Below are 144179 nucleotides of genomic sequence, written 5' to 3'. Positions count from 1 at the left end.
ATGATTATATAATATAAAAGTAAATAATAATTATTATTGCTAAGGGAGAAAAATAAAATTCGATTAAGGATGATAATAATACTCAAATAAAATTTACACAAAGTAAAAAAAAAGGAGTAAATTCAAATCCACAAGTCCAAAATTACCGTAATTTGAATCGTTAATTTAATGTGACCTCCCTAACAGGAGTGAATAATATAAATTTCTAGCGAAGTATAAGACAATAAAACTGACTAAAGTTGCAAATAAAAATTCTATCGGTCGCTCCCCATTAGATAAAAGTGTCGGATTCCTACTAATCCCATCTAAACTTTTCACTAATCTTTATCATTTAAAAGAAATAAGAGAAGAGTGAAATTAGTTAGTCCAAACCACTTATCAACAAAAAGAGGAAAATAGAAAAAAAAAAAAAAACTTCACCTTCATAAAAGGATTAAAGCAAAAGTACTTAGCGAAAGTAATTAATTCAATTAAAACTAAATAATAGATAGGTGACCACAAAACCTCTAAGTTTATTTTGTTAATAATTGCAAGATAATTAAAAAGCACGAGGAATACACTCGAAGAGGATAAAAGAAGAGAAAAAAAAAACTCAGCAAAAGAAATTCGAGGGTGTTCAAATTTCCCGCTGACTTCAGCGAAATCAAACGCGTGAGAAAGAGCGAAAATTTCTTCCTCGCCAAAGCTCAAGTTATACGGCGGAGGAAACGCTTCGGGTTTCAACTCCACGTGCCGTTCCAAAAAAATTCCAGAGCCAACACGTTTATATATATATATATATATATATATATATATATATATATATATATATATATATATATATAAACTTATTAATAGAATTAAGAAAGGACACAATGATTTATCAGCAACTAATCGAAGGCACAAAACCACGCTCTGCTACCATTTGTTACGTGACAGTTTTGATGTTTTTTCAAAACGACCACGTGTTAGACCGTTTTAGCTCCAAGTGGTCCTGACTCGGGCGAATTGAACCTTCGGTACGGTACCCCGACCGTCTTAGCGAATGGATCGTGTTTTTGCCGACAATGTCCGAGATTCGTCCACGCGAGGGATAAGTGAGAGTAATGGGGGAGGGGGGGGGGGCGGCTCGCTGGATTATTAAAATGAAAATACACGGGTAACAGAAGATAGATTTATATATATATAGATACATAAGATAACATGTCTAGTATTGATACCTCTATCGTGTTACTATCTAATTTACGATTTATTAAATAACTATTCTAAAATACGCGCTCGGTCGTCGTTACGCACCCGGTCCCGGTACGCAAACAATTGGATTCACCGAAAAGGGAACACTGAATATAGTAAGTAGTTATCGAAATAAAGAGAGAGATAAAACAAGGAAGAGATTTCGCTTTATCGAGAATAGAGCGTGGAAGTACTCACTCTGTTGTTTTGGTCCTTTTTTTTTAGTTTATATAAGTCTGATTTGTGGTATTAGCTTTATTATTTGAATTCAAAGCACGATAATTAATGGCAAACTCTTTTCTCTCTTATGCTCGGAGACTTAACTCAAGTCGATTTAATCAATACTCTGGCGAAAGTAGCGTCCGTACTTTAGAACCGGCTAATCGCAACTACTCGAGCGCCTGCCTCGCTACCGCAGCCTACTCTCCCTCTCTCCTTCCTATTTTTCGTCTCCTTCTCATTGCTTTGTATCTGCTGCAAAGGCTCAACAAGCGCGCACACATGCGCTGCTGACTTCAGCAGCTTATCGCTAAAGTCTTGGCCTTGACGCTTTTACTATGTGTCGAGACTTTGTTTTAGTCACTGCTCAATTTCTGTCACATAACAATTAATAAGAGATAAAATTAATTAGGCTGAATAAAATCTTGAATAGTAACCTAACTGCCAATAGATTGGCATCTCTGCTAAAAAAAATCCATTGAAAACTATTAAAAAGAAGCCAATGAATTTCAATCCTCGATCTGAAACGCAAATTTTACTATTGAAGTTGATTGAAAAGCTTAGTAAGATGTCGAGCATTGGAGTCCATTGAAATTTATTAATTATAGAACACTAGATTACTATTCATTTTCATTAAAGTAATGTCATGTCTAATGGTTTCCAATAAGAAACTTTACTATTTAACGTGACATTTTGAATGGGATTGAATAATTCCTATTTAGTAAAAATTGTTCAGAAAGCGATGAATATTTTGTTTAAGCGTCTAACTTCGTTGGCTTGACACTCGACAATTATATGCTTCCTAGTGTCTCATATATCGCATCGCAAGTCGAGTCTAAAGATACTCGATTATAAAATAAGAGTGCCCAACAGAATAAAATCAAGGATATAGCCTTACAGATAAGTGTCATTGGATTTTGAAAATGACAACAACTATAGAATGTAATTCTTTATGATTGTTGTTTTTGTTTATAGGTTTTCCGAGTATAACATGAAGAATTTAGTGAAGATAAATTAAAATTTTTCAAAAAGTTTGTAAGATAACATTGATTGCATTATTTTAACATGATGGAAGCTGGTCATATAGGTAATTAGTGATTAATTATTGATCTGTAGTATATATATGGTGATATATCATATGCATAGTTTAAATGAGTTTTCAGACATATTGTGCAACGGTAGTCGATTTAATTAATCGACTCGTTCGCGATTCTGCTTCTCGCGCGTTAGTTCGAACTATTGAGAGAGAGAGGGGGCGCGCGATCTTTTGAATAAGCAGTTACGCCTCAGCTGTGAACGTGAATTTACCGCCGATTTGTATTGCACTTTGTTTTCGCCGAATAATTAGTTTTTTGGGACAATTTCGTGCGTGAGTGCAACGGTATTTTCGAGATAACCAGTAGCAGTGCAGAAGCAGCAGCTTTGTAGCTAATTTGAGGCAGATCGAGGCAGCGCAGCTGATAATAGAGGGGCAGCGGCAGTTGAAATTTTTGCAACAACAATTACGGCTGATCACCGTAATTGCACCGCATGGTAGGTGCACCTTCCGTCATATTAAGCGAAACAAAATACATTCGGTATTTTGTCTATTCGTGATAGCGATATATTTTTTGTATTCGCGTCGTGTGTTAGTTCGCGGTAGGATTCAAATCTACTCTATCTCTTTCTCTTTCTCACCTAACATAATTAAATTGTAAAATCCTATTTTCGTGCGTCAGTCTTTCGGCCCAACAAAGACTGTAGTGATTTTTTATTAATTAAAGTCTGTTAAATTCATTCGCCGTTTTCGTCGTTTGATTTTCCTGGTAGCTTAAGTATTTGAAACAGGCTTAGGTTTTAATCCAATTACATCTAGGGGATTAAGAAGATTAGGAGTAAAGTCGCTCACACTTAAAACTCATCAAGTGTAATAAGACACGTGACTTAAGGTGAGTTCAACTCCGATCGATAGAAGACAACTAGAATAGATCATCTGACGTTAAGGCGAATACACGTATTATCATACGTGTTTAACGGAGCGGCGGTTTGCTCTGCATCGTGGGAGTTTGTTCTTAAATAAATTTTCCATTTTCAGATTTATTTCCCCCGTTACAATTGATAAGAGAAGATGTGTATATAATATGCATACAATATTAATTCAGCAATGAAATTCAAAAAGAAACTACTAAACCTTTTAGCTGATAATTTCCACAGTTGGTTTTGAAGAATCTTAACACATTTTCTCGAAGATTTTGAATTGAGTTTTCAATTAATGGATTGATTGAATTGAAAACGTATACAGATATTCTACAGCCCATTTAAATCTATTGAAGCCAAGCAGAATTGTAAAAAAATAAGTGTAAATTCAAGTAAAAATTCATAAATAACAAAAATTATTGGAACAGTGAAAAATACGTATTTTTCTGATTTTTTTTTCAGGTAAATAAACTTTTTTTTCATGAAAGTGTTATGTTTGAGTAGTTTGGATTTTAAAAATGGGTAGAAGCTGCTATGACAACAAATCTAGTCCTCTTAAGTCATTTTAAAGTATACGGCTTTTGAATATGATTGGTATAACGTATCTTAGCATATTTAAGGATACAAAATGTTAATCGAAACCCCACATTCAATATATATGAGCTCATTCATATATAATATTAAATGTTTTAATTTTATATCATTCTTTCATTTTTATTTTAACCCTCGCTTGTTGCGTTCATTAAACCCTAATAAAAAGGATACAGCTATACTATTTTGACGGAAAAGTATAAAAATAGCTGGATCGTTATTGAAATGTTATAAAAAAATAAATATAAACTGTAACGGGGGTGGTTATCTTAAAAAATGAGAAATTTATTTAAGAACAAACTCCCACGGTGCAGAGCTAACCGCCGCTCTGTTAAACACGTATGATTGTACGTGTATTCGCCTTTACGTCAGATGATTTCGCTTAATTGTCTTCTATCGAACGGAGTTGAACTCACCTTAAGTCACGTGCCTTGTGACACTCGATGAATCTTAGGTGTGGGCGACTTTACGCCTAATCATTCACTTAATCCCTTAGACGTAATCGGATTAAAACCTAAGTCCTTTACAAATTGCTTAAGCTACTGGAAAAATTAAATGACGTAATCGGCGAATAGATTTGACTAGCTTTAATTAATAAAAATAACTACAGTCTTTGTTGTGCCGAAAGACTAACGTACGCGAATAGGATTTTACAATGAATATTATTGGGTGAGAGAGAGAGAGTAGATTCGAATTTTACCGCGAACTAACGCTCGGCGCAAATACAAAAAAAATCGCTATTACGATTGACAAAATACCGAATGTATTTTGTCACGCAATAATGAAGGAAGGTGCACCTACCCTGCGGTGCAATTACGGTGATCAGCCATAATTGTTGATGATGAAGAATCAACTGCCGCTGCCCTCCTAATTATCAGCTGCGCTGCCTCACTCTCCTATCAGCTTTAACTTTGCTGCTGCCAATCTGCTGTTGCTTGCTGCAATAACTTAGTTGCACCCATGCACGTAAAGTTTGTCCCAGAAAAACTTATCAATCGGCGAACACAATGCAAAATAAAAATCGGTGGTATCGACACGCAAACAGCTGAGGCATAACTGCTTATTCAAATGATCGCGCGAGAAGCAGAATTGCGAACGGATCGATTAATTGAATTGACCACCGTTACAAAACATTCTATTTTTTATTTCTAATGAATAATTGTAATTGCCAGTTTTTTTCAATACGATATAATAGTACATTTTAAATAATTGTTCGATTCTTTTTCTAAAAGGCACTCATTGTTTGTAAATACCTTAAACTTGATAGCTGTATAACAATTAGCTAAAATGTACAAACAATATTTAACAATAACAAAAATGACGGTATTAGTTTAGAGTGTCTAATAAATACTTTTTCATAACATCACATGAAACCTGAAAGGTATGAATAAATAGAGATATTTTATTAGTTTACCTGTCGAGTATTTCTCAATTCAGCAACTTTTTCAAGCTTTATTTGGATGATTTTTGCAAACTCCTTATCCTTTTGCTCCTGTAATAAAATAATATAAGATTAGCACACAACAAATAAAAAATTAGAATCACATAGTGATGCAAGAAAATGAATGATTTTTATTTTGACACATACTTGGCTCTTACGACCATTCGTTTTTGCAGTATTCTTTGGAGTCTGTTTAATCTTTGACTTGGTAGATGTAGTTTTAGTTATTGGTTCTTCGGATTCTGTATCAGTCGCAAATTTAAGGACGTTGCTTGGTGGTTGCCTTGACTTTTTTTTAAGCTTTTCTTTCATCTGCTCCTCTGTATCTGATGGTCAATAAAAAGTTTACGCATATATTAGACACCAGAATTAATACATATATGTGATATACATATGAAACATCAGCAGTATGTATGTATGTATATGTATGTATGTATGTTTATTTTTTTTTTTTAAGGGGTTGGGTAAAAATCTTTTAAAGACCAGACGGCCATTGTTGACGAAGCCGTCGAAACGACCTCGGCACCAATGTGCCGTCTTGTGTCGGAGTCTCCAATACGTGGCATACCGACTAAAAACCCCTCGTTCTACGGCCATGTTATAACGCATAGCCGCAAAGCGAAATTCCCCTTTCGACTTCTAGCACCCACCGGTACTCCTTTTCAGTATTACTTCGGTGGGGCCTGTTCTGATCCCGAAGGATCCCTCTTCGTTTGCTGTGATTCTCAGCCCATCAGTCTTATAATCTCTTCAGTCTCTTCTTCTCGTTTCTCTCTCCTTTTCTTCTTTGGTCTTCATTGCTCCCCTGATGAAGGTAGCTATATCGTCCCATCTCTCTTGCGTCGTCAACATGGTCAGTATCAGGTTGTCTTTCGTTATTCGAGTCAATCCTAGTTCTACTGTCAGTCTTTGTCTCTCACATTCATTTGCAGGGCACTCAAACAGTGTGTGCTCCGCGTCATCCTTTTCTTCTCCGCAAAAAGTGCACTTGCTGTCTGGACGAAACCCTCTCTTGGCCCGGTAAACTCCAAAGGATCCATGTCCACTTAGTGCCTGCGTGAGGTAGTAGTCGACCACTCCGTATCTTCTGAGTACCCATTCTCTTAGTCTTGGAATGAGTTCGTAGGTCCATCTTCCGTCTTTTGTTGCCTCCTAATTTTATTGCCATCTTGTCAAAAGTGTTTCTCGCGCTTCTCTTCGTATGCGATTTTTCTCTTCCTCAGAGAGGTCTCCATGTCGCTGCCATTGTTCTTCTTCGTTTTGCCAGATTTCCCCTCTTTCTAAGGCTAACAGTCTCACTGGTGGTACTCCTGCCAATACATTTTCTGCGTCCCTTGAGACCGACCGCCATGCGCTGATAATACGTATATATCTTGCGCTGAACCGATCCCATATGTCGGTCTACATCTGCTGGCAAGACCCGTGCTGCCCACGTCGAAGCGCCATACAGTTGGATCGAGTCTACGACTGTTGATAGTAATTTTCTACGTGCCGGCCATGGTCCTCCTATGTTAGGCATTATCCTCGCGAGTGATGTGCAAGCCATCGATGCTTTCGTTGCTGCTTGCTTGACATGGTGTTTAAAAGACCACTTGTTATCTAGCCATACTCCTAGGTACTTTATTTCACTCTTTAAGGGAATTATTTCTTTATTTATTATAAACTGGGGAGGGTTGAACTTTCTTCTCCGCGTCACTAGGATAGCTTCACATTTCCGCACCGTTAGCTGTAACAGCCTGCTGGCTAGCCACTCAGCGATCAGCTCCAGAGCTTCGTTTGCGATGACCTCCACCCGCTCTACCGTTTCTGCGACCACTATCAATGCCAAGTCATCAGCGAAACCAACTAACGATGCTCCATTAGTTTCAGTCTCAGCAATCCGTCGTACATACAGATCCACAGGAAGGGTCCCTTTATTGATCCCTGCGGCACTCCCGCTGTCAGATCGACAGTTATTCTGCCGTTTTCGGCCACTATAACTAGTGTCCTATCCTTCAGGTAGCTATCTAACATCTTCAGCAGATAATACGGCATCTTCTTCTCTTTTTCGAGAGATTGGTATATTCGCTCCCAGCCAGCAGAATTAAACGTATTCTTGACGTCCAGGGCTATTATAGCACAATATCCCCCTCGATCTGGCAATTTGTAGAGGGCTTCTGATACCCGTTCTTGCACTTTCTGTAGTGCATGGTGGGTAGACACTCCCTTCCGGAATCCGAATTGGTTTGGAGAAATCCCCTCGTTTTCTTCTCCTGCAATCCATATCTCCATTCTGTTAAGAATGAGTCTTTCGAGCAGCTTCCCCGTTGTATCTATCATTCCCAATGGTCTGTACGTTGAGGGAGGTATGTATATGTATGTATGTAAGTAGAGAAACACAGTATGTTTGTGTATGTGTGCAGCTATTATATATAACATAATTATTGTAATACACACACCTATATATATATACTATATATATACCTATATATATACCTATATATATATACCTATATATATATATACATACACACACACATATATATATATATATATACTTACAAGCTAGATAGAACAATTGTACTCCTTCTACACCATCAAGTTTATATATGAGCAATTTGTTACGTCGAGGACGAGTCAGACTATTTTATGGCGGTAAAATTTGAATATTTTATAGAAGGGGAGTTCCCGTAATTAAAAGCAATAGTCATTTAATAGCTGACTTTAATCTCAGTGACGCACTTACCCCTTCTGGGATTAACCCTTTATCGATTAGTTTTTATGTATTTTGTGCTATAAAAGAGAACGCAAAACAATTGTAGCATAGACTCTGTATTCTACTCTGTGACACTACGCACCTTCTGTAATTCGATCAATAAATCTATTTCTATAATAACTTAATTGAGAGTTATACCTAATCCACGTTTATCTCTGGGTTCTGAGGTACGAGTTTCTGGACTAGTTAAACTGCAGGTAAATTATTTAATTATTACTTATTCATTCGGTACTTTAGATACGTTGCCGTCCTGCTTTCGTTTGAGTCTCGCACCCGTGGTAAAGCGCTTACGCGTTGACCGAAAAGAGACAGTCGCGTTTGAGTAATTCTTGTCCTATTCACGGCCGTTACGTAAGACGTAACAATTGGGGACCCCTCCGCGTAAATTTTTTTAACGAAAAGCAGGATTAGGCAAAAGTAAATTTTTATTTACAAACATGGCTACGGGAGCCGATTTGAGAGACAAACGAAATGAGGAAGCACTATTAATATTAAGAAACTGTATAGGAAAAGTAGATCCGAATTTTATAACTAGTAGAGAACCAACATAACTAGAATGTATAAAATTTCTGCACGCTCGTCAAGATTTAGGTTTCGATTTAGAAGGCAAAAAACAACTAGAAAAATTAATAAAAATTTTAGAACATTATATAAATGAACAATTAATAAGGAATTCATGTCAAGATCCACTTTTACTACTCATTGTAGAAGAATTAACAAAACGTAATATAAGTCCAAAAGAAATTTTAGTCGCAGTAAATCGTACTGACAAACTAGTACAATTTGAAAATAAATTTGAGCCAATAATTGAATCAAACGCGGAAATAACGGAAGACGAGTCAAGGGAATATTTCCAAGCTTTGACAAACTTGACAATTGACAATGATAACGAAGACGAAATAGATAAAATAAGAAACGAAATTCCTATTATAAATCATAAAAACGTTAAATTTTTAATACCAAAAATCACTGAAAAAAGTCAAAACGAGAAAAGTAGCAATTCAGAATACTTTACGCCAAAGTCAATAAGCAGATCATTTGCCAGCAGAAGACCGATTTATCATTCAACTCCACAAGAAGTAACCCGAACAGTACAAAATTCCACAATTAGCCCTTTGAGAAATGTAGGTTTGAAAGATATCGTAGATTTCATTCCTAAATACGATGGATACTGCATTCCACTACATGACTTTCTAGACGGTTGTTGGGAAGCTTATAATGTTATTCCACCCGGAAATGAAGCGGATCTAGCAAGATTAGTTAAAATGAGATTATACGGGGATGCATTAAAAAGTATGCGTGGAAAACATTTTGAGACAATTAGCAAGATTGAAATGTATTTAGATCACCTTTTCGGATCAGACAAAACTTTCAACCAATTATCTGGTGAGCTGGCTATGCTCCAGCAAAAAGCTTCAGAAAACGTTGTAAAATTCTCAAACAGAGTTAAAACAGTAGCGCGAGAATTATTAAGCGCAGCAATGCGTGAAAAAATATATAATGTCGGATTCTTAAATTAATTAGAAAAGGATAAAGTGAAGTTTTTCATCCGCGGCTTACACTGGGTGATTAAAGCGCGAATAGGACAGGCAAAAAATCTTGAAGAAACAACAGCAAAAGCGGTAGAGATTGAACGCGATTTCGCAACACAGGAACCCAACGATCTCAACCAGACAGTAAAAGTACTTGCAGATGCAAAAAAAGAATTAGCAAACATTAAAAGTGTAAAGGTAGTAAAAACCGATAACTCGACACAGTATGTCAAATTTGTAAGTTGTCAAATCATTTAGCAGATACGTGTTTTTACCATAACAATGGCAGTACAAAATTTAAAAATGAAAGATTCAATAGTAACGAAGGCCAAAAGCAAATGAATAGTCAAAATTCAGCCAATAGAGAAAGAATGAATCCGCAAGTAGCTCCGCCCCAAGCAAATCAGAACTCTGCATCAAAAAATTAATACCAGGGAAATTTTAATTCTAATAATCGCGGACCAGGAAATCCAAACAGAGATATTTGTAATTATTACGGTATTAAAGGTCACTGGAAAATAAGATGTAACAAAAGAATTTTTAACGAACAAAAGAAACAACAACAGGGAAACGCCGGTGGTTTCGAGGTGAAAGGCGCGACCGGAGAAACGACCAGCCAAACGGAGCGCCGAGCTTAAGTAAGAATACAAAGAAATTAGAAATAACGAACAGACTGGTATTGCTAAACTTGAATAGTAAGTCACCAACTTTTATTTTAGAAGATAAAAATCAAAATATTAGTCTTTCTATCATACTAGATACTGGTGCTGGACCATCTCTACTGAAATGGTCTAAGAAACCAAACGAAGCATATCTGAATGAATTGAATATTTTAGAGTTACGAGGTATTACATATAACAGTGTAGTAACATTAGGAAAAATAAATATTACAATAAAAGATTTAGAATTCGAATTTCATATGGTACCCGATGATTTACCTATTGAAGAAGACAGACTAATCGGCAGTGAATTCCCATGCACGAGTGCCAAGAAAATAAGTTCACAGATCTTTACACCGGATATGTAGATAAAGTCATGGAACAGGGTAGCGAAAGGCTACTACTATACGTATTAGATACACAAGGAGTGTCCTTCGCATTTAAAGATCTAGGAGCATTGCCTAAATGCGGATTTGTCTTAACCAGAACAGAACATCCGAGAATTTTTATCCTAGATGATGAAAATAAACATACCTTCCCGGCAATAAAAGATAAAAACATTAAAAACATTGATTTATTTGTATATTTTAATGCAAAGATACTTTTCTTTGAAAAACACGTAAGAAAAAGTTTACAAAAGTTATATTATGACGTATTATTTCAACAGTGCCAGTTAGAAAAGAAAGTCATAATGAATGTACTAAATATCGCAACATTTAGTCCGGATTTATTAGCCTATTATTTGATGAACGGACCAGGCTACACGAGCCTACTCGCAGGTGAGGTCATTCACATAATTAAGTGCTTACCAGTACATGTACGGACAAGAAACTCTTCGGAGTGCTATCAAGAACTACCTGTAGAGCGCGACGGTAGACCTATGTTTATGACACCTCGCACGCACATATTGAAATTTTTCGGTACAGAAACAGCCTGTAATGAGACAGTACCAGTAATGTTTAAGGTAGGAAGTGGATGGTTTAAGATGTTACCACGACCGACCTATTTTGGCGACGGACCAGAAGTTTTAAAGCCTCAGACAAAACAAACATGGAAATATCTAGCACCCATTAACATAACTAACAGCCGAATTTATAGTTTGTTAGATATTAAAAAATTAAAAAGCTACATCATGTTTCCAAACGAACAAGCTGCGATTTTAAATAAAGTAGCAGAAAGTGTATCTTTGAACAGACGTCCCGAAGCAGAATTATCATTTTATCATATGCTGGATGAAAAAGCGCTAGAGAAATTAGCCGAATCCACATGGTCGAAATTATGGGGAAGATTTATAAGTTTTGGTTCGGTAAGCGCAGGCGTTATTTCCGTAATTATGCTTTTTCGCGTGATTAAATTTATACTCGATACAATCATTCATGGATACGCACTCTATTCGCTTTTCGGATAGTCTATCAAAATAATAGGTGCAGTGTGGAATTCACTTATAAATTTACTTGTCCATTTAGCTAGGACTTTTACGGAAGAACGGGAACGAGATAAGAATCAAAATAATATCGAGCGGGCATCACTGGCCAACAAGAGTTATACATACGTCCCTCCAAATTCCCCATCTGCTCCAAGTTCCCCAGACGCACCAGCACTAAAAGCGAAAGTAATCGAGTGTACTTTTAAAACCAACACATAGCAGGTAGAAAACAGATTAATAGATATTAGACTCTATACCGTATTACAAGAGCCTTGCATTCGGTCAATTCAAAAAATTCAAACGCCAATCTTCGCAACTTATTACGCGCTCGACCAACGTAGTCGTACTGTTGTTCATTGCTATCCGCTTCAGCAAGAAATGCATTGAACGCAAGTGCCAATAAACCTTCTTCCGATTGGCTATCACTTGTCCGTTCACTTGATTTGCACGCGCGCACGCGTCTCTCGGAGACCTTCAAAAATATCCGCGGCATTATTATGCCAAAAACTTTCCTCCTTGCCGAGAAAGCAAAGCGTACGCGTGGATTTATTCAATTGGCAGAGCAGTCGACTTCGCACTCGAGAGCAAATTACGGACTAGTTTACAGAAAAGACTAACGGCATTCGGGCGGAGAATGAGGAAAGTAAGCGCGCACTTGTTTGGAGGGACTTTGAGCGGTGAAACCTGTTACGGCGCAATACAGCTTCACAACACTCTATACTTATAGCGCTCTTTCTCGCCCGTACAAAAACAGCTGGATATTTTGACCGACGACTGGCCGAATCGTCTTGCCTCGCGATGCCAACGAAAATCAATCGGACTTTCGCTGGCTTTTCGCTTCTGCTGCATACACTTATCTACACTGAAACGCTGTGTTTTCCATTTTTTCTCGACACAGCTGATTCAGCGATGACGGCCAACTTGACAAAGTAGTACAGTTTTACGGTTCCCTCCGGATCGTCACCTCGAATAACGTACAACCTGCAGGTTCGGTTGACGCAATCGCTGCGTTAACATCGAAATAGTTTGACGAAATAAGAATTCTCCGATAGCGAGAGAGAGAGAGAGAGAGAGAGAGAGAGAGTTGTGCTCATTTTCCTTCCTTATAACATAACTTGCTGGCGCCTTCTCTGTGCGCGTTCATCGCGTAATCCGGTGAAATTTTGAGTAACAGCTCTGTAGACGTTGATGTGCATAATATTAGTGGAGAAAAGGAGGCGCGTGCATCAGCGCATATCACTTGGCAAAGATATGATGTTGAAAGTAGCAGGAAACTTGGCTGGTACTGCAAAACATGTTTATTCCTTTATTGTCGGTTGGCTGCCGGTACGACAGGCAAGTCGGATTTGGCTGTGCGCAGCCTTTCTTCCCGAGGAGTTCAGCGTGGTTCGGATCGAACGAACCACTCCAACGTGTTTGCACGGTTTTTCGGCCGGAGATAAAAGTGGCGCTGGTCGGGCAGGAGCTGGGGTTGGCAGGCGAGGCGCGCACACGCCTCTCAAAATATTGACATCCGCTCGGCTGATCGATAAGAGCGCGAGCAGCGGCGCGGCCTGGTGACGTGGCCGATAAATAGAGCGCTCGGAGACTTATCATAGTTACGTGCTCGGCATAGCTATTGCGCCAAGAGATCGGAGAACTGGGCTTCGGGGACGGACGTCGAGTCGGATCCCGCGTGCATCCGACTCGACGCGTTCGACGGTCCGTGAGCGAGCCGAACGACGCCCGCGCGCACTGCCTCTGATTATCTTTCTCAATGGGACGGATGTTCCAGAGTCCTCCTTTGAGCGGCTGCTAGCGCTCCAGCGGCGCTTTTGTTATCGTCGCCGCCGCCGCCGCCGCGGACAATGGTCTTATCTTCACCTGAGAAAGCTTATCAGCGACACATCCAAGCGTCCCATTGCGCAATAACGCCGACAAACAATCGAGTACACGTGTTTGTTTTGTGTGTTGCGGGCCGATACGACACGGCTACGCGGAAACTCGTGCACGGCCGAAGGCCCGCGTTGACTTTGAGCCGCGTACTTTTCCGGCAGAGTTCCGAGAAGCCGCTGCTGTACGGCGAAATCGGGATTGTTTGCGGTGTCTGCGCGACCTGTTTCCCTCTATCTTTTCTCTTTCTTTTTCAACGCCGCCGAAAGCGCAGTCCGCGCGATGATCGTATCGCCGATCGCGCCGTAAACATGTATATAAAGCAGTTTGATTTTGCGCCCAGGCAGATATTGCCCGCCAGTCGACGCCCATTACCAAGCAGGCTGCTGCGCAGTGCCCGAGTTAATCTCGTTTCTTTCTTTGGCGCGACTTCTCTCTCGCTTTTACGTCCCATTCCGCTTTCGCGATGAAATTTGATCAAAGGCTGCCCTTCCTCCGGCAGCCTTACTTTTCCGCGCCATTTGCCCTCGCTTTAATTATCCTGTTAGCGTTACTTTTTCGTACGCACCGACGTTACGTTTTTACACCTCGTAAACCAGACTCCGCGCCTACGGCACTGCCACGCGTTTCAAACGAATCTCGATTAAAAGTTTCGCCGAGCTTTTTTTTCTTTAGTCAGGCGCATGCGAAATCGCGTATGCTGCACGGCTACGAGGCCTTCCTGCCGTCGAAAACAGCTCAAGCTCGTGGATCGCCGAACATCGCGCGAAATCATTTCTGTCTGAAATGTCATTTTCAAGCTAATTTTCAAGCAGACGAACAGTGCACACTGGACCGTGCAAAACAATGGAGAGTCGGAAAGAAAACGCACGTAGAATTTGGCTTGTTCGCTGCTGAATCACGCGGACAAGCGAAAAGTTAAGACGCTCGTCGAGGTCAGTGGCGCCTAGCGGCTCTTCGTCGTGCACTTCTCTTTTGGAGCGCGAGGCATGCATTTGGTCTTTACCTTTGATAAAGCGTTTGCGCAGGACGAGGCAAAATGTGCGGAGAACACGATAGATAGATTTGAGTGTGCAGAAGCGCGCGCCAGCAAGTCCGTTACAGAGAGAGAGAGAGAAAGAGAGAGAGAGAGAGAGAGAGAGAGAGAGAGAGAGAGAGAGAGAGAGCGCAAATCAGCGTGAAGTTTCGTAGGCCACGCGAAGAAAAGCGGCAGAACAGGAGGAAGGAAGATAAGTTATCGCGGGTCTTAATCTGGCATGCGCCTTATCGACTCACCTGCTTCTTCAAACTAGCCGTGCGCCTCTTGTACCTACATATCTACACCAGCTCTCTGCGGCTTTCGTATTATTCATATTCACGCGGCTGCAATGAATAGTATATATTTCTCCAAGGAATAAACGAGCTCCTTCAGATAGGGACGAATAAAAAAAATTGGTATTAAAATTAGATTTGTCATCATGAATGATTCAGAAAAAATCGAAGTATTAGAAAATCTAATTTGTATAAAGACAAAATTAATATGTATGGCTCAAAGAAATCAACTCATAAATTTGGAAAAAGAGCCATAATCTTATTAAAATCATACAAGATTGCAGGCCATTTAGCTCAATTACAGTTAGATGAAGTAACGGACACTATGGAAGAAAGAGAACAATTAGCAACGATGTGTTTTGTTGAATACCTAAACAAAGGCATAAAAAGATATATGTGTCAATACAAATTTTATAGTTCATTACAGCACGCAGTTGCACACGCTGAACAAATTAGCAACACTCTAAATGAATTAGAAAATATTGCAAATGCAACAGATTTAGCATATAATCAATATCAAAACATTCAAAGATTTTTTTTTAATCACATACTGTATTTGAATCATTAGATAAAATTTGTAAAAGAGTATTATTTAAGAAAAATTGTAATAACGATAATACACGACCTAACCCAAGCATGGATTAACAATAGTGTATTTGACGTTAATGGTCTTATAAGCTTGTAAAAAAAATATAATTTATCGAATAATAATTGTAACCTATATCGAATTGCAGTTTGCAGAACACACAAAAAAAAAACAAACAAGATGAAAAAAGCAGCAATCTGCCTGTATTTTCTTCTCGGATTTATGAAAGTTAGGGGACGAGAAGAAAACCCCGTCGTACATCTGATTGAAGACAATCCAGGGATTGCGTTTCATAAAATTGAACGTATAGCCTTTACGCGTGAAAATTGGAGTTTACTAACAACCATTGACATGCAACACATTTTCATTTGGAACGAGGTACTTACAAATCAAGTAACTACGAGTACTTTAAATAACATCTTCATAGAAGATAATGGATCCAACATAGAAGTAAGTTCGATTATACAGCATATTATGGATGATTTGAGGGATATTAATCATGTTGACGATTCCCTGAATCGCCTTGTCAACACTTTGCATGTTGACAAAATTAAGGGGGGAGGAAAAGCTTTATCTTTTCAAAACAGTTACGCATTGAGTAACACAAAAAAAGTTATAGAAAGAGCAACTAACATGCATATAAACAATCTATCTTATATTGTGGGCGATGAACCGAACACTTATTACTTTTACAATGGCCTGCATGAACAAATTAAATCAGTAAACTCGAAACTGACTATATTAAAAGATGCGTGCAACTGTTAAAACAGAACCCGAACATAACAGACAAAAATCAGGCCGCTAATTTCCACAAAGCAATTTCACTCATTAAAGAAATAGAACATGAAAGCAAAGAAATTAGGTTATTGAAATTATGGGTGAAATGTTTAAATATAACAAGTATGTTATTAGCTATGCACACTTTACAAGCAGTAGTACATGAAATTGAAAAGACATCACTTTTAAAATCCATTGTTAAACCTAATAGTATTAACACAGCAAATATTGCTGACATAGCACAGTTACATTTTATGATGTATAAAAAAATACTAATTGTAGAAATAGTACTACCATTCATAGATGCTGAACAGATTGTCGTGTACAAAATGATGTCTTTTCCAGTTTTTCAACAATCTGAGACAAACAAGTCAATCGCTGCATACATTGAACTGCGGAATGATTACATTGTTGTATCAGAAACTAATAATTAATATTTCTTCATGAGTGAAACGGCCTTTGAATTATGTAACATCGTAAAATATTATAGAATATGTAGTGTAGAATTAATAGAAAATACCAAAGCATCTTGTGAGTTCAACATGCTAATAAAGCCAAAAATCAAAACTTTATATGAATGTAATGTTAAATTAAGTCAAGATGAAGATTATTTCCTAATCAAAACTGCTAGCAGTCATCTCAGGTTATTCTCAACGAGAGAATATGATTCATTAAAAATTAAATGCACTAACAAATTGATATCTATTCCGTAGCTTTTTTCTGGCAAAATTGAACTCCCAAGGTCTTGTGACATATGGGCCGACGGAAAAATATATAGAGATGCGACCAACAATAAAGTAATAAAAAATCTAATTATTCTGCCTTTTCGACTAACCCTTTTAAATATAGACCAGCGGTTAGACAGTACAACTAAAATTGAGATAAAATCGATCAATACCCTAACAATAAAAGTAGAATCAAAAACAACTAGCTTGTCAACTTGGAACCTTATTTGTATCAACATTGCAATTTTATGTTTAATTATAAGTTCTCTAATTATGTTTATAGTATATCACTATGTCAACAAAAAACAAAGTAGAAGAGGCACTACAGTAAGCGAAACATATATACCAATGTCGAAATTAGATACCGGGTTTAGATACGATTTTACGGGGCCACCGTTTTACGAGATACCCCGCATACCTCCTAAAAAGGTTCATGCCTATGAAAATATGTTACCAACTCTATTAGAATCAACCCAGGATGAATAACTAAAGGAAAAATCGTTGAAACAAATAGGAATCGAAAGCTCAGAATCAATAAATATCAAAGAATAAATAAGTATACCTGTTATTGAGGGAGTCAGTCAGCCAGTTGCAGTTTTAGCATTTATATGAAATATTTAGCTTTGCGGGGGAACGTTATCCGTAGTATTAGGACAGGTGTGGGTAATAAAGCTTTCCTAGTGTGACTAGAGTAGGTCATGGATTGTAAAATGGTAATCATCCAGGAACATAAAAGTAAAAAGAAAGAGGTAGGGAATTTGAAAAAATCACCATTAAAACGAATGGAGTAAGAGGAAATTAGTTAGTCTATAGAAAACAACAGAGCTAGCAATTGATATAATTCAGTTAAGAATGTATGTTCAGTTTGTTTGCATCAAACTCATAAGTGAAAGAGGATTTTGCCACGGTTTTCTCTTTAACGAGAAAGGTGTTATGCAGCGAGACCCTCTAGGACTGTTCGAAACGAGTGAAAACTACTGTTGGACACCCGAACCGTTCCATATTTATCGCTAGGGAGCTTGCCGGTGGTTAAACGAAACAACGAGTGAATAAGGATACAAAGTGCGGACCTTCCAGCCAACCAACACGTATGAATTAATCGGAGAAATAATATATAATAACTGTGACGGGCGAATCGATCGTTGAGTTCGATCGTCCTGTTCGCCTCTCTCTCTCTTCCGCGTGCCTTCCCCTGAGCCGTAGCCACATCGGTCTTGGTTGATTAAAACCGAGTATCGACGCACGATGTGGCTTTGTTGCAGGTTTGATTCCTGATCGGCGAAGATGCCTGGCGTTGGAGGGATAGGGCAAGAGCGGAGAGCAGAGAAGGAGAGAGAGAAGTAGTGTCGCCGGCATGAGTCGCACATGTGTGCGTATCCGGCGGTGCTCGGCCGTTTTGGGTGCCTGTGGGGAGGGACGCGTAAGACGTCGCGGAAGGCGCGAGATCGGACAGTAGTAGGGTTTTGACCGGCAACTAATTACTAGTCAGTTGAGCCTCGCGACAAAAACCAGTGTGTGTGCAGTTGATTGCCATCGAGCGACCATCATCAAGGAGGAAGACCAGCTACATCCATAAATCCGCCTTTGAGGACGACATCGTTGGTCCAGTGGACGCGGACTTCTGCAGTAGCGCTCCCCCCAAGGTCAGGTACCCCTTTTGTTTTTCGGTGCGCGCCTCGATTTCTGTCTCTCCAAGCATCGTATCGGCCGGACGCGGATGAGTGGCTGTATGCGTGAATTCGCATCACCCTCATGGAATTCGCGGGATAGTTGTAAGGCGAGGGTCTGTTTCCTGTGCGTTAATTCGCACGGAATGGACTTAGCCCGGACTCGGCCAACGCACACGTCAACGCCGTATGTATATTGTGATTTTAATAAAGTGTAAAACATCCGAACAGATGAGTTTATATATGCAACCTGTCTCTCTCGCAACTAGTCAAACCGCGATTATCGATATTACTGGACGACATAGCCCTCGTTAATTTTCCGCGACGAAGCGAGTGCGCCTTCCGAGCCTTTCCCCTTAAATAATTTGTGACGCAACGTTGTTCGGGCTTAAATTATTAACGTACGTGTTACATAACAAATAATATAAAATAATATATAATAAGCGTTGACCGAAAAGAGACAGTCGCGTTTGAGTAATTCTTGTCAATTCGCGGCTATTGCGTGAGACGTAACAAATTTGTCAAATTTCTTATTTAATCTCTCCGGAGCAACTGTTTCACAAGTACCTCGCTTTTTCCCATCTAAATACTTTATTCTGGCATAAGATATTTTGCGGTCATTACCAGAAGGATTTGCGCCATTTATATCACCACTCTCTAATTGCTCACTTAATGTAGACATTCTACTAATTGGTTGAATAAACATTAATTGTAGCAACAAAATCAAAAGAAGTCTCGTGCCCGTAAAGAAATACGTATAATATGAATAACAGCGAGTTTAACAGTCAATTGCGGCAATGTACGACACACTGGCAAAAAGTTGACTCACATTCCTTTGTCTTCAAGCTACATAGTGCATATGTTTGTACATACATACATATAATTATAGTCCTTGGTCCGCATATATACTTTAACATTCTCGCATAGCAACACAGAACCGGAAATAGGAATGTGTTTTTGGTATTATAATTTGAGAAATTTGTAATTGCTAATAATCATTAATTACAGAAAAAATTATAAATTTTTGAATTATGTGTATGAATAATTTGTGTATTACAGGATATATATACTACAAATGTTGCTAAAACATGGTCTAAATCCGCGCAGTTAATAATTCCGTGGTGGAGGTGCATGTGTCGCTCATCATATGGCCACGTTCATCGCATCATTTGCACCTTATTACCTATGTTATGGCATTCGATCATCTGCATATCACTGTTTTTATTATAATGATATAAAAACGGCTTTTTTATGTGATAATAATACGTTATATCCGAGTTTGTGGATTATTTAAGGTGTGTATTAACAAATAAATTAACGAGTTTTCATATAAATAATTTATAATAGATATATACGTTCTGAAAATCATTGAACAATAAAATAGAGTACTTTATATAAGCAGACAATTAAATAGCAATATCGGATTCAATATACCATTATCATTTGTGTTATTATATTCAAGTTAATGTAAATATGACCGCACAAAATGGTTGACAAATATCATATATTTTCCAGATATTATAGCAAGATTTTTAAATTGAAATGTACATCAATTGGCATTTTGTACAAGTAGTATATTAGAAATAAAATTAAGTAATTAAGTAATTAATTAATTAATTAATTATTAAGTAATTAATAATTAATTAATTAATTATTTAATAAATTAAGTAATATATATTACTTGTACAAAAATGCTAATCCGAGTCACATTTCAATTTAAAATTCTTACAATTTAATATCTTGAAAATATGAATTGTCATCAGCTATTTTCTGTGGTTATATATATATATATATATATATATATATATATATATATATATAATTGTGGTATATATATGATTACTGTTCTTTCATGACATGCATATTCATCAATGATGGAAAAGAATCAGATGAATGCATCAAGCTCAAGTGATGAGACAATAGAATTCGCGTTCTAGTTCAAGTAGCGATGAAGCTGCAAATGAACCACTTCCAGCAAAAAGATACAAGCAAGCCCTATACTTTGACTAGAAGAATAGTAATGTACACTGCCCGTCAATCACTTTTGCCATGCTTACCTAAAAATTAGGCAAACTTGAAAGTTTTGTATCTCGGTCGGAAATCATCGTATCACAAAAAACCGCAGGGCATTTTAAAGGTAATTGCAAAAGCTTCCATTTAAGACGTGCAGAAACTTAAAAATGAAAATATGTGTTTTTTACAGTAAAAAAACTGATTAAAAAAATTTCAATTTTTATACCTCGACTTAAATCAATGCCAATTTAGAACCAGGCGGTGGAGGGCAAATCGACCGGAGGGGTTCGGAGGGTAATGTCTTTCCCTTTAAAATTAGCCCCCGCGGGGTTCTATTCGATGTTTTTTAACCGAGTTACGGCGTTTTTTGTAAAAAAATAACCTTTTTTTTCAATCCTCAATTACTTCGACTTGCGTACGTTTTGGAAAAAAATGCCAAGGAGGAAAACGTTTCATTTTGTGCCCAAGAATACGAAAATAAAGTCAAAATAAAGAAATAGAGAAAAAATTTTTTTTCGGTTTTTTAGCGCATTAAAAAAATAAAGGAATTTTATTTTTTTTTTACGCTTAGTTTTAGTTTTTTTGTGATTTACTACGTCCCTAGACATTTTAAAACGAAACGTAAGAAACGCCCGTCAACATGGACCGTGAGCATTGGTCCAGCGTCAGTAGCTCCCGGGGCTCTCTTCTCCTGAGCCGGCGCCGGGAGCGCTGCGGGGAACTCCTGTCCTTTGTCTACCCGCAACAGGGCCTCTCCGTAGGCCCTCTGACGCTGAGCCATCTCTGCCCACTCCCCGAGCAGTTCTTCTGCACCCTAGCGGCTCATGAAGCGTCTCAGATGCTCCTGCACCTGAGACTGGAGTTCTTGAGCGAACCGCCAGGCACTCTCCACCTCGTTGATCCCCAGACATATGTGTCTGAAGTCAAGGAGGAGAGTAGGCTGCTCCGGGATGCGGGGGTGGTTGCAGATCCAGTGCGATGCCCCACAGGTTTCCCTGGGTCCTGGGCACTGGCTCGCACTGTCCGACGTCTGGGATGCGCCGGACTTGAGGATTTGCAGCCCCTGGTCCACTGTGGACTTGGGACGCTCGACATTGTCCTTGTCCTCCGTCTGTGTCGAAGAGTCCCGGGTAGCCTTCTTCGGGGCGACCCACGATGAGTCCCGGAGAACGTCTGCCACCGAAGCATTCTGTCCACCTCGAAGGTCTCCTCTTCGACGACGACTCGCCGGTCCATCTGGAACATCCAAAACAAAAAATCTCGGATGAATCTCCCGGCGCGAAGGAAAACCCTAACATACGCCGCATCCTACGGAGTTATCCGTTCCCTCGCGTTTCTTTGCGGGAACGTCCTGGCCCTCGTCGGTTACCGTTTTGGTTTATCGGCCTAACCGTCTTTTGCACGACGGGCACGGTCTTTCGAGGCCAACCTTTCCCTCTTGTTTCCTTCATGGGAGAGTTAATGCCTCTTACTGGACCGGTGACCGTCTCTGGGACCTTTCGAGGTTGACCTGGACTTCTCTTGATTGGGGCAGATACCGGTAAATCCGACGTCACGGTGGGATCCTTATCTACGGCCGTGGGGGCTGCTAATTCGATCCGCTCGCTATCCGATAAATCTCTACTCGGATCTTCGCACGCTTTCGCGGAATCGTTCGCCTCCAACGGTTGTTCAACTTGCGGCTCGCGAGGATCGATGACCTCCTCGCTTTCCTCATCCTCACCCGGACCGTAAACGGTTTAAGGTCTTTGGCATGGAAGAGTTCGGACAGCATCTCCAGCTGATTGCCTAGTCTGTACGTGTTGGAACCACAAACCTTGTAAGAAACGCCGAAAGTAAAATCTTCAAACCGTATTCGAGAGGCGTAAGCGACAAATTTTGGAAAAAGTAATAAAATTTGACCAGCGCGTGAAGGTTGTGAGGGGCGGGAGTTCGAGCGATCTCGGTGACAATAGCGTTAATGAACGAGTGCGAGCCACGTGTGACGCAGATGTGTCCCATCATATTCCTTTTAGGTTCTTCGAAGCCCTGCGTCGTAAGCCGTTCTCGAGTTCGTGCGCGGTTGTTTACAATTAATGAACCGGGATGTTAAATGTATGTGCCTCGTCTTTTTGCCGCTCCTTGTCTTGCTCATGGACGTGCGCGAGCGCTTGGAAGGCGTACTTGTGGCCGTGATGCCCTATCAGCTTTGAGGAGTTATCTCCTGGAGGCTGAAGAATTGAGCAACAATCAGCGTTACGCAAGTTGCGTAAATACGGGAAGGGTCACATGTTACCCTAGACCGGCAGGCAAGCAGACAAGGGAGCGGATAAGCGAGAGTGAGGGCGAAAGATCGAATGGAGGGGCAAACGAAGAAACTCGCGTCCGGACTGAGCGTAGGTTTCCGCGATTAGTTTCTAAAATCTTTGTTCGGCAAGCGTGCTGCGACCCAAGCGACAACCATATGCGCGACACATGAACCATTAGATAAGTAGGGTATTAGATTAGTTATATAGTGCTGTAAAAGTTTGAGCGACATGTGTGACTGCTGGCAGATCGTATCTTCGGTTAATTGCCTGCCGAAAACCTGTAGCGCCTCTAGCGGAAGGATTCCGCCGAGCGAGGCAGAGCAGGAAAGAACCAGCACTGTTGGTCCAGCCAGCAAGCGCGCCAGTCGCTTATTCTTGCTCTCGGGAGTTTAACAATTGTAAACTAAATAATAAAAAAACTAAGAAAACTCATACGATTATTTCCTGCTCACCTCACCCTTATCAAACCTCTTCAATCACGTACGGACCGGCATATTTCGGCGCCAATTTGGCTGAAATGCCTTGGGCAGCCGAAGAGAGAATCCTGTTCCTCTTCCAAACCCAATCTCCGACCTTAAACTCGGGTTGCCGTCTCTTCCGGTCATAATAAGCCGCCTGACGCGCAGATTCCTCCTTTTACTTGGAGTTGGCCCTCTCCCATAAATTAGGGAGCTTCTCCATATGTTCAGCCCAATCCACCACAGCTTGACCCTCCGAACATTCAAGGGCCTGCTGATCTTGGGTTCTTCTGAACGTCAAAGGAGGTACCGGCTGACGACCAAACATGAGCATCGCAGGACTATATCCCGTGGCGCTATGAGTTGCTGAGTTCAACGCGAAGTTGAGCTCTGACAGGTGTTCATCCCAGCTCTTATGATCACGGCTTACGTAAGACGTGATCATGGTTTTGAGTGTCCTGTTTACTCGCTCTGTGGGATTCGCTTGGGGATGATACACGGGAGTCAAGGCGCGTTGGATGCCGTTCATCTGGAGGTAAAAATCGACCTCCTGATTCTTGAATTCGGTTCCATTATCCGACAAGAATACCTCTGGAGCGCCAAACCTACTGACAATCCTTTCGTGTAATTCCCTTGCGATTGTCTTCCCATTGGCTTTGCGTATTGCAACACACTCTACCCAGCGAGTAAACAAATCTACAAAGACTAAGATGTACTCGAAACCTCGAGAGCTTTTGGGGAATGGACCAGTGATATCACCGGCCACCACCTGCCAGCGTCGTGACACTTGTATACGACCCATCAGCCCGCAAGGTGCTCTTTGTTCCACCTTGCATTGCTGACACACCGGGCAACTCTTTACGTACTCCCTGACCTGATCATACATCTTAGGCCAGTAGTACAAGCGCCTAGCCCTTCAGAACGTACGCTCTCGTCCTTGATGTCCTGCTGTAGGAGCATCATAAACCTCCTAGAGCACCTGGTACCTTTTCTCCCTAGGCACCGCAAGCTTCCACGCTTCGTCGTTGTCGATGGACCTTTCACCGTCCTCATCAGGCTGATAGTGATACAGCCTCCCTCCCACTACCTTCCAAGTAAGGTGAGAGTGTAGGTCTTAGCGTACTTCTTGGTATTGTTGCAAATACCAGGCGTCAGTGGTCTCCGGCCGACTATTTATGGCACTCACTTCAATTCCCTCCTCCTCATAGGCCCTAGACAATGCGTCAGGTACCACATTGATATCCCCTTTTCGATATTCAATATCGAATACATTGCCTTGCAAAGCTAGCGCCCATCGCGCTAGTCTTCCCGTGGGATTTCCCATATTGTGGAGCCATTTCAGGCAGCTATGATCAGTGATGATCCTGAAGTGATGCCCTTCAATGTACGGCCGGAACTTTCCAATAGCCCATACCACTGCCAAGCACTATTTTTCTGAGACCGTATAATTTCTCTCAGCGCTGTTGAGTGATCGACTAGCGTATTCTATCACACGCTTTTCTCCATCGACGTCTTGCCTGAGGACTGCCCCGATCCCACTGTCACTAGCATCAGTTTGTAGTATAAACTGACCGTTAGGATCGGGAGATTGCAGTATTGGGGCGGAAGTCATCGCCTCCTGCAACCTCGTGAAAGCTCGCTCTTGCTCCTCCTCCCAAGAGAAACGTACATTCTTCTTTGTCAGGCGGTTTATAGGTTCAGCGATCATGGCAACTCGGGTATAAAACGTCTATACCACGAGGTCATTCCCATGAATCGCTTCACCTGTTTGACAGTCCGGGGTATTGGATATTCAATTCAACAGCATTAATTTTACAAGCAATATTTACTCTTAAAATGCTTTTGACATGTTTTGTAAATAAATCGCAAGCATCTTTTAAGAATGATTCAATATCAATGTGTTGAATATTGGCTATAATACTAGTTTTCAAACAGTTTTCGAATGCGCTTTCCAAGTCCACCCGTTGTACACGATTTTTTATACTATCATCCAAACCTCTTCCATAAACTCTACAATTTTCTAGTCTTAAATAAATACATTCAAGTTTACCAATGGTACTGAGCAATGATTGTTTTTGTGGCATACTAAGCGATGATGACTGTCTCAAAACTTTTTTCAAAGTTCGCAAAGATAAGACACATTATTTTTTCCATCGTTGTATAATTATTTCATCACGTAGGTTTTTAGAAATAATAAGATTTACAGCTGCTTCAATCAAATGGAAGAGTTCCAAATAGTTTTGTAAAATTTCCATTTTTGTTTTTTAGCATAGACGTTGACTGTTGCAGGTATCGATTACGAATGAATTGAGATCAACTTCTACTATTTTATATATATATATATATGTTATTGATCTTCTTCACCACATGTACTGTAGTATTACAGGTATCTGAAGTTCCTATCTCAGACTCTTCATTTTGAATATAATCATCATTATCATTATCATCGCTAAGTATTTCTATGTCGGATTGAGCTTCTTCTTCTTCCATCTCCATAAGCAACTCTGCTAACGTTCTTACAGTTGAAAAGCAGAATTTATTGATGTCTTGAGCGTGTTTTGGATAACACTTTTTAGCTTCTATATTTATTGATAGATGACAAGAGAATGGTCACATTCGCAAAGTAAATCTCATTTATATGCATATTTAAAAAAAAGGGAGGGGGTACAACTTTAAATTTGTGTGCAAGTGCTTTTTTAATTTAGATGCAGTAATACTCGCATTGAAGTGCTATGTTATACTATAGGTAATTATTTTAAAGTATTCTTAGTAATTTTTTTCTTACAGAAGAGCTGATGGAAGAACTACAGGAACTTGAACTTGAACTAGAGGAACTTGAACTTGAAGTCGAGGAACTCGAGGAACTTGAAGAGCTTATTACAATTTTTTTTGTTGTAGAAGTTTTTGGGGGCGATTTTTTTTTCTTCGGAGGAGGTGAATTATCAGAACACTTGGTACTTGACTTTGAACGAGGAGTGGATTTTCGTTGTCTAATTTTTGGTCGCGATTTACGAGTATTCGTCGCGTCCGTATTTTTGTCTGTCTGTTTTATATTTTTTTTTAATGATTGTGTTGTAGAATGGTAAAGATGTTTCTGTTTTTTGTCTGTTTTTGTCGCTTCAGTCTTATTTATATGTTTGTTTGATATAACGCGCGTCTTCACGTCACTTATTATTTTTGGTAATGTTTTTTTTTTGTCATTTGTCTTCTTTTTTTGTCCATCAGTTTTCGGTATCGTCACATGTTTTTTACAGAGTTTTTAGACGCTACATACTTATATGAGTTATCCTTTAATTTGTCATCCTTCTTTTTAGGTACGCGTGGCAAAGACTCAATTTTATTATTTGGACGGTAAATGTCCAAATGGTCTACCACGTCCGGCTGCTGTTTCTGAAAAATAGTATTTTTTCATTATATATTCATTTAAATTACGTTAATAAAAGAAAATATACGAAGATAAAAAATAAATACCTCTACACTTTGATCTGCAACTTTATTAGATTTTTTTCCAGATTTTTTTCCAAATTTTTTTCCATTCCACGTACTATTTCTTCTGATTATACTATACAAAATAAATAAGTAAAAATGATTAACTTTAGAAATTAAAAAAAATATTAACGTTAGAAATTAAAAAAATATTTTACCTTTGAAGAGGGAACATATTCCTCGTATGCCTGCGTATTATCTTGATTTTTCGTTGAACTGTGGCTGTTTGATGGATTCTGAAAAATTTGTCATAATAAATGGGTGTGCAAAAAATTTTTTTATAAAATATGATTTTGAAAATAAAAACTTACGATTGCTACTGGATAATATTCAGTTACAGTCACATTACTTTTTTCTTCGTTGTACATTTTCTCAAAATCCTCCTGCAATCAGAATAATAAGTCTTTATGCAAATAATTTTTTTATAAAAATAAAATAGTGTTTCAACATACCTTTTCATAATCGTTGATGAAATTACCAATATCCAAAAGTGTCTAAAATTAGAAAAAAATTAATTTAACTTAAAAAAATTCAATTTCTATTCCGACGTTAAAATTTTTGTAAAAAATTTACCATTGAAACGGGCAAATATTGAGTTGCCGACTCTTCATTTTTTTCATCAACACGCGATTTCTATAAATTCTGCAATCAAAATAATAAATCATTAGAAAAAAATTAATTTGAAAATTTCCATTCCCATTGCGATGTTAAAATTTTTTTATACTTACATCAGGGACGATGACTTCTATAGTGACGTTTTCTTTCGAAGTCACAGATTTTGGATCTTCTATATCGGTTTGCGTTTCAATTTCTCTAGTTTCTCTTTTATAAAAATTAAGTGGCTAAAATAATAAAACAATCACTACACTGTTAAAACTACTTTTGAAAAAACACATATATCAATGTATAAAAATTAACAAACTTACAACATGCATATGTAACGGTGATATCTCTAAGTGCTGAAGTCGTGGATTCATTAAATGTTCATGTGCACGATCACAATTTTCACTTTTACATATTTCATGGATGAAATAACGCCTCGAATAACGCGACATTTTTCACTTTCAAAATTCAGACGTTTGAACAGCACCACAGCTTTACACTGAGATTTTTTCTTTCTTTCTTTCAAATCAAACTATGCACTAAAAATGAGATAAAGTAGATGTATTTTTGTTTTGGGAATTTGTATTATAACATGACCTACGGCGCGACGTTTAAAATTTTTACGACTATGGATCAGCTAACGTAACCGAGAGCATTCGTTATTATACACATGTATAGCAATGATCTAACTGAATTAGACGTATGAATTCTAAGAAAAATGATTGAAAAAATTTTAATTTTCAAAAATTGTCAAAGTTAAGTGAGGATATTGACACTTGTAATAGATCGTAAGTCTCGAATATGTTTGTATGTAACTAAGTCCTAATATGTACGCGCGCGACTAAGTTCCTACATATCAATCAATGCATAGCAAAAGAAAAAATGATTGAAAAAATTTCAATTTTCAAAAATTGTTAAAGTCAAGTGAGAGTATTGACACTTGTAATATTTCATAAGTCTCGAATATGTTTGTATGTAACTAAGTTCTAATATGTGTGCGCGCGACTAAGTCCATATATATCAATCAATGCATAGGAAGTAAAACGCTACTTCAGGATGGGGAGCTCCACGCAGAGTCATTTAGCTCTGAACTCTCGCAGCGAAAAGATGAGGACATTTGGTTGACTTAGAAAATTTTCGTGTAGCCGGTTGTGGACTTAGAAAATTTTCGTGCAGTTTATGCTCGCGCAATTAAGACCACTTATACTCGCGCGCGTGGCTATGTCCTTTCAGCGTGCACGCTTCTAACTATCACGCTAACTACTGTTTTCATTAACTTCAAAAAAATTTTCAAGACCAAATACATTACATTTAGTGCAATGAATTCTTGAAAATTTTTTCAAAGTTAAAATGAGCGCGTTGATTTAGTAATTCATAGACTGCAATCGTGATGCTGTTCAATCATCAATTAACGCGTGTGCATTATGATCGCTCTTTATATCAATTCATGAATGAGAGAGAGAGCGCACGCACAGCTCATAGCCACGCGCTACATGGCTAACTTTTGGGAGAGGGGAGAGTGTGACGCATCGCACTGCTCCACGGCTAAGACCATATTACGTTTACACGTGTAAGTTCTCATATGACCGAAAACTTATCTTTCTCAGCATGCGACATAGCTAATGGAGCTATGTCACTTCGCAGATGCACGATTTTAAGTTTTTTTCTGTTTCGTATGCTGTAGAGACTAAGTGTCGATAGCAGAGAGAGAGAGAGAGAGAGAGAGAGAGAGAGAGAGAGAGAGAGAGAGAGAGAGAGAGAGAGAGAGAGAGAGAGAGAAATGAAACATAGCCGCGTGCGCATTGGAAAGAAAGGCTGAAGTATAAGTCATTTAGCGTCAGCTCATTTAAAGGGACTTAAGTATATTCGCTCGGAGCCAGAGTTCTTGTAGCATATAAAAAGAACTTAGCTGCATTCATTTTAAAGGGACTTAACTATATTCAAACTATATTCGCTCGGAGCTAGAGTTCTTGTAGCATATAACAAGAACTTAGTCGTATTCATAAAGACTTGATTGGACATAGACGTATGAGCGAATTTCGATTATCGCGCTGTTACTAATATATGAAAAAGTGGGAAGGGTTAAATGTATAAAATGCGTGTCAAAATCGATGCTTCATCATATTCAGTCGAGCACTCATCGGTTCAAGCGATTATGGAACGTTGCAATCCTTTAACAAGGTATTGAAAAAATCAATGAACTAACATATGATTTAAACTATATTTCTGTCTAATATATTTTTTTTTCATTGTAGATTTGGCATGGAAATCATCGTTGATATACAAGCTTTTAAGAACGATGATCAACCAGTTTTTAAAGAACTTGCAATGATAAATCTCAATGACGACATTGAACCCGTTCATTGGATTTTCAAGCCACCATGTCCTTGGGAAGAACTTCCCAGTCATTCAAAACGTGAAAATTCATGGCTTACAAATAACTATCATGGGCTTGATTGGAATACACGAAACTTACCATACGATTGCCATCCGCTTATTATACAAGACCTATGTCGCTTAGCAGCTGACTCTGACAAAGTTCTTATTTATGTATAGGGACGTCAAAAAGTGGAGTGGCTCACTAGATTTATTGATCATGTCTTCGATCTCGAAGATCTGGCTTGCCCTTCCTTACATCAGCCAGGATTTTGCGAACCTATAGTTTGCAATTATCATCCTCCAGGCTGGACAGAAAACTGCGCGCTTCAAAATGTCGTGGCTCTTAAAAATTGGTTGAAAAATCGTTATAGTCGACAATTAAGTCAGACTTGCGACCTCCCTGACAACGATTCTTCAACGTCAGAGTCGAACAATAATAATGATGATGATGATGATTATGATTATGATGTGATCAGCAAACTAAAAATGTTAGATTTAGAGAATGAGGAAGATGAAGTAGAGGTGGGGGATTGGTACAACGCCTTTAATTAAAATGATCAGTTGAACCTTATATATACAATAGCATCAAGGTACGGATTCATTCGCTCGTCTACGCTCACAGTAGATAATTCATATAGCTTGAATACTCTTTTTAATCAAAAATTGTATGTCAACTGTTACTCATAGAATTTTTTCATTTTTTATATTTGAAATTTTACATGTCGTAGGTATCAATCTTCATTATGGAAGCTATTAACGCTGTAGCTCGTACCCCATCCTACTTGCCAACGAAAAAATTAAAAGAATTGAATCCTTCAATCCTTTACACAGTCACTGACATAAAAAAAGTTCAAACAAAATTCGGAGCAAGAGTCGTCGTCGAACTGGATGCTGAGTTTGACATTTTCCTTCCCAGCAAACTAAGCGAACATTTCATTGTGAACCCGGAATCGTACAATACTCTGCTCGGTCAACTTGAAAAAAGAATTGTTAAGATTAAGTATCTTGGCGGCAGCTTATTTGAATTTATATAAGTTACAATAATTCAATAAATATAAAAAAACTTAAAGAAATTAAGCATTTTCGATTTACTATTTATCATCCATTCATTACCTTTTTTTATTCATTTTAACAATGAGCATTGATGTGTTTAGACGCAAGCTCAGAGGAGCTGACGAACTAAATTTGAAAACTTCACATGAGATTCTTTTAACAGAGATTGAAAATATTAAAGATTCTATTTGAAAAATTGAAAGCTGAATTAAAAGAAACTTATACATTGATTGATCTTCATCGAGAAGAACTTGATATGAAAGTCATAGAAGTTTTATCTGACATTCATAAGTTGAATGAGTCATTTACCCTCTCCATGACGCAGTTGCCGTTACAAAAGGAGCGCGATTCATTCGCCGCAGCTCATTTGCCGTCTGCAGCAGCATCAGACACATTATGAATTCATTAAGTACCAACATTCGAAGTCGGGCTATAGCCTGCTTGCATTAATATCTTAGTAAACCGTATAATATAGATGATTCTATGATGAATTATGTACAGTGACTCATAGACGAAGGTGCGGACCTGATACATTTTTTTAACATTTTCAACCTATCAACGCATGATCTCATAATAATTGAAGATTCTATAGCCTTATTGAAAGGTATCTGGTACATGACAAAGGATAAGAAAACGAACAATTTATCTGAATATTCAATGGGCCTTTGTCATAAACTTACTCAGGAAGATATTCCTAGTTCTAGAACTTATAGGTTAGCTACAAAAGTAGTAATCAATGTTAGTCATTCCATATTAAACGTTTTTATACAATATGTTGCTGAATGTGTTCGCATCACCATTGACAATTACCTCCGAAATGAATTGGTTCTGGATATACATTTTATATTCATAGTTTTATATCTACATCGTAAATATACCGTTTCCAATCCTAAATTCAAAGTTAAGCTTTTCAAAGTGAAATATATTCCTGTTTACTCGGCCTACACATATCGAAGATGGTTCTGCATAAAAGTGCTACAACCTCTGAAAACCAAGATTGAAAATTATCAAACACAGAATCCAAATTACTCTCTTGGCTGTGTAACTAACGTAATTGTCAGCTATTATAAATAAGACAACGCAAGGATCAGATTATTCATCAGCCAGCATCAGATTATTCATCAGCCAGCATTCGAATAAAATGGACCGTTATCCGTCAGTCAAGTATTCGCGTCTTCCCCAAGAAGACCCAGATAAAAAGAAAAAACAATCTACATGGAAACAAGTCACTTCCAAATTTTCAACCAACACTAGTCAATTTCCAGAACAAAAAGGCTACGAACAGTTCGACAATGAAAAGAAGAAATACAAATAATCAGATTACAAAACTTGTATGAGTATTATAATATAATAAACATGTATACTTTTTTTATCAAATAAATGATTTTTTAATTTTCAACGTATTCAAAATTTCGATGATTTTTTGTTGATTTTCTAATGATAATAAACCTTATCCCCCACCTCATTCCATGAGATATACCGACTGGGCGTCATGCTTGTACGCCACCGTCGATAATATACCCCATTAATCATATATCTTTTTTTTCTTTCATCAATCTGACAAATCATTGATCGATTATCGGTGGGGGGGGGGGGGCATGGGACCTGCGGGGGGGGGGCATCATCCACGTCGATAACTACCGACCAGCCGAGCACACACACACATGCACATGCACATGCATGGTTGGCTACAATGCAAATCGTCGATACAAATTCGACCGATAAAACATTTCAGTGGTCGGTAATGCAGGATTGATCATGTTACCAACTGCTGGTAAGGAAGGAATGAATACTCACATGGTAAAAGTGACTTAGAACCCTTATAGCCTATACTACTGATGAAGAACCATTGGATCACTTTAGTTTATTCGTCAAGTGTGTTTATACAATTTTAACAATAACAGCGTCTGATGATGATTTAGCTGAATGTGAAAAAGACTTGATAACGTTTGTTGTAAATTTCGCAAAGCTTTATGGAGAAGACCGTATAACCTATAACATTCATATAATACTGCACATTATTGCTTCGATTCGCAAAACTGGACTATTAACTGCAATTCAGCGTTTCCCTTTTAGAGTAACATTTATACCCTAAAACCGTTTGTCAGTGGTCCAAAAGGCATGGACAGACAAATAGCAAGAAAATATTTGCAGACTCTTGTTTTTAAAACTGTGAACACGAGAAAATTTACTGAATCCGAAGAAACTATTCGTTACTGCGCCACTTTATTTAATACAATCAGATTCAGCAAATCCTTTCATCGCGGAGAAGACGTTACGTACGTATTGTAGTAAAAGCATAATGAATAATATAACTGGTCTTGGAACTTGTGTCACTTATAAGAAATGTATTTATAAAAGTACTGTTTATCACAATGAAGATTACAAACAAACAACGAAAACAAATAATTCCATTGTGCAAATTTAGTCTGGAGAATATGGTCGTATTGTAACAATTATAGACTTTAACGATGAACCATATTTCCAGTTACGTTTTTTCAATATCTTTCCGGATAATCCTTTTAAAAATGTTGATCACATAAAAAAAATTGAATCAGAATGTCGTACAATATCTCTAAAACCTGCCAGCGATGTAAAGTGCAAAGTAATGTTGATAAATGTCATAAATGCACGTTATGTAAGCCACTCAACAAACACTTTTGAAGTTAAGGTTAAATTTTAAAAGTTAAAAGTTAAGGTTAAATAGGTTAAATTTTTAATGAAATAGAGTTTAATGAAATATACTTTTACACAGGCGTTAGATTTACAAAAAATTGTAAATAAATTAATGATGTACATGTCGATCTACAATAAAATATTGTAACAACAATTAATGCTTTATTCCAATGATGCTAAATTATCACCATGTTGAATGCTATTAAAAATACATTAAATTTGTTAGAAACCATTCAATGCTAAACGGTCAATAACAAAAAATATTCCTTTTTATTGCAAAAGATTCAAGATTGTTCAATATTATTCAAAATTATTCAATACTATTCAAAACAATCGGAAAATATTCTAAACGGTCTATATTTATTTTACTTTTATAAAATCATAGATCAATTGGTTAATTACTTATACCTTTTCCTGGCTCAGGAAGATCGTTTTACTCATTTACTCATTGATAAAACGGACCGAGTGAAGGCATACAATGACATGATTGAACTATCATTTCAAGTCATTTCTATTTTACGCTTGACGAATGAAATTGTCGGTTATCAAACATTATTCAAATGATATAGCTGTTTCGTATTGTTAATAATGCGAAGTAAGTACATTTTTTACCTGGACAAGTTGTTTATTAAAACTTATTTATCGTTATAGGTATTAACATGTTTGATATCATAAAAAAATGTTAATAAGCAACTTTGAGTCAATAAATCTACTGACAAAACGACCACAAATTAGATATTTACTAACAGCATGTAAAATATTGTGTAACTTATATTATTGACAAATTTTTCAATTTAACATTCGTTCATTCATGTGAAATTATTCATTTTAATAGAGTTGTAGAAGTAGTTCGTTAACAACCATTACATCTCATTGGTTATAACATCCGCTCGTCACAAGATTGAGTCCACAAAAAGAATATTCAAATTGAATGCGATTGAAAAATTATTAATATAAATATCATTGAATCTCATAAAACACGTTTAAATTAAAAGTGATTCATTGAAATCAATGAAAATTTATTCAGTTGAATACGATCGAAAAATTATTTTTGTCAGCACCATTAGATCGTATAAAAAATTATTGCTTTAAATGCGGTAACTTATAGACTCCATTTTGACACGTTGAAACTATATGAAAACTATTCAGTTAAATACCATTAGAAAACTATTTTTGTAAGAACCATTTGAATTTATGCAATATGATTGCATTAAATACGATTGAATACTATCCCCCTATTACTTCTACTATTACTTCTGTTTATATTGAAATTGATAAAAAACTATTCGATTGAATACGATTGACAAATATTTTTCGAGTCAATCATTAGAATACATAAAATATTATTGCATTAAATACGATTGGATATCAACAGCCATTTGCAACATATTGAAATCCATAAAGAACCCACACAGCATGAATTAATTCTAAAATAATTCAAAATTAATTCATGAAATAATATAATTATTTTAGAATTAATTCAATGAATTAATTCTGTATTAATTTTATGTCCGTTTTTTTTCCTTCAGAAATATAACGAATATTATTACTACATTAATTGACTAAAATAATTTTCAAATATTACATGCATTTTAGAAGAATTATTTTATGAAATATTAACGTAATAGTTTTGAAATTATTACAGTTAGAATATTTTGAATTGTTTAAAAATTAATGTTTAAAATTAATATTGAAGAAATAAAAAGCGGACATAAAATTAATACAGAATTGATTCACTGAAATAATTTCCAAATATTACATGCTGTAACGGTTATGATTTACCTAAATAATAAATCGGTGCTCGTTAACAAAATAAGTCACCGTCACTCCCACGTTGCGAAGCTAACCGCCGCTTCGTTGGAGGAAGACTTACCTCCCGGCTGTGGTGCCGACGGCTTCGTCGGATGCGTGCTCGACGTACTGCTTGCGCGGGGGAGTCGGTGGGTTCGGATAGCTGGGCAGAGGAGATACGTGTGCTTCTGCCCACGTCAGTAAACAAGGCGGCCGATTAATTGCAGACACCTTTTATTCGTCTAGCGGTTTGCTTACATCCCGTAGAGAAAGAGGCCGAGAGCTTTACTCAGTGATGCGTCGCTGCGTCGCGCAACGACGACACGCTAGGTTTTACCGCGAGAGAGAGAGAGAGAGAGAGAGAGAGAGGTATAAACAGACCGTGGACGGATCCGTCCCCGTCCAAATTTTTATAGGCACACGCCATCTTCATAACTTCAAGTTCAGTGGTGAGTTTCAAATTTGATGTGAGAAACGCATCTATACAGTTCTTATATCCGTGATTTACAGCTCCAATTTTATTCAACGTGTAACGTATAAGTTGGTGAGTTCGTCCTCTTTTTCATTATACTGTAATACCGTAAACCGTAATTATAATTAATTATTTATACTTTTTGCCTTATCAAATTGCAAAATACATAATAGGTAGACCAATAGAATTTATATGAACAAATACTATTTGATTTCGGGGAAGGCATATTGCAAGGTGTAGTCAAGTTTGCTGATTTTACAATTGAAAATAATTTTAGAAATACAGGCTAGAATGCAAAAGGCTGTAGATAATACAAAGCCTTCCTTAAGAATACAAAGATTTTATAGGGAAAAACAAGTGTGCGTTGAAAAAAATCATTTATAAAGACGAAAGATTTACAAATTATAACGTATGTTTATTTACAAAATTAGATTTGCATCTTCTATTAAATTTATTTTTGATGAAATTCTTGTAGATGATACATCAGGAAAATTACTTCCGAATAAATTGACTATACATAATTTGACTGATGATTGGCTAAAAGCTATTCAGGTGATTTGGAAAACTACCCACTTAAATGCAGAAAACAATTGTGATATAAAGTAATATTATTTTTATAACTATAAATTCATGATTTTTTATCAGATTGCAATAGCAAAGAATTTTTTTTTCTTTATCTGCAGTAAATCAATGTCGGATTGTTTTCAAGAAAGAGAAGAACTTTGATTGCGTTATCAAGTAGCTGTAATTAGAAATGCTATAAACGAACTTGGATGTAAAAAATTACCTTCTGGATATGACCTTTCAATGGAGGATTCATTTACTGAGCCAACAAAAACAAAGTAAATCAAATTAAAAATAAATTTTTTTCATTCACTATTAGTAATGCTACTGAACTATTATCCATAATAATTAATGTTAAGGAAAACTAAATGAATAATTAATCTCAATGTGCATTTAATAATGATATAAATCAGGATTAGGTTGCTGCAATTAATAATTACAATATTTATATCTTATATCTGATAATTTTTATTGTATTACAGATCAAAATTTACAAGAGGACAACATTTCTAACATTTCTAATAGTTTCTTTGGCTTCAACCCATAAACTTCTGTCTGATAAACAAGCATAATGCCATTGCTGAATCAAATCGTCTAAAGTAATAAGAATAGACATCTGTGAAAATAACAAATTTCTTAACGATGCCCTTAGTGACCTCAGAGGAGCGTTGATTATGTTTAACTGAGCTGGCCACATACTGCGATATAAATCACATCGCGATAAACTCCATCGATTTGTAAATGTATTGTTGGTTATTGGGTTGTCGTCTTCTATTGTTCCAAGAAATCTGCACTTGTAACCTCCAATCACTGTCTTTTGTTGAATGATTTTCTGCAACACTTCTTTATGGCTAATCTCATTATCCAATGTAATTATACCTTCGCTTTCATTGGAAAACCAAAAAATGAATCTCGAATAATTATTATTGCCCATATGAATTTCAATATTTCTAAACGCCACTGGTACAAAACGACGAAAATCGTTTTGTATAATATATTCAATCGTGAATTTCATCTTCTCGTTCAATCTTTCTTCATGGAATGGTTTGAATTCCATTATATTTTTTATTACTACCGTATTATTCATTATTATAATAACTTTGATCACCAGTTGAAAATTTATTCTTACAGCGACTGTAACTGTAGAATTGTAGGAAATGTAGACGCAAAGAATACTAACGACATGCTTGAACAAAGAAAAACAGAAATGTATATGTACCAATCTTGGCCACATATGGGGCGAAAACTGACACGTATATAACGTAAGCGGTAAAATAGTGGATACGTGTTATATTTTCTAATTTTTATTGATCAGTTTTTATTTTAAAAAGTGAATAACAATTTTTTTATTGTAAAACTTATTTCAATTTCGAAATAAAAGAAATTATTTCTCTAGTACATTTGTATTTTGATGATTCAGAAATATTATTAAATCCTATTTTGATTAAATTCATGAATCTTCTAATTTCTTGATTCTCATTACTCGTGTTCTTATCAAGATTTGCAAGATCATTTTCCAATTTTTTCATGGACTTCGTAGCTGTATCAATGGCATCGTCTAATGTTTCAATGTCATCATCTGATTTTCTTTTCCGACTAAATTTCCTCTTGTCGAATTTGTTTTCACCACTACTTGATGATAATTTCATCAAGGAGTCCATGTTATCAGAACAAATTTGAGGCATATGGCTTAAATACGGTTGTAACCAAAGCATTTCCTTGTACAATTCCCACGTAACTTCCACTTTCATATAAACAGGCAGCAGAACTGAAGCAATAATGTAACATGTTTCACGAATAATTTTGTAAAAAGTAGATTTTCCAACCCTATAATGTATAGAGTGAAGATGAGCGTTTCCTCCTTGTCCTAAGTGACTAAAATTAAATAAAATTTAACATCAATGTATATATATTTAATAAATAATGTTTAATACTTAAAATACTTACTGCAAAGTTAAAGCAAGTCGTAGATATGGTGCGATTGGCTCTCTTGTATGGTATTGCTTTTGTAATCTATTCCCAATAAGATCGCATAAAGCTTGGGAATTATCAACTGACATCTTGAAATGAATTTGGAATTCTTCATGATTGTTTAATTGAAAGTAATGACATATGACTGTATATGCTCCCACAGTATTTCTGATGCCGGGTAAAAGATGTGGTTTGACCCACCATCTTCTCAATTTCTTCTTTCTTTTGTTAATCAATTTTAAAATTTTTAAAGAAACAAGACAGAACTGTAATAAATTTAAAATCCTGATTGATCTTTCAATATCTTCGATTCTCATATTTATTATCTGTAATAATAAAAATAAGTATTACAAATTAATAGAGTACTAAGAGACATGGATGTGCCACGTTTATAATCAATTTTGATAATGACCTTTATAATACGCTTATTATATAAAAAAGATGGGTTATAATTATAACGTTTAATAAAATAAATTTAATTGTGATTATTTGTTATATTATGCATTCATGGCTTATTCTGAGTATTATGATATTGTTAGGGTTATAAACTTAATAACCACCACGAATGTAAAAACTACATAGATGTTTCTCACATTAAATTTGAAACTCACCACTGAACTTGAAATTATGAAGAATGCATGAGCCTATTCTGTTTTTTTATCAGATATAATCAGATTAAATTCTGTTTGTTTATCAGACAGAAGTTTATGGGTTGAAGCCAAAGAAACTATTAGAAATGTTAGAAATGTTGTCCTCTTGTAAATTTTGATCTGTAATACAATAAAAATTATCAGATATAAGATATAAATATTGTAATTATTAATTGCAGCAACCTAATCCTGATTTATATCATTATTAAATGCACATTGAGATTAATTATTCATTTAGTTTTCCTTAACATTAATTATTATGGATAATAGTTCAGTAGCATTACTAATAGTGAATGAAAAAAATTTATTTTTAATTTGATTTACTTTGTTTTTGTTGGCTCAGTAAATGAATCCTCCATTGAAAGGTCATATCCAGAAGGTAATTTTTTACATCCAAGTTCGTTTATAGCATTTCTAATTACAGCTACTTGATAACGCAATCAAAGTTCTTCTCTTTCTTGAAAACAATCCGACATTGATTTACTGCAGATAAAGAAAAAAAAATTCTTTGCTATTGCAATCTGATAAAAAATCATGAATTTATAGTTATAAAAATAATATTACTTTATATCACAATTGTTTTCTGCATTTAAGTGGGTAGTTTTCCAAATCACCTGAATAGCTTTTAGCCAATCATCAGTCAAATTATGTATAGTCAATTTATTCGGAAGTAATTTTCCTGATGTATCATCTACAAGAATTTCATCAAAAATAAATTTAATAGAAGATGCAAATCTAATTTTGTAAATAAACATACGTTATAATTTGTAAATCTTTCGTCTTTATAAATGATTTTTTTCAACGCACACTTGTTTTTCCCTATAAAATCTTTGTATTCTTAAGGAAGGCTTTGTATTATCTACAGCCTTTTGCATTCTAGCCTGTATTTCTAAAATTATTTTCAATTGTAAAATCAGCAAACTTGACTACACCTTGCAATATGCCTCCCCCGAAATCAAATAGTATTTGTTCATATAAATTCTATTGGTCTACCTATTATGTATTTTGCAATTTGATAAGGCAAAAAGTATAAATAATTAATTATAATTACGGTTTACGGTATTACAGTATAATGAAAAAGAGGACGAACTCACCAACTTATACGTTACACGTTGAATAAAATTGGAGCTGTAAATCACGGATATAAGAACTGTATAGATGCGTTTCTCACATCAAATTTGAAACTTACCACTGAACTTGAAGTTATGAAGATGGCGTGTGCCTATAAAAATTTGGACGGGGACGGATCCGTCCACGGATCCGAGGACGGATCCCGTGTAGACACTCCCTTAACGAGCCGGCTCGTTACAATGCATTTTAGAAGAATTATTTTATGAAATATTATCATAATAATTGTGAAATCATCACAGTAAGAATGTTTTGAATTGTTTCAAAATTAATTTTCAAAGTGATACTTAAGTAATAAAAAGCTGGCGTAAAATTAATATAGAATTGATTCACTGAAATAATTTTAAAAGATTATATCCATTTCACAAGAATTACTTTATAAAATACTATCTAATTACTTTTAGAATTATTATAGAAAATATTTAAAATTATATAACACAACTAGATATACTATAAATAAATTATTTACTGAATATATAAGTAAAGTTTTAAAAATTATTAAAAGTGCTTTATTTTATATAATTATGGAAGAATACGAAATAAAATAATTGATAAACGTATAGTATTTTATTTAATGTTTACTTTAATATTATCTAGTATATGGATATATATTAGATATACATTATAAATATTACATAAAGCAGATTTCTTATCGAATTTTCACATTGAATTTCTTTCAATTTTAACGAATAATAATAAAAAATGGAAGTGCTTAACGCAATGCTAGGGGTTTAAATAATCCTGAATTAAAATTCCCTTAAGGAGATATGAAACGCCCCTGATAACACCTCGAAGAAATTAAGATTTGGTGCTGCTTGACCAAATTTTGAAAGAACCACTCGATAGAATTGTGTGAAATTTGAACTGAGTAATTCTTGGACATATATCTACAACCTAAAAAAGCGTTTTTATTTTTAATCTAATTTTGATTCTGCAATATTTCAAATTCTGTAAATGCCGATAAGGTAGGTGCTTTCATGAACGTTTCATATGCTCAGTAATGCGTACAAAAGCTTTTTTACGAGATTAAAACCTATAATATTTCTTGGATTATTGGTACGTTAATTTGTAAATTAATTAGTGCATTTTTACAAAAATCATATCAAGAATTAATTCAGAAATAATTTTGAATTATTTTCTGAAATAATTCGGGTGAATCGAAATTTTGCATTTTCATTTAATTCAAAAATTAATTCAGAATTAATTCAGAATCATTCCTTCCGTTAATTTCGAAATTAAAACCTATAATATTTCTTTGATTATCGGTACGTTAATTCGTAAATTAATTAGTGTATTTTTACAAAAATCATATCACGAATTAATTCAGAAATAATTTTATATTAATTTCTGAAATAATTCAGGTAAATCAAAATTTTCCATTTTAATATAATGCAAGAATTAATGTATTGTTACGTTTAAACTTAAAGACTTCGACTTTACTTTATTAATTTTAAAAAGTGTTTACAAACAGATAACCAAGTGTTAACTAACTATTCTGTGTTTTCTATCACAAACATAAACAAACAACATATACAAATTAATGTTGCAGCGGATACATATTCAAATAAGAACTATTCGAAAGATGCACTCGTAACAAAATAATTAATTTATAATTATATCTTGCGTTAATTTGTAACTTTAAACCTATAATTTTTCTTGGACTAATTCAACATTAATCCGTGAATTAATGTGTATATTTGTACAAAAATCATATCACGAATTAATCCAGAAATAATTTTGAATTATTTTCTGAAATAATTCGGGTGAATCGAAATTTTGCATTTTCATATAATTTAAGAATTAATTTTAAATGAATTCAGAATCATTTGTTGCGTTAGTTTCGAGATTAAAACCTATAATATTTCTTGGATTAATTCAACATTAATGAATGATTTAATTTATGTATTTTTACAAAAATCATATCATGAAATAATTTTGAAATAGTTTTAAATTATTTCAAGGTATAATTTTAGTTTTATGTTGTAAATTAATTCATGGTTCCTTTCAAAATCCTTTCTAAATTAATTCATGTATTAATTTGTTTATTTTTACAGGAATCATTACCTGAATTATTTTTAATAGAATTTTAGAATATTTCTTTGTAATATTTCATGTATTAATTAAGAAATAATTTTCTTTTCTTAGAAAATTATTTTTATATTAATTCTTTGCGTTAATTCAAGAATTAATTCAGTGAATTAATTCATGCTCTGTGGGTTATTCAATTGAATACGTTTGGGAAATTTATTTCTTGAGAAACATTAAAATTCATTAAATATGACTCAATAGAATACCATTAAATTGGTTTTTGTTAAAAATATTATTAAAAATTATGCAATATGATTGATATTAATGGTTATTTTTACTATTCATTACGATTACCATTTATTTCCATTAGAAATGATTCGCTTTCAATCGTCACTCGAACATTGAACCAGTCAATCCGTTGATTACCATTCGATATGAATAATTTTGAATCGGAACCAATGGAACTTTTCTAGTAGGGATAGTTTTCTCAGCGAAATCATCTTAAGATCCTTCAGATGTCGTCATAACTAAAACTATGTCATAATTTTTTTTATCTCCCATACCAAAATAACAAAACTATCAACAAATAATATGACCACAGTTAATTAAATTTTGTTACGAGTATGTTGGTGACTATAAAAATGGAAAATCAAGTAACGAAATAAATTAAAATATAATTATGAGAACGAAAATTTACATTTCAGTTTTGAAGCGCATTTTTTATTCATTCTAATATATAGGATCTGGACATGAACGTTGTTTAAAGTTGTATGAAAATAAAGTCATTACAAAAAAATAGAGCCAATATAGATCACTAATAATTCAGAAAAATTGCAATTTTTACGTTAGTGTTTGTTCAAATACATCTGTGTTAAATAGTTTTTACTTTGTTATAGAAAAATTTTGATTTTAACTAATTAAAAAGTTTTATGTGTGCGAGCTTGTAAGCTTGTGTGTGCATGTGTGTAAGAGCATGAACGTGTGTGAGCGTGTATGTAATCCTGGATAATATTTAACAAATAATAAAATTAAAATAAAATATATAAACCGTATTTCTACATAAGAGTTTATAAACAACAATAAATTGCATGATAACTCAATAATTTAATATCACTATTGAGAAACTAAACAATAGAAGATCATTTCCATTGTTTATATAAAAAAAATAAGTTTACAATTTCTGATTTTATCAATTCGCAAATGTCTAGAATATAAAATTTTAGTTTGTAAGTTAAAAGAAAAAAAGAAGAATTTATGAAAATAACTAACTCATAAGAGTAATATTGAATATTTGAATTTACAAATGGACAAATGTGAAAAAGTTCCATATGAATAGTCAGAAATTACGAAAGGACAAAGTTTCGAAGTTTTTGAAATTTTATTTTTTCGTAATTCTATCTTTTGTAAAAATTAAATTAAGAAAAGATGATAAGTTGAAATCGAACTCACGATCCGCATGCCATGTTCTACAATCTTGATCCACGGACGTCCTCACCTAAGTATAATATTTCTTGTTTACATCGATCGCTGAAATCTTTTATATGATTGCGATAATTCAAACATGAATTTTCTTTATTATCTTATTTAACAAATAAGTAATAAATGAACAAATTTTAGATCATATGTAAAATATAATAAAATTCGTAAATACTAAAAAAGTCATCGGCAGTAAAATGGTAAAGTACAAGTCTGCTAGCATGAATGTCTCGAGTTCAAATCTCAATTAGGTTCTTATTTTCTTTTCTTTTTTTTTGGTTTTGTATATGTAGTTAAAATTCTACATATACTGCCAGTGTTATTTCATCCATAATATGGATGTATTATTTATTTATTCGTTTTATAGAAAAAAATCAATTATTAAGTACAAAATTTGTACGAATTTTGTATAAAATTTATACAAAACTTGTAAAAGATTGTTACATATTCTGTACAAAATTTTTATATTTATTTACAGTGAGGTGAGCAAATGATCATGTAGGAATGTTATCTAAGAAGTTATCGGCCCGATAAAGATAAAAATAAATTCGTAAATGCTAGGATATTTGGCAGTAAATTGAATTATATTTAAAATGATACTAAGTTTGAAATTGATTAGTTAATTAGGAAACTCCATGCAGTGTTTAAAAAAACATTTTTTTTATTTTTTGTACTTAATTTAACCACATATTAATTTTTTTTCGAAACGTTATTAATAGTTCCTAAATTAATCAATTAACTTCAAGCATAGCATGACTTTCTCGATATAGTTAAATCTACTATCAATTTATCCAAATATTTATAAAATTATTTTTATCTTCATTAGGTTAAAAACTTCAGACAATCCTCATATTCAATGGAGCGCAGGGGTAGCAACAAAAAAGTGTATGGAGAACGATGCGCACGCGCGAATACGAGGGCAATCGATGTGCTTTGCCGACTGAGTATATTACAGCACAGATTGTGTGTTATGGGTTTTTCAGAGCACGCTGGGAAGGAGGTTGAGCAAGCAAACACTTTTTTGCTCAATTAGTATTAGGGCATGGCAGGTATTCATGGGCAGTTTACTAGTCTCATATTGCTACTCAGTCTATTATTGCAAAGTCATGAAGAAGTGTTGGCCTGTCCCGGAACTTGTTCTTGCAAGTGGAAGGCCGGTAAAGAGTGGGTGGAGTGCGCCGGCCGTGGACTGCAGGGTTTACCACAAGGTGCTCGCGAGGAAACCCAGGTGCTAGATTTAAGCAACAACCAACTGCTCAGTCTTGAGGCTGATTGTTTCTTCGTGTTACGATTAGTAAATTTGCAGCGGTTATATCTCAGTCGCTCACGACTGCGTCGCGTGGCTACACGCGCTTTCACCGGACTTCAAGGACTAGTTGAACTTGATTTATCAGATAATGAATTAGAACAAGTTCCTTCAGACACTTTTGCTTCCATAGCCAACCTAATGCGGTTGAGCATGGCGGGAAACCCGCTAGGCGAACTACACCGCGAGTCCTTTCAACATCTTGGTCAGTTAAGCTTCCTTGAGCTGAGTCGTTGCCAGCTACATAATATAGAAGAGATGGCATTTATGGGACTGCACGCTCTTGAATGGCTTAGACTTAATGATAATTTACTTACCACCCTGTCTCAACAGGCGCTACCCGCTCCAAGAACCCCACTTCATGGTCTACCTCTGCATGGTAATCCTTGGAAATGTGACTGCCATCTACAAGAATTACGTAGTTGGTTAGATATGTCTCAGGCGCAGGCACCGCAAGAAGCTGAACCTGGTTGTGCTCAACCTTTAAGGCTGAAGGGGCGTAGGCTACGTACTCTTAAAATTCACGAGCTCGCATGTGTTCCTGAGCTCACGATACGCCACTCTGCGGTATTGAATTTAATTCAGGGAGAAAACGCAAGCATTAGTTGTGAAGTACACGCCAATCCAAAACCAACAACGCTATGGTTACTTAACGGCGAACCTCTTAGTATCCCCTCGGTTACTAGGTCTACCGTCACAAGTGAATTTTTTACAACAGCGAATAGGTATGTGAAGTATATTTGTCACAAAATTCTTACCTTACTCAAGCACTTCTATTTGTTTTGAACTCTTTATCTTATGATAAAGATAATTTTTGTTGTTTTTATTATAATGTTATTACTACTATTATGGTATACACAATTGGTCGAAATAAATTTTTTTTTACATTTCTTATAATAAAAAAATTCTCATCATTATTATTAGACTTATATATTGCACTTCAAAATGAAAATCCTAAAAATGCATTTAATATGAACCTTATTTTCGGAACAAATATTTAATAATAAAATCGTATTATTTTTAATACCCTCCCATCTTATGCTACAAAAGTAATAATGTTATAAGTAATATAACTACGATTAGAATTGATTGTAACGACGTTACTTTCGATAAAAGACAATTATAATGCAAATGATACAACATAGCATATTACAATTTTTTTAACGGTAATATCACTTGCATTAAATAATTACCCTAGCTTTAACCAGTGATAATTTGTGATTGCATTGCTTTTGGAAAACAAACATATAAATATAAAATAATATTAGTATTTTCAAATCATACTATGTAAGGTTAGCAAAAAGTAATCTAATTTAATTATTAAATTATTCTTATTGAGTTTTTAATTTTTTTTCTTATTAATTTGTGAATCAGTTTCAATAAATTGGATAATTGGTAAATTGTGTTATCATGGAGGTTTGATGTTCAGTTCTCTAAAATATAATTGACTTCTCACAACATACATTAAAAAAAATACATTATAAGGAAAAAGATTTTAATCACTAAACAAAAATTATAAACATTTACATATATGAGCGAAGTCTCAATTTTATATATGAAACATTCCTTTTGAACGTTACTCTCTACCTGTCTATTTTTCTTTTGACTGAAAAAATTTTACGAGAAACGTAAAATTTATAAATACAATTAAGCTGTCTGATGTCAAGTTGCATTTTGATCCTCGGGGTTACCTTCAATGTCATTTAAAGGTGAACCTATTTTTCAACCGATAATCCTCATTTTTTTATCATAAACTCGGAATCTACGAAAAATTCTACGTTCAGATAAAGTATTACGTGTGAGGCCCACTTGACCCTTCAAAGATGTAAAGGTCAATCATCCTCTTTATTTTTTTCACCTAGTTAACGTAACTACGGTAAGCTTAAAAACAAGAAAATAAATATACAATTTTTACCCGAAGCTTCAGTCACCTTCATATTGAATAATAGTATCACGCGTAGTCGCTGTTTCGTGACTCTTTTGCCTGCAGTACACCACCGCAATCCTTGAGCTAGCTATATATTATAATTTTCTTATATACGTAGTTGTGAAGGTGAACAAAATTTTTTTTAATTATTTTTTTGTAATGAAATGGTATAATTTTATCTTTTAGGCTTGTCTATATTTATTTAAGTATTATCTTATTGTAACTACTTAAATGTATAGTGTCGTAATTGCAGATTAATAAAGTAACGGCGTTACAAGTTTTGCCATTACTGCAATTGCGATTTTGTACCAGCAAAATGATACATACTGAAAAAAATTGTAGTAACAGTTACTATACATATAGTGTAGTGGGAAAATGAACCAAGTATAAATTAATAGTTCATTTTGCTATCTAAAACTTAGTATGAGTTACGACAGTTACTAAATACAGTTAGAAAATACTACAATTTTGTATTATTTTTGTGCAGTCAAATATATAAATCATGTGTCGCAGTGAAAATCTCTTGACAAAAAAATGGCTAAATTTATTACTTTTAAAAATTTAATACAAAAACACTAAATTTGCCTATACTCTTCCAGCATTTTCAAGTTTATTATATATAATGGTTTGATATTACTTCAAGCAATACCGTTACTATTTTAAATTTTGTTATATTACTGTGAACATATAAAACTTTGCATTTATCATTATAGTTGTTACTTTCTTTTTATTATGTCTGACTCAATTACTTTTTCATTTATAGTAAATGCTTTATCTATATCTGTTACCTTTACTGTTGGTTTTCTTATTTGTTCTATTGCAATTTTCAAAGTAAATAGTAATTTTTCAATTACAGTTTTTTTCAATTGCATTTACATTTTCTTTATTCATAGAGTTCATTATAATAGTGTCCTTATTTTTTCTTTGAATATTTTTTGTCTGAATATTTTTGTCTTTAATTAAGTAATAAGCTACTATATTTGCCAAGTTTGTGTTATCATTAGTAATTTAAAAAAATTTTTTTTAATATATTAATATATTAATTTTAATTAATTTTAATAATTAGTTTTTTAACTTTTAATTTTGGATTTCTTCTGTTTTTAGGGCTAGGTACTTTCCCGTATAAAATAAAAATTTTATTCTTAGGTATTTTGACCCTTCGAATCCGAGCCTGTATATAGATTTTTTAAAACAAGGGAGAAATTTATTTAAAATGCAATTGTTTAAACAAAATGTAAAAAATAGTTTTTCGATCCGATCAAAATTTTTTTTAGATAATATGGCATATTCTATAAAGAAAAGGTCTCTTGCGATTTTTTCGTGAAATGCATCGTTTAAAAGCTATAAATTTTCAAAGTTAAAAATTTGACGTTTTTTATTAAAATTCGACATTAAGAAAAAATCATCTTATTCTTTGAACTTTTATTTACAAATTTATATAATTCAACTTAAATTCAATTCTTTCAAAAACGTACTTTTAGGTAATTAATGAGAAGACTTTTTTGATACTGTGATGTGTACATGTATTGTATTTACAATGCATACATGTTATCTCAGTACATTGTACCTACATTTTTCTGTTTACGACATGAGTCAAATAATTGTTGCTATAGTTATATAACTATTAAAATAAATTTTATTCAATTATTATAGCTTTATAATTATAAAAATATTAATTATTTCTTAAAAATATGAATCATGAATCACAAAAGCATTATAGTTGTTTTATATTATATTTGAATCAATCATTCAAATTGTACGCCGTTGGCTCTCTCTCTCTCTCTCTCTCTCTCTCTCTCTCTCTTTCTCTCTCTGTCTCTCTTGACGTCGAAAACACCACCGTTCACTTGTTTACATATTTTGCACTCTGTGCATGTTGAGCATGTCATTGAGTAGTAGCTAGGATATTTTCGAAGTGTGGTGCTTGTAAAGTGTTACAATGTAATATAAAGAGATTTTAAATGAAAAATGCCAAAAAGGGATATACTTCATTATTCTATAATTTGTCAAAAAGCTGCTAGTCTCTCATTAATGAGCCATGAAAAATTACGACAAAAAATATGGTTAGCAGCAGAAACAAGAAGACGAGATTTACACTCACTTATTAGTACTGAATGATCGGAGTGAGTACATCTCTTTTTACAATAATAAATTAATGCAATATTAAATATTGTTTTACTACGCGCTTATCAAATATTCATATATTAATTTTTATATAATTCGATAATAATCAGGTATTTCAAACATCACCGATTTGCATTCCGCACTACACTTCCAACTTTCATACAAATATTATAATGTTGCTACATACAAAATTACATTCTTATTTTGTTTGTAAATAATGAACAAAATTGCAATCGTTGACAAAAAAATTTCAATGTCAATTACAATTCATCGCAGTATTTTAAAACAATTATTTAGTTATGAAATCAGCCCGGAAAAATATGTTGTTTGACGACAATGGTATGATGACAAAAGAAAAAAAATAAATTTGAATTAGTTGGTGAACCTGAAGAACAAGTTCAGTCACAAATTCACTCTATTGTAATGATAGATTCAAAAATGAATGTTATAGTTGACATAAAGCTGTATTGTAGAGAATTACGGTGGAAATAGTTATTTATGCACCTTGGACTGTAGCACGTTGTATTACGTCGAGGGACGCTGAGAAGTGGAAGAGGGCAGTGGAGAGTCCGAGGCCGTTGCGCGTCCCTCGACGTAATACAACGTGCTACAGTCCAAACTGTATCCAACAAATCCAACATTAACAATTTTTTAATTTTGGCGCCCGTAAGCCGATTTTTAACCCTAACCCGGTTATAATTGGAATTGATGTAATTATGGTAAACATTTTTGTCGACACTCTCATTTTCTTCAGCACTCTCCGAGTCACTTGCTGAATCAACATTTTCCTTGTTTGCATTAAACATTTTCGTTAAATCCATTTTAAATCAATTTTCACTACGACTGACGTAACTCTTCAATACTTCACTATCCCCTTTGACCCTCCTCCTCCCCTCTCTTTAACATTTTCTAAGGCATGCATTATACTTTTTTCATAGTACAGAAAACTGCCACGTAGAGGGCTCTACTCGTCCTGCGACATAACAGCTGCTGTAATGTTGACGGGCCAGGCTCCTGGACTATAATGGCTATTATAGTCCAGGACGCTAGACTATCATGAGTCATTATAGTCCAGGACCCTCCTCCGCTATACTAGACTACTTTCTACGCTGAGCATGCTCTACACGTAAAAAGCTGCTTACGGGCGCCTAAACTGAAAAACTTGTATAACTTCGAGGAATTTGCTAATAGTTTTTGCACACTAATCAAGTCAAGTGCTCTTACCAATCTTACTAATAGAATTGATTTCGTTTTTGACAATTACTCTGAAGAGTATGTAAAAGTATCCAAACGGAAACGTCGATCATATAGTAAATCAATAGAATTTATTTAAAATAAAATCAAATACTCCATTGCCGCATCAAGAAGAAAAATGTTGGATTTTTTTAAGAACGAAATAATGTTGCAAATGTTTTCACGTAATTTCATACTTCTTTATTGTGAATTGGTTTTGCCTGATGTTGAAGTAATTTTTAGCACAGTATAATCAATTGAAAAATGATTTAACAATGCCTATTTTACAAAGATTCTACATCGAAGCAGCAGATATTAAAAAGATGATACATATGCACGAAAGTTCTATGGCAGACACATACATTAGTAGTACTCAATTTTGGGGAAACATTTGCAATGCATGTATTGCAGGTTAGAATATTGGTATGTCTTATTTTAAGTTATAACAAATATTATCATTTTTTTTAAATTTTGTTTCATAATATTTCAGGATTTGTAGATGTATTTAGGCACTGGAAATTTGTCACAAAAGATGCCGATTTATACAATGGCACGTACTTTAGGATCGAATATTTATCGCTTATGGTACTAAATTGAATTCAATTTGTGCCAAGCCCATAAATTATTTACTTGAGTTTGGTTGAGGTAATACGAGGTGTGTTCAAAAAATAACGAGAATTTTCGTTTTATGAAAAAAATATTTATTTATTCATCTACATTAATGTTGTCGCCTTCAAAGTAGTCCCCTTCGGATACAATACACTTATGCCAACGCTTTTTCCAATCCTCGAAACACTTTTGAAACTCGATCTTTGTAATAGCTTTTAGCTCTTTCAGCGATTCGCTTTTAATGTCATCTATGCCTGTAAAACGACGGCCTTTTAATGTTCTCTTTATTTTTGGAAATAGAAAAAAGTCACATGGAGCCATATCTGGCGAATATGGAGGCTGAGGCATCGTTACAGTTTCGTTTTTGGCCAAAAATTCACGAACAAGCAATGAAGTGAGAGCAGGCGCATTATCGTGGTGCAAAAGCCATGAATTGTTTTGCCACAAATCCGGGCGTTTTTTTCGGATTGCTTCACGCAAACGACGTTGAACTTGTAGGTAGTACTGCTTATTGATTGTTTGACCTTGTGGCAAGAATTCATAATGCACTATGCCATTAAAATCGAAGAACACAGTGAGCATAACCTTCACATTCGACCGCACTTGTCGAGCCTTTTTCGGTCTTGGCGATCCAGAATGCCTCCACTGGGACGATTGAGCCTTAGTTTCGACATCATATCCGTAAACCCATGTTTCGTCACCTGTTATAACACGTTTTAGTAGTTCTGCATCGTTATTGACTTCATTTAGCGACTCCTGAGCAACTTCCATTCGCCGCTGTTTTTGTTCAAAATTCAACAATTTTGGAACGAATTTTGCTGCCACACGTTTCATACCCAAAACATTCGAAAAAATTTGATGGCATGAGCCAACTGATATGCCAACATCATCAGCGACTTCTCTGATTGTGATTCGGCGATCGTTCATAACCATATCTTTCACTTTTTTCACGTTTTCATCGGTTGTTGATGTGCTTGGGCGTCCGGGTCGTTCGTCATCTTCAACGTTTTCGTGGCCATCTTGGAAACGCTTATACCACTCATAAATCCTTGCTTTACTCATAGCAGACTCACTATATGCCTTTGTTAACATTTGACAAACTTTACTACACTTTATTTCATTTTTTACGCAAAATTTAATACAAATTCTTTGATCCATTTTTTTTCACAAACGAAAATCGCCGAGCTCGAAAAACACGTCTAACGTTAGCGGCTGCCACTTAAAAAGTAAGCAATGAATATTGCTGAAAATTTTATCGTACTTCAGGGGCATGTGTACCAACGTAATAAAAAAATATTTTATACAAGCGGACTCTCCAAACCCGCAAAATTTAAAAATTCTCGTTACTTTTTGAACACACCTCGTATATCATGCATAAATTAATATATTATTTCGTGTTGATATATGAATCATGTATACTTCAGGTTCGTCAATAGATTATTACAAAGAAAAAGCTGTGAAATATTTAATTAACCTTCTTCAAAAAAATAATTCACGTTCTTCATTTGATAAGCTTCGCTATACGTAATACCATCACACGACAAAAAATAGTTTTAGAAAAACGGCATCTACGTCTGCATCAATTAAATTATACATAAGTCGTGATTTTTACATCACTTATTAGCAAGTGAACTGTGTGAATAAGAAAGCACGTACAGATCTTCTTTTATTAGGATACAGAATATAAAATAATTTACTAGAATCTACATAAGTATTTACGAGGTCTATTCAAAAAGTATCATGAATTTTGAATTTCCGCGGGCTACGTAAATTTGATTTATGATTTTTTTGTAGCGTTATGTTGGTACTAATGTCCCTTACTTATGTTGACAAAGTCGGCCATTTTCAACGTTTAGTTAATTTTTGACAGCTGTTTTGCTTGGATGTGTTTTGGCTTGTCTTCGATTTTTACCTATTCTAAAAAATAGATCAAAGAATCTGTATTAAATTTTGTGTGAAAAACAAAATAAAGTGCGCGGACGCATTCCGAATGTTGACTGTGGCATATGGTGAAGCTACCTTGGACCAAAGCAACGTTTATTGGTGGTACAAAATGTTCTCAGAGGGCCGAAAAGATGTGAACGACGAACAACGTGCCGGATGCCCGAGCACGTCAACAACAGACGAAAACATTGATAAAGTGAAATAGTATTGGCCAATCGTCGAATCACCGTTCGAGCATTTCTTTATGCCGATCTAATTCCATTTTCGTGACCCAGTTTTTGTATGCAGAGTGGTAAACGTATATGGACCTATTAGCTTTCTCGTATGCTACATTTTTTTGGCCGGCTATATTTGCTTTTATATCTTCTATTGCTCTTCAATAATGTGGACGCAGTATCGTGTGCATATATGTAAATAATAATTACTCCCATACATCGACATTATTCGCTCCAAATTTTGACATAGTCGATAGGACCATATTTACTGAAGTCTATATATATACTTTTTCGTCTAACTACGGTCCTTTCAAATTATCCTGATAAGAAGCTAAGAAGTTTTCAGTTATAGTCGTCTTCTTGTAGTGGGGCTTGGTGATGCACTACTAGTTGTATTTCAGATAATATTCGGTCTTTAAGATTTTCCTCGGACCAATTTACCGTGGTTAATGGATAAAATTTGCGGATTGCTTCCATAAAATCTTTCTCCGTTTCATACATTACAATCACTTCTCCCTATTTCCTATAATTCGTAGGTAACGGTTCTATTTTAATTATGTATAGGGGCTACGGTTTCAACTTAATAGTCGCCCTCTTCACGCTTGAATCTTCGTAAGGGATGCGGATAGCGTTTTTTCGAGTAGAAACGTGTCCAAACGCTCTTAGGTATAGTCCACTTACTTTTTCTATGCTAGCAGAGGATAAAGTCTTATTATCTATGATATGGCATGGTTACACGACGAATTAAATATATGATATACAAGCTGATTCAAAAACATTAAAGGTAATTGGTATGACTGGATTCGCCTCGAAAAGTTATTTAAGATGCCATTATTAATTTTTTTTCGGTAATTAAATAATTAGCTAATTAGGTTCAAAGAGCGGCCAGGTCGGAGTTTTAAAGGAACTGGCGCTCGGACGCAAGCGCTGAGCGGCAAGGGGGACAAGCTTGCCGCGGCTGAATGAAAGCGGTGCTCAACTCGATACGCGCATTCGTTCAACTGTATTTTGTTTTTTATTTTTCCGTAATTTCATTTCTTAGTGGTAATTATCGTGTAAACAACAACATAAACAACTCGTGTACGGAAATGGTCATTATATAACTATTGACTGATGATTTAATTTAACCAATTTTACTAAATTTACAAAGTGCTTGTTTGATCAATCTCCATGCAATAGTTCTATAATTTTTTTTTCTTTCGGCTGAAGTTAAGTTATTCATTCCAATACTTTTAAGTTCATGAGTTATTATGGATAATCAAAATTATAGATTAACTTTTGGCAATCACTATAAAATATATTTCGATTTTCGATTGACCAATAATTAAAACAGTCAGTTGAATACGAGTTTATTTTTTAATGTATGAAAGCCGCATACATTTATAGTAAAGAATCTGAAGGTACTATGACGAAATGCTGGATCCTCCTTGATATCATGCAGATAATAAGGCATTTTAGAATTTGTTTATAATCGACAAGTGAATATTTTCACAAGATTTCTTACAACAGATGTTTATAATATTTAAAATGATACAAAATCAATTATGGCATCTCATACAATTCCTGTTATTTTCGCTTGAACTGTCAGAATGTTGTTTGTATTGCAACCCAAAGTGAGAGTGTGGAAAAAACGTTTATTTTTTTTTTAATTTTCCATTCTAATTTCAATATCCCACCGGAAATACTTTTTTAATGTCATTTTTGACAACGAAAAAAGCATTTTACCGTAAAAAAGTATTGTTACAAGCCCTGTTATTTTCGCTCAGTCTTTCAGAAAATGTAAGTGTCTTACGTATGGTTTGAAATTGATAAAGTGGACAATATTTTTGTGAATGTCTTAAAAATAAAGTGATTCTTGCTAAATTAATGGGAAGGCCCTCCCTTACTATAGTTAAGTCCTTATCAAAGTATCTCTTGTAGTTTTTCCGCGTAAATAGTTTTTTTATGATGATATATGATTACAATTATACAAGAAAAAAGTTATTTGCACGACATGTAGTAACAAGTGTGATTAGCTCTCATTATATCCCTCTCTCCCCATGATAAGTCATATATATATACAAGGTGTCAAATAAGTAACGGAACAAGGCTGTAGCTTTTTAGGTACAGATTATTAGACCAAGGTCAAGGTCATTCCTTTAGTAACTTATAACGCGGAATCCGATGGTGACCTTGGATTTGACCTTGAGATTGACCTTCAAGGTTATTTCAAGGTCAACTTTGTTTTTTTAAATGGGAACCCCTAATTTTGACAACGGCAATCGAAAGAGCGGAAAATTTTACGTCCAAAACGGTATTTTTAAATTTTAATCGAAATATTTAATACCGTTTCAACAATACAGTGCTTGAGAACGCAAAATATCAGAAAATACTAACAAAAACGTTAAACAACTTTCAAAATCACTAAAATAATTTTGATTTTTTAATTATGATTATTAAAATTTTTTCCAAAATTTTGTAAATAAAAGTTACGAAAAATTAAAATACATGGAAAAGTCTATCAAAAAGTCCTCAAATAAGTCCTCGAAAAAGTTTTCAAAAAAGTACACGAAAAAGTTCGAATTTAAAAGGAATAGTCTAGTCGGGTAACATGATCGAATCTGCCCCCGAGCAATTTCGTTTAAATAGATATATCATCTTATTCCTTATGGAAAATGATACTGCTGCACCAATTTTCTGCCTTCAAGACCCATGTGCATGGTCATAATCTCAATTTTTCGTGCTTTCGGCGTTTTGATCATATTTCCGTCAATTTTTAACTTATAAAATTTTTTTTTATTTTGCAAATTGTATGGTTTGTGAAGCCTTACAAAATGAATTAATTAAAAAAAGTTTGGCGCTAAATTAAAATGTTTTAAACGGTTTGAAAATTTAGAAATATTTCTAAAACAAAGATAGACATATCTCTTGAAAGAATATATTGTATGTATTTTTGCTTCAGAAGTATATGAACTTTCTCAGATTTTTAGAAATAGTGAAAAACGGTTAAAAAAAATTAAAAACCGTATTTTTACTTATTTTTGCGTATACTTAGGTTCTTTTTGAACTGTAGTTCTCTTAAACGCGCTATTTTAACTTATTTTTACTTACTTTACTTTTTTTTGTACTTTAAGTATGATATGAGTTGTAAGTCAATATTCTGAAGCTGTGGTTGGCAAAACTAACTTTTAATTCAAACTGCTAACGAAGGTAGTTTGCGTACAGAAATATTTACAACGAGAGGTAATCTTTGTTCAATATTTATTAAAATGAGAGCTCATAATAAATTATCGCTACTAATCAGGTTCTTATTGATAATACTGTACATATATAATACACATATTATAATCTATTTTATTTTCCTTCGAAATATTACTAATCTCATATATAAACAATGGTTAAGGAAAATCCCTCATGTAATTAAAACAACACTCTTGAAAATTTCAACGTTTCGCCATAAATTCATGGCCTCTTCAGGAAAACTTTATTAAAAAAAAAACTATGAACAATTAAAAACTTTTTTATAAACAAATCGACATGATCATAACACTACAGTACACATCTAACAATACCGGAATTACTGTGATATGAATGCATCCTTCTAAACATGTTACTTATGTGTGAAGGCGTTACGTCATTCTGACAGCAACTAATAAGAAACTGTAATCTTGCGTTAGAATTGGCCAGATCATATCGAAACTTCGTCCACCTTTTTACAATATTAGCCTGTTGATAACCATATCTAATGTTAACATATTTGAAAAAATTAATTCTCCCCTGTGGAGACTGACTATAATTCCATTGTAAGTCGTAATACATTATAATCTATTTTATTTTCCTTCGAAATATTACTAATCTCATATATAAACAATGGTTAAGGAAAATCCCTCATGTAATTAAAACAACACTCTTGAAAATTTCAAAATTCATGGCCTCTTCAGGAAAACTTTATTAAAAAAAAAATTATGAACAATTAAAAACTTTTTTATAAACAAATCGACATGATCATAACACTACAGTACACATCTAACAATACCGGAATTACTGTGATATGAATGCATCCTTCTAAACATCTTCACACATAAGTAACATGTTTAGAAGGATGCATTCATATCACAGTAATTCCGGTATTGTTAGATGTGTACTGTAGTGTTATGATCATGTCGATTTGTTTATAAAAAAGTTTTTAATTGTTCATAATTTTTTTTTTAATAAAGTTTTCCTGAAGAGGCCATGAATTTATGGCGAAACGTTGAAATTTTCAAGAGTGTTGTTTTAATTACATGAGGGATTTTCCTTAACCATTGTTTATATATGAGATTATAATACACATAGTAATCAATCAGTCTTCATCGCTATCCTCTGCAATAATTGGCATTACTTCCTCTCTTGCATAAATTTTAGTGAAATTTTCGGCCGGTCTTATAATTTTCGCAAAATATCTGGCATATGAAAAGTGATATATTATTGCAGCAACGTAGGAGCAACGTCCAATGGTTCTTAATCCATCAGAACACTCACAGCAATACATTTTTATACCACTGTAACTAATAGTATTAGGTTTATATTCTACGAAGCAATTGCAAGTCTTCCTATAAAGATTTCGTGATCGAACTTGGAGTTTTATTATTTCTCCCCTTGTGTTGCTTGTTTGTACAGCAAAATTCGCATCTATTCTTGGTTTTAAATATTGTACATCGATTTGATTATCATCTGTCATAATTTTAGCTAGAGCTTTTTACATCTGATATGTGTTTGTAAAAAAAATAATAATATCCTGCTCAGTCATTTCAAGGAAGTCAATACGTTCATTTGACGTTAATTTTGTGAATATTGTTTTTTTTCAACTTCATCCTTAACTTTTCGCTTCCTCAGCTAAGCCGTTTCGATGTATATTTTGCAATAGAAACCAATTTACAACCAGATTTGATGACGAGATTTCAGCTACTATTGCTTGATTATCTAATTGATGATGAAATATCTTAAGCTTTTGACCTATAATTCCATAAATAGCTTCGACAACAAAGCCACAGACAGTGATCATTGAAAACGAACTTGCTTCTTGCTAATTCAACTGTTTACGTTGACCTTTCAATGCAGACATTAATACTTGATATTTTTTTCACTCGCGACGTCGCGAAATCCTCTATCTCGAATGAAAATGTCACTTTCTCGAAGCTAATTGGACAAGTCCGCATTTTCATTCCATAACCTATCCAAAATAGTTGCATCATTTTCATTTACAAAGAATAGCCCCGGGACAACAAAACCATCTGTTGCACATATTGTAAAAGGCTTGCAAAAAGGACTTTTTTCTGACCGGAATAAGATTTTTTTTAATATTCGTTATTGGAACTTTTTTGATGACGAATGTAAATACGAATGACGAATGTAAATGAGATGTAAATACCGTCACCAACGAGAAAAAACTTATCGTGTGGTTCTTCGCATAGAAAAGAATTGATATTTTTAGAGAGTGTATTTATATTATTCAGACTTAGGAGAGCGTATATATTCTTTCTTTTAGTAATGAGAATATATTTTTTTTGAGGTTTGATCCATACGGTATAGTTTTTCTTAATACGTATTAAAAAGGCCGGAAATTCATTGATTTTGTAACTTGTTGAAATCTGGTTTGCTTCAAAAAGAATAATTACTTCGATTATCAATTTCCTTTTAAAATAAATTACCTTGATTTTTTTAATTTGTTGAATGGTTACAATATTAACATTTGCGGTTCGTATAGGTACGTTTAATTTTGTTTTAATAGAGCCGAGTGCGTGTATAAATGGTCGGTTTGCAATAAGAATTTTTTAATTTGCAGAAATTTACGTATTTCTTTTACAAAATTTTTGGGTTCGGTTAATATACTGTTTACTTTGGCTAAAATAGGACTTAATTCTGTCGCGTTGAAATTTTTGTTAACATAATTGTTAATTGCTTGTACAATAAAGCTTATTCTTTGTTTTCTGAAATTTAGATTTTTTGCAAGTTTTTTTAGTTGTGAAGTTTAGATTTTTAGTAAGTTTTTGTACTGTTTTGAAGTGTTTGTAAGTTTTGAAGTGAGTTTTTGAAAAGTATAATTCTACAGGGCTCTTGTTTCTAAGATCTTAATCTTCGGGTATGCCCTCAAGCCCTACGAATCTTACCATAAGTCGAGGTCCTTTAGCCATAGGAGTACTTCTGGCTCCCGGTATTCCTGTTTTAATAGTTGGGGTTACTGATATCTCTCGATATCGTGGCTGCCTTAAAGTTTCTTCAGCTTCCTTAATTCTTTCGGGACTTGCTCCTTTAGTCATATCCGAGAGACGTTGATTTTCATCTTCGTCCGGGCGATCTGTGTCCGAGCTACTGTCGTATTCTGGATAAGTCTCGGTTGTCTCGCGCAAGGCCCATGTCGTCCCAATAGTATAATTCATTATCTAAACTTTTATGTCTTCGCAAACTGGCTTCGAATTTTTCTGCTGATTTCCACACTTCGTTTGCCGATAAACTAGTCCTCAGTGCCGGGGCTCGTTCTTCGCATCTTTTAGTGGAACTTTCATTTTCTGCTAATTCATCGTCTTCTCCAGAGTTCCCGCTGATTTGAGGTCCACTAACTTCTAGCTCTATTCGTTCAGTAAATTCCGATATATCACTCTGAACTTCATCGCTTGAGTTGTCCCCTTCCGTTACGGTTTCCTTTCTCAGCCCACTATGTCGCGTATAAAGGTACGATTTATTTACACCCTTTCTATGAATAACTTCGAAATTATGTCCTAAACCCAACCTCTAGTTCACGGTTAAATTTTTCTTTTCATATAACTAACGCGCTATGATCTGTGATGATCCTGAAAAAATCTCCTTTTACATAGAGTCTAGAATTTTCTATCCTGAATTTAACGCTGAAACATTCACGTTCGGTCGTCAAAAATGCGCGTTCATTCCTTTTCAATGCGCAAATCGCAAACGCTATGATGCCGTTTATTTTCTATGTTAATATGTTTCCGAGACCGATATCACTTGCATCATAGTGTAAAAAATATTCTCCATTTAGGTCTGTTCTGTGTAACATAGGCGTGCCAATGAACATAGATTTAAAGGGTACCCCCTAATAAGATAGTCGAAATGTCACCCTTAATGGATTCATATTAATATTATATTCATATTAATATGATTTTCAAAATTCCTTTCTTGTTTGTTTAGACATATCAAATGAAGACCTCTGTCGGTATTTTTATCACCCCCGCCCCTCTCCCCATATATATATTATCAAAAAACCAGCTTTTTCACGTTTCATTATTTTTCACATAATCGGCTTTTTCTTTGAATCCGAAAAAATGTGTACATATTCTATATGACGATGGTGTCAAACGTTATTGCTGCAATTGTGCGAACGGCAACCGTACGCACTGTTGGTTGTTGCTCTCACGTAGCAGCTATAATATATTATTTGAGCCATGGCCGATATTTATCTCGGATAATCAACCCAGCTGCAGTATTGAGTAAACTGTTTGATTTTGAAGAAATACAGTCAGTGATTGAAGAAAACAGTGATGATGAAGATTAATTACTTTCATTTATGGTAAATCCTGAATAAACTGTAAATATTTGTATATATTTGATTTATTTTAGTATATTAAGCTTATTTTTATAATATAGAAGTTTTTATATTTTATAATTCGATACCTTCATCAATTAATATCTATCATGAACTTCAGTTCTAGAATATGTAATAACAAAGCCAGTGCCAGTTATATTTTTTTGTAAAAAACATTGCACATTGCACTTGAGTGACTTAATTGTAATATAACTTGGATTTTAAAATGGAAATACAGAGTTTCGAAGTCAGATAATATAGCAAAGATGAATTTCAATGTTGATGTTAAGTTAAAAATTTCCAAAATTTGTTTTTTATAAGATTTTGTTTACGTTTATCATATTACCAGAGATAGCTACGTAAGTACTAATAGCAGCATCGTATTCTACGAGAAAAAATACACGGAGAACATGTGCAACACTTGCTGCAAAAACTTTTACATGTTTATAATTTTTTACGATTTTTGTACTGATTGGTTTATGAAATAGTAGGGGAAAGTTGATGGGATAAGTTATACATGTTTTCTTTTGTATTTTTTCCCGTAGAATATAATGGCGTAATTTGTTTGACCGTAATAATAAATGGTCACGGGTCAGTGGGCAAAAATCGATGAAAAACCGAGAAAAAACCTGTTTTTCGCAAAAACAAAGATGGCGCACCACTGTTAAAAACCTGAAAAAATTCATGCATATAGTATATGTAAAAACTATACTTTATACTAAATTTCACGTCTGAACCATATTATCGCTCGATTTTAGAGCGATTTGAACATTTTTTTATTTTTTTTTAGGTTAGGTTCGGTCGGTCGATCATCATGAAAAAAATTGAGCTGATTTGCTTCGTTATATAGAATATGTACAAATTTTTTCGAATTCCAAGAAAAAGCCGATTTTGTGAAAAAAAATAAAACGTGTAAAAGCTGGTTTTTCGACAATATATGTATGAGGAGAGGGGCGGGGGTGGTAAAAATACCGGCAGAGGTCTTCATTTGACATATCTAAATTAACAAGAAAGGAATTTTGAAAATCCATTAAGGGTGACATTTTAACTATCTTATTAGGGGGTACCCTTTGTAGAACACGTGCTAATATTCATGTCGTAAACGGATTTGCGATTTTCGCATAAGCTCTTAGTAACCATCTACTAATTAAATATATCAAAAGTCTTTGCAGTTGTTTTATTATTGTTGATCAAGAATAATTTTTAACTGATGCTATTTCATCTCGGTCAATTTTCATGCTTATTTCGTTTACTACCAATCCTAAATATTTAATGTCACGTTAACAAAAATGGCTTTTTTGTCGATTTATGGTAAAACTTGCGTAGTTTATTTTATTTATTAGTTTTTCGAGCAGTTCTAGATGTTTCTCGAATAACTCCGAAATTAATACAATTTCGTTCAAATATGCGCAATTACATGGTTCAAAATATTATATCACCTTATCTATTAGGTATTGGAACACTGCACCTGCGCCAGCCAACCCAACCCCATGGTCAATCGTTCGTTCTGCCATAATCCATAACCTGGAGCTATGAATGCTGTGATTAACCGTAAATATTTACATAGTTTTATTTGATGATATGCAGAACTGAGATCTAATGATGTTACATATTTTGTTGAATGAAACTTGTTTAAGATAACATCCGTAAATGGTAATATGTATTAATGTCCTTCTCATTGATTATATTAACAGCGCGTAGATCGATGCATACACGGTATCTATTATTTACTTTTTGTAACTATTATTTACCGTTACAATAGGCGGCGACCACTTGAAAGTCTAAAAATAATTTTGCGGAATACGGCTTTTACTTTTGGTCAAAAAGCAAGTAGCGCTTTTTAGTTGGCTACGTATCTTTATGTAGTTTCATTTCATGTTCCATCAACCCAGTAAATGGCAATATTCTATTTAGCGATTAAGTAAGTTACTCATTTTTTTCTGGTGTTAATTTTTCATTACCACGTTCTTACTGAAGTTTTTTCGGTTTAAAATCGAGTGTATACGTCAGAAGTTATGCCATTATCAAGTAGACAGACCGTACAGAGCTCGAATTGTTCCTATTTTCACTCGTAAATTTTTCCATCAGATATACGAGGTGTGATCAAAAAGTAAGGTGAATTTTTATTTTTCTCAAAAAATATTTATTTATTCATCAATTTTTATTTTATCTCCTTCAAAGTAATCCCCCTCGGATATAATGCACTTGTGCCAACGCTTTTTCCAATCCTCAAAGCATTTCAAAAAATCATTTTTTGTGATCTTGTTTAGTTCATCCTTCGATGCCGTCTTTATCTCCTCAATCGTGGCAAAACGCCGTCCTTTCATGGGCCTCTTCAGTTTTAGGAACAAGAAGAAGTCACAGGGGGCCAGATCTGGGGAATACGGTACCTGTGGCATCGTTACTGTGTTGGTTTTAGCCAAAAATTCGCGCACAAGCAACGATGTGTGAGCAGGGGCGTTATCATGATGCAAAAGCCAATTTTTATTTTTCCACAAATTCGGACGTTTCTGGCGGATTGCTTCGCGCAAATTGCGCATAACTTGCAGGTAATATTCCTTATTTACTGTTCTACCCTGTGGCAAGAACTCATGATTCACCACGCCCCTGCAGTCAAAGAAAACTGTAAGTAAAACCTTTACATTTGATCGAACTTGGCGTGCTTTTTTTGGTCTTGGTGATCCAGAATGCCTCCACTGGGACGATTGAGTCTTAGTCTCGACGTCATAACCATATACCCATGTTTCGTCACCTGTTATAACCCTGTTAAGTAAATCTGGATCATCGTTGACGTCATTCAGTAGCTCTTGGGCGATGCTCATGCGACGTTTCTTTTGGTCGAAATTGAGCAATTTCGAAACAAACTTCGCTGATACACGTCTAATGTCTAAAACACTCGTCAAAATTGATTGGCACGAACCAAATGAGATGCCAATATCATCAGCAATTTCTCTAATGGTAATTCGACGATTTCCCAACACTATTTTCTTCACTTCTTCAACATTCTCATCAGTTGTTGATGTGCTGGGGCGTCCAGAACGAGGTTCGTCGTCGATGTCTTCTCGGCCTTCTTGGAAGAGTTTATACCACTTGTAAATATTTTTTTGGCTTAAAGTAGACTCACCGTATGCCACTTTCAGCATTTCAAGTGTTTTGGAACATTTGATTTCATTTTTCATACAAAATTTAATGCAAACTCTTTGATCCATGTTTTTAGACAGCAGCAAATCGTGGAGCACGCAAAACACTTCTAACCTTGATGCCTCTCACAAACAAACTAAACATACTACAAAGCTGAAATTTGGAACGTATGTTCTAGACGAGTGTACCGACATAACCAAATAAAAAAGTCGAAGATCGAACGGACGTAGCCCGCTAAATTTCAAAATTCACCTTACTTTTTGATCACACCTCGTATAATTAAAAGTATTCGTAGACGATTTCTTATTCATCTTAGAAGTTTTAATTGAATTGAGGCCGAAAATCATGTCGTGCAGTAATGAAGGTATAAGTAAAATTTCTACGCGTATATTTAATTTTGTGTGTGTATACACATAACTATTATGCCGTTATATTTTTTAAAGGGTCTAGTTGCGTAACATAGTCGAATTTGCCCCTGGGAAATTTGATATAAGTAGATATATCATTTTAGTCCATATGAAAATTGGTACTGTTCTACGATTTTTTTGCCTCCAAGACTCATGCGCATCCACAGAATCTCAAATTTTCGTGTTTTCGGATTTTTAATCATATCTCTGTCAATTATTGTCTTAGAAATTTTTTTTTTCAAATTATAGGATTTTTGAGATTTAACAAAATTGTCAAGCTCAAAAAATTTTTGGAGCGAAATTCAAATTTTTTAAGCGGTTCGAAAATTAAAAAATTTAATATCTCAGAAACGAAGAAAAATTCACTATAATTTATGCAAGAGAGGAAAAAATGATAGTTTTTAAAGATAGCGTTGAAGATTGATTTCTATTGATAAAATTTTGATTACTGTTGATTATGAAACTGAGTCCAGTTTTATCGATAGCTGACTTGTTACAATAATCTATCGTAAGCTCTTATTTAATAACGATTGAACAAAAATTACTTTTTGTAAATATTTATGTTTGCAAACTACCTTCGTTAGCAGTTTGAATTAAAGACTAGTTTTGCCAATCAGGCCTTCAGAATATTGGCCTACTTTGTTGTATATAGCTCATATTATATTTACAGTAAATAAAAAAGATTAAGTGAAAATAAATTTAAATGGCTTGTTTGGGAGATAGTCCAATCAACCGGGTCAGGAAGTCGAAAAGTTATGCAGGAGCTGGCCAATTACACTTCTAGGTGTATTTTGGCCTCAGGAACTCGAATTTCGAATTGTCCAATCAAAATTTTTCCGGGAAAACCGTGAAAATGAAGAAAAACGGCAAAATTTTTTGTTTTTTGCGATTAATTAAAAAACGACGCGGAATTTCGAAAAAAGTTTTTCGAACGAAAGTTTTAGATATTGAAATTCTACATCGAAATATATCATCGCATGTGCGTTTTTGTCCAATGGAAAGGAAATTAGAGCGAGTTTCCACGACCGAGTGGCACTGGGCCTTGTGATTCATGCAGTAAAGTAGTTGGCCCTGCGCAACTCCAACGTTATATTTCATTCTCTGTCTGTCTGTCTGTCTGTCTGTCTGTCTCTCTCTCTCTCTCTCTCTCTCACACACAAACTTTCTCTTTTTCTCATCTTTCGGCGCCAATGTTAATTTTGAGGAGTCGTAGTTAGCATTGACTGTTCTGCGTAGCATCGTTTCTGTTTTTGCAAAGCATTTCAAAGTGTTATATATTATGCCTATTTATTCAAAATTGTAGGTGTTAACGACATAGAGAAAGGTAAGTTCTTACGTAATTTAATTCTTATAAAATATTAATAGTAAAATAGGGATTACGAGGTATATAAATTATTTACAATTAAAAAATCCGAAAAAAATCAAAAATTGTTAAATTATTATAAAATTGACGAAATAATATTGTACTCTTATTTTTTTGCATTATGAAGTGCATTAACCCTTAGCTGCCACACTTGTCTGGCGGTTACATAGCTGCCAGACCGGGGTAATTTGTACCCCAGTCAAAAAAAAATGTCATTACGAAGAAAGTATTGAATATTTATCGATAAAATTTTTTTTGCATAATCTTTAGTAAGTACTTTAATCGCTTATACAGTTAAATTATCCAATTATAGAAACTAAGTGTCGTAAAAAAATTAATTTAACAAAAAAAATCGAAAAATTCGTGTTTTTTATGAAAAAAATCATAAAATTTTTATTTTTTTGTTTAAGAAGCTAAAAATTTAACTGGATACTCCTGAAAAGTGATACTTACATAAAAAAAATAGTCTGGTAACGGGTCTTTAAAAAAAGGTATTTATTTTGAGAAATGAAGGTAGGAATTTTGTGAAAAAATCAACTTTCAGAAATATTGAAATATTCAAGAACTTTTATTAATTAAACGTACATTTTAGAAGTTTTGCCATATAAAAATGTATAAAACATATTAAAGATACAATGGAAGACCAAAATTGTCAATAGGAATTGAATTAAACTGAATATTAACACAATTTCAGTTCAGGAACCAATTCAGCAGGAAGGCTTTGACGCTCTGCAAAATTGAACATAAAATCATATTTTAAATTGAGGGAGATGAAAAGAAAGAGAAAGGCAGCGGCACAGCGGGGCGTATAAGAGGTAGATAGGGAGAAGAAGGCAGCTACACGACCAGTCGGATGGAAAAGCGGCAGAGTAAGAGGGCGAGAGAGAGAGAGAGAGCGAGAGAGAAAAAGAGAGCAAGAGAGGGGAGCAGGTGCAATGGAAAATTTACCTGATGATCTTGTCGGCATCCTTGTGTCCCAAACGAAGCTATTTTTGCCTTTTAGCTTGGTTGTCGGACGCCCACGCGCGCGTTGCTCCGAAAGCCGTTCAGCTAGAGGAACGTTTTCAACGTCGAAATCTGAGTCGGAGCTGTTATTTTCAGAGAAATCTTCATCTGCAGAATCATCTGAATTGCTTGGAGAAGTCCCAGTTCCACTAGTTGCATTGCTACAAGTGGTAGAATAATTCGTATCCTCGATGCCATCTTCCTCTAGCAGTTCTTCCCGTATGCGACGCGTTCGCGAATTATATGCCATCTAAATAATTCAAATAAAATATTATATATCGGCAAAAAAAAATTAAAAACGATTAAAATACCGTTTACTAACCTTATTTTACACTATACTGCCAATTTAGAACGAAAAAAACAACCACTCCGAATCACCGAAAAATGACGTTGCTTACACACTAGGGTACACGTGATCCCACTCCACTTTGCTCTACGACCACAGCTAGACTGACACTTTCAAAGTAGCGGCACTAGGCCGAATGGAAAATCTTTTAATTCAATATTCCAATGTTAACAGTATAATTAAACTTATGACTTAGCACTATTAGGTTATAATACATACTGAACTTTTATAAGTATTACTAAACGTAACATACTGTCTTGATTCCCTTATGATTTTTTTAAATGATAAATTTTGTAATGATGGAAAAAAGGGAAATAGTGATAGATGGAAAATCACTTAATTTTAATTATATTCAACAACGTTTTGTCAGCACATTTGCTAATCTCTTCAGGCTTTATTAATAGAAAAACAACAAATTATTAACAAAAGAGTTTGCAAAAGTAATCTTAATAGTATACAGGGTGTCCCATTTTAATTTACCACCCCCTAAAACAGGTTAATAATTTGCTCTGAGAAAAAAATGTTTCAAATAAAATTTGTTGGGTTCGAAGGGGGGCATCTTTTGGCTATTTCAGCTGCGACCTTGAACATGACCTTCAAGGTCATTTGAAAGTCAAGACCAAATTTTCATATGAAATGTGCATATTTTATGGCGGATTCGGATTCTACTAAAAAAGAAAAACACTTTTTGTATGAATCATTTTTTGAAAAAATCCCAAATTTTTGTTGTAAACGGCTTTACAAAAGTAGAAAAAATCACTAGATATCTCTACCTTAAACTGAGGTTAGAATTTTTCCCACAGTTAAGAATGATTTTGATGAATGTTACTAGATTTAATGAGGGACATACTGTAGTGACCTTCACCATGAACTTGCTTAAGAGCCATCAATGTCATTTGAAGGTCATCAAGATTTCTTGAAGGTCAAATGTTTATTTACAGGTAACCATTACATTTTATCCGAGGAATTAGAATATTAGAATTAGAATATTTTTCTCGCAAATGCTTTATTTCTCGCTAAAAGACATTTTTTTGCTTCGTTATCGTTCTATTGGTAAGGCTTGTAAATTCTTACAGCTCCTCAAAGCTTCTCATCATTAGGTTTTCATTGACTTTCTGAATTTCAGATTAAATAAAAATTAAATTATTAATTTAAGATTAAAGATTCCCTAAAAAATCTATCTACAACAGATAATGGCTGACTACACGCCAGTAGAGATAGTCAACATGATCAAGATTCTGGGAGAATGTCACGACAATTACAAGGCTGCAGCGAGGCTGTACGCTGAAAGGTATCCGGACGCTCGTCATCCTACTAGGAGGAATATTAAACTTCTTATGACCGTAATTTAAACGGCGAGCTTTATTTAGATATTCTCGAGAACCAAATTCCACCTCTTCTAGAAAACATTCCGCTAGAAATAAGGCGAGACATGTGGTTCCAGCAAGATGGTGCTCCCGTTCATCGTCGACTACTTGTCAGGAGATTTCTGAACGCGACATACCCAAATAGTTGGATTGGAATTGGTAGTCCAATCTGTGAATTCCCTGCGCGATCGCCAGATTTGACCCCATTGGACTTCTTTCTGTGGGGGAGCCGTGAAGCAGAGAGTTTACGCGGAAGCCCCGACGACGGCACAAAATATGATGGAGAGAATTGTTGCAGCATTCCAGGCGTTAACCCCACAAACATTAATAGATGTCCAAAGAAGTTTTCGGCAGAGAATACAAATGTGCATTCAACAAAATGGGCAATTGATAGAGCACTTGAGACATTGAAATTTCCGTGACTAGCTGAACGAAGGGGTCTTGCCTTAAGTGGTTGGACGTGAAGGTCTTGCCTTAAGTGATCCAAAGGATACCTCTGTCTTTGTTTGAAGCTAGTAACATTCATCTAAAACATCTTATTTCTAGAACAAATTCTCTTTTCAGTTAAAGAGAGAGCTACCTACCTATTGATGATCAAAAAATGATTCAGACAAAAAGTGTTTCTCTTTTTTAGTAGAATCCGAATCCGCCATAAAATATGCACATTTCATATGAAAATTTGGTCTTGACTTTCAAATGACCTTGAAGGTCATGTTCAAGGTCGCAGCTGAAATAGCCAAAAGATGCCCCCCTTCGAACCCAACAAATTTTATTTGAAACATTTTTTTCTCAGAGCAAATTATTAACCTGTTTTAGGGGGTGGTAAATTAAAATGGGACACCCTGTATAACTATATGTATATGTGTATACCTGATTTCTCTCGTAGTCAAATTATTATAGGCTAAAAGGAATAGATCGTAGCACAGTCAAGTTACAATAAAGTGAGAAATCAAGTATTTCAACCCATATATATACTCTTCATCTATTATCCCTTCCTTATCGATCTTAATAAAGGCTTATAGATATGTCTATTTTATTTTATAATAATTTTTTGTAATAGATGATTTTTGCTTGGATTAAATTGACAAGATAATAAGGTTTCGATTCAAACTTAAATTACAATTTGCTAAAAGAAACTTACAATTATTGCGTATAATTAATATTCTAAATTTGTTTATTAATATAATCTGTAAACATTTTTCTTAAGAGCTGAGACGCGCAATTTCAACAACTATTAATTTAAATAAAACTCACATGTGATTTGTAAGTGAAACCATTTTAAATTAATTATTGTTAATTATGAAATCAAGATTCAATTAGTATGTATGAAAGTCCTACTTATTAAATTAATTATTAGTTTTTTCCGAATATTTAGATCAAAAGAAAATAAATCATTCAATTGAATTCATTTGAATTTCCTGTTTATCTATATATATAGGAACAATCGCATGGAGGTTTCCGAAAGGGTTATTTATTTCTGATAAAATGTCATAATTCATATTTGCAAGTTGCATCGGTAATCGATTGTAAATATCGATTCGTTCGCGATTCGGCAGCACTGGAGGTGTAAGAGCGATTGATTTGGAGAGAGAGGGGGCGCAAGAGAGACAGGTGTCTTAAAATTGCAAGAGCGTATTCGACAACAAATCACGAGGATGTTGTGAACGAGCCAAGGATAGTGAAGTACTACGAGGGTCGTTTGAAAAGTCCGTGCAAAGTCAGAGAGATGGCACTACTAGTGCGTATCAAGGTTATTTTCAGTTAGTGGCATATCTTGAAAGAGCACATACCAAGTTTCAGCCAGATTGGCCAATTACTTTGCGTTTTACATTCGTTTCAATCAAAATCGAGTGGTTGTAAAAAAATGGACGAAAAAGAATTTCTTGTATTGATTAAACATTACTTTTTCAAAGTAAAACGCCTCAGGAGATTAAACAGAAGCTTGATAAACATTATGGTGATTGTGCACCTTCGATTAGAATGGTTTATAAGTGGTTTCAAAATTTTCGGAGTGGCCATATGAGCACAAAAGACGCTGAACGTTCTGGACGCCCTGAGAAGGTTACCACTTCAGGAATCATTGATAAAATCCATGATATGGTGATGGCTGACAGAAGAGGAAAGGTGCGTGCAGTTTAAGTGAAAGCAGTTTTTATTTTTGCACAGACTTTTCAAACGACCCTCGTATATACTGTACATTATTGTAGTGATTTCTATATTGCCACTATCAATGTTGTTGCTTTTGAACAATAAAAAAAATGTAAGGTACGTAAATAGTTTTATGCGAGTTGCATCATCGCTTATGTCGCTTATTTCTAAGAGATTGTACTTTCTTTCAATTTCGTTTTTTAACATTAACAACATCATACGTTGAAATGTTTCCAATGGTGGAAACAAAGTTCGAATAAGGTTTATAAGAGTACTCGTTGGGCCCGTCGTTTTATAGAAAATTTTATATAAAAATACATATTACATTTGTGAAACAAGATTTGGAGTATTTTATCGTGGAACCTCTATTTGCACTAGATTGAGTTTCGTTTATGAAATCGATCCTATAATATAAAGAAGATAATATAAAGAACAATGGTGAACCATGAATTCATCGAGATACATGGAAAACCATAAAACACCATTAAATACCATGGAATACTATAAGGTACAATGGAGGACAATGAATCAATCAAGATACATCGAACACCATAAAATACTATAAAGCCGTGGAAGCTCATGGGGAGATCCATGAATCTATCAAGATTCTTGAAACATCATAAAACTCTTTAAAACACCATAAAACACCTTGGGATCGCATGGAGTACCATGTAGAACCAAAAAATCATCAAGATACATGGAACACCATAGAACACCAGAAAACAACATCACCATGAAAACACATGAGAACCACAAATCCATCGAGATTTGTGGAACATCATAGAACATTATTAAACACCATGAAGTACTATAAAGAATAATAGAGAGCCATAAATCCATGGTGATCAGTGGGACACCATTATACACTATAAAATACTATGCAATCTAATGAGGGAAAATCGGTAATTCATCGAGATCTGTGGAAGACCATAGAACATCATTAATATCATGGATACCCATGGAGTATATAAAGAACCACGAAGAACCTTGAATCCATCGAGATCCGTGAAACGCCATAAAACACCACATAACACTACGAAATAGTATAAAATACCATATAATACCGTGGAAGCCCATGGAGTACCATAAGGAACAATGGAAGACTATGAATCTATGAAGATGCGTCGAACACAATTAAACACTATGGAAACTGATGAAGCCATAAAGTATTATGTATATCGACCGTTCGTCCCCTTGATCATAATTTGATTTTTCTGCAACGGTTTCCACGTATTATATATTTTTTCATCACAAGTATATTAAAAAACAATTAATTTAGTTTTAGAGAGAAATACTGCCGTAAATGATGTACGAAATAACGTAATATACACGGAATTATTATACAACTAGATAGAATTATTATATCATCAACTATAAGTTATTGTTGTGTTATTATGCATTGTTATTTATTGACTACATCATAAATTATTTTATACATGAGTAGTAGACATAAAATACGTAAAAGACGTAAAGACGTATAAAAATAAAACAAAGCATTAGAAGAATCTTAAAAGAATCTTATTTATTTCAGTCAATATTTTTGTAGGTATTTATAGTTTTATTTAATTCTGTTTGTTATGAGATTAATACTGTAGAATGATCTGATATTAAGTCTAAGCAAAATGATGCTTCAAAGTATTTTTTATCAATATACTTTACAATTGCAAAGTCTATTAAATCAGGTAGCTTATTTAAATCTGTCGGTCAATAGGTTGGATCTCCAGTCGAAATCGTAATGCAATTATTTTTTTGTAAGACTTCATAGAGTACTCTACTTCTAATTGTTGGAGTTGATGACCTGGATCCCCACCGCGGATGTTTTGCATTATAGTCTCCTTCTATGATAAAGCGATGTCCTTGTGCTTTGAAAAAATTTCTCCAGTTTTCCTTTGTTATCGTTTTGTTCGATGGGCAGTAAATAGCTATTACCGTAATCGGACCTCTGTTACCATTTATACTCACGCCGGTTGCTTATATGTTAACTTTGCTCTTGATCTATTGAACATAATGTTCTATTTTTGTTTTTATTACGATTGCAGTACCTCCGCGAGCTTTATCCAATGGGTGGTTTATTTTATGTACAGTGTAATTTTGTATGTTTAAGTAGTTTTTGCTCGTGAAGTGAGTTTCAGAAAGTAACATGATATCAATATTTTTGTATAATAAAAAAGCTCTTGTTCGAAATGTCTCTGCATAAGTCCATTTGCATTCGAGATTGCTAGTTTTAATCTACTCATTATGCTAATTTATTAACAAGGATAGTTAAAAGCATCCATTTATTTCAATGGTTGCTCCACCATAATTTCAAGTTTGTTGTTATTTACCTTATTATTGAGTCTGCTGTTTTCTGTTTAGGTGTCTGTTCGTTTTGATTTGCTGTTGCTTGTGCATATGTTTTGTTTAGTCTTAATTTGTATTTATTTATTTTTGTATTTAAATTAGGCTGGGAGAGGCCTGCAATGGCTCGGTCGGTAGGGCGACGGACTCGTACCCGGTAGGCCCGGGTTCGATTCCCAGTTCCTGCTGATTGATACAAGCACCACTGAAAAAAGTTTCATGTGCTTTGTTCTCAAACACATTGCAAGCCTCCGTCGCTGATTGGCACTATTTTACGTATAATTAGCAATTTTACGTATAATTTCCGTTGTAGCTAAATATGTACTGGACATTCCTTATAGCTTACAGTGTGGTTCCCTTGGCAATTAACACACTTTACTTCTTTTATTTTTTTTATTATACAGTTTTTTGTTGAATGTTGTTTAGTATATTTAACACATACTGCATTTTTAAAACAGTAATTTTTTTATGTCCATATTTTTGGCGGTTTGGACATTGGGGAATGACTCTTTTAACGTACGATGGCTCAAATTTTACCACTGCTTTTAATAAACTGTTTAATTACTTAAGCGTTTAATAATCTTATATATCTCTTGGTTATTGTAGTCGTGTTTTATTTCTACGATGAAAAATGATAATGGAATTTTGGTCACTCAATGACGGATGTTTATTACGTTGTGTTTATATTCTTCTATGGCGGCTTTAACTTCATCAGTATCTATTGATAGGTGCATATCTTTCAGTATAACTTTGAAACATTATCTTCTTTACGTTAATACGTGTAGAATTGGCTTTTCTTACTTTTCAGTGCACTAATTATAGGTATGTATTTCTTCTATGAGAACGGTTGGATTCTTACTTTATTTCCTAGCTCTTTTAGGGAATAGCAATCTTTAGCTATTTCATTTAAAAGGCTTTCTAAAGGACAAATGTTCTCAATATTGTATGCAAAGATTGGCGGTGATTTGATTTGATTTATATCGCTTGTTATTGGTCCTGTTTCTTCAGTTTCATTTTCGAAATTTTTTTCAAGAACCTCGTATTTATTTGTGTTTTGGTTCAGCTAGAACTCGGTTAGTTGTGTTTTTTTTCTTTTGTTGTGATTTGTCTTTTCTGGGCTCATTACAAATAAAAATCAAATAATGTTAAATCTGGAGATCTTGGTGGCTATCGAACACCAAAATCTCCACGTTTGGTGCGTCCAATTCAACTGTATTGAGATATTGTCTAGTTATTCGAGCGTAGTGTGCAGGAGCTCCATCTAATTGAATCCACATTCTTAATCTTGTGTACAAATCTACTTTTTCGAGAAGTACTGGAAAATAGTCTTTCAGAAACTGTAAAAAAATATGCATATTTGTATTTCCATCGAAAAAGTATGGGCCTATAAGGTATCTATTAATAATTCCACACCATAAGTTAAGGCTCCATTGATTTTGATTATCTATCTGCCTGTGCCAATGCGGATTAACATCCGACCAATAATGACAATTATGTCGATTAAGCTGGCCATTGCTTTAAAAGTTTGCTTCGTCTGAAAACATTATGCATCGAAAAAAGTTTGAATCATTGGCAATCATTTGTCGTACCCATTGGCAAAACTGCAGACGTAATCTCATATCAACTGGTGTGATGGTTTGAGTTAAAGTGATATGATATGAATGATAACGATGATGTCTTAGTATTCTCCAAACAGTAGCCATTGGTATACCAGTTTGCCTTTTAATGTCGAGGGTAATGTTGTTACGATTTAAATGAACCATTGTAAGAACCACTATTACACAAATATCTTCTTCATTGTAATTACGACGTTCTCTAACCCGTGCTAGTTGTCCTTGTTGAGCTTTACGGTAAATTTTACGAATTGTTGTATGACTCGGATGTTTCCTGTCGGAATATCGATTTCGATAAAGAGCAGCAGCTTGTTGGTAATTACGTTTACATTCACCAAGAACCAATAGAATATCAACTCTTTCAACCGCTGGGTAATCAGCCATAGTGAAAATTTTGATAATAACAAAGAAAAAAAAAACGAAATAATTTTTCTACGACTATTAAATTTAAGAAGAAAACAATGTTAAACAAAAAAAATTTAATTAGTTTAACTATTCCATAAGTAGTGTTATATTAAATATAAACTGTATGTTACAATAAGCAGAGGTTAAAGTCAATATGAAAAATTATTTTTAACTGAAAAAATTATCTACTTCAATAATAAATAGAGGACCAATTCATAATGGAGAATCAGAGAACTAATTAATTTAATTAATAAATTGTATAGAGACATCGGTATGACAAAAATACAGTTTTTTGAGCATTTGTCCTTTAATTGACCTTCTCAGGTCACAAATTTGACATATCGTTTTGGATGTAATTTTTCCCGCTCTACACGATTCCGGAGTCAAAAATAGGGGTTCTCATTAAAAAAAGCACTTTGACTTTCAGATGACCTTGGAAAACATATTAAGGATCAAAGATGATGGTAACATTTGGTGGCTCCTTCTGACCCCTGCAACTTTTGTAAAGGTCATTTTTTGATAACGCTTGTTTTTACTAAGTTATGCGCGTGGTTGGATTAAAATGAAATACCCTGTATACGAGTATATGCTTAGCTCATACGAGTATATGTTAGTTGCACACATGTGCGCGTGTTGCAAAGAGAGATTGTGGAAAGGAATGCGTGAGAAGGACTGAAGGGATACTGCAGCGGTAGCATGCTGTCGTCAGCATGCAGACCGGAACAAAGGCAGTGATTAGAAAAACGTAAGAAAGATAGAGAGAATTGTATGTGGCAGCAGCAAAGAGCAGGACTGAGTTAGTCAGCAGTGAGCGCCCAATTAGTAAGACTGCATTTTTATTTTCTCTGGCATTAATTTCATTCCGCAAAGTCATACACAAGCGCGCGCGCACACACACATACACACACACACACAAACACGTATTATTGGATTATAATATATCAAACTTATTACATTAAATATAAGCAGTATTGAGTTATAACACATTGGACTTATATAGCATATACTACTAAATCTATAACTAAAAAGAAGTGAATACTCACATTATTTCTCTTTGTAATAGACACTACTAGGTGAAATTATACACATCTTTCTTTCTTTTTCATTAATTATTTTATTGCATATTGTACGAACATAAGTTATATCCACGTATTTGCGTACGAACTTGACGATTATTAATTAATACGGACCCTGTTCTTTTAAATTGTTAAATAGTTAATTTCCGATTTACATGTATTAACGATAAGAAATAAAACAACAATTTCAGATATATCCATATGTGTTTCTCCGATCACCAAGCATGTAATCGAATTCCCTCTTAACAAGTGACTTCAGCGTTCATTATTTAGTTAATAGTTAATAATAAAATTGAAGTGCCTGGATCACGATATCGTGCGGTCCCCTTACAACCAAATATTCTACAACTGAAGCGCGTGCGCGGGCCGGGGTTTATGTAGAGCTTGGCAACCGCCCGTGTCCGAGGCCGCTCGGCTGTTAAAAGTGCCTACACTTCACAAGACGAATTCGCTTCGCGCGAATCTGCACTTATGAAGTCTTTTTGCACTCCTTTTTTTACTCAACTTCTTTAACTTTATTTAATTTCAAGTCAAATATTATTCTATCTATGAAATTTATTTCTATTTTAGTCGTTCATAATCGTAGTTGATAAATTTAATGTAATTATCTTACACTTTGATTGATATACACGGATCGGGTATAAATTACCATCTGTTCTAATAAAAAAGAATGTAAATTTAGAAAAAATATATATCTTACAAGTACATGTGTAACTTTATTACATTCGTCTATGTATCTTAAAAAATAGAATGCAATTATGCAAAATGCAATTATACATAATATATATATAATAATGAAGTTCGATATATTTCTGTAAGATAAAATTAAAGTACTATAACGGCCGGAACCGTTTTCGCGGAAAATTGCCCGCGCGCGAGGCCGAGCATGGTCAAGCGGGCAAGCGAGCGCGAAGCGAAGCAGAGAGAGAGAGGGCGAGACTTGAGGAGGCGCGTGCCGCGGCGGCAGAGTGGGGAGAAGAGACGATTTTCGGGCACTGATACCTGGGAGCTCGAGCTGTTGTCACGTGCGCGCGCGAAGAAAAGGAAAGCGATCAGGAAAAAGAAAAGTGGAAGTGCGCGAGAAAGCTTGACGCTATCCCCGAGGATCGCCAGAGCCCGTGGACTGTCATCTCCGGTGGGCGATTCGAGGAGCAGAGCTTGTCCGCCCGAGCAAGGGCGATAGCGAGGGCGATTAGCGAGAAGGAGTAGTCTGTCTGCAGCAGCTACTTCCCGGTGAGTTTCTTTGCGTTCGTAAGCGATTACTTAGCGTGCGTTAGTTGCGCGAGCGAGCGTCTCTCTCTCTCTAAAATAGTACTCGAAGCGAAATCTCGGCATGCGGTATTGTGTAAAAAAGAAAATCTGATTGAGTGAATAAAGCGCAGTTTGACCTGCTCAAGTGTTGCCATTGTGTTGGGCGTACCCAGGAAGGCACCTTTGTCCCTTCCACGCCCGTGGTTAAAATCCACGCACGCTCTCGTGCTTAGCCGCGCTTTCGCGATCTCTTTTCAGGGCAGCACGTGTCCGCTCGTACGCGGCGGAACACCAGGAAGCGCCTAGCTGATCGGGGCGGCGGTAAGCCTCGCATCGAGCAGCGAAGACAAATTTGTTAACAGGCCGCGAGAATAATTTAATTATTTTCCGGGCCGTTACAGTACTACAGTTTTATGTTTTGCAACGGTAGTCGATTTAATTAATCGAACCGTTCGCGATTCTGCTTCTCGCGCGTTAGTTCGAACTATTGAGAGAGAGAGGGGGCGCGCGATCTTTTGAATAGGCAGTTACGCCTCAGCTATGAACGCGAGTTACCGCCGATTTGTTTTCGCACTTTGTTTTCGCCGAATAAAGTTTTCTTTGGTCAATTACGTGCGTGTGTGCACCGACAGTATTGCAGCAGCAAGCAGCGGTGCAGAAGCAGCAGATAAAAGCGAATTGAGGCAGTGCAGCTGATAATAGGGGGGCAGCGGCAGTTGAAATTTTTGCAACAACAATTACGGCTGATCACCGTAATTGCACCGCATGGTAGGTGCACCTTCCGTCATATTAAGCGAAACAAAATACATTCGGTATTTTGTCTATTCGTTATAGCGATATATTTTTTGTATTCGCGTCGTGTGTTAGTTCACGGTAGAATTCAAATCTACTCTATCTCTTTCTCTTTCTCACCGAACATAATTAAATTGTAAAATCCTATTTTCGTGCGTCAGTCTTTCGGCCCAACAAAGACTGTAGTGATTTTTTATTAATTAAAGTCTGTTAAATTCATTCGCCGTTTTCGTCGTTTGATTTTCCTGGTAGCTTAAGTATTTGAAACAGGCTTAGGTTTTAATCCAATTACATCTAGGGGATTAAGAAGATTAGGAGTAAAGTCGCTCATACTTAAAACTCATTAAGTGTAACAAGACACGTGACTTAAGGTGAGTTCAACTCCGTTCGATAGAAGACAACTAGGATAAATCATCTGACGTTAAGGCGAATACACGTATTATCATACGTGCATCGTGGGAGTTTGTTCTTAATTAAATTTCCCATTTTCAGATTTATCTCCCCCGTTACAGTTTAGATTACAAAAAATATTTTCAATAATTGAAGTTTGTTCCAGTGAAAATTTAAATCTATATATTTTTTTACATGTATTAAGATTCGATATTTAAATATTTTTTATACTATCATCTGATGTTTTTCAAAATCATGAAGACTAAGTTATTTGAGTTGAGAATTCATGAATACAACTGGTTTCAGTAAAAGGTATTGAATCATCATTGAGTGTTTGCAAATTTTTTTTTATTATTACCCTAAGTTTATTTACAATTTGTGTCACGTATTGAGACAATAAGCTAATGTTGTTGCTATCAGACATACATACTCGAGTGAGTATACTATCTTTGTTTTACAGTATGTAACGGGGGCAGCGCCTTATTCGGCACTGACGTCACTAATTTATTAAGGGGAGAGTAAGAGAGGCACTTTCGCTCTTTAACAATCGGGGAACGAGAGGATAGGTCGAACGAATAAATAATTTTCTTTGCTTGGAACGTACAACTTAAATCTATTCAGACAAACAAATACAAAATCAGTTACAATAACGTTTACATCACGCACACATATACAGAACAACTTAAACTAACGCGGGAGGACGAATGGCCCGGCGACTAAATCGCCTTGGCCATTTACCTCCTTACAAAGGAAAGAATACGTTGAAACCTCTCTACCGCATTACGATGAGCGTAGCCGGCAAGTGATCGCCTGGCTACCTATCGTTCCTACGCGGCTGCGCATCACCATGAGAGAGAGAAACACCGGGGGAGAGAGATAACCCGACCTTTGTCCTTGGCGATGAGCCGGCAACGGGGAGTTGACCTGGCCGCTGGCTGGATGTCTTCCTCGGCATAGCCCGTGGTGAATCCCCTGGAAGTCATGCCGTGCATGGCGGCGAGGGCGACACTGAATGCCCTGCTGCAGGTGTTGCCTCCACACGTTGCCTCGGCTCGCTCTGGTCTGGTCACTGCTGCTCGTGTACTTCTTCTCTCATTGCGCTGCTACTTCCAACTTCTCTCCTCAACTTTCTTTCGGGAACTACCTCACTCTAGTAAGGCTCGGCTGCGACTCTCTCACGCACTAATTCTTGCGCGCATCTTGCAGTCGCTCAGCGGCGCTCGCTCCTCTCCCTACCTTGACCTATTAGTTAGGCGGCACGCGACGCGTCGCTTATCGGTCACGCGTTGCGCGCCTGCCAATCCCTGCATAGGCCTAATACTCTCTTTCTCTCTCTCTCTTTCTCACTCTCTCTCTCTGTCTCTCTCTCTCTCTCTCTCTGTCTCTCTCTACCTCATAGTCGCTGCGCTCTTGTTTCTTCGGGCGCTCTCAATCTTGCTCGGCAATCTTCGGCGGCTGGAAAAACATAAAGGCCAGTGGTTAGGCGCAATAAATATATGCGCCGAACGCTGACCACGTCGCCATGCCGAGCGATAAGAGAGAGAGAGAGAAGAAGGGCAGACGAAGAGCAAGCGTACTGCTTGCTCTCGTCACAAGTATGATTAAAATAATTATATTAATTTATATGCGCATTCATTAGTTTATGTTTCTTAAGTCTGGTGCTGGCGATGGATGTCTTGAGAAGTATATTTGAATGGTTTTGAAGTCTAAAATTATATTTTCCGTAGAATTTTTTAATTTCTATTTCAACTATGGGTATCATTTCAGATAATTCCATTCGGTACGAACCATGAGGCCCGTACTATATTGCGTAGAACTTTCGATTGAAATTTTTTCAGGATTTCGATATTCGAGTTAGAAGCAGCATCCCATAGTTAAATACCATATGTCCAGATAGGTTTGAGTACAGCTTTATATAGCAACATTTTGTTTACAATTGACAGCTCTGATTTTGTTTCGATAAGCCAGTATATTTTCCTTCATTTTAAACCCAACTGTTTACGTTTAAAATATGTTTTTTCCATGTAAGTCTTCCGTCTAGGTGAATACCCAGATATTTTACTTAATTGCTTTGCATTTACTATTGTTTTCCAGAAGTTGAACCAATTTTGAAGGTGATTTTTTATATAGTTTTGTTATGTTTTGGTTGCTATTATTGCCTCTAGATGTACTGATAAAATTGCTGTATGTTACTGTCAAGATGTTAATAAATTTTAGTATGTCTAAGGTATATAACAGATATAGTGTTGGACCTAGAACACTGCCCTCGGGTACTCCTGCTTTTATTAACTGGCATTTTGATACGTTTTTATTTATTTTAACTTGATAGGATATATTGTGTAGATAAGACTAACAATTCATAGTGGGGCTAAAGAAAAAATTTCTTGAGCTTGTGCAGTAGCCCTTTATGCCAAATCTTGTCAAAATCCTGGGCAACATCCAGGAATATACCAGTCTAATATTGTTTATCTTTGATGGCTTTCTTTGCAACAGATACTATTCTATTTATTTGCTCAATCTTGGAATGTAATATTATTAGGTTAATATTATTAGTTTAGTATTATTAAGTCAAAGATTTTAGAAAGTGCTGATAAAAGGCTAATCAATTTATATAACGTTACCAGCTCAGGTTCTTTACTGGGTTTAGGTATTAAAACAATCTATACTACTTTCCACTGGGAAGTAAAATAGCAGAAATTTAAGTATACGAGGGTGATCCGATAAGTACTTAGCCTCACCGCCCGTTGGCGCCACTCTCGCAAAAGAAATATTCTATCACGTAGTACAATCTTTTCGATGGTTACTGTCAAGATTTTAGCCGGATCGGAGTTGTAGTTTATTTTTGAGAGCGTGTGAAAGCAAGTGTATCTGTTGATTTTTGAAAAATGGAAAAAGAGCAGTATCGGTCGGTGATTCGATTCTTGTTTTTGGAAGGGAAATCGCGCAGCGAAATCAAAAAGCGCTTGGATGCTGTGTACGGTGACTCTTCTTCTTCGATGGCGACCGTCAAAAATTGGTTAAACGAGTTTCAACGTGGTCGCACGTCGATTTTTGAAGAGCCACGTCCAGGTGCTCCGAAAACGGCTACCACGGAGGATAACGTGACAAAAATTCACGATATCGTATTGGCAGATCGACAATTGAAGGTGCGCGAGATAGCTAAGATCGTAGGCATCTCAAAAGTCCTGCATGAAATTTTGGGCATGAGAAAGCTGTCGGCGCGATGGGTGCTGCGTTTGCTCACTCCGGACAACAAGCGCAACCGTCAGACAACTTCAGAGCAATGTCTGATGCTGTTTAAGCGCAATCCGAAGGAGTTTCTGCGTCGTTTCGTGACAGTCGACGAAACATGGATCCACTGGTATACACCAGAGACCAAGGAACAGTGGAAACAGTGGACTTTACCCGGCGAAAGTGCTCCGAAGAAGGCGAAGACTGCCCCATCGGCCGGAAAGGTGATGGCCACCGTTTTCCGGGATTCACAAGGTGTGATCTACATCGACTACGTGGAGAGGGGTAAAACAGTCACAGGGCTGTACTATGCCGAATTATTGGGCCGATTCGACGTCGAATTGCAGAAAAAACGGCCCCATGTGGCGAAGAAAAAAGTGCTCTTCCACCATGACAACGCACCGGCTCACACCTCCGCCGTCGCCATGGCCAAATTGGTCGAATTAGGCTACGAACTGCTGCCCAATCCACCGTATTCTCCAGATTTAGCCCCGTGCAACTTCTTTTTGTTTCCAAACTTGAAAAAGTCACTCGCCGGGCAGAAATTTGAGTCGAATGAGGAGGTAATCGCTGCCACGGAAGCCTACTTTTCAAACCTCGAGGAAACGTATTTTTCAGACGCGTTAAAGAAGTTGCAGCATCACTGGGCCAAGTGTATCGAACTAAAAGGAGACTATGTTGAAAAATAAAAACTGCCCCTCATTATTTGTCACCTGAATCATTCGTTCCAGCTAGTAACGTTTTCGCCGCGAATCAGAATCACCATCAATCGTCGTTGCATTCAATTTCATACCAAGGCACAGATCACTCTACTACCATGGCGGATGCACCTGAGTGGTTCAAGCGGGAGGCCCAACTAAATGCCGGCAGACATCAAGAGATGCGCGATTTGTGGTCTCAATTGCGTTCGAAACACCAGGTCAGAGATGCTCTCTTTGCAGTCACAGATGAGCCTGAACTTCTCGTTCACGGCCTTCCTTCTGAATATCAGGGCACACTATTCCAAGCAGCAACTTCACTGCTTGCTGCGCTCGGTTTTGGCGAGATGCACAATATCCGCGTGACACCATCTGCTGTTAAGCCACCCTTTCAACAAACTCATACTCACAGAGGACCGTCGCCCTCACCTTCTCTACCCCTTCAAATTAACACAAACCCGGTCTGACATTCACAGAAATGCAACAATTTAGCTGAGTCAAACTCATCCTTCACTGTTGCGCACGTCAATATTAATGGATTAAATGTACCTTCACATTTCTCTCTTCTTGAAGCTGAAGTCCTGGCTATCACTTATGACCTAATAGCAATCTCCGAAACCAAACTCAATGAATTTGTATCAGATGCGCACCTTGCTCTTTCGGATTACAATTTTGTACGACATGATCGTTAGGCAGGGAAGGTGAAGGTATTGGTTTTTATGCGCGGAACCCATTGATGAACAAAATACTGGCTGAGTCTGATCCTGTCTATGACAATACTCCTGAATTTATAATTGCTGACATTCAACTAAATCACCATAATAAACTACTTTTTGCTGTAGTTTATCGTCGTCCCTCAGCCTCCATTCCCTCCTTCTTCTTTGACTCCATCTCTACTTTTCTTCCTTACTACAATGATATCCTTATCACAGGTAATTTTAACTGTGATTTGACCTCTGATCTTCCACATGTTCGTGCTTTTCGTGATCAGCTGGACTCTCTGGCTTTAAGGGTTGTTTCCACTGAACCTACGCATCATCCTATCTCAACTACCGGGGAAATCACACACAAAACTCTTGATTTATTTATCACCAACCACTCAACTAATATCTTACAGTTTGTTCAGTCTCATTCACCTTTTGTTCCTTATCATGACTTAATCACTATCTCAATCTCAGCTATATACATAAAAAATACTATGAAAACTTTTTCCTCCCGTCCTCTCCAACGCATTAATCCCAGAGCCCTCAATTCGATAATCGACACTAATCTTTCAGTTTTCTCCTCTGGACCTTTGCCTGGCCTCTCACCTTCACTTGATCAGCTTGAATCTATTTTCACTCTCAATGCACTTGCCGCCTTTAATCAGCTTGCTCCACTTCGCAAGATCGCTATCCCATCCAAGAAAAAGTCCTGGGTATCTGGGGAGCTACGATCCAAGATGCACACACGTGATCATCTTTTCCTCTGCTGCAAAAAGACAGATTCCATTGAAGTACTCTCCCAATACCGGTCACGTCGTAATCAAATCTCAAATTCCTTTGACACTACAAAGAATTCCTTCATTCACGACACCATTCATAATGCAAAGTCTATCACACACAAATGGGGAGCCTTCCATGACATGGGTGTAGCTTCCAATCCTCTTCCTTCTCCACTACTCCTCTTCTCCCCTGACATCCTGAATGCTCACTACGTTTCAGTTGCCACTCATCACTCTGCCCTAACTAAACAAGATTTCGATAACATAATTAATGCTCCGATATTCGAACAGATTCCCTCTCATTTTCCACAATCCTTCACCTTCTCTACTGTCTCTCAGCGTGAAGTTGAGTCAGAAGTCTTGGCCCTTCGCTCCAAAGGCATAGGTAACGACGGCCTCTCCTCTCAAATGCTAAAACTTGGTCTTAGCTTCCTAGCTTCTCTACTCACACTCATAATAAATCAATCCATCCTCACTTCAGTTTTTCCCTCTACCTGGAAATGCACTATCATTTGCCCTCTCTTAAAAATTAAAGCTCCCCAGTCTCCCTCTGACACCCGGCCTGTAGCTCAGCTTTGCGAGTTCTCCAAGGTCCTGGAGCGCTTACTTCATAAGCAACTCTTGAACTATCTGGAGATTAGCAATTTCTTCGACTCAAGGCAGGCTGGTTTTCGCAAGGGGCATTCTACTGAGACCGCTCTGATTGGTCTGTTGGAGGATGTCAGACGCGCTGTTGAGATGCGTCAGCTCACGATTCTTATCTTGTTTGACTTCTCCAAAGCGTTTGACAGTATCCCTCATGATTTGCTCGTCCGGAAGCTGCGAGCCTGTAACCTGGCTGACTCAGCACTTCGCTAGTTTTTTGGCTATCTGTCGGATCGGTTGCAGGCTGTGGTGGATCGGGCTGGCTCATTGTCTGGCTGGCTGCGTGTTTGATCCGGAGTGCCCGAGGGCAGCGTCCTTGGGCCACTTTTATTTTTCATTTTCATAAATGATCTTCCCAAGGTACTGCATTTCTGTCAGCATATGATATATGCTGATGACACTCAAATCTATTATCATTGTTCTCCCTCTGAAATTATTCCAGCCCTCACTAAAGTTCAACTTGATGCCCAGGCAGTCGTGGATTGGGCTACTTCAAAAGGTCTGCAACTAAATGTTTCCAAGACCCGTGTCATTGTTATCGGCAGTGAGTTTCATGTTATAATGCCAATGTATTGCGTATGTTATCTTGTTTTACTTATATTTACTTATCTTATAATTGTTACATGCACATGAATAGTCTTAATTATTTAACTGTTAATGCTCATTTGCTATTCATATTATTGTTGTTTTATTGTTGTAATAGCGACTTTATTGTTCTTGAAGCCTACGGGGTTATACCTCATGGCTAAATAAAAATTGTTTAATCTAATCTAATCTAATTCCCCCCCCCCCCTCTCTCTCACTCTCTCTTTCCACTTCTGTCCAGTAAGACACGATCGACTATGTTTTTACACCCTCGTGTAAGACTAAAAAAAACCTCTAAAGCCTAACCTCTAATTAAAGCCTCTAATTAATATTTGTATTACTCAGAATCAATAAAAACATCGTTAAAATTGATGTGTATGTGCGCGTGCATATATATGATGTGTGTGTGTGCGTATACAGACTTATAATTGTCGGTCTATTAGTTCTTCAATATCTGGTATCGTTCAATATTGGATTAAAAAAGAAACTACTAAGGTTTTTTCCTTTAAAATTTGTATTTATTCAAAATTAAAGAAAAAGAGAGAGAGACTACTACTAACAAGAAAGGTACCTCAACCCGAATTCACGGATTTTGATCATTCTTGTACGTGTTGCAGTACTTTAAAAACACAAGAGATTCGTATTTTTTTATTGACGGAAAAACATATTTAAAAGGTGAAATACACCCTCAAAGTTCACTCCTAAAAATAATTTTTTTCACATAACTATTCTCCTGATTTCTCCTAATATCAATATTTTTTAGTAAAACCAAGAGACTTTGTTAGACTTTTTATAATCCTTATAAAAAGTCTAACAAATTCTGGTATGTTTGACTTTTTTTGCAGTGGAAAAATAGTTTAGTTTTGAATAGACATTTATATTTAGAAAAAAAATAGAAAAATAGAATCCTTCCATTTCTGAACTATCAATTTAAACAATTTTAGAGCGTAAAACTACTCTTATTAATACAAATTAGTATCTAATAAATAGATAATACGATGGTTTTAAATAAATTTTCTAATTTTCTATCGACGGTGACCGTCGCCATACTAAAAATGTTAGAAAGAAGTTAATAATTTAATTTGTAACGGTAATCGATTATAAATATCGATTTGTTCACGATTCCACAGCACTCGAGGTGCGAAAGCGGACGATTAGGAGAAAGAGGGGTCGCGCGCGAGAAATAAAAGTAGGAACATCATAGCTGGCAACGGAAATGGACCATATTGAAGATTCGCGAGTGATTTTTCCCCTGTTGGAATAGTAGAAGGTGTATAGTAACTGTGCTCAGCCTCCCAGCCACCATCTGGTCTACTGCAGCCAACAACAGTTCCCTTCAGCAGCAGTAACAGTAGCGATCAACCTGGTTGCGACAGCTACTACAGCAGCAATACCTACATAGACCAGGAGCGCCTAGTTATTTGTATCGGCACGCAAGGTTACAGCTGATCACACCTTGCTAAAACAAGGACATTCAACCGGATTGAAAAACCAATCCGCTTCGAGTCTATTTCTAAATCCTACAAATGATAATTTAAATTTATCAAACTGGAATCGATCTAAATCCCCTTTAATATTTTTCTATCCTGAAATTAATTATTATAATATGTAAAATTAATTTCGCGATAAAAAACATTAAAGTGAATTAAGATTCATTCTACTTCAATGAATTTCAATTATCATTTGTAGGATTCAGAAATAGACTCAAAGCGGATTGGATTTTCAATCCGGTTGAATGTCCTTGTTTTAGCAGGGCTATAACTACAACCCAGGGTAGGGTATCTATATTCGTAACGTTCATATCAAAAATAAGAGCGCGCAGTCGGTTAGTGCATGCACCAAATAATCCTTTATATGGTCGCGCCGAAAGTTAGTCCGCGTGAAAATTCATACTCTCTATCTCGCTCTCTGCCTAGATTATAATGTAAATCTATACGCGAGCGAAAGTCTGTCGGCCCGTATAAAGACTGTATTGTTTAATTTAATTAAAAGGATTTAGACTGATTTACCTTTTACGTTCTTTCACTCCTTTTTCAACAATAATACATCTCCCGAATTTGAACCGATTTTATGTATCTAGAGAACTGTGGGTGGTAAATATTAGTCTCCACACACAATACAATCAGGTGACTTAAGGTGAGTTCAACTTAAGGAATTACTGAAAGTTGAAGCGAAGTAATAAACTTAAAAGCGAACACACGTATTCTTATACGTACTTAACAGACTGGCGGTTAGCTCTGCATCGAGAGATTTTGCACTATTAGCATCCCACCCCCTGTTTGTACTACATACCCCCCCCCCCTGTTTGTACTACATATCCTCCCTCCTCCTGTTAAAAATTATTATTATAATATTATTTTAACTTTTCGAACGCGATTGGTCAAATATTAAATTTTGAATAATAATAATAATGTTTATACCATGATAATCTACTTGTAATTATTAAATAAAATAATCTTATTTTTATTGTGTAGAGTTTTTTTAATCAGTTTAAAACCATCTATATAAATAAAAATAAAAATTGTTTATATTATATTAACAATTTAAATTAATCTAAAGATACAAAGGAAATAACATTGGTTTATTTAATAGTTTTATGTAGAATATTATAATACGATAAAACATTTGTGTACAAATTAATATAACATACGGAAATAGATATTAAAACTGAACCGAGTGAAACGATGTTATCAAATTCTTTAATGTTATCCATACGTTGAGAGTGAGAGTTGAGAACGCATAAGAAAACAAAATAAAAATACTAACAAATGAAATGTATTATCTGTTATATAAATATCGTACAAATTTTTGTAAATATAAGATATCAGTGTAATTGCCATGTCTTTATGGACGGACATGATTCGGAGAGTTAAATAATTTCTTCAATATTTTCAAATTTAAATTCATAAAATAATTTATTCTCAATTTCCATTTCATCAAAAAGGTAAAACATTTTTAGTGTTTATTATTCATCCCATTAACATAGTCTATTCACGAAAGTAATTAATGCAATTGTAGTATTCACGATGAGAGTCAATTCTTTGAACGTAATCTATTTATTGCTGGCATACTTTCAAATATTAGAATCACCGATTGATAGCCCAACTACTTAAGAAGAAAATCAGTTAGCAGAAAACATAAATAATATTTTATTAGAATCCATGAACGAATTTTATGATGTAGAAATAATTTCAAAAAAAACGTTAGATTTCCAAGAAAAATACAAAGATCATGATGCACAAATTATCGAGGGCGATATAATGCATCATTTTCCTCTTCCTGTAGAATTTCCAACAAATTAGTGTAAAGAAGCTAGGAAAAATTTATCATTTCAGTATAAAGAAAGAGCAGTGAATTATTGGCGGAATAAGAAAAGAAAAAATTTGAGTCTTAAGAGCGTGAAAAGTAAATACAAAAAAGTATCTTCTATCTGTTAGCTTTGGCGTTGGGCTCAGATAGTCAACTAAGGTGGTACATACAGAGAAAAAATTGCTTGAATTTGTGAATATATATTACAAAATTAAAAATCTGCTGTTAAAACTAGTCTTATTGTGCATGATCAAGATTTGCGTCGTTGGACATTGCACGCAAAAAAGGATCTAGAGTTTGAAGATTTTGGATTCAAAGCTTCAAAAAGTGGTTATTAAGATGTGAAATTGCTCACACAATTTTATCTAGAAAAATTGACAAATTCATTACCCGAAAATCTTTCGAAAGTAGTGCAGGACTAAAGAAAAAATCCTTACATTTGTTACTTATGTGAAGAAAGCTATTAAAGAAATTGGAAATTATAATACATATAATACAACTCAAAGTGAATTCCAATTGAAAATCCACTTCTAGAGGATACTTGCGGTGGAAGGCGAAAGTCAGATTCAATGTCTAGTACAGTCTGTATCATCGATGACAGAGAGCAATACTATACAGCCACTGTTATCAGATGAAAAAAAAATTTTTGTCACTTCTCTTTTTAGTTTTGAAAGAACAATGTGGCCAGTTTGGACCAATTGTAGAATCTAAATTGTTCAAACCTCAAAATGTATACGTAGAAGCTGCAACGGTAGTCGATTCAATAAATCGATCCGTTCGCGATTCTGCTTCTCGCGCGATAGTACGAATAATTAAGAGAGAGAGGGGGCGCGCGATCATTTGAATAAACAGTTACGCCTCAGCTGTTCACGCTACTTTACCGCCGATATGTGTTTTGCACTTTGTTTCGCCGATATAAAGTTTTCTTGGGACAATTACGTGCGTGAGTGCAACGGTATTTCCGTGACAATTAACAGCAGCAGTGCAGAAGCAGTATAAAAGCTGATAGAGGCAGATCGAGGCAGCGCAGCTGATAAATAGGAGGGCAGCGGCAGTTGTTATATTTCATCAACAATTACGGCTGATCACCGAAATTGCACCGCAGGGTCGGTGAACCTCACGTCATTATAGCATGATAAAATACTTTCGGTTTTATGTCAATCGTGATAGCGGTTTTTTTTTGCACTCGCGCCGAGCGTTAGTTCGCGGTAAAATTCGAATCTTCTCTCTCTCTCTCTCACCGAATAATATTCATTGTAAAATCCTATTCGCGTGCGTTAGTCTTTCGGCACAATAAAGACTGTAGTTTCCTTTTATTAATTAAAGTTAATTAATTGCATTCGCCGATTACGTCATTTAATTTTCCCATTAGCTTAAGCAATTTGTAAAAGACTTCGGTTTAAATCCGTTACATCTAGCGGATTAAGCGGATTAGGCGTAAAGTCGCCCACACCTAAGATTCATAGAGTGTCACAAGTCACGTGACTTAAGGTGAGTTCAACTCCGTTCGATAGTCGACATTTAAGCGAAATCATCTGACGTAAAGGCAAATACACGTACAATCATACGTGTTTAACGGAGCGGCGATTAGCTTTGCATCGTGGGAGTTTGTTCTTAAATAAATTTCTTATTTTTTTAGATAACCTCCCCCGTTACATGGCGCCCAACTGGTATTAAAACCAGTTTTGTGCGAATAGGATTGTGCGTCTAAGGTAATCGACGCACGAGAGAGAGAGACTATTGCGCGAATGCTTAGGAAGGTTTGAGCGGGTTGTAGCGCGAGATCGTGAGCGGTACGCCATCTGCTGGGGAAAAAACGAAATCACTTCGAACTTTTTTGCTTACAAATTGTTAAATTTATTGTATAAAGGGTGGAAAGCGATAATTATTAGTAAGTCGAAGTGATTTCAGATTATTCGGACTAGTCAGATGTAAACCCATTTTAGCCATAGTTTGGTGGATAAAGGGGGATTTGAAGCACCTTATCAACGGTAAAGGCAGAGAGTGTGATCCAAGCGGGCGGTCCAGGAAATATTAGCCAGGCGGAGCAAGCAAACAGCAGGCTCCAACCTTAGGTAGGATATTTTTATAATATTAACAGATAGTTTGCGGAGGCTACACGCGATTATAATCTCGCGAGTTTGTGCCTTATAAGAAAGGAGGCATTAAGGGTAGTTGCACTAAATAGTGTATACCCCGCTCATACCTTGGGTGATAGGAGGCGGTAGTGGTCGACTAGGTTGATAATTTTAAACCTCAACCGCATCCTACACCCGTGCGGAGGCAAGATGGCTCTGTTGTCTACTCAAATCGACAATTAGGCATTAGAGCTGACCTCCGCACAGCACGAACGCTATTTGGCGGATCTTGAGCTGCGCAAGGATGGAAGTGTGATCCAGCAGGCGGCTAGGCTTGGGAAATGTTTGTTAGGAGAGTACACCGTCACAGATATGGAAGAGACCATGCGGAGTAAGAGGTGGCGGGGCGCTAGAGGCGCATCCGACAAGCGTGGCTCGAAACAGTCTATGACGAGTTGGAAAACCTCAGCGCAGATGAGAACAGCGACCATCCCCTGAGACTCATCAACAGGGAGGGAATATCCTTGACAGATATGTCGAGGATATTTGCCTGCGCGGATGAGGACTGAGGGTGAAGCCAGCCGCCAAGAAGAGAATCCTGCACCCGGAGGTAACCTCAGGAAGAATTATCCTTGAGTGAAGCCTTCCGGGAAATAGAGTACCTGAAGGAGGGAGTCGACCGCAACCGCAAGCTGGTAGGTCGAATCCTAGAAACCCTTCAGACTCTGCAGGGAATACAGGTGTGTGCGGAGTGCGAGGCACAGGACATGCGCTAACGAATATGAAAGCTGAAAGACGGAATGCATGAAATGGCCAATGCAAGCCGTTCTTTTCAGCGCGACTCGGTTCAACCGCGTTCCAGACGTAATGTGAACTTTCAGGACAAATTCACCTGTCACTACGATTCTGGGATTCCGGAAAGCACACCGGCTCCTCCAAGACCAGTATTCAGGAGAAAGGACGCCACCCCACCGGAGGCCCTCTAAAGAAGAGGAGGTGAAGAGGATCCGGAAGAGTACGGAAGATCCGCACCTGTTCGGCAGAGGAGTCGAAGCGGATCAACTGGCACCGATCTTCAGCTATCCTCAGGGCTCTCCACAACCCGAGATGTTGGGAAAATTGTCGGCGCATGGAAATTGAGGTTTGCGGGTAGTAGGGCACAGAGCGTAGATACGTTTCTGTCGAGGTTGGAAGACCTGCGCGTGGGCGTAGGGCTAACTGATGACGAAGTGCTTTGTTCAGTATCAGAGATCCTCGCGAGGTTCTGGTACGACAACAATAAGTACCAATGGCTCAGTTATGCAGAATTCGTCGCTGACGCCCGGGATTGGTTCGGCACAAGTATGCAACAGCAATAAAAGCTGTTGCAGGAAGCCCAGAACCGATTCCAGGGTGAGGACGAATTAGTGCGGGACTATGTATCTAACCTGGTGGCTCTAGTCAATAGACTGGAGCCTCCAATGCCCTTGGAGATCTTATTAGACCTATTCCATGCAAACCACCTTCCAAAAATGCAAATTCAGCTGCGTCGGATTGAGATGAAGTCGATACGCGAATGCAACAGGAGGGTGACCGAAGTACAGAACACCTTATCCTACGGTCGTCGTCCGCGTGTACTTGCACACCTCAACTCGATGATCTTCCCTCAGCATGCCTACCAGTCGAGCAAAAGAACGGCTGGTAGTACATCCCAAACCGCTGCAATGGCCAGCGAAGGGAAGGCGCACGCGAAGAAGGAGGGAGATCCGCAGCGCGAACAGGGCGTAAAGAACCCTGCCAGGAGGCCTACCGTACAAGCGACGGTATCAGTCACGCAAGCTTCTACTCCTTATAAGAAGATGAAGGAGCGGGTGGAGGGCATCGAGCGGATGTTACGCAAGTTAGCCAAAGAAAAACAATACAGCCCTCTAGAATAGCGTAAAAGCCTTTTGCGTAGGGGAAGGAAAAATTCTCCTTCTCCTAGGTCTCCTGGCGAGCGACAAGAGGGACAGAGGCGGAAGATCGACTTCACCAAGCCTCTCCAGTGTTCCGCTTGTGGCAAACTAGGATTTAGCCGTAAATTCTGCCCATACTGCAACAAAACGAAAAGGGAAACGGCAAGGAGAGCTAAGAGAAGAGGTCATCTTCGCGCCTTCAGTAGATTCGACCTCTCGCTGCGGGCCGTCGATGGGAAACAGCAAGTTATCGGCGACCCAGGGATCAAAAAAAGTCCTGGAAGGGCATTAAGGGAGCCCAGGACCAGCGGTACGTTGGAGCAGAAGGCGATCGAGCTCGATGCCAGCCCTCGGTAGAATAGGAGAGTGGTCATCCTGGAAGGACCAGGTGGCCACATACACGTTGTTGAGGAGGGGGAAAACTCGATTGATGTGAGAATCGAACAACTCGAAGACCTGAAAGGTTTGGGTCTCTCCACACAAAAAGCTCCTCTGTCGAAGGAATCCACGAGTAGAATCAAGCCTATCGTCGTCGCAGCAGCGGAAGGCAAAAAGCCGCTGAAAAGCACGACGAAGGGAGGAAAAGATGCGACTCGTGGATATGACCCTGAGGATGAGACCAGGTTGTGGTTGCGGATAGACATAGGTGACTTTAAAATTAGAGCACCTATGATACCGGCGACTCATCCACGGTCATGGGTCAATTAGGGCTAAGATTAGTATCGGAGATGGGACTCAGATTGAATATCACCAGGGTGGGCGATGCAAGGCTCGCTGATGGACGCTCATGCCCTATAATTGGTCACGTGATGTTCCCCTTTAAGGTAAGAGGAATCACGAAGGAAATCAGAGTCGCCATTACGCCACTGCTCACGGACGACTGCTACGTAGGCGCGAACTTTATAAGAGAGTTCCGCGCAGTTTTGGATCCCGACGAGGATGAATTATGACTTAAAGACGCCCAGGTGATGAGAGTGAATTTTGTCACCGTGATAGCGGTTTTTTTTTGTACTCGCGCCGAGCGTTAGTTCGCGGTAAAATTCGAATCTTCTCTCTCTCTCTCTCTCTCACCGAATAATATTCATTTTAAAATCCTATTCGCGTGCGTTAGTCTTTCAGTCCAATAAAGACTGTAGTTTCCTTTTATTAATTAAAGTTAATTAATTGCATTCGCCGATTACGTCATTTGATTTTCCCATTAGCTTAAGCAATTTGTAAAAGACTTAGGTTTAAATCCGTTACATCTAGCGGATTAAGCGGATTAGGCGTAAAGTCGCCCACACCTAAGATTCATCGAGTGTCACAAGTCACGTGACTTAAGGTGAGTTCAACTCCGTTCGATAGAAGACACTTAAGCGAAATCATCTAACGTAAAGGCGAATACAATCATACGTGTTTAACGGAGCGGCGGTTAGCTATGCATCGTGGGAGTTTGTTCTTAAATGAATTTCTCATTTTTTTAGATAACCTTCCCCGTTATAAAGCATCTAAATCTTAAAAATTAACTTGAGGTAAGTAATTTAAATACTGGCTGAAATCACCTCGCTCGCTAATGCTCGCTTGGTAGCATTTCCAATGCGTCTCTTTAAAAAATGAGTTATAGAATATACATGAGAATGGATTTGACTTGATATTAGTGAAAATTACATAATGAAATTATAATATACAAGGCAAAGCAGATATATATTTTTACATGAAAATTATAATAATTATAGACATTGATTAGATTGAATTAAGTTATTCAACCCATTTATATGTATATTTATCAATAGAATTTTTATATACATGAAATATTCTCAGATAAATATATCAAGAATGAAGTAAATTCATTGGACATATCAAATTTATTGAAAATGATAAACTCATCGAAGGAGATTATATTAAATGCACTATATTTTCATTGCGATCGAATGTGATGCAAATTAATATTTGTAAAATTATATTTTCACAGAACATCATGAATTACATAGCAAATCATCGTTAATGTAAATTAATATCGAATTATCAATTCATTTCATTACTTGTAATATACATTTTTTTTTGAAGTTGCGATTTATTGAGTAAGATGAATCATTAATATAACATATATATCATTATTAGAAAAAAATTCTTTGTCAAATATATTATTCAATATTATCATAATTAGAATGACGAATTTCTTGAAATATTCAGGTCATACTATTTGAAAAATTTGAAAATGATGTTAATAATAATAATATATTGCATATTGCAAATATAATAATTCAAATATAGATTAGCTACACTTACGAAATTTATAGAAAGAATTTTTAAAATCATTTTATGGTAGGGATTGGAAGGTGATGATAAAAATAGAAGAATGTGTGTAAATTTTTGATAAATTTTATTCACAATTTAATTGAGAAATATTACAATGTCAATACAAAGAGACAAATAATTAGATAAAAATAGATATAATAACGCTACGTACAACGAAGTTGCAATGATATTTGCTGGGGAAAACGGGCAACCTCCAAAATAACGTGATATCGTAATATACTCAAAATATGAAATACCTATTAGTACCGTATTTCGCTTATTAGTAAACATACCGATCCAATGACGTATCTACTTATTTATCCTAACAGTGGTTACGGATGAATGCCAAGTATAAAAACTAATGCTAGGAATAGGAACATATCAAACCTTCAATTTTACATTTATAAAATGAGTGTAAAAAATGGATTTAATCCATATCTAAATCTTGCAAAAATAAGTCATGAAGCAACGATTGATGCATTCGTAAAAGTCGAAAGCTCAAGATTATATTACATAAAAAAATCAAGATAGATTAAGAAGTGAATGTTTTAGTGGGTTGATGGATTATTTACATAGAAAAAATAAATTGGAAAAATGGTTATCTTACTCTTAAATTTTACGGGAAGTCCGAGGTTTCTAAAACAAAATTATATCGATTCTATAACAACTGTAAATCACTATGGGAAATCAGATTTATTTATAACTATTACATACAACCGAAAGTGATAAGTGATTACTGAGAATATAGAGGAGTATGAAATTCCTATAGATAGACCTAATATTGTTACCGAGGTATTTCATCAAAAAGTGGAAGAACTTAAAACTGAAGTAATAAAAAAGGGAGTTTTAGGGAAAAGTATTGCTCATACTTATTGTATTCCAAAAACGTGAACTTCCGCATATGTACATGTTATTATTTTTAGATAAGAAAGATAAATTTCTATCTCCAGAAAAAGTTGATGAAATAATTAGTACAGAGATACGAAATAAAGTTATTTATCTAAAATTAAATAACATAGTAAAGCAATTCATGATACATAATCCATGTGGAAAATAAAATTTGAATTCTCCATGTATGGATGAGATCAAAAATTGTACTAAAAATTTTCCAAAGAAGTTCAATTCAAGAACAATATTTAAATCGATTGGGTATCTACTGTATAAAAGAAATAACGATGGTTTTATTATAAATTTGAAGAGTAAATTCTCTGATAGAATAGATGATAATCGATTTGTTGTTTCATATAACCTATATTTATTGCTGAAATTTAATGCACACAGTAATGTTGAAGTATGCTCGACTGTACAATGTATCAAATATTTATTCAAATATTGTTATAAAGGCCATGACTGTGCATTTATTAAAATACAAGATGCAAATGTAAATTTTGAAAAAAATGATGAAGATACGCTTGGAAAAGAGCAAGTCGAATGTACTATGTAAATGTAAAGGATCAAGAAAGATATTTTATTAATTTATTCTACTACATTAATGTATTAATATATATAATTAATATATAATATATATAATTAATATATAATATATAATTAATATATAATATATATAATTAATATATAATATATATAATTAATATATAATATATATAATTAATATATATATAATTAGTATATAATTAGTATATTACTTCTACATATCAAAGGAGTAAGATCCTTCCAAGAATTACGTACAGTTGATAATATTCTTCATGATACATATTATGAAGCAGCCAAAGCTAAAAATTTGGTTAAAGAAGACGAGAATGGGATCGGTGTTTACAAGAAGCTTCTAAAGTGAAACTCCCTTATGGACTATGGGAATTATTTGCATTCATTTGTGTTTTCCACATTGCAATCAATCCTCAAGAATTATATGACAAATACGAAACTCATTTATATCATCCGAGATACGAAAAAAGCGTAGGAGAAAACATGGCATTGATATCAATCGATAAGATTTTATAAATTAATGGATATTGTTTGGACAATATTAATTTACCTGATATTAAATTATACATAAATGACAAGATTACTGAAGCGAGTTTCAGTAATGATAGTAATGTATTAAATAAATTACAAGATGAAATAAATTCTCTAAAAAAAGAACAAAAAAAATATTTGATAAAACATTAGAATTCTTCAAACGTAATGTGGATAGAAAATGTATATTCATTGATGGACCAGGACGAAGTGGAAAAAGTTACCTATTGAATGTTTACAATTATATAATTGTAATTGAATATTGAATATTGATTATTTACATTTCCCCAATATCCAATATGTTTACGTAGCATAGACAGGAATTGCTGCAAATTTATTGAAGAATGGAAAAACAGTGCACACACCACAACATTCCAATTACCTTTCAATATTACAGAATGTACAACATATAACATTAAGCATAATTCAAAAGATGGGAAATTATTGAAGTATTTGCAAGTAATAATCTATGATGAAATATAAATGACTTCTAAATACGTATTTGAAACAGTAGATCGTTTCCTTCAAGATTTGAACGAAAACAAAGAACCATTTGGTTGTAAAACAATAATTGTTCAGGTGATTTGCGGCAAATATTACCAGTCGTTTGTCACGGTAGTCGTACAGTTATTATTGAAAACTGTTAAATTTGGTTATCTATGGAAAAATTTGTTAACTATGACATTTACTAAAATTTTAAATTACCCAAGATTATAATGATTTTAAAGAATAGCTATTTACGTGCCGGAGAAGCGAAAAATCTAAATTCATATGAGGAAGAGAATGGATTAATAGAAATTCCCAATTACATGATCGCAGAAGAAAAAATATAATAAAAATAATATTCGGAAGTAGAATAACAATTAATAATTTAGACTTAGATGACAAAGTAATTTTGGCACCTACAAACAATGATGTGATCAATATTAATAATGATATTTTAGATATAATGGAGGACGATTGCCATGAATATTTAAATTTAGATATAGCCGAAGATAACAACGAAGAAAATTTAGATATCATGTTATCAACTGAATTTCTAAATTCATTAACACCAAATACTATAGATTACCACCGCATAGATTGAAACTGAAAGTTGGTGCTGCTATAATACTGTTAAGAAATTTGAATTTGAATGAACGACTTTACAACGGAACACGATTAAGAATAAACAATCTTTATAAATATACTATCGAAGCACATATTACGTGTGGAAAAATTATCGAAAAAATCCATCATATTCCTAGAATATCTCTATCACCCTCTAAAGAAAGATATACCATTCAATATGCGTTGTAGATAATTTTCAATACGATTTGTTTTGCAATGACAATTAATAAATTACAAGGACAATCATATGGACGAGTTAGAGTTTATCTACCATCTCCTGTGTTCAGTCATGAATAATTATATTTTGCCTTATTTAGAGCGAAAAATAAAAATAATTTAAAGATTATACTATTGAATCATGCTCTCATAAAAAGAAATTACAAAAAAATAGCAATAAAATTTACACCAAAAATATCGTTTTCAAAGGAGTTTTATAATTGAAAACCATAACAGTACATGCACTTAATTATGAACTTTACGTTATATGCAGTGCCAGAACGACGACTGCAGAACATAGAAATATGCAGTGCTGGAAACTCAACAGCAGCATACAGAAATATGCAGCGCTGGAAACACGGAGCATCATACTGAAATATTGAAACGCCGGCTAATTTTTGCATTACTGATGAGTCAAATCCGACAGAAAAATTTGGAAAAAGGCATCTAAAGAAGCTATCACAAATATGATAAACTCGGACGAAATGCTTAAAACGACACATCCGTTGTGTCACGGGTACCCTCCAGGTCGACGATACGCCATCCCCGACAACGTGTAGGCATATAGTGTTTTCGTCGAAAAATCATGATTCATGAAGGAGAAGATGTCCAGGTGCTAGAATGACTTCTGGGTCGACTGGACACCGTCCACGAAGATGAACACCTAGTGTGCAACAACAATGGGAAAAATTTTCAAGAATTCCTTGAAGACGATGTCCGATAGCCAAGGTGACCCCCCAGGTCGATGAGATACCATTCACCAGAAAGTGCACCAGGTATATGATGTTTCTATAGAAAAACTCAGATTGATCATGAAGACGATGTCCAGGGTCACTCCCCAGGTCAACGAGACACCATCTACGGGGACATGCACGGGAAGTCCGGCGAATCAGGAAAACGTTGATACCCATGATCATGCTACATCTCCTTCATTAAAATGTATTTATTTATTTATTTATTTATTTATCAGAGTACATATACATTAATTACATAATCGCAATAAACATACATACATTACACAACTAATAAATTGTGTAATCCAGCAGAGGAAATAGTATTCCTGTTTGCCGGTCTGGACATATTTAAACTTACGTAAAACTAATAAAATAAAATAAAAATAATGAAACCAAAAAAAAATCGAATAAGCATTGTTCTGGATATAATTCTATTGCTGTAAGTTTGCTTTTCTATCACTTACGTAGCAGATTTTCTCTATGTGATTAAGTGTAGCCGGGCATGTAAGTCCTACTGCACATGTGACCCCATAATGGAGAAATGCGCTTTGATGTTGTTGAGAAGAGTAGCACTTACAGTTTTATATAAAGACTATATCTTCAACAACTATTGCATCTTTATGCTTAGGTTAGAATTTTATCCGTAAACAAAATTGGTATAAATTTGGGTACCTTGTACTCCTCTGCAGAAGTAAAGAATAGCTTTATTATTGCCTAGATAATTGATGTCACCATAAGTCATTCTAATGCAATTTGGTTGTTCTATTGCCTTGCCTGGGGCAGACTCAACTTTGTTTGTTATTGCTTTAATGTTTTTAACTTCGGCCATTTGGTCTATTATATCAAAAACCGTTTCTATAGGATTATATTTCGTAATGTTTTCATCATGTGATGATTCCGGTTCTAACTGTAATGCTTTTAAAAAAGTTATTGGTTCAAAACCCTTAATGTAGGGTTTATAGGACTCATCATTGTTTATATCTAGTATAGTTTTATTGGTTGTTATATAATATGATTCAGTGAATTTATTGGTTTGCTTAATTATGTTTTCCATTTCTTCAGTTGGTCTGTTTAGCATTTTTTTATAATTGTAAATCATCATTCTAGAGTGTGATCTATTATTATGTAGGTTACAATTACCTTGGGCACATATGTTGTGATGATGCGTCATCACGCGAAAAACACACTACCTGTGGTGGCCCCGCTCCGGCTAGAAAATGCGACCGAACAGCTACGGCCGCATGCACCCGCCCACGCACGTCCGGATCTCGCGATCTATGGCCCCCAGAAGTCCCCCTGACCGATGCGCACGACCCTTACGCCCGCGTACAACCCCTCGCGCACTCACGACCCGATACGACACTCCCCCGGGAAGCTGGAAGCCCTTAAAGTTTCCAGCCGTGATCAGCTGATCGCAAGCCCCCGTTAACTGAGGCAGACTAAAGTAGGGGCAACCGAGCGCGTGAGAGTAAGCGAGACCGCCGATACGAGACCGATCGGACGCGAGTGAGGGGAATCGGCAAGACCAACGAGCAACGGATAGACAAGGATAGACAAGCGACGCTAACTGACCAACCAATCGTTATCGGCTTAGGGGTAGCTAGACTAATAGGATGAAACCGACGCTATCTCTGTAGCCAGTAGGCAAATTAGGCGCCAACGCACGACCAATAAACAAATTACGCGGGCTAGAAATACCGGTATAGACGGCGCTGACACCTGGCTTAGCAACAAGCCAACCAATCAACTAATAACTAAGGGGAGGTAAGTTAAGAGAAGCGGCTCGTCGCCGAAAAACGGCGCGCCAGTACCCGTTCAGCCCTGGTGTCGACCAGACGAGCAAGACTTAAGAGCGCGAGTGCTGTGAGTGCAGCAGCGATAGAGCAGAGCAGCAATAAAAGCAGAGCAGAGCAACAACAGAAGCAGAGCACCATCAGCAACAGAATCAGAACAGCAACAACAGAAGCGGAGCAGCAGCAACGCCCGCAAGCCACAAACGACGACCTCAACAGCTCGCGACCGTACCAAGGAAGCGCCCGAGTGAGTACGCTCTTTTTTTAATAGATCGCGTGATTGCCCGTGTCCGCGTTCTCGGAAGTGCCGCGCGACCTCCGCGTGATTACTTAGACGCTAGATTTTCGGGAGTGCCGTATGACCTTCGCGCGTCAGACCGATCCCTTTGTACGAATCTTCGTCATCGACCTTCCGAGCAATTTCCTTGTCACGCTGTTACGTTGTCCGTCGCCCGAAAGACAAGTTTTCGCGTGCGCGCATCTACGTGCCGCAGAATCCCCGCTTAACCTTAACGAGTCATTGATTTGGAAACGAGCTTTTCCGTTTATGAGCCGCGTGATTGTCGAACGTTCGCGTTCTCGGGAGTGCCGCATGACCTTCGCGCGTCCGATACGATTTTCTCGGGCGCGCACCTTTGCCATGGACCTCTCGGACGCCTTTCTTGTTTCTGTCACGTCGAGTACCGTTTGAACGACCAATTCTTCACGCGCGCGCACGCATTCGTAAATTCTTCGCGCGTGCGTAGGTTGACCACCGATTTTCTCTTACGCAAGTCCCCCCGACTAAGTTGTTAAACTTAACGAGCTTCTGGTTTTCGCGCGGACACGAACTTCCCGTACGCGCCTCAGTCGTTGATTCCCTTTATGCGAGATTCTGTTAAATAAATTGTCGAGTGCCGTACGACCTTCGCGCGGGCAACGGATTTCCAGTGCGCGCGTCTATTTATAAACGTCCTTCCTTTCGGGCTTTGTTAAGCGTTAAACAAGAGTGGATACCGCATGACCTTCGCGCGGGCAACAAGTCTTACGCGCGTCGACAAATTCCGTTGCCGAAACCGATCGGATACTGCGCGAGTCACGCCTGACCTTCGCGCGACCGACCGATTCCGTGCGTGTGTGTTTACTTGAGCAGATTCCCGAGCCGGTACGTAAAGTAACTAGTTGTATTCGCTCCGTGCGTACTTTCAAACAAGACTGCAGCAATACCTGTGGCGTTTTACGGAAATAAACGTTCGCCACACGCATAGTGTGGTATACGAAAAATACGTGTAATTAAATGTTGCCAGATATAATTATGAATAATCTCATGGAAGGTAAGCTATTTTGAAACAATATGATGTTAAAAATACTTGTTACACAAATTAAGTTTGAACTTTTAATGAAATAAATGTTAATTCCGTAATAATTATTTTGTCTAACATAACCTTACATTTTCAGAGTCTGTAAACAAACAAAACAAAAATTCACCGAGTTACACATGCTGCATTCCTGAATGTTATAACAAAACTAATAACACAACAGGCGTAAAATTTTATAGATTTCCAACAGCTAATGCACATTTTCCACACAAACTTGCAAAACGTAATGATTGGCTAAAAGCAGTGCGTCTGCAAAAGTAAGTTGGTGATTTAATATTTTAACAGAGAATTTTGTGATGATTTTGAAAGAACTTTTTTTATTATTGTTACCTTGAATGCAAAAATTGAAACGAGCAAGTCTTATAATGTTTTTTTTTAACTTTCTCTATCTCAGATGGATCACAGTGGATTCCCAAAAGTAATACTCGTATATGTAGTGCCTACTTTGTAGGTGATAAAAAATCATAAGATCCTCGCAGTCCAAACTATAAACCTACAATATTTCCAGGAGTATACAAAAAACGTCTTGTGAACAGCGATCAACACTTGGCTAGGTACATTGCCATTCATTCATGATTTGAAGATTCCGAATTGTCATTTTTATTATAATAAATTATGTTAATATAGGTACAAAAGAGTGTTAAAAAGATCTAGCAATCAAGTGATTAACAATGCTGATTCTAAAAAAAGAAAAGTAGACTCCCCACTTATGGATCCCTCAACGTTAGACAATAATATGGCTAACTATACCATGGCAGTAACTAGACAAAGTAACGAATACGAATCCAGTAGCATCCTGGAAGATATACCAGCAAAAGCCACAGTCGATGTTGGAATTCAAGTTGATTTTTTAACTAATGACGAGATTTTACAGAATATGTTTATCTGCACACAATATGTTTTTCCTACAACTTGTGATGCAGCAACGTTATGTTATGCTGCAGATTCTAGAGGAAGAGTTAAAATTTAATATGTAACAAAAAGCAAAGAAAGTGTAAGAGAAGAAAAAGTACAAAAGTATTCTGAAGAAAAACAAATTTGCAGTAATGGTTTTCATGGTTATAAAGACATTGAGGACGACCAGGCATTGGTTGATTTAGCTGGCGTAAGCAGAGCTACGTTCCAACTATTTTTAAAAATTTTACTTAAAGATAAGAGAGATTATCCTACATTGATTTATTTGAGACAAAAAGTCAATCATGAAAATAGAGTTTTAATTTATCTAATGAAAATGAAATGTGGTGCAACTTTTTCAGCAATGAGTGTTTTGTTCAAAGTTCACAGAACTACTATTTCTAGAATTTTTTACTCGTCATTGGACTATTTTTACGTTGCTTGTCATAACTTTGTTAAATGGCCAGAAAAGTTAGTAGTTCAAGAAACTATGCCATTAGTCTTTCAAGAAGAATATTCCAATTGCAGAGTGATTATTGATGTCACAGAGTTTTGCGTTGAAGCATTACCTAGTGTCGAAGAAAAAGTTCAATTTTTTTCACATTATAAACATGGCTACAGAGTAAAAGTAGTAGTGGGATGTACACCTGGTGGATTAATTTCACTTGTAAGTCAATCTCACGGAGGGAGAGGAACTGATGCACAGATTACAATAGGCTCAGATTTATTGAAGCTTTTAGAACCGGGTGATCAAGTTTTAGCTGATAAGGGGTTTCCTCAAATCAAGACACTCCTTGATGAAAGAGGACAGAATATTTTACTAGTAATGCCTCCGTTTTTATCAAGTGATGAGCAGTTTGAATGTGAACAAGTCGAGGAGACTTATAAAGTGGCGAGCGTACGGATTCATATTGAAAGGATAATGCAAAGATTGAGAACACATAAGATTTTGGATAAATTGACTACCGAGATGCTACCATACATGGATAAAATAATTTTCATGGCATGTGTATTAGTAAATTTGCAACCTCCAATTATAAAAGAAAAGCAACTCTAACGTAAGCAAATTTTATGTTCTCAGAAACATTTGGTAATTTTAATAGTTGCAGATATAATTGATTAGAACTGTTTAGTTGATCTTAATATTTCACAAAAATAATTGTACAAAAGTATTTATATTATAAACAATAATTTATTTATAACTATGATCTATTAAGTTACATTATATCACATTGTTTGTAATGTATCACAATAAATCTTGCACATAGTACAAGGTTTTCTATTTTATTTGGAATTTTAAAAATATTATTAAACCTATCAATTAACAAGAATTGTTCTCGCCATTTTCTTTTTCACTCTCCATTAATACTGGCAAATAGGTATTAAAATAAAAGTCTTGTATCTTTGGAATTACCTTTTCAAGATAAGTTTCATCTCTTGGCACTAATACAAGTTCACTGCCCTTTGGTGACCATACGTACAAATCACATTCTTTTAAATCAGTTATATACATCAATACTTGACATTGGGTGTAATATTGATGACTTTGTTTTAAGCAAGTCGTTTCATTGTCTTTAACAAGATAATTAACATTAAATTTACCTGTGCTTGTATCTAATATAGGTTTACTTTTGCAAGATGAAGGGCACTTTATTTCTAAAATTTTGGAGAGTTGATTATTATCTAAAACAACGCCATCAGGGCTGCCGCAAAGCCAAGGTTGTAATGGCATAATAAAAACTCTTGTATTCCTAACAACTTTGTTATATTGTTTTACATATTCTTCCAGTGCTTTTTTCTCATTTTTAGTACCATACTCTTGTGAAGCTGTTGCTTTCACATTTCTATCGGAATTCAGAAAATCTTTTGCTAAGTCGGTGCTCACTTTTCTAGTCATTGTTTTCATTTTATGTGCTCTGGAACTCGCACTTATTCTACAATTTCTTACACTAAACCATAAGTTACTTTTGCTTTGGTCGACTGTCTCGATGCATATCTCAAGAATTCTTTGCTGATTTACCTTGATTTTACTTTCAAAAAAAAATTTCAAATTTACTTCCAGTTCTGGTAATATGTGCCCATACAGTTTATTCCGTACTGATGAATTACTTAATAACATCGTGACACAATCATGTAGCTGTGTTTGTCGTTCAAGTTCACAAGCTTTTTGCATTAAAAGTTTTTGTTTGGCTTTAGCTATTAATTCTTCACGATTCATATTTTCTACTCGTAAACAATTGCGAAGAGGTGAGTTGATATCCTTCAAATCATCTAAGGTAACTTGATATGGTTGCACATCAGCAAAATTATTATTTGGAGTGTATCTCGCTGCCAATACAATTGGTTTGGCGTAAATATCTTTGCCTAGCTGTGCATCAGAAGGCTTATCCCATTCTTGTTGAAATGAAGTTTTCGTTTCACTACGACTCGTGTTTATGCGGTGAATCAAACCGTAAATATGTTTACATTTTCCGGCTTTCCCAGACACGCAAGTACATGAAGCATGAGTTACTGTGCGATTATTATTCAGCTACAAATAAATTGAAAAATGATTATAAAAAATTGCGCACGTATAATAATTATCGATCAAATCGTTTACAAAATTATAATTACGTCCAAATTCACTGCATTCGGTTTTTTCTTAACGCTATAAGTTCTGATACAACTACTACGAATTAGCTTGCAAGCACCAATAGATTGTAGCTCTTCTACACGTCTTATATGCAGTGCAGATAAATCTTTGCCCTTTTGAATCTTCGCAGGATCAAAATTAATATTGTGTGCGATTGGTTGAAATCCTGTTCTTATTATTTGATTCATAGTTTATTTTCTAATTTTATGTATACACAAAGCAAAAAAGCTTGCTTTTTATAGGTTATATTTTTAGAATGCCATCTAATACACATGCGAAAAATGAAACTATATTTCTGATTTAGGGAGTGAGTGCAATTGACGTAACTGAATGCTCTTGTACAACTTTTTTCGATAATCAAAACGTAAATTGTAAATAATTTATTAAAAACTAAATCAGTCCTATATAAACCAATGTATTTTTGGTATCCAAAAGTTACAATTCGTGCCATTGGTGGCGACACTTGGATGTTATGCACGGAGCGAATACGGCATAACTACGCGTTCGCGATCTATCGAGACCGCTCGTAGCCACGACCGCCCGCTTAGGTCGACGTTGCGTCAAGGTACGCCACTCGCGTCCCTATTAACCTAGATCAGGCTGACCATCGCGAGGGGTTGACTACTGGGCTGACCTGGGGAATGTTGGCCTAATAAATTCGAGTCTTATTAAAATTGGTTTTGTTATTGACTATACTCACTTGATTACCTCGTCCCCCGTAGCTTTCGCGATCGGTCCGAGATTAACTAACGCACATGCAAACGACTTGATTGCCGCCTAGCCGTTACCGCGGGAACCACGCTACCAATCGACGAAGGACCGGAAGGAACCTCTCCCCAAACTACTAATCCGTTAGTCGAGGCGCCCCTGTGACGCCTTCCTCTATATACCCGCTTCTGAGTTAAGAGCCACCGTGCCCCGGACCACACCTGACTAGCCGAACGAGCTGTAGCCGTGGGTGGCCTGTAAAACCCACCCATTGTCCCTTCTCTCTTTCGATTCGGTACTCTAGGTCTCGAACGAACCCGTAAATAGGATTTCGTGCTCCCATTCTCCTCTTCCATAGGTGATAGCCGCACGAAATCGGCGTACGACGACGACTCCAGCGAGGAAGGAGATAACGGGGAAACCACCCGACAATCACAGCGACCAGTAGGGCCCAGAACCCGACAGCTGATGTTGCAGCGCTACCTGCGCTCCTAACGCGAGGACACGGTAGCTGGCGCCCAACGAACAAAAATAAAGCTGCATACACATCGTCGGCTAACTGCGCCGCTGGCGGCAGTGCGAGACCGAAAAAAGAATTGTCATTTATTTTTCCCCTCCCTCTCCCCCGTCGCAATGTATGTACTAATATCTAGTAATATGTTGTTTGGGAAAATTGTATCCTCAGGAACTTCCGATGTCGGATACTTAATTTCATTTTGCCATTTTGCCAATGATATGAGTAAATTCTTGCAGTTAAATTTATCTTTCTTAGTTTTCTTACTCGGTGTAATAAGTTTTATGGGTTCTGTTTTATCCATAATTTGAGTTTTGTTTTCCTAGTACGAGGTTTGTTCAAAAAGTATCGCGAATTTTGCATTTCCGCGAGCTTCGTAAATTTAATTTTTGATTTTTTTGTAGCATTATGTTGGAACTCATGTCCCTTACTTATGCCGACAAGGTCGGCCATTTTGAACGTTTAGTTAATTTTTGACAGCTGTTTTGCTTGGATGTGTTTTGGCTCGTCTTCGATTTTTGCCTATTCTAAAAAAAGGATCAAAGAATCTGTATCAAATTTTGTGTAAAAAATAAAATAAATTACGCGGACGCATACCGAATGTTGACTGTGGCATATGGTGAAGCTACCTTGGACCAAAGCAATGTTTATCGGTGGTACAAAATGTTCTCAGAGGGCCGAGAAGATGTGAACGACGAACAACATGCCGAATGCCTGAGCACGTCAACAACAGATGAAAACATTGATAAAGTGAAGAAAATAGTATTGACCAATCGTTGAATCACCGTTAGAGAAGTTTCTAAGGATCTAAACATATCGATTGGCTCATGCCATTCAATTTTAACCAATGATTTGGGCATGACTCGAATCGCCGCGAAATTCGTGCCAAAACTGCTCAATTTCGACCAAAAACAGCATCGTGTTAACATTGCTCACGAGATGTTGGACTCGGTCCGTGACGACCCAAATGTGCTCCAGAGGATTATATCTGGTGATAAATCATGGGTTTATGGTTATGATGTGGAAACCAAAGCTCAATCATCCCAATGGAAACTTCCGCATGAGCCAAGACCGAAAAAAGCGCGCCAAGTTCGGTCGAATGTGAAAGTTTTGTTCACATTTTTCTTCGAATACAGGGGCGTGGTGTATCATGAGTTCTTGCCACAGGGTAGTACAGTCAATAAAGAAGACTACCTGCAAGTTATGCGTAATTTGCGCGAAGCGATCCGCTAGAAACGACCAAATTTGTGGAAGAACAAAAACTGGCTTTGGCATCATGATAACGCCTCTGCTTATATATCGTTGCTTGTGCGCGAAGATTTGGCCAAAAGCAACACAGTAATGGTGCCGCAGTCACCGTATTTCCCAGATCTGGCCCCCTGTGACTTTTTCTGTTCCTAAAACTGAAGAGGCTCATAAAACGACGACGCTACGCCATAATTAAGGAGATAAAGATGGCATCGAAGGAGGAGCTGAACATGTTCACAAAAAATGATTTTTTTAAGTGCTTCGAGAATTGGAAAAAACGTTGGCACAAGTGCATTATATCTGAGGGGGATTAGTTTGAAGCAGATAAAATAGAAATTCATGAATAAATAAATAATTTTTGAAAACATAAAATTCGCGATACTTCTTGAATAGACCTCGTATATAAATTTTTTATTGATTTAAGTTCTTTAGGTAATTTTTTAAATAATGTAATAGCCCTAATATAACTGTTTTTGATACTGATTTGTCTCAATCTTCTTGGTACTTGTAGGCTGTTGTTTCTTGTTTTCTTGTTTTTATTATTGTATGTTATTATTTTATTATTATTATTTTATTATTGTATGAAAGTTCATCGTAATGGTATAGTAGTGATTCTAATGACAAGGTTTTTCCTACATCAAGAGGTTATTTTTCAATAATGAATTTATTTTTATTAATTATTTTAAGTAATCTGTTTTATAAATTGTGTAGTCCTTTAATTCTGCTAGCATAATCTTCTCCCCATTCAATAATTCCGTAAAATAAATACTATGGAATAGGGCGTAATAGATCCTGAACACTTCCGTGATCATTATTCTTGATAATTTTTAAAAGATAAAGGTTAAATACTTGGATTTTTTGTATAAATTTTGTAAGTAAAGGTCCCATCTCATATTGCTATCAAAAGTTACACCTAGCTACTTTGTGTAGTCTCGTCGGTGAATTGTTTTACATTGTATAGAAATATTCAAGTTTTTGTGTGTGCTATTAAAGTTATTTCCAAATTGATGAAAGGCTATTTTATCTATGTTTAATGATAGTCTATTCAAGGCTAACCAGTCACCTACTTTTTGTAATTGATTATTCATCTTTCTTTCAACTTTTGTCCAACTCCTATCAGATGCGATGACTACTGTATCATCTGCAAAACATAGGATAGAATTTTCTGACATATTCGAAAGAATATTATTTATGTAGAGTAGGAAAATCAAAGGTTCTAGGATCGTTCCTTATGGTACTCCCATGTATATTATTTCAGGTTTACTAATGTGGTTATTTACTTTCACAATTTGTTTTCTGTTGATTAGGTAACTTTTGATAAGATTATAAGCTTTTTCTCATATTCCGTAGCAATATAATTTATTTAGCAGTATAGTGTGATCTACTGTATCAAAAGCTTTTGCTAAGTCAGAGAAGGTGATAATAATAGGATCTCCTTGATCGAGTTGATTGTGTATTATATTCGTTATGTGGTAGAGTGCATCTTTTGTACTTTTATTTTTCTGGAAACCATATTGTTTCTTAGAAACTAGATTGCAATTATTTACAAAACTAGTTATTCTTTTGTGTATTAGTTTTTCAAAAACTTTAGCTAAGTTTGATATAAGTGATATAGACCTGTAATTTGTTGGCAAATGTTTTTCTTTGGCTTTATGAATAGGAATTATCTCCTCTTCTTTAAGTGCATCTGGCCATTTTTCTTTGTCTATGCTAGTGTTTATTATGTAGACCAGGGGTGCTGAGATGAAACTTGTTAAACTTTTAAGTACTTTTGAGTTTATTCCGTCAACGCCACCTTTTTTGTTTTTCATTTTAGGGATTATTTCTTGTATTTCATATATATTTGTTGTCTTCAAAAATATAGTTTTTTTGTTCATCTCTGGCATTTCTATGTTTTTGTTGTTGGACGTATTGATTTTATTACTTAAGTCTTTTTTTACGTTGCAGAAGAATTTGTTCATTTTATCGTCAATAATAATAAAGCAATAATTAAGATAGGTTACTAGAGTTAAGAATCCATCGGACAGAAGTTACGGAGAAAAACACAGTATTACTTCAATATAATATAAGATAATTTAAAAATAACTGAAAGCTGATAAAAATACTATTATTGATCTTTTTAAAATTTGGTTGAAGAATATTTTTCATCTATAACGGGTTTTATAATTCCTTCGCCGTTATAATCGAGAAGATTAATTGGTTGACTGCTCGATAAAAATAATCAATTGAACACCACAAGGCAAGTGCAATGTCACGTGTGTGGCCAAGCCTCATAACTCGCACTTACAATATATTCGTCTTGTGGCCCGCGTAGAGCGTCATAGATTGGCGTAGCTGAAAGCGCGAAATATGTATACACGAGCGCAGTGGAATCGTTGGGAAATGGGAATAGATACAGGCAATTGAGATAGACGCAATAAATGTAATTAACGTCGGCTTTATACAAAAGAAAATATTTAGAGGGTACAAGGCATCATGCGTAAACAGCGCAGCAAAGAATGAGAAAGTGGATAAGCGGAGAGAGAGCCTAATCATGAGATGGTACTTACATACTCGTCGGCCATGCCCTTTGTAAATATCGATGCCCTAGTATCTACACTAAATCTCCTCGCTGGCTTTCTCGACGGAATTCTTAGCTAAGTCCATACAAGGCACTGCCGTACAATAAAGAAAAAGGCTAAAGTTATCCGCGCGAGCAGAGACACGTGTTGTCGGCCTCAAGTCCACCAGCTAATTGCCGCTCGTGGTGTCCCTTCTTTCCCTCAGTTTTAGTCGCGCGCGTCCTGACATCTCAAAACACTCTCAGCGCGACATATATGTTAGTGCATATCGCTCTCTCTCTCTTTTTCTCTAACGCGACTCTCTCATCTTTTGGCTGCGACGGCTGCTGCTATATATATTAAGTATAATATATTATAATATAATAGTATAATATTTATATTAATATATAAGGGGGCAGAAAGAGAGAGACATAACGAATGAAACTTAAATTCGTTATACATCCAAATGTTGATTGTACCATTATATTGCTGCTATATTCTTGGAGTGGTCACTGCGAACAAGTAGTTGAAGAAAATAGACCAGAAAATAAGAAAGTTAATGTAATGAAAATTCCAACTGGAACTATAAGAAAAATTCAACCATTAGATGTATATGAATTTCGACTGTGGAAACACTTTGTTCAACGTTTTTTAGATAACCATATGAATTTAAATTCGAGAAACATTATTTCATTGGTTCATAAACAATGTACCCCACCAAGAATATTTCAATCTTTGTTAATAATCTTCTCTTAAAAGTGGTTGATATCTCGAAGAAAAACCAGAAAAATTTAATAATCCAGTTAATTTCAGTTTCGGGGATTCTTGTAGTTCAAAATGCGAAATTAAAAGCTGTCAAAATGCCTCAATTATACTTCGTGACTGGTGTAAAAAGTTCCTATACTTCGAATATTTTTTTGATGGTTATCATTACAGTTCAGACTTTAACAAATAAAAAATGTTAGAAAACCGTTCCTTCTTAATCGTATAAAGTTTTATAAAAGTTTATATTAATAAGTGTGCAGCACTTTACCGAAAAATTGATATAAAAACAAATAAATTGAAAATAAAATTATGTTCATTGTAACGTCGGTTGACGAAACAATTCTCAGGCGCACTTTTTTGGTATATCCTTGCGGACAATAACCGGGACGTGCGTTACCACTATCGCGGGAAATTCTTTTTTCGGCGACGGAGGATCGAAGCTTTACTATACCACACGCTTGGCAATATAGCAATGCTTTGCGTTATTTTACCACACTCTTGGCAATAAAATAACGTAAAGGGGGGCCTATCTAATATGCACTCGACCACACGCTTGGCAATCGAGTGTAACTATCTAAAAAGACAGACCATCCGCGAAACTAAAATAGGAAAGAATAAGAAGAGAAAAGGAAGTAAAAAGAAGTTATAGTAAAAAATTTATTTTGATTTTCTTTACTTACTTTTGCCTTAATTTCCCACACACACACTGGAAAGAATAACTAGAACCTTCGAACTAGACGAACTTTGAAAAACAGCAAACTAATTTGGAATGGTTACACGAACTGAATTTAGAAAATAACTGTCTAATTTTCTTGAAAAGCTCCCTTTTATATTTTTCGCAAAAGACTCCCACTCGAATATCTTTGTCATTTTTGGGCAGGAAGAATTCAAATTTTCTTAACTTAATTGGTTGGAAAATTTGGGGAGTGTCTCAAGCGTAAGCGAAATTCGAACCCTAATTGGCCGGGGGCGGAGTGTGTGGGAGTGGTCTCATTTAAGTGCTTTGGGCCTTCTTCACATAGATGGCCCTCTATATCCTATTTTGACCTTTAATTATTTAAACTAATTTTATTTAAATTCAATTGTGAGAAAAGTTATTTAATGAGTAAAGTTATTTAAAAAAAAACTATGATCTAGAGGTGAACTTTAAGGGTGAATTTCATCCCTTAAATATGTTTTTCCGCCGATAAAAAAATATGAATCTCTTGTTTTTTTAATTGTGATGATGTGTTATCACTGAAATAATTTATTAAGCTCGCGTGAAATCCACTTCCGACAAGAGGATCCGATCAGCTGATGCCGCATAGCCCACTCGCGCACATTTGAGACCTCGCGATTTAACACTTCTCCGGGTCTACCAAGCTGACGCGCACGACCCTTATGCCCGCGTACAACCACTTGCGCACTCACAACTCGGACCGATACTCCCCCAGGAAGCTAGACGACGAAAAAAATTGCAGCTGAGATCAGCTGATCATAGCAGTTGCTACTAAGCTCGCGTTAGACCTGACTAGACCAAGGGCAACCGAGCGCGTGAGAGCGAGCGAGATAACCGATACGAGAGCGAATGGACGCGAGCGAGGGGAAATCGGTAGGACTAACGAGCGCGTGTGAGAAAGAGACGACTGATAACAACGCGAAACTGACCGACGCGCGCGACTCGACGAGCCAACCGGTAATAGGATAGGGGCGGGTTAGCAAATAGGACAAAAGCGACGCTATCTGATTAACACATAGGAAAATTAGGCGCCAAAAACCGACCAGTCGTCAAATTACGTGGGCCGAAATAATAAAATAGACGGCGCTGATGATCGACCTAGCAAGAAAATTGACCAATAAGGTAAGATCCCGCGACTGTAAGGGAAAGGAAACTAGAAGAAGCGACGCGATGCCGCGAAAAGCCGCGGTAGTAGCTGCCAGATTCTCTAGCCACGCGGAAGCCCATAGGACGTGAGTGAGTGAGTGAAGGACAAAGAGAGCATATCCGCAGCAGAGCAGACATTTAGCAATTATAGCAGAGCAGACATTCCACAATAATAGCAGAACAGAGATTCAGCAACGACAGCAGAGTAGACATTCAACAACAGCAGTAGAGCAGACATTCAGCAACAGCAGCAATACTCAAAAACTGGTGGCAGCGAATAAGCGAAAAGTGGGTACTTTCTTCTCTCACCTTTTTATTATACGTGATCGTTTAAACCTCGCGCATTAACGGGAGTGCCGTCTGACCTTCGCGCGACCGACGAATTACTCGCGCGAGCATTAGATTGCCACCGAATTTCCTCTGTGCGATCGATTGAGTTCTCGCGCATTGAATGAGTGCCGTCTGACCTTCGGGCGTCCGATGAATCCCTCGCGCGCATATTAGATTGCCACCGAACTTTCTTTGTGTGATCGTTTAAGTCCTCGTGTAAATAAAAGTATCGTTTGACCTTCGCGATCACCAAGTTCCCCGCACAAGTATTAGATTGCCGTCGATGCTTTTGTGTTGTCGTAAATACTCGCGTATCGATAGAATTCTTCATGACCGTCACGCAATCTCCGAAATCGTCCGCGTATTAGTCCAGGCCACCTGATCTCCGCTCGATCGCCACGAAAACGGATCGCAATCGCGTCACGGTGCGTCATTTGCGTCTTTAGAAAAATTTAGGCGAAGCAGACCGCCGCGAATAGCCAGTTACTATTGAGCGTAGGACGAAACGCGATATGACTGACCTTGAGCTGACTCGAGTAGAACGAATTTTGATTATTAATAAAAATGAATCCTAGCTTAAACTCTTGTTGTCATTGACTTAACCCTGTTTGATTTTTCCATATCTCCCGTAGCTATCGCGATCGGGGGCACAAAATTAGCTAACGCCTCAACGCTGCTTCAGTTTACGTGACCTTCTACTACCCCTGGATTGTTAACGTGGCGTCCTGAGACGCCGCTCCGATTACCCGCTGCTGAGACAAGAGCCCTTACCCCGACATATTGCCTAGCCGTTGAGCCGTAGCCGTGGGTGGTTGTGCCCCTTTGATTTTCTTCGCACGTTTGATTAGGATTTCGCGCTCCCTTTTTCTTACATCCTATAGGTAGCCAACGAAGCCAACGTGCAGAGGAAACAACAAGACCGCCCGCATCACAGCGACCAGAACCCAGCCGATCTGCAGCGCTACCCGCCCTCCTAACGCGAGGACGGTAGCTGGCGCTCAACGATAAATCGATAAATAAAAGCTGTGATTATCGGCTGAATGCGCCGCTGGTGACAGTTGAGACAGTGAAAATTATAATAAATTATTTTTCCTCTGCTCTCTTCCCGTCACATAATATACTATGATATATACAAGAATTATTAAATAGATAAGTTCGGATTGGTGTACCTTCTTTGTAAATACAAAAACATTTAGGTTCAACGGATTAAAATACACGAGAAAAATAAATGGATATATCTGAATTTAAAATATGATTATGCTATACTTATATTTATGATTACTAATAAATGAGAACATAAACATATTCATGTGAAATAGTATTTATAGTAATATTGATTTTAATAATATTAATAGTTTTTAATATTTTCAGATATAGTTACAGTGAGAAAATTAACGAGGACGAAATGATAGTAACAATGGAAATTATAGGTGTAGAGATAACAGACGAAGGTAGTTATATTTGTCAAGCTGAAAATGCTGCTGGTTTAGTTTGGAAAAATACTACATTACACGTAATGAGCCGTGAGCTAGCAAATCTTGATCCTCCGCTCCAGTCTGAAGACAGCATAGAGAACTCCACAACAGAAAGCGCAGGCTACGCTGCGGCTATTGCAGCAGGTGCACTCTTAGGTACTCTTTTAGCATTAGGTTGCCTTTTTCTTGGCATATTTTTTTATGCGCGTCGATTACATTCTTTTGGTACAAAAGCCAAGTCAGAGTTCAAACAAATCACGGACTCTGGTTCAAATTTGGAAACAAACTGCAGCGTGAATACAGGTTTGCCAAGTGGCTTCATACCAGCTTCCATACTCAAAAAACCTGGGGTCACAAAAACTTCTGAAGAATTTAATTCTAATACACAAGAACTAGGTGAATTATCTAATGCCCATCCGCGGCGTCGTTTTATCGAGCCTGACCTCATTAATGAAGTACCGAGCCAATCAACAGTATCTAATTATCTTCAACAACCCCAATTAAATCAGATAGAAAACTATTCCAACTGTCTTGACCGTGACGGTTATCCACTAAATTTTGGTTTACCTAAACTTAATTGTCTCGGCAGGGAACGCTTAAGATGTACTAGTTTACCTAGGTTACGTCAACGCCAAAATCAACTTCTTCATTCAAACATATCTTTAACTCAGCAGCAAATAGAATCCGCTTTCTCACCACAGGAATGTTATTCAAAAGAAGCGGAAATTTTAATGGAAGACCAGCCATCAATGGCTTTTCTCGACCTTGGTTACGCTGCCGTCGTGCAGTCGGTACCACTGCCGCCGCCACCTGCCTACCGCGTTCAATTACCAGCAGATCTATCAGTATTACAACAGCTATCACCTAGTCAGAGAGCAGGACAATCCATTCAGCATCCAGAAAGTCCTGATGAAGGTTATGTCGGTGATGCCCTAGACGTCTAATAGATTTAACTTTTGTTTTATGAAAAATCATGTACACAATATTTTAAGCTCAAACAACCCCGATTAGTAAAATTCTGGAACTGGAATATAGGAAAATAGATAGGATTTTCCGAAGTATTTTCCCTTGCTCAATCAGAAAATTACTTAATTTTTTGAATATTTAGATATCAGAATTTTTTAATATTTCAATTTTCTAATTTTTCGTTCACAATTTTGCTAAAAGAAGTTTCGAAAATTAATTTTCTAAGATAATATATAGGTAATTACCATTTGAGTAACAACAAAGTTTATATATATTATATTACAATCTTATACTATGATAGGTATTTACACACAATAAGATAGTTTGACCTAGCTACCAAAATATTAAGTTATTATATTAAATAATGCTACAGTTATTTATATCAAAGTAATGCTAATTGTTATTATCAACCTCATAAATATGCGCCGTTATCTATATCAACTTAAGAGTTGTAGATTTATTAGTTTTTAGACCAAATAAACTTTGTATTAATTTATGAGACGAGTATTTGATAATAAGAAATATAGCGAAATAAGCATGTTAAAATTACCTTGTTGAATATATATTCGGAACAGGCTATTCGAAAGGACCTATTTAAAAAGTCAAATTTTTTAACTACTAAACTTAATTCTATGATCCCTAGGCTTAAAAACGTGTTTTTGGTTTTTTTGAAAAACATTTATTCTACTCACAGTTCCCTTCAAAACAACTGAAAAAATTCATGGAGGGGCCTTTTTCACTGAAAAAATATCCTGATTTTTTCAGATTTCAAGGATCAAAATGGTGACCAGAAAAAAGTGACTGCAAAAACAAGCTATGATTTGCATGTTAGGCAGCCCTTGAAATCTATCTTTAGATCTATTCTTCAAGATGGTTTGTGATGAAACTTTAATGAAAATTTCAGATTGAGACTGCATTCGGTTCTCAAGATATCCAGGGTCAAAGTTGTTAATTTTACATGAGCCCGAAATCCAATATTACTTAGCTTGTATCGATCCATTTTTTCTTAAGATTTATTAAACATTTTGGAATTAATATGTCTTTATTTTATAAATGTAAATTAATTTTAAATATTATTTTTTTGTTTTTAGAAATTATTGAAAAACCTTTAAAAGTATAAACAATTCGATTCTGATTTCCGATATTTCGGTTATGAGTAGTATTACAAATCATATTAAACTTTTCAACTTTTTAAACTTATTCTACATTGACTTATACTAAATACCTTTCGGAAAATGATAGTAATGCAAAAACAAAAATTTTCGCTGTATGTAATAAATCGTAAACAATAACTGAATTGTGAACTTATGCAAAATTGATAACTTTGGCTATCGATATCTCACGAATCAAATACTGCCGCAATTTAACATTTTCAGGAGATAAAAGTCTCATCATAAACTATTCTTTAGCATAGATTTGAAGTTAGATTTCAATGGCTGCCAACAGGCGAAACTTGCGGTCACTTTTATTGTTTTTTTTATTTTTCAATCATTTTTTAGGTTATGAAGGTCTTGTTTAACTAACTTCCAAATAAGCATTTTTCATGTATTTTTTCCCCTTTTTTCGCATGCCTCTATTAGAATTACTATTTTCAGGCCACAACATGCTAAAAAATTGAATAAATAATTTTTTCCATATTTTCGGTATATTACCTAAAAATAAGATAATCCAAAAAGTACTAGAACATTCATAGTACTCTAGGACTCTATGTTATGTATAAAAGGCTTTAATAAATAAAGAGTATAGCGCTGTAGCAGCAAAGGACCTGATTCAATGAACTTCATCTATAGGAAATTCTCGTTAGACTTATTCGCTAAACATTTAAAAATTGAAATATTATAATAACAACGTATTAATGCACAATAATGAATACATTTTTATTGTGAAAATGAGCGTAATAAGTTATCAATAAGAACGTGAATACTTCGAATAAATATAAGCTATTATAAGAAGATACAAATCATTAATATCAGATATTTTCTATTCATTCGAAACATTATGTTAGTTATGTGACATTAAACGTCGCAGATTTCATTAAAAAGGTATACACTTTTGATTTTTAACCCGTTAACCCTAAATGTTTTTCAGAAATTTAATTATAAAATATAAATGAACCGTAAGAATGATTCATACCCATTCAATACAATGTATTTTACGAGCAAAAAGTTACGTATTCTATTCTTGTTGGCGCTGCCGGTAAACTATTCAAGGAGCGAATATTAAATATTATGAAATGATATGCAGATATATGTATGCAAAAATTTAATATCAATTATAAGCAATTATTCCGCCCTTTTTTTATCTGTGCGGTTCGAAATTGTCTATCTTTCTATAGTTTTGTTAATTTCTATTTTTATTGGTGATCGCAAAGAAGTCGAGTTGGCGAGCGCTCCTATATAAACAATATAACATTATTTTCCTGTTAATCAGCTTCGGAATTTCGCCACAGCATTTCCAAATTAGTGATGAGAATCCGATAACGCTATAAAAAATTTCATGTTCATGAAGGTGTATCACATCTACATCGTTTATACAACTACGTCCAAGATACTTGGCACTGACGACTGTGAATCTTTGGCATAGTTGTAAAACAATATAGATGCGAGAAAATGGATCAAAAATTTATTATCCATTAGTTATCAGATCCATTATATCATGAAAATTTTACATTTGAATTCTTAACCATCGCGTACTCATAGTATCACTTATAGGAAATCGAATTCTGCTTACATAATTGTGCTGGTGATAAAAGTGTAATATATGTTTTCAATGTTTTTTTTTTCCATAGAATACGATGACGTTATCAATTTTTATTATAAAACGTATTAAAGAGAGTTAGAAATGGAAAAGCATTGAAAAAAGCGATTTGTTATTACTAACGCTTACTAGATAGACTTTTTGTATATAAATCATTATTACCTAAGAAATATTAGTCAAAATAATAAGTAGATAAAAATATATATTTAAAAAATCAGCAATAATACAAGACAAGGTAAGTCGTTTTGTTATTAAAAATAGAATAAATCTAAGTAACTTAAATAATCTCATAAAAATAATTAAACCGTGTATTCCGTTTGCAAAGATTATAGGAACCTTACAGAATCCTTATAAAGTAGTTTTACTTATGTCTCATAGTTAGCATATCTTATTTCTAATATCCCTGCTAAAAAAAATCCATTGGAAACTATTAAAAAAAAGTCAATAGATTTCAATCCTCGATCTTGTTTGTCAAAAGAACCATTAAAATCGTTTGGAATTAAACGAGGAGATACTGAAATGGGAATCTATTGAAATTTATTAGGTGTGAAACGATACGTTACCATTGATTTCCATTCAAAATTTTTATGTTGAATTGTTTTCAATAGGGAATTATACCATTCACGGTAACATTCTTAATAGGATTGAATCATATTGATATCTCTTTCATACTGATTTGTCACTAATCGTAATTTTTACGAACAAGATCGAGGATTGAAGTTTATTCGACTATAGAAATGAAAGGTGAACAATATTCAATGGTAAATGAGTCGATTGAATCAATAGATTTTTATCGTTGAATAGTTTTTAATAACTGAATATTTGATGACTATTGGAATGAATGAGATTCTATGGTACTTAACAGTTCTGTACTCATTGCCAGGTTTGAATCAATTGCAAAAATATTTAACAATTTATGTTACTACTATGTAATCACTTTGAATAGATTCAAATGATGCAACTTTTCTAACTGGTATATCGTAAATATAACATTGAGATTCGTAAAGAATGAATTGATTCTATCATTATAATTGTTTATTCTTAATAATTGTCATTTATTGAATTATATAAAAAACCCATTAAAATAGATTCAATGAGAACATTATTTTTAAATCAATCATTAGAATGTATGAAATATATTAAAACTAAAAAAATCTATACGTCACCCATTTGCCATAACATTGGAATCGACATAAAACTATTCCATTGAGTACAATTGAGAATTTATTCTTGAAAGTATCATTAAAGTGTATAGAAAATCATAATATTGAATACGATTACATGTATCACCCGTTCATTATATATTGAAACCGATTGAAAATTGTTAGACTGAGGCCAATTGAGTATTTATTTTTTAAACGATCATTAGTATCTATAGAATATGATTCCATTAGGTACGATTGGTTACAGTACCCTTTCATCATACATTGAAATTTATAGAAAACTGCTCGATTAAGTACGATTGGGGAATTTTTTCAACATGAATCTTTTGAAACTCATTAAATGCGATTCAATAAAATACCATTGAATTGATTTTTATTAAAAGTATTGTTTATAATGATTTATTACGATTGAAATTAATTGGAATTTTTACTTTTCATTACTAATGCCATTAATTACCATTGAAAATGATTCATTTTCAATCTCCACTTAAACATTGATGCATTCATTCCATTGAACACAATTGATTACCATTCAATATAAATCATTCTTAATAGGAACCAATGAATTTTTTTCAGCAGGGATTTTACAATATATTCTTTCATTTTTTTGGTATGGCAATTAGATTATTTAATATTGTCCGATTATTATATTATTTTTTATAGTAATGGTACAATGTAAATTATGACAAAATATTAATTATATTCGAAATTAAAAAAAAATTCAACTGATAATATAAAGAAATTGATGTTTGCATCATAATTTAGAAAAATAAATGTTTCAATCATATTAATAATTTACTACTACGCTATAAATATTTTATTTAGTAATATTTGTCGAATTCAAGCTTGGAACGAAAAGCAAAATTTAGGTATATACATTCAGACAACAAATTACGACTATTACAGTTTAGCACGCTAGGCTCTTATCTCGAGCTGCTACTAAATTTGAAAATTGCATACATATATAGTTACATATATAGTTCTTATAAAATACACATATATATTTCTTATAAAATGTATACATACATACATATATATATATATATATAGTTCTTTTTATACTTTAATAATGTAGTGTTTATAAGTAATAGAGTAGAAATAGTTTAGTGTGCATTTGTGATTACTTGTAGTCTTGAAGACAAAAATACTTAATTAAGAAAATAAACTAAGCTAGGTCATCAGTTTTTACATCTGCATATCTAATGTCAATTCTAGTAGACCATCGTGAGAATTAAAGAAGGTTAGGGATCTTAATATCGTAAATAAATAATAAATGGATAATAAATTATAAAACTTGATCAAATAAAATTAATGAATTTTATCCTAAATTTAACGATTTTTTGAATGTTACCTAAAAATTTTTTGAATCTTATTCAATACTTGTATCTTACAACTGCCTAACTTACAGGAAAATTATATTTGCTTGTAAATAACTTTATTTATGCGAATCACTAATTAATTACTTTGGAGAAAAGAGTATCATCAGAGAGGATCTAGTTTGTAATCATACTACTGTGGGCAAAAAGTAAGGTGAATTTTCAATTTAAACTTCGCGGGCTTAACATTTCGAGCTAGTTCTTTTTTTCTTGAGTTGGTAGGACTGCGAATGACATCTGGGACAAATTTCATGTCAATGTCATCATCAGTAATATATTTACGCTTGTGTTTACCAAACGACCAAGAGTGCATGTTTTGATTTTTACAATGTCTGATTTAATTGAGCAAAGAAGTGCCATCAAATTTTGTTTGCGGAATGAAATTTCGGCTGCGGAAACGTTGAGGATGTTGCGGAAGGCCTTTGGTGATTCTACCATGTCGCAGAAAAATGTTTATAAGTGGTACAAAGACTTCAAAGAGGGTCGAGAACGTGTTGATGACTTGGAGCGCTCCGGACGACCATCGACGTCAACAGATGACCAATACGTCAATAAAGTGAAGGAATTAGTGCTCGAAAATCGTCGGTTGACTGTTAGAGACCTTACTGATATGATCGGAATATCAGAAGGATCTGTGAAAACAATTTTGAAAGATCATTTGGGCCTACGAAAAGTCAAATCTCGTTTGGTACCGAAAACGCTCAATTTCTTGCAACTTTCTTCGTGACCATTTCGCCAAAAATTCGACGCATATCGTTCCGCAACCACCGTATTCGCCTGATTTGGCTCCGTGTGACTTCTGGCTATTCCCAAAACTCAAGAGACCACTCCGGGGAACGCGTTTCGAGTCGATTGAGGAGATAAGAGCTGAATCGAAGAAGGCGCTGATGGCTATACCGGAAAGGGACTATTTGGCATGTTTCGAGGATTGGAAAAAACGTTGGCATAAGTGTATTTTATCGGGAGGGGATTACTTCGAAGGGGATGACATTGATGTAGAAGAATAAATAAAGATTTTTCATTTTACAAACAAATTCACCTTACTTTTTGCCCACAGTAGTACTTCCATTCATACGAAAAAACTTTTTCACTTAACAGAAGAGCTTGTTTTGATTATTGACGGAACTTATTTACGTTATCAAAAACGTAAATATAATGACTCTCAGAGAAAGTCATATTCAAGCCAAAATAAATATCCTTTGGTTAAGCTGTTCACTATTTCTACCACAGACGGGCTCATTATAGATGTTCCTGGTCCATTTCTAGATACCGAAAACGATACAATCATTATAAAGAAAATGACGGAGTATCCACATAGTTCACGGTATTTCTAGGGGAAAAATTTAAATTCCCTTATCAACAGTTGTGTAATAGACTTTTGCCAAAAGCTAATATATACTATGGAATCGCATGTTGTCTCAACAACCGTTTTCGAAAGTATGTAATAGCGATAAAGATGACGATAGATTGCAAGATATAATCATTGAAAGAATATTAAATTCTAATCAAATGAAAATACCTTGGCATCAGAAGTTGATATAGCCGGATGGTCTAAATAAATAACCCATTACTACAGTCAAGCTAATATCACGAGAAATCACTAACTTTCTGGAAATGACTGACAATGGTCTCAAAATATTATTTTGGGCACCGATCAATTAGATCAAGAGATTTAGTATCTAGCTGAATTGATGAAAAATGATGAAAATATGAATTCGGAATATATTAAGATAAGAAAAAAGAAACTAAATATTATTTAAGTATTGATAAGATCCAAGCATATAAATGGTAAGATTTACAAATGTTACGATGTGTACAAACCTGAAATAATCGGATACAGCGGTATTCTACAACATGCGTATGACTGTGACAATGGATTACGAACCATAGGCTCTCTTTTTATCTATTGCAATAGTGATATATTATCTCAGTAATGCTAGATATAAATCAAACGAAAATTCATTAGATCAGCGAAAGTTCTGTCTGATTTATGTTCAATACAGATATTGATTTAGTTATAGATGAAGATAGCGATGAAAATTGAAAGTTTTATTATATTTAAATGTAGACAGCTATAATTTCCATAAATGTAATTTTGTAACATATCATTAATAATAAATAATTATTTGATTAGATTCATGCACATTTATTTTGTCAGAATTTGTTAACAAAATTGAATATGGGACACTCAGAGGTTCAAGATAAAGCACAACAAATTTTATTTTCTACTTCCACGTTCAAAGCCACTCACTGTCAGGAATATAATTGATCCCACGGTTAGAGTGTTTTAGTCTGGTAGAATTACCAGATAAAAGTCGAAATCCTGGATATGAGCTGAGGAAGGATTTTCATTAATGGAGTTACTTAGGAATATAGTAATAATTAACGCACTGTGTTTACACCTCGAATTTCCTGGTGCGTTTTTTACAATAAATGTTTAAATGAAAAAAGTGCCAAAAATGGCTTTTTTTTCGATACATTTTCTTATTTTACTGGTAAACCATGCAACAAACGAGGAAAATGTATACAAACAATTTTGCAGAGCATGCAATTTCCAATAAAATACCATGGTTTAAAAATTCCATTTGCCTCGGCTGTAGCCGCAAAAAAAAAAAAGAAAATGCGAAAAAACAACTAATTTTTGTATCCGGAATTGCAATTGAAAATATCAATGAACCTTAAGAATAATTTACTCTTTTAAAACTTTAATCTTTTACGAATATAACCATGAAAAAATTCATTCGATATTCTTTTTAGTTACCGAGTTTTTTCATTAGTTCATTAAAAAAGTCCAAATTTAAGAAGCTTTCCTGCATTAACACTGTCTTAGAAATAATACTTGGGAAAAAGTAATTTTTATGTCTCAAACGTTGAGTTTCAATTATTTTATATAGAGTTATTAAATGCCAAAGTCTAGTAGCTACAGTCGGCTTTAAAGCAACGACTTGGTGAAAAAAAAGTACCGTCGTATTTGTTTAATCGAATACTTTATGTGTCTTTTAGTAACAAATACGTTACAAGTACAGTTATCGTGCAACTACATGAAAAAGACAAGCGAACGCACGCGAAATCTGCTCTCCGACGTTAAAGTTCCAGTAGTGGGGGAAGTTGACACGACGGAAAAGTAAATTGGTGAGCTTAAAATTACTGCGCGCTTTCTACATTGAGTTTTCTTCGCTTCTAATCAATCAATTTGAACATTTCTTTTAATTTGATATAGCAAATTTCGAGGAATTAAAATATGAACATACTTTTATTTGATACGTAAAAGGTATCGAGTTGCTGTTGTCATTATGAATATGTTATTTTTTATTTACTAAAAAGTGACATTGTTTATTGGTATAACGGCTATGTATGTAAATATTTTATCAATATCGAATTCAAGTTACTTTCTATTATTACGTTACTAATGCAATAATAAGCAAAATGGTTATTATTGCCATTAATTATACAGGTTGTCCAAAAAGTTCCGGGACACCCCAGTAAGTCCTGAGATATAACTATTTCCGAGGAGATTAAGGTCATTCCTGTAGTAACTTTGAACGAAGAATCCAGTGGTGACCTTGGTTTTGACCTTGAGCTTGACCTTCAATGTCATTTCAAAGTCAACTTTTTTTCAAATGGGAACCCCTATTTTTGACAACGGTAATCGAAAGAGTGGGAAATATTACGTCCAAAACGGTATTTAAAAATTTTTTTTCATGGTCTTGAGAAGGTCGATTTAAGGTCAAATGCTTGAAAAACTGCCTAAAAGCGTTTTTTTTAATTTTTAAGATATCGAAAAGTGACCTCTACAAAATTTGTTCAGAACAGAGTGGGCCACTCAATGCACCAAAAACCTTTGACCTTTAACCTCATTTTGAAGGTCATTTCAAGGTCGAAGTGTTTTTTATAATGGAAACCCCTCTTTTTGATCCATAGCGCGAAATCCGACGTTTGGATAAGGTATTATGTTGAGGTTCGATTGATCCACGACGTTCATCGCTAAGGTCATGTGAAATTTAGATCCAATATTATTCGCGAAACATTTACAAAATGTTTCGGGCTAAATTTATTAAATTCTACTGGGAGCATGTTACAGTGACCTTATCTTTGACCTTCAAGATCATTTTAAGGTTATTTCAAGGTCACCTTTGATTGTTTGAATAATAAAGTAACGGGTTATCCAAACCGAAAGTCAAGGTGTTTTAAATGAGGAGCAAGCAGAGACATAGGTACAGTTTTTTTACCGGATAAGTTTTTTCCACTCATTGCCTTTTGAATGTTTCTTTCTGATTTCGCGCTATGTGCGAATCGGGGTCAAAAATAGGGATTTCCATTACAAAAAACACTTCGACCTTGAAATGACCTTCAAAATAAGGTTAAAGGTCAAAGGTTTTTAGTGCATTGAGTGGTCCACTCTGTTCTGAACAAATTTTGTAGAGGTCATTTTTCTATATCTTCAAAATTAAAAAAACGCTTTTAGGCAGTTTTTCAAGCATTTGACCTTAAATCGACCTTCTCAAGACCATGAAAAAAAATTTTAAAATAACGTTATGGACGTAAAATTTCCCGCTCTTTCGATTACCGTTGTCAAAGATAGGGGTTCCCATTTGAAGAAAAAGTTGACTTTGAAATGACCTTGAAGGTCAAGCTCAAGGTCAAAACCAAGGTCACCACTGGATTCTTCGTTCAAAGTTACTACAGGAATGACCTTAATCTCCTCGGAAATAGTTATATCTCAGGACTTACTAGGGTGTCCCGGAACTTTTTGGATACCCTGTATAAGCACATAATTGAGCAGGAAGAAAATTACAATTTCTACATTACCCATCAATTTACTCTATCATAATAAATAATATTAATAATTTGATAAAAATAACGAACAATTCAGAACTAAATGTATATCAATTTATAAAAAATTGATTTATATATATTTAATACTAATATACAATGATAATGATATATAACATGAATTATTAATAGGTTATTTACATATGAGACATATGTAAAATAATTTACATTTGAATAAGTTTAATATACGTTATATACGCAATTTTTAATTAATAGCCTAAAAATATCAATATAAATTAATTAATGACTAAATTATTTTATCTATTTATATCAATATAAATTAATTAATTAATTATTAATTAATTATAAATTAATTAATTAATTATAAATTAATTAATTCTTATGCACTACACGTTATTTTGGCAATAAGTAACTTTTATTAACGAAATTGTAATAGGAAAATTCAATATGCATTAAATTTTCTCATAATTTGATTTGAGATACAACTGACGATATTATTTGTTGATAAATAAATATGCAGTTAAATTAATATTTATGATTAAAAAATGTTATCAGTAAAGTTTTAAGTTTTTGTCATCCAAAGTTCTGTGTTGAAAATTTATTAAAAAATTTCAAATATACGATAATAAAAGTAAAATAAGTTCTAAAAACATAATTAAAAAAAATATTTTAGAAAAATATTTGAAGAAATAACTGAAAGAAAACCAATTATAGTAAATTAAGTAATAAGAAAATTACATAAAATAAAGAAAATCAGAGGAAGTCAACCGCTTATGTAAAACCGAAAGAATAATCCAAAAGATTTGGTTTGGATTGAAAAGTACTAAACATTTTACATAGGGAATATTTCTTGGGGCGTTGAATATTTAATATTACAACTATGGTCCAAACAGTAAAACCTAAATATGTGGAACCTATTGGTTTCGCTAAAACATGCTTGGTATACAATGTGTGAATTTGAGTAACAACACGACCAGTTTCATTGTAAAGCTAGCGTTCCTTAAAAAGACATTAATTTTTCAAAAACAAAAAATCTAAAATAAATTAAATTTACAGTCAAAGGAAACATACCGCCAAAATTAACTTAGTCTATCGGATACGTGTTAAAAAGTAAAATTTCGAAATGAATATTTCTTTTTTAAATTCCATGAATATTAAATTTTTTGAGAAAATGAAAGATGTAACTTATTTTGAAAGTTTGAGGGAAATCTAAGATATACATATAACTATATGTCTAAAGGTGATTTTTGAAAAAATGTCCTTAATATTGAAAGTTATTCGAAACTGTCCAATTTTGAATCTTTGAAAACTTTTGAAGTATAAATTTTTCAAAAAAAGTTATTAAAGATGTTTTCTTCTTAAATATATGTATCCTTCATAAAAAATGTCTTTTTCTAATATATTCAAATAATTTCTTTTTCAATAATTTACACCAATATTATAGAAAGTATAATGATATATATTTGACTTCAGTAGCTCAAAATATTTAAAAATCACATGTTATTTTGTGACGTATTAATTCATAATGATAAATAACTTTCTAATAATACTTAGTTTCCCTGTAGACAAAGTTTATTGGATCAGGTCCTTTATTGCTGCAGCGATATAGTTTTTATTTTTAAAAGCTTTTTATACCTAAGATAGAGTCGTAGAGTATTTTGGATATTCTAATACCTTTCGGACTATCTTATTTGCAGATAATATACCAAAAACATGGAAAAAAATGGTTTATTCAATTACACAGTCCGACAAAAAATTTTACCAAGAACCCGAGTATAGTTTTCCGAAGGTTTTTTGCGCGCTGAATCCGAATCCGAGGTCAGAATTACTCTGGTAGCTCCGGTTTTCGAGATATCCTAACCTTAAAGTGCAAAAAACGCGATTTTTGCCTATATTTGAGGTTATGTAGCAAAGAAAAGAAATTTTTTTTCAAAAAACTGTATACATCAAATTAAAGTATGAGTTTTCTTCTTTCAAATGCCGTTGAGTATGCTCGGATATCTTTTTTTTTCACGAAGTTACACAAATTTGAAAATTTCAAATTTTATGAATTTAAAAAGCACCACACCATTCAGCCCAAGCTATCTAACAAGTAACCATATTAAAGAGCCACTCACCAATTTAAACCAAACTTGGAAATATGACAAAACACTAAAAAAGATGGCAGATTCAAGATGGTGGATGGAAATCATAGAATTAGCATATTTTTGGTTGGAAATTAGTACTCGGGGGTTTTCGAGGTCGCTGAGTTCGAATATACTACCAAAATTTCGTTTTTTCAAATCCAAGATGGCGAACGCCAGATAGCTAATTCAAAATGGTGGAGGATATTTTTTTGAAATCAATATTTCGCTCGAAAAATAGTAACTTGAAGGGTTTCCAAAACCCCCGAGAATGAGTTTTTTTTACCGAAAAGCAGTTGATTAATCTTGCTTTACCCAGGGTCATGTGGGTGTGCCTGCTTAGGGGTTGGTAGGGGTGGTTTTAAAGGGTTCAGCAGGTATTTGGGGATGAGGCTTATCTAGGTCGAGATTAGTACGTATACCTGTGATTGGAAAATGAGTTTTTTTTATCGAAAAGCAGTTAATTAAACTTGCTCTACCCAGGGTTATATGGGTGAGCCTGTTTAGGGGTTGGCAGGGGTGGTTTCTACCCGTAAGAGAGCATTTTGTAAATAGAAGCACGATGCTCACAATATTTTTTAGTGTTTTGTCATATTTCCAAGTTTGGTTTAAATTGGTGAGTGGCTTTTTAATATGGTTACTTGTTAGATAGCTTGGGCTGAATGGTGTGGTGCTTTTTAAATTCATAAAATTTGAAATTTTCAAATTTGTGTAACTTCGTGAAAAAAAAAGATATCCGAGTATACTCAACGGCATTTGAAAGAAAAAAACTCATACTTTAATTTGATGTATACAGTTTTTTCAAAAAAAATTTCTTTTCTTTGCTACATAACCTCAAATATAGGCAAAAATCGCGTTTTTTGCACTTTAAGGTTAGGATATCTCGAAAACTGGAGCCACCAGAGTAATTTTGATCTCGGATTCGGATTTAGCGCACAAAAAACCTTCGGAAAACTATACTGGGGTTCTTGGTAAAATATTTTTGTCAAATTCTGTCGGCCTGTGTTATTTAGCATGTTGTGGTCTGAAAATAGTAATTTTAATAGAGGCATTCGAAAAAAGGCAAAAAAATATACAACAAATTTTTATTTGGAAGTTATTTAAATATGACATTTATAACCTGTAAAATAACTGAAAAATAAAAAACAAATTTTCTGGACCATTGCGATCCTTGAAATTAAAAAAAAAAGGGTATTTTTTCAGTAAAAAACGACACCTTTATAAATTTTTTCAGATTTTTGGATCGAACTGTGAAGCAGAAAAACTGTTTTTCAAAAAAAACCAAAAACACGTTTTTAAGCCTACGAATTATAGAATGAAATTTGGTAATCTGAAAATTTGACTCAAGAGATTTTCACATATGTCCTTTTGAATAGCCAGTTCCAAATATATATATCCAGATCAAGGCACGTTTAACAAGCTTGTCTTGCTATAGTCATTATAAAATATTCGTAGATAAAGATAAACACATAATATAGTTGAGAAAGAACTGAATTCATTTATGAATTTAGCTTGCGAAAATACTTTGGAAAATTAAATTCACTCACCCGAAACATTCTCATCATAAAATTTTACTAACCAGTGATAAGAAAGATTTTATTATTGAAGAGATGATTCCAATGGAGGTATTAAATACTACTGTTCTAGCTATAAGAAATATGTTAAGATCGTATGAGCTTTCTATTGAAAAAAAGATACGAATATCTGTAATTTATCACTGGTTCAAATTATTTTAGATAATTTTATAATTTTTAACATTGACTCTTTAAATAAATTATTCATAATGCCGTTTAATTACTGTTTTTTTTTAATTTTATATAAACGATTTTACATTTTTTCCAAGGACAAATCAAAGTAGTTAAAATACTATTGTTATCTGAAAATTTACATAAATCTGTATCATTAACATGTTTCTTTAATATTTTAATAATATTCCTTTTAATATACTATATAAAAAATCCTTAAAACTTCAAGTTTTTAGGTATCTTGACCAACTGTCATCTAATTTTGATGATTGTCACGGCAAGTTTTACACGCTGCGGTAGCGATGGTCGAGTTATAAGGCGCGTGTGGGTACTTGCAGGAATCTAGGCGTCGAAGTCGGCAGTTATATAATAATAATTTTTATTATAAGGTGACAGAGCCGTTTCGAGCAATGTTTATAGCCGTAAATAACTCTGTAATATAATTATCGTATTCTTCAATCGCTACGTCGACTTCTTCAAGTGATAGATGTATCATTGTGTTTGCCTGATAGTCTGTAAATACAGATTTCATTTTCCTACTCCAATTTAACAATTCCTGCTCGTTATTTTTGAATGTATGAAATTCTTTTGAAAATTCGTTAAAAGTATCTTGCATAAATATTGTTTGATTTCTTACTGCTATTAGGGCTTTCCTTGTATGGTTATATAGTTTATCGATTTCTTGATTATAGTACTCTGCGTCATTTGCGTCCATTGTACCAAAAAGAAATTTGTTGAATGATCCGACAAAGTTAAATAAGCCTCTTTTTTTTCTGTTTTTGGCTTCTATAGGGTGTGGCTGAAAAAGCGATAACTTCTGCGTTAGACTGCGTAATCGGCGTTTCTGGTGTGCAATGAAATCTTTAGCTTGACACTTGTAGCCACAACACGTGGTAGTTATGAGATCTAAATGCTGTTCAATTTCTCTTCCGTTAAGTAGAAGTACAGTCAAGTTAATATGATTGACTATGGTCCAAGTATCTTCGTAAAGAAAAACAGTGCCGAAATTCTGTCTCAGCAATGGTACAGATTGATGTGTTATACTGATTTTTCCTTGTACATTAATGAATATGTTGAGTAGCACTAAGAGTTCCCTCATCTGAAATAAAAACGTCAGGCAATGGCTTTAATTGATTAAAATGTCGTCTGAATAAAGCATTATTATATAATATCTGTGTAGTATTAGCATTTCGATTTATTGTAAGTATTGTTCCCGGCCCTTGATATTCGTTCCCTAACTTGAACATCACTTGTTGCTGTAATTCTGGTTTGAATTTTAATGCTTGTCGTGAGTCCACTAATTTTTTATTTTTCTGTTTATTTTTATCGGTCTTTACTTTTGCGGTGATTTTATCTCGATTGGCTTTGTGGAATCTTCCTTCGATAATATCTCGTAGCAGAGGACCGGTTATCATTTCACGTGGTGCACGGGCATAAAAGAGTTCGTAAGGTGAAAATCCTGTGCTTGGGTGTATTGTATTGTTGTAGCTCATTACTGTAGGTATGTGTGATCGGTTGTTTTCTAGTGCTCGAGTAACTTTATTTTTGAGTGTGCCAATAACTCTCTCACAAATTCCATTCGATTGAGGGTGTAGAGGCGTAACTGGATAGTGGCTTACTCCATATTGTTCTAATAGCTTTTGAAATGACTTTAAATGAAATGTTGAGCCGTTATCGGATATTATCTTTTTAGGCGTCCCCCATTCGCAGAATAGGTTTTTAAGGACATCTGTAGTTTCATCGAAACTATTTAGAATTATGACCTTTACATATCTTGATAGTGCTTCGATCACAAATAAATATAAATATTTCTTTGGTTGCGCATGGTCTATATACCAGATTTCGTTGATATCTCAGGGTGCTTCAATGAGTGTGCCTGGCGCTCGGAATCGTTTCTTTATCTCCTCGTTACGACAGTGTTCACATGAATCGATCCAATCTCTTATATCCTCTGTTTTTGTTTCCCAACAGTATTTTCTAAGTTCAATTGTCATTTTATCTTACTTCCAGTGTGTTTCACCGTGTGCCCTACCTAGTAGTGTTTTTTGTGTAGCTTCATTATTTCCGTGTTGCTGCTCTGTGCTTTTAATGTAGAGAGTTGGCCGCCTCATTTTCCTGGCCATTTCAGCAAATTTCTGAATTAATTTTTGAGATGTACTGTGATCGATTTTTCTGAATTCTAGAGTTTCATCAGCTTTGAGTTTATTAAGAATGTCTATTACTACGGGCAGTGGATTAGTTATAAGCTCTTCAGAAGGTTCCAAAATTATGTCTCCTTTACATTTATTATTCATAATAACTTGCGACTTTATTTTTGGCCTTCCTCGCTGGCGTTGTTTTAAAGGCAGATCTGAATCTTCAACATCGTTTGTTATTGGCGATAATGGTCTTGCCGTAGTTTTAGGTTGCTCACTAGCTATATCCGGGTCAGCTAGGGAAGCAGACTTGATAGTTTTGTTTGCATCAACTGGTTTTTCATAACGATGTTTTCTTTTTATGTAGAGCCGATTAATGCCGTTTAATGTTGCTACCATTCTTAGGAGGCTGATCGAATTTTCAACTTCTTGTAGTGTAAAATCTTCACTAAATTCTAACGCTTTAGTCCCCTTTTCGGTCGACTCCTTCAATAATTTTGTTGCTGGCGTCGATTGCCATTTGTCCTTTGTGATAGCGAGAGCAGGGTAACTGTCTCGCGTCCATACAATGCTGCAAAGAGTTTCAGTGCAAAATGCTCAGCTAAGTGCATCGGCGTTCGTATTTAATCTACCCTTTTTATATTCAACCATTGGCTGAAAGTCAGCTATTTTAAGGAGTAGTTTAAATATTCTCGATCCGATTTCGGGTGACTTTGTCTTGATTAGTCCGGCCAAAGGTGCATGGTCGGTTATGAGAATAAATGGCTTTCCATATAAAAAATGTCTAAAATGCCTTATAGCCCAGACGGCTCCGAGCAATTCTTTCTTAGTGGTCGAATAGTTTTTCTCTGCGCTATTGAGTGCTCGTGATGCGTATGCACAAGGTAAATCTTTTCCCTTTTTGTAATCTCCTTGACTTAATATTGCTCCGAGTCCTTCGTTACTTGCATCGGTTGTGAGTATAAATAATTCTTCGAGGTTTGGGTAACGTAATATAGGCGCTGAGGTTAATTTTTCTTTCAATGTTTTGAAGGCTTCTTGGAATTCATGAGTAAATTCAAACTTTTGGTCCTTACACATGAGCTTATTTAAAGGTACAATTATTTTACCGTAGTTTTTGATGAATTTTCTATAATATCCGGGTAATTAACGGGTTGTTTGTAGTTCCTTATACAGTCTATCTTACTTGGGTTCGGTAAAACTCCTTCTTTTGTAATTAAGTGTCCAAGGTATTCTAATTCTGCCTTTACGTATTCGCATTTATCTGGTTGTAGTTTTAATTTTGTCTTCCTTAGTCGTTGAAATAAAGTTTGTAAATTTTGCAGGTGCTCTTCAAATGTTTTTGAATATACTATGATATCGTCTAGATATACAAAGAATATTGTGCCAATCAATCCTTGCAATTTTAAATTCATTATGCGCTGAAAGGTCGCGGCTGCATTTTTGAGTCCCATTGGCATCTGTTTAAATTCCCAATGTCCTTTGTAGGTGCTAAATGCTGTTCGTTCGCGGTGCTCTGATAATACAGGGACCTGATAAAAACCGCTAAAAAGGTCAAATGCGCTAAAGTACCTTGTTTCTCCTAATTGATCTAAAATTTCATCTATTGAGGGTAGCGGATAGTTGTCGTGGAGTGTATATTCATTTAATTTCCGAAAGTCAATTACTACTCTATACTTCTGTACCCCTGAGGCATCCATTTTCTTAGGTACACAACATACGTTAATATGTTTTTGTGTTCGTCTTTGATTTCTATTATTTCATCTGTAGTATTTATTATAGCCTGATAGTTTTTGAGCCAATCTCTGCCTAAAAGTCCGTCGGCGTCAAGCGGAAATGAGTCTACAGCTACATTGTAAATAAAGTTCTTTCTGAAAGTTTTGAGTTTGCATTGGCCGTACATTGTATGTGGTCCATTCACTATTTGAATTGTTTTTCTCTCATGCATCGGCTGTTTAATGGGATTACATGTTTTTTTATCCAGTACTGAGTCTTTGATTATTGAGAGGCCTGCTCCGGTGTCTACTAAAAATTTTCATATTCATTTTCTTGTGCCTGTTGGCTTAAGCCATAGGTGCCAGTGTCGTCCATTTGAGGGATATATTGCGTCTACATGTCGTTTCAAAAGCATTGTGACGGGTCGTCCTCGGTCCATGAGGCGTCCTCTTCTTTCATCAAATGTTGACTTGAGGCTGGTCTCGGAAAATTTTTGCCTTGTACATTTTTTAATCTATAGTAATTAGATTTATCATGGCCATATACTCCACAATGCGAGCACGTGGGCTTCGGAGACCTATCTTGTTTCTCAAACGTAACCTTTGGAGGCGTTCTATCGCGAGATTGGTAGCGGTCTGTTGACTGTTCTCGTGAGCTACTATGATGATTATCTTCTCTTTTGTCACTATAATATCTTTCCCTTGATCCTGAGTCGTATCTATCCTTGGAGTAGTATTTATTTGGGCGCGCATACCTGTCTTTAGGTCGACTTTCTCTTTTCTCTCGCTCTTTTCTTTGATCGACGTATTCGTACGTAGCATCGATACGACTTTTAGCGAGTAGCCTATCATCTTCATTTTTCCGTTGTTCCTCATACATAGCTTGTTGATATGCTATAGGAAGAGTGTGCGGATTTTGTTGTTGGACGGCGAGCCGTAATCCCTCTGGGTATAATCCGCGTACAAATTTTTCTATCGCTTTGTTGGACTCATAAACGCGATGCATTTCTTATAATCGCCACCTTCTCCGTCTATCGCAACTTGTATTCGCATGTTTATATTATTATAGCGATATACATAATTTTTTACAGGCTCGCCGGATTTTTGCCTCATAGCATTTCTGATTTCAGACAGTTGATCGTATTCAAGCTCTAACTTCCCAAAGTGTGTTTCTAAGCATTTGTAAAATTTATATAGGTTAAAAAAGACAACTTGCAAATAAAATGGCTTTTCACAGTCAGTAGAACATGAATTCCTTAAGCTCCCGAATCACACGACGAGAAGGAAAGATTATTGAAATAATAAACACAGTATTTCTTTTGGCCACAATACATTATTTTCAATAGTTAAAACTTCTTAAAACTAAATACATTCATACGTGATCACAACTACATTCATACAATATTCACATTAACATATCTGCATTCACACACTATTCACACATATTTACGTATCCGCATTTCAATTGCCAATAAATTTAATTCTTTTTCTTTGGCGTAGAGTGATGATGGTAAATTTATGATAGATTTACTATCATAATTCGTTAGAATAATTAATACAATGTAATTGAGCTCAATTCGATTAATGCTTACGTTTGTCAACAAAGTCCGCTGGTATTCGTAATACCGTTGTTATTTATTGTATCACTAACAAATTCTATGACGTAGTGAATGTTGAGGATTCCTTGAGATCAACGAATTCAAAAGCCTCGACGAAACTAGATACATAACCACCGATGTCAGTCATTGATGATTTGTTCCGTGGCGATGATTTCCAGTCTCGTTAGATCACAGAGGTGGCAATTTCGGCGTTGACCTTGCCTTGCATCCCGCTTCGGAGACGGCAGCAAGCGCGACGATATGGAGTCACGCTGGTGGGACGGCAGTTCGAACAAAAGCGAGCGAGCTATGATGTTCGTTAATTTTATTTAACTCTCGCTCATGCGCAGTGATCCGCAACGAATCTACACACGCACACACACAAATGTGAAAAGGCGCGAGGTTCAAATCGACTCGTTACACATTCTTTCAGTTACACGGCAGTGGTTACCTGGTGTCTTTCTACTACCTGCTGGGCTCTTCCTTTTAATTTTGATGCACAAACTTTCCTAATTAGTGCAGAAATTGCTGGATCAGAGTCTAATTGCCTACTTATTCTTATAATTTGATCTATAAATGCAGATACGTCAGTCGATCCGTCGTACTCCCTTATTTCAGTCAACAATTCACGAATAAATTGATGATCTTCCCATCGAAGTATTCCTGTGTAAACATGTAGTCGCGTGGACGTATCTTGTTCCGTAGAAATATTATTTGGAGGTAAAGGCGGCTCAGCTGCTAAATTTCCCTGCTGTCTTCGCGCTGCCGGTGTTATTACCTCATCTTTCCGCATACTTCGCATAAGCTCGTTGAGTTGTTTCCATAGATTGTCAATTTGCACCTGCTGTTGTTCATTTATTTCACGTTGTAACAAAAGCTCCTTCCTCAGCTGTGATTCTTTATCTGATTCGGTAATATCTTCGCTTGAGCGTATTTTCTTCGTGAATTTATTAAAAGCATCCATTTTTGAAGGTCGTAAGTAAATGTTTGTATGTCGCTGATTATCATGTGAGTGGTCAGTTACGTCTGTTAAGGATTGTGTTCCGGAAGTTTTATCAGAGTCTATACTCTCGTTATCGACACTTCGATAGTTACAAAAAGTATCGCGACCTAGCATATAAGTCTAACGTATTTTTCAAGCGCGAGTGTAGTGATGTGAATGTACACGTGTGAAAGCTTATTAATTACGACTGCTTTTATGATTGAAAGGTAAATAACCTCACTGATACGACAGACAAAGTGGGGCCAACTTTTTCTGTAATATCTCAATCATAGACTTCAGTTTACAAAATATAACGCGGCGCAATAAGTTCTTTACTTTTTGAACTTATTAAAACTTATTTTTGCGTACCTTGAGTCCTTTGGACCTCCCTGTTGGGCCGTAAAAACGGTAGCACTGAATATATCCGTCAGCACAACGTACACTAAAGTTGAGCTACTTCCCTGGCAACTGCGAGACTCCTGAATCAGCAACGATTTGTGCGTGTAGGCTGATGAACGATGTCGGCTGCTTCTCTGAGAACTGCTGCACCAATCAATATCAGCCGAGAATGTGCGTTCGGACTGTCCTCTTCTCTGGGAACTGAGTGATAATCCGGAGTCGAGTGATCTCTATACTGCCTCTTGACTAAACGGTCCGATTATACTACTGGTAGTTTTTCTAACCGTTTTTTCTTTATTCCACCCTTGCTGCCACCAAATGTCATCCAATTTTGATGATTGTCACGGCAAGTTTTACACGCTGCGGTAGCGATGGTCCAGTTATAAGGCGCGTGTGGGTACTTGCAGAAATCTAGGCGTCGAAGTCGGCAGTTATATAATAATAATTTTTATTATAAAGTGACAGAGCTCCAGAGAGATGTCTTTAAAAGGCGAGATAGTCTACAGAACTGACTGCGCTTGTCCCTCTCGGGGGCTCACAAACTTAAGATAAGTCCCTACCACTTCCTTCAGGAACAAGTATATCCTGGGAACCGAGAGATTCATATAGCTTAATTGTTTATTTAGGTTTGCAGCTGTCTATGTTCTATTTCATTTCTGGTCTATCATGTATTTACCGCGTACAGTTTGTTTGTTTCGGCCTATCTTATGTCTTCTACTTCGGTCGGCCCGCGTGTGCAACGAATACACGTGTATGACATATGTTCTTATAGCTACAGGAGATAACTCTATTATTTTATTATTAGTTCGCATGACACAACTTCCAGTAAATTTAATTACTTCTATTTACAAGTCAACTTATTCAAGTATCCCTGATTAAATCGCACAAAATTGTCCAGGGTATGAAAAAAAAAAAATATTTAGACGTATTTTTTAGTCAGTAGAATTCCATATTTAGGAGTTAAAACTACCCCTATTGTATATTTTAATACCTCAAATTTTCATGCAAATTTATAGAAATAAAGATATATAGGTAATTCTTAGCTATTTCAATTGACCTATTAAGGTCCAGGCCAAAACTGACAATGAATGCATCCAAATACACTATTCTTTGTATAATAGAAAAAAATTAGCCGTGTTTTTTTTGTCATTTACAATTGCTTATACAAAATTATTAAATAAATAATCATAAAAGTCATTATTTTTAAAAACTATGTGACGGTGTAAGCCCGTCATGGCCTGCACCGTTCGCTTATCTCCCTCTCCTTCCTAGGCAAAGGCGCACGGCCGGCATCAAGCGCACGTTGTTATCACGTGCCTGATGCCTGCCCTTTATTTTTCAGCTACGCACGAGAGCGGTGGAAGGAGAAGCCGTGGACGCGACGACGCGCTCGAGTATTGAGAGTGCGAGATAGAGAGAGAGAGAGAGAGAGAGAGAGAGAGAGAGAGAGAGAGAGAGAGAGAGAGAGAGAGAGAGAGAGAGAAAGCAATAGTTTGAGTGTTGGGCTTGGCGCGCGGCACTTGTCGCGACGGGCATTGCCGCGTGCCGCCGATTAGGCGAGTGGTGGGAGAAAGCGTGAGAAGCCGGCTCTCACGCACTCGCGACGGAGAGTGACGCGACGCGCGCGACAGCAATCAGTCGAGAGTTAGCTGGTGACCATCGCTGCCTGCCCTTTGTCCGGAAGAAGCCAGCATTCCTTAGCAGATCGGCTGGACGGGACTTCCTCTGCCAGCGACGCAGCAGTTGCCCTGCAAGAAGCCGTCACCGAGGCAGAACCCGACAGCCTTTTCTGCCAGGTCGCCGGCCACGCAGCAGCGAGGAGTTTTCCAGACTAGCCGCCGGTGGGACATCTTCAAGGCTGCCAGCAACAGCGACGTCCACCAATTTGGTCAGGTCACCGATTCCTCTCTCTCTCTTTGTATCTCTTCCTTTCCTCGGCGATTCTCACGGTTCGCGTTGCTACGCCAGGCTTTTCCGAGCCGGCGTAGTTTTCGGCAGTGTGTAGTTTAAGTAATTGTTTGAGCCGGTTAACGAGGTGACATGGCGCTAACGTGCCGGTCATCTCGTTTAGAATAAGTTCGCGTGTTAATAGTAATAAGTGATTTGTGTTCTCGTCGGCACTCGTGGTAGTGCATTTATAATAAACGTGTGTTAGCGAATTGTGTGTGAAGTTATTTTGCCCGCTGTTCTCCTTCCTGCTTTGCTTGGAGCGATACACCGCCTCCCTTGCCTTCCCCCTTTATAAATAATTGGTAATAGTAGTGAAGATATCGGCATTGCACGCCGACACTATTACAACTAATTGCAGCAATCGATTATACGGAAAAAATCACGAAGAAAACTTCTATAACGTTTTCTTTTCAAATGTTAATTTGCTAGTGTAATAGAATAATAATTCTGACATGAAATTATTTATTACCGTTTTACATGAACAAATTGACCTTTGAGAAAAAAACACGACAGGATTGAAATCTTGATTATTTTTCTTCCTTAATGACTACCGTTTCCCAATTTTTTGAATATAATATCAAAAATTGAATTATCTATACAATAATTAAATAATTTACAAGCAAAAATATTCAAACCAGGACATTTCCAACATGCATTAAATCTACACGCTTCGGTTATATCGTCGCATAATGATTGTTTAAAAATTTCGCGTATTTTCAACTGAAACATTTGATTGCCTTCCATTTTTTATTTTGTGGTGTTTAATATTTTGATGATGTATAACATACATGAGTATATGAAATTCTTTTGAATCATTAATCAAAAAACAATATTTTGGTCAAAAAATACAAAATGGGAAGCCTATTTTTAAATTAGGAATTGATTCTGAAAAAGTGCAAAAGCCTCGTACAACGTATGAAGCAGTAAAAAAAGTTTATAAATCACTCTATAACTTATAAATCATAAAATAACAGCTTCTACGAGTTTTGACCGTAAAAGTTGTTATTTGACGAGGTAAAAAACCCTAAGTAAGTTAAAAGGTTTTCTTCGGTGACCGCGATTTAGCGCCGAGCATCCGAGTACTGGGCCCGCTCACTATCGCACGACAAAGCCACGGTGCTCTGTAATGAATTTAAATAAAAATTCTATATCACTCCAAAATTTCTTTTGGGAATGATTTCTAGATATATTACGAATATTTAGGCATAATTTAAGAAATCGGTTAACATAGCTATTTGGGAAAAAAATGTGTTACTCAGCAGAAATTATTTTTTATTAAAGCTAGAATAATGCAATAACAAATGAAGAAAATATGTGAAGTGTAACGATTTAGACGGTAAATATTTGTTACAATATGTTTTCGACGAAAATTCATGTAATTATATAGTTGAGCGTGTAATAAATTTTAGCTATCAAGTTAGACCGCCGACGTCAGTTTTATATATCTGTTGAAGTTTGTCAACAACTTTTAGTTAAATCTTAAAAGCATTTCCTCCAAATAAATAGCTATCGTCATTAGCATAGTTATCTTGAACGTGACTCTGTTGAACAATTATTGGATATTTGTTGTGCAAGTTACTGTCGAGTGTGTTTGTACACTCTAATAAGAAATGTAACTCTGGAGGAGATAGAACCGACAAAGTTAATTGTTTATTATCTTTTTTGTGAAACAGGAACTAATTGATGCAATTGAAAAATTTTTTCATTTTGTTCTTCTCACCTCCACTTTTACACCAATTAATTACTGTAGTTCTCAAAGTTCCGCAAGGGTTCAAATTCGTGATGTCGTACCAAGCACATGTGACGGCGGCCCGCAATTTAGTTCAATTTATTTATTTTTTTATTAATTTATAAAATATAATATCAAGATTAAAATGAGAACCTACACTATATACAGAAAGAACAAGGTTGAGAAATATAGCTAAAATTTTCTTCGATGAAAACACATCTGAAGTAAGGGACTTCTATAAAACTTGATAGTGACCCAAGCCTGCGTACTCTGTCTTATAATATCTGCCTGAGTCTGATTTTTCTTACTCACATGTGTTGACAAAGCCCTCGTGCATTATCATACTGATAAAAGTGGGCCATAAAAGTAGAATCCACTTTTTCCCACCGAATTGTGACGTCGGGGTCACTCTCAGGTACGCTTGGAGTAAGCGTAAACTCAGGGTTGCTCTGATTTGGCTATCGTGTAACACATAAGCCGGGACAAGCAATATTGTTGCGTTGAGAAAACTGTATGCTAACGCGGAATGTAATAACCAAATGTTATTACGAACACACCAGACTCACGCTTAATGTGTTCTTAAGGGACTTTAATGGAAATTCACCAGACTCACGCTTAATTAATTTCCAAAAGAAAGGCGGATTACTTACAGAAAGAAAAGGATAGCCAGATTTAAGATTTTACTTACTTTTATTTTATCAAATCACTTATTATTAAAGTTGCGTTCTCTCTCTGCTCTTTGGCCTCTTTCTCTCTCTATATGCTCTGAATATACTTGGGTGATTTTTCTTCTTTGATGCTTCCTCCGGGACTCACTCACTAGTAAATACTTCTTATTAGGGACTTCCTGGTGCTCACTCCGCACTTACTCTAACTTCCTCTCCATTCTTGTACAGAGCTTTTTATAAGCCGTGGGTGGTTGGGTGGAAATCCCTTTCCTCAGGCCCATGAAGTGATAACGGTCAAATTTTGTATTGGTGGGAAATTTTCTAATCATATTCAGAATTTCTTTATTGGTCTGTGGGCGTGAATTTTCAGAGAGAGAAAGGGCGGTCCCTTTTTAACTTGGGCCCTTTTCTCCAGAGATGGCTCTCGGAGTGCCACTTTTAAGAGCAAGAGTAACGCTATAGCTTATAATTACTTATACATAATTGTACTAAACTTAATTAATTATGACGATACATAGTGTCTATTATAAACATTCAGAAAAATTCAAACCTTTTACGATTTATTATAAAATACATTATTGTTCTATTTATTGATTATTCGGTGACAAAAAGATGCGCATTATAATGGCTTACAAAATTGATGAAAATCTATTTAATATTACGGATATTTTCTTAAAAATCGGTGGGAAAAAAAAGATAGATTGCATTTTTATGGTCCCCTTCCATTATCAGCGTGATAACACTTCACGATGTATACGCGATGATCGTAGGCCCCTGTCAACACATGCGTGTGGGACAAAGCAGGATAGAGCGTTGATTGTAAGCTTAGTACGCAGGCTCGGGCCACTATCAAAGTTTATATTTCGAATGCGTTTTCATCGTGGGAAATCAGGAAGGTTCCCACTCCGTTCGTCATATTTAATAATTAAATAAAAAAAACTAAGTTACGGCTAGCCGTCACAGAATTTTTCTCTTTAAAAGATGCTTTAGAATTTATCATTGAAATCGAATAAAATAAAGTTGTTGAGATTTGGAAATTTTACTGATTCCAATTAATAACAAATAATTATAGCTTTCCGAAACCTACAATCGAGTTCTCATTCTGAAGATTACATTAGTCAGAAAATAAAGACAACACTGAGAAAATATCCGTAATATTAATAGGTTTCAATTAATTTCGTAGATTATTATTATAGGAAAGCAAATAGTGGTTGTTCTAGCAATTATCGTATCATAATGCGTATCTTTTTAAGATTTATTATTTACCCAAGTCAACCTTTGCAACAACAAAATAACTAATAAATAATTAATCCTTCATATTTTAAGCGAAAGTAAACAATAGAACAGTGAAAAATTTCATAATAAATCTTACAAGCTCACAAGTTTTTGTAATTATTTATAATAGTTAATTATTGGATTATTTTACTTCATAGATATTACAATTTACTTTTATTTCCTTACTATTAAATTATTATTACGTATTGTTAAAATTAATTAAATCTATCATACTTTTGTATAAAGAATTATAAATCATAGCGTCGCTCTTGCTCTCGAAAATGGAACTCCATGAGTCATCTCTGGAGAAAATGGCCCAAGTTTGGAAAAGACCGCTTTCTCTCTCTTTCTCTCTAAAAATTCACGTCCTCCGAACAATTACGAATTCCAGATTTGATAAGAAAATTTTCCCATCAATGCAAAAAATTTAATCGTCATCGTGTCATGGGCCTAAAGAAGGGGATTTCTACCCAACCATCCTTCGGCTACTATAAAAAGCTCTGCGCGAAACCGCGAAAGTATTCCGAGAATCCGAAGAGTCCAAGAATTGGAGGAAAGAAATTAAAGAACAGTCAAAGAAAGCAGAAAATCAAGTTCAGTGGAAAGATAGGAGAGGAACAGCCAGCCTAAAAGTAGCCAGTTAAGTAAGAAGCCGAGAGAGATTAGATTAGATTAGATTAGTTCGTTTATTGCGCCAATGAGGTGGAACCCCGTCTGGCAGTTTGGAAAAATGTACATAACAAAATAATAACAAGATTTAAACATGATAAAAGAGGAGATGGAAGGATGAAAAGTGACGCATTTGACTATTTGAAGGAGATGAATTACATGAAACTGTGTGAGTAGTATATACGGTGAGCAGCGAGTTTCCAATGGCATTAACAGTAAACACTAAGTGTATATGTGTAAAAATAAAAATAGGATTAAATATGAAAATATAGTGAAAATAAAATATATAAAGAACAATATAAATGAGTTATCAGATAAAACGACAAAGTTAACAATAATAAAAGATGAAAAATAATACTAAGATAATAAAGACAATAAAGGTAATAGAAAACAATAAAAATAGTAACAACAACAAAATACTGAAAGTAGTAAAAAATAATAAAAATAGCAATAGTAGTAAAGACGCGAATGGCACCTGTTTTACAGAAGGAAGGTCTGAAAAGAGGAAAGGTATAGAGGTGGATCGACGTGCGTTCGGCTAGAAAATAACCATTCAATTAGCTATTTCATGAACCATAGGTCGATAGAGGGGTAAGTGTGGGACGATGGATAATTTTGGGAGAACGCGGCTGGATTGACCCTGTTTGGTATGCGAGTATAATCGGACAGTGCCAGTACCAGCATTAACTTCTCGCGACTCGCCCTCTCAATCCATGCTCTAGCCTCGTAGTTTAAGAATAGATCACGGGTCCAATCCCTAAAGTTAGGGATCCGATCGGTGGAGAACAGGGTCACGCTCAGTGAGTTGAGTATTCTCTGAGCAAGGATAGCAAAGGAATGGTTCCATGCCTCAGTTCGAGGGGCCTTGTATTCAAACACCGAGGGCGGGTGACGACCCGAGCGCCGGATAATGACACCATCGAGCAGGACAGACAGGTTTTTAGCCAGGTAATGCGGCGATTTTCTGGATACAACAGAGTAGGCCAGAACGGCAAGGGCTCTATACCTATTTGGGGTGAGGGATAGCCAGCCCAGGGCTAGTCTAGTATGGTGCGTGATGTGGCTGTTTAAGGATAGAGAAGGTATAAAAGGGATCCATCCTATTACGAAGCGTACGCAGGTGTTTTGTGCAACTTGAAGCTTAGACGAGCGCTCTCCATCAAGCTGAATACAAACCACTGAGAGGTAATCGAAATGTGGGAAAACGAGTTGCTCGACAAGAACTTTTCTGAGGGTAGTCGAGAGAGATTTCCTGTGGAAACGAAGTGAAGCCAGACAGCTGTATGCCCTCCTTGTCACGCTTCTCACATGTTCGGACCAGTTTAACGTGGGAGTAAGTGTCACGCCCAGATTACGAGCACTAGTGACATAGTCGAGTGGAACCTCGTTGATGGTGATCTTCACGATGTCGTTCA

The 144179-nt window shown here is 35.5% G+C and overlaps 2 protein-coding genes across 2 annotated transcripts; one reads left to right on the top strand and one right to left on the bottom strand.

Moving 5' to 3' along the window:
• Window positions 1–6169: 6169 nt before the first annotated feature.
• On the bottom strand, window positions 6170–6938 carry LOC131670344 (uncharacterized). Its single transcript, XM_058945872.1, has 2 exons — window positions 6711–6938; window positions 6170–6571 (listed from the first exon to the last, which is right to left on the bottom strand). The coding sequence occupies exons 1-2, from the start codon at window positions 6936–6938 to the stop codon at window positions 6170–6172; spliced, it is 630 nt and encodes a 209-aa protein (XP_058801855.1).
• Window positions 6939–44259: 37321 nt separating this feature from the next.
• Window positions 44260–116666, top strand: LOC131669687 (leucine-rich repeat-containing protein 24-like). Its single transcript, XM_058944756.1, has 2 exons — window positions 44260–45796; window positions 114617–116666. The coding sequence occupies exons 1-2, from the start codon at window positions 44808–44810 to the stop codon at window positions 115662–115664; spliced, it is 2037 nt and encodes a 678-aa protein (XP_058800739.1). The 5' UTR covers window positions 44260–44807; the 3' UTR covers window positions 115665–116666.
• The last annotated feature ends 27513 nt before the right edge of the window (window positions 116667–144179 follow it).

This window comes from Phymastichus coffea, unplaced genomic scaffold, assembly GCF_024137745.1.
Source record: "Phymastichus coffea isolate CEN01 unplaced genomic scaffold, Cenicafe_Pcof_1.1 PCOF00008, whole genome shotgun sequence".
NCBI classification, from domain to species: Eukaryota; Metazoa; Arthropoda; class Insecta; order Hymenoptera; family Eulophidae; genus Phymastichus; species Phymastichus coffea.
This window is presented reverse-complemented; position numbering and strand designations above follow the sequence as displayed.

Excerpts from the sequence above, each read along its gene's own strand:
- LOC131670344 (XM_058945872.1), bottom strand. The coding sequence starts at position 6,938 with ATGCCTAACATAGGAGGACCATGGCCGGCACGTAGAAAATTACTATCA. Across the intron at positions 6,572-6,710 it reads GGAGTACCACCAGTGAGACT|GAGGCAACAAAAGACGGAAG; the intron begins GTTAGCCTTAGA and ends CAATAAAATTAG.
- LOC131669687 (XM_058944756.1), top strand. The coding sequence starts at position 44,808 with ATGGCAGGTATTCATGGGCAGTTTACTAGTCTCATATTGCTACTCAGT. Across the intron at positions 45,797-114,616 it reads TTTTTTACAACAGCGAATAG|ATATAGTTACAGTGAGAAAA; the intron begins GTATGTGAAGTA and ends TAATATTTTCAG.